A 103,794-nucleotide genomic window follows, 5' to 3' on the forward strand; every position below is an offset into this window, starting at 1 on the left:
TACTAGTGGCACTCCTCCCAGTGGCGGTAACCCCCCTACTGGTGGCACTCCCCCTACTGGCGGTACTCCCCCTACTGGCGGTACTCCCCCTACTGGCGGTACTCCTCCAACCGGTGGCACTCCCCCTACTAGTGGCACTCCTCCCAGTGGCGGTAACCCCCCTACTGGTGGCAATCCTCCTACTGGTGGCACTCCTCCCACCGGTAGTGATACAGATTGCGAGGAAGGCGACAGTACCTGCAACCCTCCAACCGGCGGAAACACCAACACTACTGGCAACAACACGGGAACAAACAAGGGAGGCAATACCTCTTCTAGCTCCTCTAGCTCTTCCAGCTCTTCTTCCTCGAGCAGCTCTTCATCTTCTACTAATGGTGGAACTCCCGAATGCGCTGCATGTGCACCCCCGCCTCCTGAGGACTGCGAAGAGTACTAGGTAAGCGGCCCTCTTCCTGGATAGGTGATGGTGCCAAAGGCGAGAACCAAAATTCCTTTCCCAAATTTCCTATCTTTCCGTTTATAACTTCGACCCGACTGTGTTGGTCTATGCTGAATGCCTGATTCGATCTCTGTTTGTACAGGCTCTATAATCTGTCACTCATTTACATGTAATCACTGATTCTTTTTCACCCGTCGTTCGTTTACCACAATGTGGCTACAGACAATACAGTGTTGTTTTAGATAGAAGTTTAGTATCTCTTGATATTTTTAATATATTCGCATTTCCCTTCCAAGAAGAAGGCTCTGTCGTACAGAATATCTTTCATTCGAGAATTATACTTAATCAAGCGATAGCGCCATATCAAGGATAAAGACACCATGCTAGCTTGGGGGAATCCACATTCGCTTGCTTATACTGTTGACTCTGCTTTGTCGTACTACATATCTTATTGCTTTCGCATATTTATGGAGGGACACAGATGGGGTAAGTGATATATGAGATTTAAGTAGGTCTAATGAAAGGCTTGAAAATACAAACAAGCTGAGACATAGGCGTGGGCACCTGCTATAGAAACCGAGACCTCCGTCGTGCGATTGACTACCAGCAGCTGTCGTAGTAATAGCACTAAACTGTTGTCTTCCACACTCAATCATGGTTATGCCCTGGAACTAGAAACTTGCACAGGATTTAACGCCAACATTGTCAATGGGCCACGGATCAGGTAGGAAATAAGAACATACAGATTGCAAGACACTCTCTAAAGAGGGAAAAAGCGGAGTCATGGTGGACATCTCCGGTTGTTCAGTGGAGGTGGATGGAGGGGATTCGGGATAAAGCACTATTCCGCGCTCCCTCAATCGGGCGAAATTTAGAGGACTCGAAGTCGTTCCTCCATTAATAGACTCAAGTTCCCATGAATATGGCTTGAGATTCTCCCATTAACCCGGATTTTACCTTCAACTGAGCTCGACGCTTTCTTTCCCTTTTTCTTTTGTGCAACTACGGCCACCGCCCGCGATGTCTATCTCAGCTCTCGACTCCCGAATCTTTCGGAACCTCTTTGGCACAGAGGAGGTTCGTGAAATCTTTACAGACGAAGCGTATGCACAATTCCTTGTACAGACGGAAGCAGCCCTGGCTCGGGCAGAGTCCAAGGTCAATGCTATTCCAGCAGAGGTTGGCGATGCCATCACCGCAGTTCTTGGCAACATCGAACTAGAGTACGTGGACAGTGGCCCGTAATCATGGTGAAACAGTCGATCATTGACTGAATATAATAAAATAGCTTTGATAGGCTCTCACGAGAGACAGAGATCGTCGGGTATCCTGTCCTACCGTTGGTGATGCAGTTGGTGGAGAACACTCCTGAAGAGCTGGCGAAATACATTCATTGGGGTGCCACCACGCAAGATGTCATGGACAATGCCAGCATGCTCCAGATCAAAAGAGGTTTAGATTTAGTGAAACGCGATCTGAACAGACTGATTGATATTTTGCAAGTGATGGCTGAAAAATACCGTGACACGTAAGTTGAGCATTGAGTGCAATAGAGCGATATTTGCATGGTACTGATTCCACTGCCTCTAGTCCAATGGCCGGCCGTACGCACTTGCAACATGCATTACCTTGCACCTTTGGCTACAAGTGTGCCGTTTATCTCTCCAGCATCCTGAGACACAGAGATCGGCTTTGTGAAATCGAACGTCGATGCCTCCTGGTACAATTTGGTGGTGCCGCGGGGACTCTGGCCTCTCTGGGTAGTGACAAGACCGGAATTCTTGTGCGAGCACAGCTAGCCAAAGAGCTTGATCTGGAAGACCCGATGATCACATGGCATGTCGCTCGTGACAATATTGCAGAGGTTCTCAACTTTCTGGCGTTGGTAGGCGGTACCCTGGGGAAGATTGCTTTGGACATCATCGTCATGTCGTCCAATGAGCTAGACGAGGTGGCAGAGCCTTTCGTGCCTCATCGCGGCGCCTCCTCAACCATGCCGCAGAAGCGGAACCCCATCTCCAGCGAGATCATTCTCGCTACTAGCAAGCTTCTCCGAGCCAATGCATCCCTGGGGTTGGATGCTATGGTTGTCGACTTTGAACGTGCGTCTGGGCCGTGGCATTTGGAATGGGTGGCAATCCCGGAGTCCTTTACATACGCAGTTGGCGCATTGCATCAGACGACTTTTGCCTTATCAGGACTGTGCGTGAAAGAAGACTCCATGGAGAGAAATCTCCACTCCACAAGGGGGTTGATTGTCGGGGAGGCCGTAATGATGGGGCTGGCGCCGTTCGTTGGCCGACAACGAGCACATGACGTGGTCTATGAGGCCTGCAAGTCAGCCATTGAACATGATCGAGTGTTGTTAGACGTGCTTAAGGAAAATAAAGAGGTGTCAGATCATTTGAATGACACCAAGCTGACCCAATTGTGCGATCCATTGAATTATCTCGGGTCCGGTCAGCTCATGGTTGATGACGTTCTGAGAAGAGTCACTGAGGGAAAGCGATACTGAAGGCGTTGTAAGCAGAGGTAGTAGTCAAATACAATAAAACTAGTTTATGTATATCAATCTCTTCCATACGAGCATGATGACAATGTAGATGTCGCTAGTAACAAGGTGCGAAGCATGGAATCTCGACATGGTACGAGAATCGCCATGGGTTCGATGTCCCAAGAGATGCCATAGTGTATAGATTTTATGTTGGGTATCCTTAGCGCCACCTTCAAATGACCATGTACCGAGACGTATGGTCTACCAAAACTGCAATTGTCGTCGTGATGAGAAGGGTTAGGGCATTATTCCAACCCCAGCCACGATATGCCTTCGGATTAGAGCCTAATCCCGACCCCAGAACGTCTGTACCCCGGATCAGCTGATATCCCCACAACCCCAGACACGAGGCTTATCACAAAGTGCATCAGACGGTATAAAAGAGGCATGACTATCGAATCGACCCAGAAGAAGGCATCTTCCTCCCCAGACTTTCTGATTACACCCTACCCGACTCTGCCGATTTCTTGCTTGAAACATGGGATCACCTTCATTCATGGGCCTTCGTGGAAGCGCTCTTACCTTAGCACAGCTTCTTCTGGTTGTTTGTCCTGCTTTTATTCTATTCGGATACAATCAGTCCAACCTAGGTGGATTAGTTTCGGTGACGGATTTCACGAATCACTTCCCCCGGATCGACACTGTTCACACTGAAGGAGAAGAGAAGAGTGCAAATGCCACGATACAGGGCGTTGTGGTGGCGACCTTCACACTGGGGGCACTGATTGGATGTCTTTCCTGTTCATATACCAGCGACAGGTTTGGACGTCGTATCGTGATATTCGCAGGGGCCATCCTCACCGTGGTGGGGGAGGTCCTCGAAGCATCTTCATTCCAACTCGCTCAGCTCATCATCGGTCGAGTGATCTTAGGCGCTGGCGTGGGGATGCTGAGTGGTACAGTCCCTACCTGGCAGAGCGAATGCTCTAGCTCCACGAACCGCGGAAAGCACGTCGTTCTGGACGGGCTTTTCATCTCAATTGGATATGTGCTGCAGGCTTGGATCAACTTAGGATTTTACCAAATCAAAACCGGTTCCGCATCCTGGCGGCCGCCGATCGCCATCCCAATCTTCTTTTCGCTTCTCTTGAGTCTTGTTATTTTAGTAATGCCAGAGTCCCCCCGGTGGCTGTCTCAACAAGGTCGCATCCAGGAAGCACGAAACACCCTTGCTGCGCTCAAGGGACTTTCCGAAGATGACACGAGCATCATTGATGAATTATCCGCGATCGAACGCTCATTGGAACAGTCCGGCCGCACTGCGGCGTCGCTTGGTGATATGCTGAAGATGGGAGAAGACCGCCTTCTCTACCGGTTTTGCTTATGTATCGTGTTGCAGTTCTATCAACAAATGTCTGGAGGGAACCTGATATCCGTCTATTCAACTGTCATCTTCCAGGAGGGTCTTCACATGAATTCCGAGACATCTCGAATCTTATCCGGCGGAACTTTGACCTGGAAGCTTCTCTCCTGCTTTGTGGGCTTCTTTGCCATCGATCGATTTGGGCGACGGTTTGTGCTCATGGTGAGTGGCACTGGAATGGCGACTTGCATGATGGGACTCGCCATTGCGACTTCCTTTCCACATTCGAATTTTGGCGCACAAGTGGCTAGTGTTTTGTTTGTGTTCCTCTTCAATTTCTTCATTCCAATCGGCTTCTTGGGTGCCAATTTCCTGTACTGTACCGAGGTTGCGCCAACGAAGCTGAGAGTAGCCATGTCGAGTATTTCCACTGCTAACCATTGGCTGTGGTATGTATATTTCTGACGTGATGTATTGCTGATGCTGATCATGGTCTCAGGAACTTCGCTGTCACGATGATTACCCCGGTAGCAATCAACACTATCGGGTATCAGTACTACATTGTGTTTACCTGTATTGGGTTCTGCATCCCTATCTCCGTCTACTTCTTTTATCCTGAGGTGAATAAACTCCTTCCTGCTTTCACTGGAGGGTATGACTGACGCCAAAACAGACCATGGGTCGATCGCTCGAAGAAATTGACTTGATTTTCCGGAACAGCCCGTCAGTCTTTGCAACTGTCCGGTATGCGAGGGAAAATCCTCAACTGGCACTTGAGCAAGACTGGGCGCAAGAGAAGGGGGAGATCCGACACGAAGAGAACGTGTAACCGGTTAACGGGCATGTAAAAGAGGGTACGGAAGTTGGTGTGGTAAACGAAAGCACGGGGATCATTTGGTAGAATCGCGGAGAGAGATGCAAATGCAAGCCATCTGTATAGACGAGAGTGACGATCATTTCCGGCTTTGACCAGACCCGTAGTGCTGCCTCAGGCGTGAAGATATGGATGCCTGGGTTTCCCATCCAAAACTCCACACCGGAATAGCCGCTTATCCCGCTGCCCTTCTTCCATGCAATCCCCACCTTCCTCAACCCCCTCGACCAATGTCGGTGACTTGACGATCACAGCCATATTGTAACATCCTTGTGACATCTGCTGCAGAGAATGGCCGAAAGACGGCCAGCCCAGGTTTGGTAAGTGGGGTTCCTCTGCATGCACAAGCATCCCAAGTGGGTGGAATCCCTCTGCCTACATCTATACTAACCTTGCTTCGCAATAGCGATCGGTGCCGCGTGTAAGCACAAGGTAGAAGAATCCAAAGAGAGCATGCGAGATCTGACCAGACTTTCAGTAAAAGAGTCAAATGTGATGGACGCCGGCCGAAGGTCTGTTGCTTGTTCCCTCTGTTTCCGTCTACCTTGGCTCACTTGTTCATTCGTTCAAGTGTGGGAAATGTGAGAGGGCTGGTGCTGAATGCTCAGTATCTGTCCGGCTGAAACGGAGAACCACTCCACGAGGGTATACCCCCCAATTGTTATTCTTTCACATTCCTGCTAACCCCGTGATAAGGTACATTGAACCAACCGAAGAACTCATCCAGCAACTCACGCAAGAGCTGGAATCAGCTCGAGACCAGCTGCAACTTCTCTCCGCACGAGAAGAGGGACTCCATGAGACTATTACGTCACAGAAGAAAGAGATTGAACAGTTGCGGGAGCTCGTTACCGCACCTCGCCCTGGTGGCTACACGGCGCATGGAGAGAGGGACTCTAATGGCTCTGTGGTGGCACACCTTGGACGACTGGTCTTGGGCGATGGCAACTCCGAATTCTTTGCAGGTTCTACGACAGGGGTTCATTTTGTTCTCTCGGCTCAGCAGCTGTATCAAACTACTTTCTCTTCCCAAGAGCATTTTCCCGAATGTTTGTTTCGTCTGCACATCCTGCGGCCTAGCGGATCGCCCGTCGCTTTCGAACAACCCATAAGCGTTGCAAGTTGTTTGGGGGACGTTCACCTTACTTCAGGCAACAGCTTTGAGTCTCTACGTAATCATCTCCGTAATGTGGGTGTGGTTGCTGTTCGCGGGGCATTTGACAAGTACCAACAATGTTGGGGAATCCTATATCCTGTATTGCTGTCAAAACAGTTCCTTGACGCTTTCGACGACACAATCAATGATACGTGGACCACATCGATGGAACCGCATCTCAGGGTACCATTCCTCCTTCAGGTGTATGCTTTGATAGCACTTGAGAGCATCCATGGTAATACTGCCGCAACTGAATCAGGGCGCTTGTCTTATCACCTGGATACCATACTGAGCAACCTACTTGGTCAGATGCCTTGCCGAGGAGACATTCTTAGTCTCCAAGGATTAATCCTTTACCTTCTCTATCTCCAGATGACATCGCAGCACTCGTTAGCAGTACGTGTGTGTGGTATGGTCGTAAGGCTGGCGCAATCGCTTGGACTGCATCGACATACTAGACGATTCAAACACTCACCCGGTGAAAGTGAGTTGCGAAGGCGGATATGGTGGTCTGTATATGTGCTCGACGTGTAAGAAAGGCCCTTTCAGCTTTTGATGTTGGAGATACAAGATACGTATATTGATACATTCTAGACAATCAAGTATCCTATATGGTCTACCCAGAAACATACAAGCAGCAGACACAGATACCGACCTCCCTACCAATACCGACTATGATGATATGCATAGCGATCAGCTGTCCTACCCATTACCTGGAGAAACTACCCATATCGAGCCATTCCTCCAGTATGTTAATCTCACACAAATTCTATCCAGGTGTCTAGAGCAAATGTATACGACCACCAACCGAAGAGGGGGAGTTGCCAAGATCTTTCGACTTCAACGTGAGCTTGATCTCTGGAAACAAAACGCTCAATCAAGTTTACCGAACATCGCACGCACTGGGGAATTTATCCAGACGAAAATGCATAACATAAACAATAACACCACTGCCTACAACGCTGTTGAACACCCCGATATCATTTCTCTATGGTTGTTCATTTTAGGAGAGCTAGCCACCATGCTCATCCATCGTCCTGCATTGACTTTTGGGCAGCAAGAACCACAATTCGCGGATAGCCTGCGATCTTGCAGGGAAGCAACGACACGCCTCATTCTAGCGTTTGAGTTAGCCTCAGAGGCGTCGTTCGCACCCTGCATTTGGCCGTCAGGTCATCACCTCGTTTTTCAGAGCGGATTGATGCTTCTCTATGACCGGTGGGTTCAAAGCCCAGTCCAGCGGTCTGGTATTTCATCAGAACCAGATACCCTCCCCAAGCTCACTCAGGTCGTTATCACTCTTCTTTCCAGATCAGCTGCGCACCTGGACGAAAGAGTAGGTTCGGGAAGACCAAGGTCTCCCTCTACGACGGATACAATAGAATCCCTTCGACAGGCATCGTCCTATCTTCACTATCTTTGTACGCGAACACTGGAACGCCAGGGCGACTCGTGCTCCTGGCCACTGCTCAGCCAATGCTCGATGGAAAATCCGATTCCTCACACAAGTCCCATAGTCACCGACATTCATTCATTAACTGGACAGGGGCAACCAACACCGCTTCCAGACTACTCTTCCTCCCTCTGGGCACCATTATCCATCGACGAGATCAATCAAATGGAGATATTCGAGCTTACCGACCCACTGTTGATTCCTTGGGAGAATTAAAGATTGGCGAAAGGCAGCAAAGAGGCTGTTCTTTCCATAGAGTGAAGCGTGCGGAATAGTACTTTTCTTTGGGATTTGTACGATCTTCGAGGATTATCGATCGGGTGTTCTGCTCCCCGGCAAGAGCAGCATTGACTGGTGGGTCGTGAGCTAAGGTACGGATTTGACAGTTTCGGGCTACTAGCCAATGCAACCTTGGATATGTCAACGAGGAGCCTTGACGAGAAACCCACGAGGGTATCATGAATGTGGGAAGCTTAACATGACTTGACTCAACAGGACGTGCATTATAAGCCTACGCAATCAACGCGGAGGTCCAGAACATCACTCATTTTATGTTGACATCTGCCGCATGTCACAGGTGTGACAGCGAGAAAGGATGATGCCGAGCTTGCCAGGATCAGAAAGACCCACGTAGGAGCGGTTGTACATAGTACTTATGCCATCGGTGGAGCCGGAGTGGAAGCCTTCTGTATGGGCTACATATATCATATGATGCTGTGGGTTTGCGCGACCAGTCATGACGGTCCAATACGCCAACCGAATGAATTATATCCCCAGACAAGGGCCCGTTACTTTATAGAAGTATCATCGAATGCCACCTGCCTGACCCGTGCTAGCTCCGTGTGGCGCTAGACCAGGGATCGACCGGGTTAAAATCCTTGATGTTAGTAGTGCCACGTAATCGGAGCGGCACTAACAGCACCGATTGATTTAGCGCAATCAGACCCTGGCTGTGTTCTGCGACTCAAGTAATGTGTACATTGTCCAGTTCTGGTTGGGTTATTTGTAACTATACAAAGGGCCGGTGAGCTCATATCCTAGATGGTCACCTCATCGGCTTCATTTCATACGTCTCTTCCACGATCCATTCTCGGGTCTGGTGAATGATCAGCTGCCGTGAATGCTGGCTTTCATGGGATTGTCGGACGACCGTCCAATCGAGCTCTTCCTCCTCTGCCCCAGAGCTATGTGGTCCACGGTTTCGCGACGCATTCCCTGAAGCGCTCATAGCCGATTGCTTGTAGTATGTGGTCCCTTTGCTGTCCGCGACGCCTTGCCCCCAGCCGGTATTGAATGCAATAATGAACGGTTTGAGACAGGGGATCGTGGCCACCATGATGCTACAATGCAGCAACATGATTGTCACGACCAAAGAGTTCGAAACATGCAATGGGGTGTCGGGACGGGATAGCGAGGTGTTTAGGTATCGTTGCCGGATAATGATCAGAACGATTATTCTGCCAGGAAATACCATGCGGGTTAATTGCGGACGTGATTAGAAGGGAGAAGCAACATACGAGATCCGAGTCGCAAATGCAAAAATGACCGTCGCCTTCTCTTTCAGGCGCATTTGGATTCCCCAAACCAACACCACGCTGAGGATAATCAAGGAGATCTCAATTATGACATCGAACGTAGTGACTGCTTTCCAAGCTATGCCCTGTCCCCATGAGTTGGTCCTAGGTTCATCTGTCAAGATGCCGAGAGTCCACATACCAAGCCATGACAATGTCCCTCACTGGACCACTGGTACTGAGCCGTGCAATTGATCGCAATGGCTAAGATTGAGGCGATCACCCACAGCACCGTCGCCAGTAAAGTGACTTTGCATGCCAGGAGATACCCCTTCTCTCGGCCTAGCCGGTGCAGGAGGAATCCAACGGAGGCTTTCGCAGCACCGTGGCCGACAAGGAAGAGAATATTGGCAGCGTAAAGAGACTAAAGGAGCGATCATGTTATCAACAAGTTCTGACTTGACCGATGGATTGCGGATCGCGTTTACTTGTGCGGCACTCTTCAGGTCGGATGCAGACGTGTCATTTTGGGATCTGCCCAGCCCGTGGGACACTCCATGCATGATCGTTCCCATGTGGGCTATTCCGAAAATCTGTCATGTAGACACGTCGTCCGTCTCAGCCTACAGTTGCTGTAGAAGCAGGGACTGACTTACACCACCTGCGAAGACCACCAAGTCATCTACTCGAACAGGTCCGTTCATTTCTAGTCGCATATAGAGACGGATTAAACAGACAATCACCATCCACGACATGAAAAGAGCCGCAACAATGACGAGCAGACCACTTCTATCGGTGGCCGATATCACGTACGGGACGTATTCCCCCATGGCGACGGACTCTTTGACGTGGTGGTGAAGCCTACACGCTCAGAAACGGGGGAGGTGGACATTTTCACTGTTGTTAGAGGAAGACCGGGCTCAGAGTAAAATTCTGACAACGTTGGAAGCGGTCGAGAACCCAGGGATTTGAGTCCTTTGAAAAAATACTAAATAAAAGAATAATTTGAAATGAACTAAAGTAAAGATCATCGGGGAAAACGAGTCGCTCGTGTATCCACCGTTGTGCAGGGATAAAAAGTGCGGCGACCACCCAATGGACAAACCGGCAGTCTCTGAATTCGTTGATTCTCGAGGAAATGCTACTTCATGTTAATCCTTGACATTCAGAGTGACCCAAACTAGCACACCAAGCTAACCGGGGCGTGTGTCCATGACTCCATGACATGGATTGTGGGAAAGGTTAGCATCCAGGGTGCAATTTATATCCCGGAGCGTCGCATTCGGTTGGCGTAGGATTCATTGCTTTAGCGCCCCAAACCCCTGTCGAGACTGAATACCCATGTTGACACGGATTGATTTACCCTGCAACTGTTCCCCTCCAACTTGCAGTTGAATTTTTTTTCTTTCTCTCTCGCAGACGTTTTCCTCCTCTCCCTCACTGCCAGTACTCTCAGCCTCGAGTCCACCTCTCATTGTGTGACAACAAGCGTGGAGTGAACCCATCATGTGGAAGGATGAAGCAGTCAAGTCAGAGGCGTACATGTCGGGCCACGAAGATGGCGTGTCCGCAAAGGGTGGAACCATGCAAGATCGCAAAGATATGTGGCGAGTGGGCAGAGATCAGGAGTTGAATGTCAGTCAAGGGGAGACAAAAGACATCGCAGGATCGTTTCTGAACTGACTTGCCGTAGCGAAACTTCCGCTTTCTATCAGTGCTTGGCTTTACGGCGGTGTTAATGTGCACCTGGGAGGCTGTTCTGTTGTGTGTGCTGCACCGACGCATTATCATCATGTCGCATTGAAGTGGCTAACAGATGGGTAGTGGTTCGTCGTATGGCCTTACAAATGGCGGCAAAGGAGGCATGATCTACACATATTTGGGAGGCCTGGCTGGATTTAGCTTCGTGATTCTGTCCATGGCAGAAATGGCGTCCATGTCCGTACACCCGCATTCCTTGGTCCTATTCCATGGCTGACTGCAACCAGGGCACCAACCTCTGGCGGGCAGTATCATTGGGTGTCGGAATTTGCTCCCCCGAGTTGCCAGTGCATCCTGAGCTATATTACCGGCTGGATCTGTGTCCTGGGATGGCACACTGGGATTGCAGGATGCTCCTATACTGTGGCGAACATGATGGTGGGCGTCATCGCGATCAACTACCCGGACTCATACACCTATCAGCCCTGGCATGTCACGCTTCTGGTGATTGCAGTGGCGTTGGTTGCATTGCTGTTTAACACGCTTCTCGCGCAGAAACTGCCGTTGATTGAAGGGATCATTCTGGTTATCCATTGCTTTGGTTTCTTTGGGATTCTCATCCCCCTGTGGGTCTTATCGCCCAGGCCAGCAGCTTCAGAGGTATTCGGCTCAATCGAAGACCGCGGAGGATGGGGGTCCAATGGACTATCCTGCTTAGTTGGACTGGTTGGGCCCATTTATGCCCTGATCGGTACGTCCTTGTCGTAACTGTTTCCCCTCCAAGACCCATGCTAACTCTACATGTTCTTTGAAGGCCCCGACTCGGCGGTCCATATGTGTATGTCTTGCTCTGAACCTGCTTCCGACATCGATATCCTGGCGTGAAGTTATACTGACCCAAAGCAGCAGAGGAAATTCGTGACGCTTCCCGAGTCCTTCCCTTGGGCATGATCTGGACCTTGATTCTCAATGGCTCCACGGGCCTGGTTATGATCATCACATTTGCCTTCTGCATTGGCGATATCGATGAAGTCATGGCGTCCCAAACTGGCTTTGCATTTATCCAAGTCTTTCTGAACTCCACTGGGTCCGTCAAGGCTGCCACCGGCATGACCGTTGTGATTATGGCCATGCAATTTTGCGCGGCTATCAGTAATGTAGCCACCACGTCCCGACAGGTCTACGCCTTTGCACGAGACAAAGGGCTTCCGTTCTCCGATTTCTTTGCTCAGGTAGGACTAAATCCATAGCATGTTGTCATACAATACTAACGGACCGTCAGGTAAATCCCACATTTACGGTCCCATTGAATGCGTTATGCGTGAGTCTAGTCATCGTCTCTGGACTCGCCTGCATCAACATCGGCTCTTCTGTGGCCTTCAACGCTATTATGTCGCTTGGTGTCGCCGCGCTGCTCTCCTCATATATCATCTCCATCTCGTGCGTTCGGATCCGTCGCTGGCGCAAGCAGCCCCTTCCCCCTGCTCGATGGAATATGGGGCGGCTCAGCCCGTACATCGACACTGTTTCTCTATTAGTCCTGTCGGTCGTCTGGACCTTCAGCTTCTTCCCCTTGACCCGAGAGGTAGATGCCACTACCATGAACTGGGGTGTTGTCATCTTCGTTGGCGTCATCATCTTCTCTCTGGTGTACTACGTTGTCTATGCCCGGAAGGTTTACAAGGGACCGGTGGTCCGGGTAAATATGATGGGATAGATGTATATATATATAGTTAGGCAAAAGCGTGTTATATATTGCAAACAATGTCACCTTTACGTCCAACACAGATAATAATACTTAAAGCTACCACACTGGAAGACATGAAGTAGCAAATTACATCCTGATTCCGAATTCATCGTTCGAGATTGATGATAGAGGATAGGATATGCCGTGCAGCGTTAAACTAAAACGGGAAATTATGTAGAGCCTACATAGTCGTGCCACCAGATCTCGCTACAAAAGTTGATTCTATTGATCGCTGATGCTAGTGAACCGCATATGTTACAGTTTCGCTCATTTTCCGATGCTGGAAGCCCGGAATACCGAATTGGGAGTTCCGACGATAAGCGGTTTGCGTCCCAAAAGGGAAATGTGCCGCCATTCTCCACGTCGAGGTGAACAACAAAAGTAAAGAAGGATGATCGACCCTGTTTTTTTCGCCCCAATATTGTGCGCAGTGCCTAGATAACAAGTTTATAGACTTTTGGCCCAGAAGCAATCAGAGAACGGGTAGCTCTTGAAGCTGGCCATTCTCGGCATTGTTCAAGAAGCTCAAGAAGCAATTCCACCCTGATGGGGTTAGTATGCACTCATCCTAAGAAATGGACATAACATACCAATATTGAATATATTGACCGTCAGGACTCGGTACTGCAGCGGTACAAGATACAGATTCACGGTCTGCAGGGCGGGCCAGATCGTCCAGTTGGTCCGGAGGGCTTCCCAATACGTCTTCTTCAGCTTTTCCTTCGGGTCACCTCCTTCCATGAGGGACATGCTGGAGAGGAAAACGCCAATCATGGTCGGCGCGCAGACTAACTGGTCCGTGGCGACACGAGCCACGAGGGTTTTCCCCGGGCTGCCGAGATGGATTCGGTTTTGCAGAAATTGAAACCACTTGGTGGCAACCGGACCGAACACCGCTGTAACAAACTCAGTTATACAACTTAAACACAGGCACAAGCCAGGCTCACCTCCACCATAGAGTGCCATGCGGGCAGTACGGGTTACATCATGTTGAGCAAGGCCTTTCTTCTCCACCCCTTGCTGCGCTAGACCATCTCCCACGGCGAAGAGACACTTCGGACGCTCAGTTAGCCAGCGTAAACTAGGTTGGGAGACTGTAGTAGCATTACATACCGCTGTGGTTAAGCTTTGGGTCAAGACAGGGCGCTGAATTAAGCTTCGTTGATACCTGCGTGCATCGCATCAGGATTAGGTAGCGTATCGAGGGGGGGAGATGACTTACCAACCGAACATTGTGCAGCACGAGTTTGAGGGTGATTTGTCCCAAATGGAAATGTATCTGAGAGGGAAAAAACAATGAACTCCTTGAGAAATCCACCGTCCATGAATTGTTGACAAAAACCTGCATTCCAATGGCTGTGACGCAATGTCGGAATGTGCCCGATTCGGAAATCCTTCCGCCACTGTCTCCGTTGATCAACATCCAGAAGGTCAAGTTAATGCGGATCTGTACGTCAGTTAGATCAACATATCTTGCCTTCCTCTAAACAGCCCCGGTCCTCCACAGGTGGCGAAACAGCCGGTAGTGCATTTGTCGTATTGTTTTCTGGCATGACGGGCATCCTCATTCCAAGTATACAGCTGGCATTCGTCTCCTGCTAGGTGTCGAAGCCCATCGAGAATCATGACGGGCTTGGGATGGGACTAAACCTTTCTGGGAGCCTCCGATCGTAGATAAGATCACATGGACTCACCTGATTTAACAGCTGACCTCTTCTTCCCCTAAGAAGCTGATCGCATCATGAAGGGAAACCCATACATTCTGCCAAGATGCAGCAGCGGCGACGGCGGCAGCTTCCTGTCTCCTGCCAGCTTTGTCGCACCATGAAGCTAAAGTGCAACCGGGGGCAGCCATGCTCAAATTGCTCGACGCGTGGAGTTCCGTGCGAGAGAGTACATGCCGCGCCTCCGTCAATCCAACCATCTGTCTCCGATCACAGCCATAGTGAGATCTTGGCCCGCTTGCAGAGACTAGAACACATCGTTCTCCGATCTCATGGAGCCGATGAAAGGCGGAGCAGCCCTGCGGCAAGTGTCGCAGCCGTGGCTCCTCCATTATATATCGCCGAGGGTGAGGGTGACACCAGGTGGCTGGAAGGCGTTGGCAGTCGTGAGGCCTCGATCGTGAGTGGTTGATAGTTCACTGTAGCATTTCTCTAGTGACTGGTGTATGGTCAGATTTCAGGGTTGTCCAACAAAATCTCCTTTAGCACGATGTCTCTTCAGCGGGCGTTGCCCATCATCACGTCCGGACACTCGCCTGGGTCGGGAAGCACAACGATGAGTGTCTGGCTGCTCCCCAAAAGTGAAGCCACTTGGCTGCTTGAGCGCTACACAGAATACATAGCATTTGTACATCATGTTGTGCACGTACCATCCGCTCGCCTTATCCTGGAGGATGCGTACAAACAACTGTCGCTCGGATTGAACGTTGTGCCGGGCCACGTCGCCCTCCTATTGAGCATCTTTGCCAGCACCGCATACATGCTGGAGCCAAAGACTGCCGACTCATTCTTTCTCAATCAAGCAAACGCTATAAGTTGTGCTACTATCTGGACGAAAGCGGCTCTCGATTTGCTGGAATACTCCCGTCGCAATACTCAAGGCTCGATAGAAGATGTCCAGGCAACAATTATTCTGTCCTTCATTATCTTTAATATGGAAGGGTTTTCACCGAGGTTCCGTGCAACGAGCAGTAGCGCACTGATACTGGCAAAAGACTTGTCGCTTCATCGTATCGATGCAGACCTTTCTAAAAGGAAAGAAAGCCCTGTGCAGATGGAGATTACTAGACGGATATGGTGGCATATGGTTGCGACGGACTGGTGAGCTCCTGACTTTTTGACGCTTCCCATGGACATATAGAATCCACGGAGCAATGCACTATCTCCATTGTCCATAGTCATGATCCCTGACTCCGTGAAGAGAGAAAGACCAACTCTGACATTGTGAATCAGGCTTCTGTCATTATCAGGTGGACCCCAGGCCGGAACATACTCAATACATCCTAAGCACATGTGCGTGAACTATCCGCGTAACGTTGATGATGTGGATCTAGAGCATCCCGACCCGGGGTACAGCCTCCCATTATCGCAGCCAACGGCAATGACCTACTATATACTGCGAATCAAGCTGGCAGAGATTTCTCGTACCATAACAGATACACTGCCACTCTCGCCCTCAGACTGGCCGACGGTGAACTACGACACCGTCATGTCACTGGACCGGAAATTCGATGACTTCGTCCGGGATCTTCCCATATTCTTTCGCCATGATCAAGCAAGTCGCCAACAGAGCCGCGATGTTGATCGTCGCTATCCTCAAACCGTTTTCCAGCGATACATCATAGCCAGCAGCTTGTATTCCTGTCGAGCCAAACTGAATCAGCCGTTCCTTACTCGTACATCGATAGATGGGCGATACGCCTACTCCAGAAATGTCTGTCTGCAATGCGCTCGAAGTGTTATCAACATGAACAAATCAATCCGACAGGATACCGGCCTGCTGTCATCTGTACACGTGCGACTGGCTACCTTTCTCTGGACCTTCTTCTTGGCCACCACTGTCCTCGTTATGGATTTATGTATCAATACCGATGACGACAACGAAGGTCGGCGACAGGAGGTTATGGAGGCATGTGGTGTGTTGAAAGAGGCCGAGGAGACATCTCCAGTCGCTGGTCGGTTTTTGAAGTCACTCATCGATATCCTCCACAAGTACCATATCCAGGTCTCGCCAGCAGTTGTTCCGCGACCTGTGCCACCGGGAAGCTACTCACATCCGAGCCCGGCTAGCATGTATCCAACGGCACCAAGTACGATAGATGGGCATGCCATGTGGCCCACTAACCTTGAAGGCATGAGCGATTTGGATGGGATGTGGCAAAGCTTCACCGACCTTGGAGACTCTGACGTTGTCACCAACTGGGACGATCTATTTTCTGCCCTCGATGCTAGGACTCTGTAGCGTCGAGCTAGTATATTGAATAAGGGTGTGTCTCTATCTTTCCCAGTTCTACTAGTCGCACAAATTCCTCGATGGGTCCGTTTCGTTTGTATGTATAGTAGCCATGATTCTCCCTTCCATGGCAGTCAATAAGCATAGGGCCCGAAAATCATGGCAGAAGCTCGTATGCACCCCATAGATGCGCCATGGAATCCAGTGCTAAGGAATCTAGCCGGGTTATCTTCGTATGGTGTCTGATTCGCCATCGACTGCCAAGATTTACTGTGACTCATCTCGTACTTCATTAAGGCTACAGCAGAACTATAAGAAGAGTGTCGTCCTCACACATCCCATGGCCCAGCACATCCTCATATTTTCTTTTGTACATCTTTGTCCGTGCGAGACAATAATTGTCCCGAGCAATTGAGTGCCCCGTGTATATATAGCAAGACCGGCGGACTCCGAAAGCACGGAAACACTCGCCCCAACTGCACTGAACTCACGGGCAATCACCATCTCGTCAGCGATCCTGAAGCCATGGCGCTACCCATCGAACCTCAGACCTGGACCAAAGATGCGTTCCTTGTCTCCACGGATAAAACCCTCCTCTCAGTGTCAGCCATCAACGCCGCGTTCGACCAGGATTTCGTGTACTGGACGAAACGCCACCCCGAGAAGATCCTCACACAGGTCATTGAGGGTTCCTTTTGCTTCGGAGTGTACACACCCAAGCCCAATCATACGGGCCAGAATGGTGAAGGCAACGGCGTCCCCAGTGATGGTCCAACCAACGCCAAGCCAAATGTAGATCAGATCGGCTTCGCGCGGCTTATCACGGACAATATCACCTTCGCGTATCTGACGGACTTGTATATCCTCCCGGAGTATCAGGGTCACGGTCTTGGGGGCTGGCTAGTCGATTGCGTGGATGAGGTATTGCGACCGCTGCCGCATTTGAGGTGGGTTATGTTGCGGACGTCGGCGGAGAAGAGCAAGCAGTCGTACGAGAAGCGTCTGGGCATGAGTGTGTTGGATACGAGCTGCACCAGCGAGGGAGCAGTCATGATGGGGAGGAAGGGGCAGGCGAATATGGCTTGATTCTTACTGAGAATTGACGATTGAGGGTGGATCTCATTAGCCTGAGAGCGTTCCGGATGTCAATATGTGCACCACTAATGTATATGTCAAGGTTTATGCAGCTGCTGGACGTAATGCACGAAATCTACGTTAACATTCCTGCACAATGTGCACCAGGCCGTTCGTAGCCAGCCGAAGGGAGCACATTATTTATCCTGCGTTTGAGTCCGGACTCTGTACTGATCCACTCGGACAACCCCAGTCGAGACCACCCATGGCCTCACGACGTGCTTTCTCCCTCCGCGAGCCATTGCCAGCTCCCCATCCGAATGTCCACTAAGCGGCTTGAACCGACAAGACTACCGTTTATCTGATGAGCCGGTCCCACTGGGATCATTTCGTGAGAAATGGTCCAAGCCGAGTGGCCTGCAATCCTCGCATGAGTCGGGAGTTCGCCGCCAGACATTAATTATCAATCAATTCCCTCGGTGTGCCAAGCGCCCAGCCGGTGCTGCTTCTTATCAGATTGGGCCATCGGGTCTCTTGAGTCTTGAAGCCTCCACCCGGTCCACTCGTCTGTCTCGGAGATAATATCCAGAACCCTCATCCCAGCTCGGCCGAGGTAGTCGTGTAGGGCATAGACTCGGAGATGGAGCAACATAATCTTATCCGATCCTCACCACCAGGAGAAGAAATTTATAAACGACCGTGCAGATCCTTGTCGGTTCGAGTAAACTAGCCTGTGGTTGAGACCGCTAAACTGCGCCTGCTGGTGAACATGGACGCCCATCCTAATATCGATTAATTGCCTGCAGTCTTGGCGACGTCTATACAGAGGCAGTCCGCTGCGCAGATCGACGAAGGGGTTGCCTATCATGGCATACATCCAAAGCAAGCCTCAGCCGATGTGCCACCGTTTCACAGCGCTTGATGATGCACTGTGCAGTTATCCAATAGCTGGTTGGTCACGGAATCCACAAGCGCTGGCTTCCCGCTTGGCAGAAGGCCGTCAATTCGCATAAATACCATACCTCTCATCGTCCTCGCTACAAGCATGGTTCCCTCGTCAGGATCAGCAGGGGAACATTCGAGCACACAGATATGCGCTGGCTTACCTCGACAGCATGGGCCCTTGCCGTGGGCTCAAGCTTGGCGACGGCCCACAAGGCGATGCACTTTGCAATGGAGCAAAACCTCGACATGATGCCCCGTACCCATTCGGCTCGGGGACTGCCGGCTCCAGGCAAAAAGGGAGTGATGCTGATGAACCGGATTGGCCCGTCGTCGTCGGAGCTGTACGTGGCCAATATCGACGGTAGCAACGAGCGGAAACTGCTGGGAGACAACTCCGGATTCGACTACCATGCCTCTTTCTCCCCCGACGGGCAATGGATTACCTTTACCTCAGAGCGCAATGGCGACGGGAATTCGGACCTCTATCGTTGTCGCGCGGACGGCTCCGGGCTGGAGAAGCTGGTGGCAACCCCCTCCGTCGAGGATGCAGGAGTGCTGTCTCCCGATGCCAGCCAGGTGGCATGGGTCTCCACAGCGAACGGATACACGACAAATGTCTGGGTGATGGATCTGAAGACAGGCGAACAACGGAATCTCACCAACCTGGAAGGGGTCAAGGGTGACCCGACGAAACCCAATGGCTTCTTCCGTCCCAGCTGGTCGCCCGATGGCGAATGGCTGGCGTTCTCCTCGGATCGCAACACGGAATGGCGTGGACACGGTAATGGCACCGGCTGGGAGCACACCCAGGAGCTGTCGGTGTATGTCATCCGGCCAGACGGAACGGACTTTCGGAAGATCGCATCCCAGGAGGGCTGGAGTCTTGGGTCTCCCCGGTGGTCGCCAGATGGCTCGCGGATCATCTTCTACGAGATTACGACGGAAAACACATGGGACGCACACCGGCCCGAATCGGTCGCCAGTGCCACTTCGCAGATTGTCTCCGTCGACTTTGCGACGGGACTGGATCGCATCCAGCATACGAGTGGAACGGGGGTGAAGGTCTCTCCGCAATATGTCACCGCAGACAATATTGGTTACCTGGTGAAGGGCGGATCGACCGAAGGCATCCACTACACGGCGGAGAGCTCCACGCGCGCTGTGATCAATGGGACGATGCGCTCGCCGTCCTGGTCGCCGGACGGCAAGTCCGTGGTCTATGAGAAGTCGGAGTTCGAGGCGCGTGCCATGGAGAAAAAACTCTACAGCTGGGACCCCGAGTGGGAATACCGCTTTACCGACGTGTTCCCGGATCTGTCACAACAAGGTCGACTGGCGATCACACAGAAGCAACTCGGTAACTCCAGCATCGTCACCATGCGACCCGACGGAATGGACCAAAAGCTCGTCTTCGACCCATTGGCGCAAAGCAACATCAGCTCCAGTGAGGTCGGCCAGGGCCTCGCCGGCGCATTCCAGCCCACCTGGTCCCCCGATGGGGAATGGATTGCCTTTGGTATTGGCGCTTGGTTCCAGTCCCGCGCGACGGGCAAGGGATATATTGCGAGGGCCAAAGCAGACGGATCATATTATGAGATCCTCACCAACGGCACGATCAACGCGGGATTCCCGAGCTACTCGTTGGATGGGCGGTACTTGGTCTACCGTGTATGGGGTGCGGAGTTTGGGCTTCGCATCATGGATGTGACCGACAAGAGTGTTCGCGTTTTGACGACCACCCGGGACAACCTGCCATTCTACTCGCCTGATGGGCAGCGAATCGTCTTCACACGCCGCACGAGCTACACCAACTTTGACGTGTGCACGATACGCCCGGATGGGTCGGACCTGAAGGTGCTCACATCGAGCGGAGCCAACGATGCCCATGCGACATGGACAGCGGACGGCCGCATTCTGTATGCAAGTGGCATGTATGGCTTCCGGGATGAAGCCGCCATTTATGACAACACCTTCCAGCCGTACGGACAGATTTTCGTTATGAATGCGGACGGCTCGAATAAGACTATCCTCACCGACAGTATCTGGGAGGATTCGATGGCGCTGTACCTACCCAACGAGGTGCTTGAATAAAGCCGTTGTACTATCGCTGCCACAGGATAAGAGGTCCGTCAGACGGACTATACAACAGGTACTACCACCGCTAGCGACAGGGAAGGGACTGAAAGAATGAACCACTTTCGTCAGGCCGAAGCCATTCCATAGTCTTTGTTACTAGAAGCCAAATCGAACGTCACAGCCAACCAGCATGTGTGCCCAGAGTACAGTAAGGTAAAAGATAGTGAAAAAGTCTGTCATCCTATTGTAAGGGTGTACCAGTTGTCCAAACAACCGCGTTCACAGAACCCGATAAAGGACTAAGTACTACCGGATTATACACAGGCAGCATGAACAGCGAGTGCTGCAGGACAGATACGCTAAGGGAGTAGACTGGTAGTTCATTATAGAGTTGAGAGCTATGTACACACAGGTATGCTTTATACACAATTCATATGAGTCATACTGCGTTGCCTTGCCTGGTTCACAATGCGAAGCACCGCTCGACAGAGTCTGCGTTATTGCCCCACCAATTGGGCATCTTGATTTGCTTCCCAGAGCCAAAAAACAGGAAGATCAACAACATGTTCAGATTGAAGCCGGCATCGAAGGCAGCGGCAACCATGTAGCTGTACCGTTTCCAAGTCTCGAACCGACGTCGATAAGCCCAGTACATAACCACATATCCTCCGATGATGGCCGATGTATATCCGGTGCTGATATTACCGTAGAAGACCGATAAGCCGGAGAAAAAGATCGTCACATTCCACAAGTCAACTCGCAATCGTGGGAAGCAGCGGTGGAGGATGTACAGCATGGGGGGGATCACGGCTCCCACGAGGAAAGAGTACGGGAGAACCCTCAGTTCGGGGTTCTCAAACATTTTCTGAGGCCCAATGACAGCGTATTGCACTCCGAGCGTATTCGAACCGATGATGGATTGACCGGTCCACTGGTTCAGCGGATCCTTCTCGACACCCTTGAGGATGTTGCCCTTCGTGTTCAAGACCCAGCGGATCACCCCGTAGTTCACTGGAATACCGAGGACAGTCCCAAAGATTTGAGAGAAAAACACCGTTCGCGGTGGAATATGCATATAATGTCCGATCTTCTGATCTTGAAGCATGTACTGGGCTCGATACCAAGCGTCGCCCGCGATCGCTCCGTAAGTAGAAGGTCCACAGGGGTGGCGATGGGACGCGCCGGCCTTCGTGTGGACCATATACCCGTACAGCATCTCGTTGAAGGTTCCCACCGCGAGCTGATAGTTGGAGATTGCGTACAGCCAACCAAAGGGGAGGACGAAAACCCCGGCCGTGGCCAGACCGACGAACAGCGTCCAGACGGGGATCCACAGGTATCCACAGGCGGTGGCCACAAGAAGGATGATAAACCCAGCCAGGAAGAGGGCCACGTACCACCACAGGGGCACCTCCTGGTACTGCCTCTGGAGCACGTTGAGGCGATCATGATATTGATAGTTGATGTTTTGGCCCTTGGCCCTCTCCGACTTCCGACGGGACGCAATGGCCTTCTTCAGATTCGATTTGAGCTGGTAGAACCCGAATGTCGCAATCCAGGTCACCGCCGCGGTCACCTTGGCATAGTCGAAGAAGGTGGCCCAGGCATTGTGGAGCCCCATGTACATGAGACCGTGTTCTTCGTAAGCGGTTTGATTCAGACGAAAGTCGGGGGTCAACACGTCGAGGACCGGATACTTGGTGCCGTTGGCCATGAAGAGCGAGTTCGACATCAGGCCGTGCTTGTACGAGCCCAAATTTCCCCATTTGGCGGCTGGAAGGAGAACCCAACAGCTGACGACATACGCCAGGAACAAGATGACCTGGGTCCACCAGGGGGTCAGGAGAATCGACGAGCCATTCCAGTTGATGTTCGACCAATCGAAGGTCAAGTTGAGAAAGCCCATCCCCCCGAGACCTGAGCCGATGAAGTTGGCTACGGGGTTGTGGGGAGCGACCCAGCACAGGAACGCTAGGGAGGACGTGAACGGAAAGACGTATTCGGGCAGGAATTGCCATAAGGTCATTCCCACCAGGGAAAAGAAGAAGATTTTGAGCTGACGCCGCGCAAGAGGCGACGAAACATCTTGCTTCCGAAAGGTCTCGAAGAGGGTGGTCTGCATGAGGGCCTGTGGCCAGACGTACGTGGGATCGTAGAGGAGGAGCTGGCGGGCGATGGCTGCAAATGCGTACCCAACCCAAACGATGGCGAACATGAAAAAGATTGCAACAGCCGGATTGAGCCTTTCCCCGTAGAAGAGCTCCGCCAGTGCAATGGGGGTATAGCCCAGGTTATACGTGGCACCCGATGCCGCGGTCAACGTCACCAGCACATGTTCTTTGGCACTCCACGGCGCTGGGTTGAGGTTGAAGGACCATTTCGTGAAGGGCACACGGACCTCCCAGGCGGGAAACACCCGTGCAAAGAAATTTCCGACGTAATGGGTTGCAATCTGGACGAAGAAGATCGAATACGGTGCCTGCGTGGTACGAAAGTGGCTCATCTGAGACAGAAAGGCCCCGGGCACGATGAAGATGATCGACAGGAGGAAATATCGGAAGGTAATCGTGGGTAACGTCGGATCATCGGTGAGACTGACCAGCTGCCGGACCTCACGGGGCAGCGCTGCGATCTCTGGGTGCTCTTCAGTCTCCTGCTCTATCGCATCGGTCTCGCTGAGTTTCTTCACGTGTTCCTCATCGCTGGACGACCGCTCGTCCACCGACGCCAACTTCTTGTCCGCATTGGAGATCCGATCGCGGTCGTCGTCCGTGACGGGTGAGGGAGCATCCAAGGGATCCTCCGTTGCCCTCGAGAACTTTCGAGTGACCGCGGATAGCACCATTGATGCTGAATGGCGTCGATCCTTGCCACTGGGTTCGATGGACCTTCAGCACACGTTGGAGGGCTTTCTGGCCACGGTTTTCGCGGAGAGGACGCGCTGAACCACACACCCATCGTGCCCACCAGCGAGCCACTTCAGTTATAGATAAAACCGAACCCTTCGCCCTCATCGACGGGGCGAAATGACGTGATCAAGTTTTCATTAAGCCACCGAAACCCCAACCGGATGCGGAAGCGGTGCTCAATGCAACGTTGATTCACACCAGTTCCCACTTTTACATGGAAACAGCACGAGAACAATGCTTGGCTATAGCCAAGTTGTGTGCAAGCAAATCCAGCGGGCCCATCTGGTAGGCTCCATCCTCAGACACCGGATCTGCTTGGCAAATGGCGTTATCGGAGGAAGCGCATTCGTGATTGTCGATACTTCTTTTTTGTATACTCGGAATCCTGGCCGGTGATTGGCCGGGCGCCGACCAACACGGCCCGTGACCGACGCGCCTAATTTAGTCTCGTGCCCGCTTGTCCCAATCCGGCCATCGCTCAACCCTAATTCTTTTTTTTTTCTTTTTCTTTTTTTTTTCTCTCTCGCGGAAGGGTTACGACAGGAACAAGAAAGATGGATCGAAACAGAACCATAAGCGTGAAAATCCCCTTAACTGACCTTCGGGAGGCCGTCTCCCCGTAGAATCTGATCTCACGTCCCTGTCGATCCGCTCTGTTCCGACAACAGGATCTGGACAAGATCATCATGTCATGGAAACACTTGCAGATTGCGTGCTCGCGTTGCCCCGTCGTAGACCATCGGAGAACGGAGGAGTGTTGGTCATGTTTTCACGCTTGGCTGGCGGTTTCTTGATTGTCTCGGATCCTACCGTCCATCCCACAAATAATAAGCTAGCTAAGCTCCGACACTAGGCCGTTCGAAAAAAAAAAAAGTGGCGACATCCTCTCCCAATCGAACGGTTCCTGAGCTGGGAAAAAAAAGGGAAAACAGTTCCCTAGTGACTTCAAGTGAGATTAATATATCCCTCAACCCAGTCTAAGCAGTAGTCATCTGAACCACCCGAGAACGCCACCGATTTGTCAGTTCATATATCGTTTCGCAGAAAAATATCATCCGTGTCAAAGGCGCGTTGAGTGACATATGGGGGCAGAAAAGAAAAATTTATCCATGACTGCTTGGAAACAGTGAGTCGTATAAGCGTGGTGATTAGGGCACATCACCCGTATAGGCAGCGGTATACCCAACGCACTATTCAATCCCTTCGCGAGGTGGTGCCGATGCCATGTAGGTGATCACGAAGATAAACCAATGTACGGACAGAGCCTTACAGGTATAGCCGCACTTGCCAAGGCCCTGCACGGCTTACTGGCCAAAACAGGTTCGCGAGATGTCCTCCGTGGCCGATCCAGCATTGGCGAGTAGGGCTTGTCACCTTCATGAATTCCCTGGTACATGTATGTACAAGCAGACGTCATTCCCCCTTGCCGAGCCGTGAATGTGATGGCACTGCAGCATGTTTCATGGTTTTCCAATCCTGTATTGCTAGGCGGATCATCTTATCCACTAAGAGAGTCGAATACATTCTGGCGCCAATCCATGCGTGACCTCACTTCGCGCAGCCGCATCGTAAGAAATAGCTGTCTATGGCCATCGCCTCCAACCAGGACAAGAACAAACGGACCCCAGGACATTGTGTATACCACTTGCTCACCCCTCGCCTCATCCCATAGCAATGTATTGTTGTATGGAGAGCAGCACGATGAGTGAAACCCCCGGGCAGGGTAACCCACGCTAGTTGGCAATGGGCCCGCTCTAAAGAATATTAGCTTGGAGCCCCTTCTCATTTTGCTCATTGATGGAATTATGCGAGTTATTGATCATATTAAAGTCAAGGCACTGACTAACACCACATACACTACCACTTCAATCATGACACCGAAAGAAAAAGGAACGAACGTATCGACAGAAAGCAGGAAACTACACGGCGGGGTTAATTTCTCCCACAGCTTTACAAGCTCACTGCCTGCAAGCGGGTCCACAAGCCGAGAAGCATAGATGCAGGAGTCTAAAGTATCTCAACGGATCGAGGCTCTACTTCTCCTCTGCCTCTGCAAGATGCTCTGCGCCTTCGTAAAATTTAGGCAAGGGCTCGAGCTTTTGCCGCAGAACCCAGACGCGGAAATGCCAGGCCGCATTCCTAAGTTGGTACATCGCATGCTTCCGAGTCGGCACGGAGAATACCTGATCCAACTCCTCCAGGGTGAGAGCTATCAAATTTCAACCATTAGCCAGTGCCCCAGATGTAACTAAGGATCACTTACCTTTCGTTTCCGGAACGAATAGCAGAACAAGAACCCATCCAATCAAACACCACGCAGCGTACCAGCCAAAAGCTCCTTGCGGCTGGAAGGCGCGCAGGAGGGACGGCCAGGTGAATGACAGAATGAAGTTAAAACACCATGTGGTGGCGGTCGCCCAGGACATGCCGACTTCACGCACATGCAGTGGGAAGGCTTCGGCGGAATATGTAAAGGGTACAGGTCCTGCACCAGGCGAGTAGAATACTTCGAACAGATACATGCCTGTGGTCACCATGGCCACCCGTTTCTTGCTGTATTTGATCCCTTCTTGGATCCAAAACGAGAAGCCAGTCCAGAGAAGAAAGATGGCCAGGAAAGGGAAGGTAAAGAGCAGGAGGTTGCGCCGGCCCCATGTGTCGATCGTGAAGAATGCCGGCAGCGCAAAGACCCAGTTCAGGATGCCTGTTCCCATCGATGCTAATAACGCCTGTTGAATCGAATATCCGGATTGTGTGAAGATTGTTGTGGAATAGTACGCGATTATGTTCACGCCGCAAAACTAAGGAGATAAAGTCTCGATTAGCCTCTCGTTCTATGCGCAGAGCCGTCGATGGTGTGTTCTCGGGTTATCCCTCGGGATGCAGGAGGTGAGAAAGCTTCTTGACCGGTCAACCCGGGTCTAGAAGCACGCTGGTATATCTCACCCGAGCGTTCGTGGGGAGAATCAGCCTGCAGTCCTCTACTTACTTACCTGTTGCAAAAACATGACGATCCAGGTGGCAAGTGTTGCGCGAGCATTGCGGGGGATTGTAAACAGCTCCAGGAACATTGTGAAGAAGTTTTTTCCCCTGTTCACCTCTCGTTCGAGCTCCACCCCGACATACGCATAGTACAAGTCGCGTGCGGCTTGAATATCCGTCGGGCGAAGGATGCGGAAAGCCTGGAAGGCCTTGTTGATCTTATTGTGCTCAATCAACCAACGAGGAGATTCCGGACAGAAGTAGACCTGCGCACACACGACCAAAGGCAAAACCACCGTTGAGCCCAACATCAGACGCCAGGAGAGGTTGTCTGGCAAACCCATGAATGCAACCCCCATGATGTTTCCGAGCATGATACCGAAGGCAGTCCACATCTGCCACATCATGACCAGCGCTCCTCGAATCGGAGCGGGCGCGCATTCGGCCGCATAGACGGGGACCGTCGACGATTTGGAGCCGATGCCGAGGCCAAGAACGAAGCGAGCGATAAACAGGTTGACCCAGGAGTTGCATACCCCCTCCCAGACCGACGCGACGGCAGCAATGAAGCAAGATACCCAAATCGTACCGCGCCGTGCCAAGTACCTATTCATCGGCTCCGTGAGCCAACAGCCGATGACCGCACAGGCCAGGTAGGGGGCACCGACGACGAGGCCAGTGATATATTCGTCCGTGATGTTGAGCTCCTTCGCACCAGATCAGCATGGCAGTCGTAGACGATTGTGTCTAGCTCACCTTGAGGTAAATGGCCTGTGCGCCATTGTTGACGGTTTCGTCCATACCTTGAACCGCGGCGGCCAACGAGCACATGGCTAGAACCCAATTAGCACAGTTCAGGCAGTCCAACAATCCAAGAACATGCCGCGCTCAGCGACTGATTTCGGTACATACATGCCATGAAGTAGAGCTGCCACGGCTGCGACCATTTATGGGTGTGTTCCCGCCGAATAGCCTCTCTCTCATCCTCGGTCAGCTCTGGGATATTGTGGGCATCCTGAGGATTCTGTGAAATCAGAGCTCCTTTACGGAAAAGCTCTTTGTGGGCCTCCAGACCATACTGGACACAGAATCTGTCCACGTCCTCGAGGAGCTGCTGGCGGGGGATGCCTTCGAGAGGGTTCTTGAAGACGGTGCTGAGTTTGTTGGCGGGTCGGCCCTCGATGTCGTAAATACTCGAGCGCCTTGGCTTCTCTGAATGTTCGGCTGTGGGAGACACTTCATCCATGCCGTCTATCTTCTGGTGGCCGGCATCCGGCCCGTGTTCATCCTTCATCATAGAGGCTCTATGGGATCTAGAAACAAGAGTAGAAGAAGGGGCGTCTGAATAGCAGATCTATCGGGGCAAAGAAAGATTTTCAGGTGATTGGCAGGTAACTGAAGTATTGGAGCACAGGAATCCTCAACTTCTGGCCAACTCGTGGCTTTCAGGTAGCCAGCATCGCTTGACCGAATATCTATGACATTTCACAAGAACAAGATATCCCCACTGTGAGATGCGGGGGATGCGTGCCCAGTTTTTATAGGACATACAGGGTAACAGCCTCGGGCGAATGTCTTCACAGGGCCAATCAGGCCGGAGCAGTGGACAATCTCTTACATAGTAAATTCTCTCAGCAGGCGCGGCCCATGCCGCTACCGGATGATGGAGAGTGTGTGTATGGGAGATTTGGTCTACGAATCATGATTTCAATGGTGTCAGAATACGAAGCCCAGGCTCCATCCACCATAGACATGCGGGATAAACTAGGAAATAGTCTGGCACGCCATCGGTGGGAATTGGGAATGACTGTTCCCCTGATGACATCCCCTCGATGCTATGGCTTTCCATTTCCAGCGTCAGGCAATAATCACGTACACATGGCGTTGGGCTGTCCTCAGCATCACCGAATCCAACGAGACCAGATCGGAATGTTTGTATGTATCATGGGACAAGTGTCGGTCGTCATAATGCAACCACGACTCATGGCATAGTTGCACGGTCACATTGTCTCGACGTATCTACCAATGTCTTCTTCGGTGGAGACTTCCCCCGATCAGACAAGTCACCCCACACGAGCCATTTTCCCAACGCAGATCCCCGTGGGGGATCGCAATGCTTCCGTCCCGCTGCAGAGAAAAGTGTGAGGGCCACGCACGGTGGGGCACGGAAGAGTACAATCCACCACGAGTCAGATCAGGGAAAAGTCCCATTCAAAATGAACCGTCCGACTGGCTCTGGCCGTTCCGATCTTCCAGACTAATGGACCAAGCAACACGAAGCATTGGGGATGGAGCATGGGGGGCCTAAGGCCAACGCCGATCTGCGGGGTGGCGTCCAATCACGTGTGGGCGGAGCCCTATCTCTTGCGTCATTCCGTTTGGGGATTGTCGACAGATTGGCTTCCGTGGGCTTCCATGGGGTAAGTAAGCCTCGATGTCTCCGCTCGCTCTCATCCTGGTTTTGAGGGCTGTGACGTTTATATGATCGTTGCGGCGCCATGGGCCCGTTCGCTCCAAATACCCCACTTTGTGGAGCAACAAATTTAATACCCACCTCCTAGTACTATGTAGCAGTCTCTCTCCACGCGCGAGGGTTCCGCCTTCCAGAGTTATGTATTGATTCTCAAACGGAAGAAAGGATTGGGAGAGACCAATCACGGTAAACCGTTGCACTCTGGAAAGAATGGAGGCAGCTGTTGTCGAGATCTATCGAGTGGCTTGCATAGCTACTGGAGGTATAAGCAAAGCCTATGTCACAGTTTCTAAAGACCTATCTAAGGATCTTTGGCTACTGTAAAGAATAGAGATTTGGCTACCAACTCTTTCGTCGTCATCTACATAGTGGGCGAACCCTTTCCCCTGTTACACCGATGAATCATTCTGTTGTCAATAACCTTGCTTTGTTCGTGTACGACAGCCACAGGTGCCGTCAGTTAAGTTTCTTGTGAAGAAATCTTCCAAAAAGAAACAGAGAAGGAGAACCGACGAAAGCCTAAACACTCTATGAGTTATAGTCCATCGTAGCAACGATTAGCTACATCCACTTATATCTTCTGGCATTAAAGACTTAATCCTCTGGTACCACTTTTTTGCTTCGTACTATCTACAGACAATCTAACAGAGGTTCTATTGTAGAGCCATTATCATTGGTCAAATTGCCAGTCTTGCCCTGCTGTCATTACAGATCAACCGTTGCTTCTGAAGGTATATCAGGCAAGCTCGAGCAGAAGGAATAAGCCCACAACTAGGTTTCTAACAAACAGACTTTCACCCGGAGGCGTCGCACTTGTGATGTGTGTTGGAATGGTGACATACGAACGCTGAATAACGGCAGGCGGTATGACGCCTACTATTTTTACATGTGCCAAGTTGTTAGGGTACATGATCGATAAGCCTGCCGGATAGTATGAGATGGCAATACAAGGCCAATAGTCGATTGAATTACAGCCGACCGTGCCTTTATCTCTATATATGCGGTACCCATCAGAAACCCGGTTCATCGGAGTAACAGGATAGAAGGGGTAGATGATGGGAGAGAGAGATGGATGGTTGTTGCAAAGGAAATGGGGTAGAAGGAGGGTCCGAAGATGAGTATAAAAGGTATCGGAAATAGTGCCCAACAGTAGTTGTAAAGATCTCGAGAATCTGCACAAAGGTAAGACTCCGTGCTCAAGTAGCCTTGGGGTAGACTCGAGCCGCTGGGTCAATCATCACCTCCGAACTGCAATTGGGCATCTGTGGTCATTCTAGCGATGCTACCTCAATCTACCCAAGGCTCATTCAGCCCACGGACCAAGGGAGAACATACCGAGTTATCCGACTTCATACGGGCCTTTTTCCCCTGCCTGCTCCCCCTTATTGACTCAGAATCGGTGAGCTTACAGATTCTACTAATCGTAGTTGACCAACTGTGGATCCTTCCTGTTGGCCAGACCAGGCACGAAGGCCTGGTTCCGTAACTGACTTCAAGGTTTGTTGACTAGCAGAAGTCAATTGCGAGAATCATACATATCAAAGGATTTCTCCTCTTCGGTACTCTGCTGTGCCCCCTGGCTCTTCCGCTAGACGGTATACAACAGTCGTTGACAACCAGGTACCGTCATAGGGAATTTATTAGGGGCGATCTCGACGCAGCTAACAATATGAAATTGCCAAACTCAAAGCTCCCCCCAAAGCCGGTCTGTATCATTATGCGAACCTAGGCAACCGTGTTGCAATTAAAATGTCGGATGTCCATTTGGGGCGACGGCGAATTTCCGCTTTGCGTAGGTGCCGAGCCATTTCTCGCTCGTATCGATCGACCTGGTTAAGCCCAAGCCGGCTAGTCGGGACGAACTTATTTCTCCCCGAGGTCCCAGTGCCGAGGTTCCGAGGCGTTTCAGAGCTACTCTTCTGTGACCCCGGAGTGGAGATCTCCGGAGAAGCTCCAGAGTACTCAGAAGAGGTCAAAGCAATCTAGGTTCTGGCCCCTGTAGAGCTCTAGTATCCAACATTTATCCTCTATACGTAATTAAAAAACAGTTAGAAAATTATTCAAAATTCCATTCTTCTCCAAGAGTATTTTCCATCATTTTTTTTGGAATTTGCATATCCCTATTTATACTGAGCCAAAATTCTTCTAAAAAATTACGTGTATAAGCTTTGAAGTTATTCAGGGCTTTGAGATCATGTGACTGGGCCTGGTCGCTGGACTCTGGAGTTAACCTAATAAACCCCCTTCCGCAGGACCGAGAATAAGCTCACACACGAGGGCCGTGCGTCTGGGGCACAAGGCCAAGGTCCATTGTATACCCCGGAGTAGAATCGAGCCTCAACCATCAGGTGCCAAGTGAAGATGGGTCAGTCCTGGACTGGCCGCTATGACCCTAATGGGTGGCGATTTTACGAAGTCAGTTCCAGAACTAGTTAGGGGAAACTATCCCACTGTGAAGAGTTCATCTACCGACTGATCAATGTGATGATCAATCATGGACAGAAGAGCCGTCCAATGAGCCACCACACGCAATAGGGATAGCGTATCAAGCAAGGTGACGAGAGCACAGACGGGGGTCAATCCCTGTACCTGAGGAACTAATTAGCGAGAACCCTATTCTGTGATTCGTCTTATAAAGCGGCGGATCAGGCCATGAACCACTTCTAGCCTCGTGGCACCACACGGTTGGCCGTCTATCTCATCAAAATGGCGAATGACAGGAGTGAGGCAATTATCATCGTGACGTCCATCTCTCTCGGGCTCTCCTTGCTTGCAGTCAGCCTTCGAAGCTACGTCCGACTGCATCTCCTCCGGGCGTTTGGTGCGGATGACTATATGATGGTCCTTGCAATGGCATTCAATCTTGTATTCGCTATCTGTGGCATTGCCGGCGGCGTAACGGGGCTAGGAAAGAAGCTAGAGTATTTTGCGGACAAACCGAACGACCTGAGAGACTCGCTGCGGGTATGCTGCCCGTGCCATCATAGGTTCTGTTTTAACTTGATCATGCACTCATCCACTTCTAGTTCTGGTGGCTTAGCCAGATATTCTACTCGCTGACGGGCACCGCCGGCAGGACTTCCATTGCGATTTCACTTCTGCGTATTACCATCGTTCGCGTACACCTGATCATCATCTATACGACGATTGCCTTGAGTATCGTGGGTGGCCTCCTCCTCTTCTTCGCGACCCTCCTCGAATGTCGCCCCATCCATCACGTCTGGGATCATGGGATGATGTCTTCACACTGCATGAGCAAGGACTTCCTTCTCGACATCGTCTATACCCATAGTGTGATTTCGGCTCTGTGTGATCTCACCCTGGGTATTCTACCCATTTTCATGATCTGGAGGCTACAAATGAACAGACGTTCGAAAGTCCTTCTCGGAGTCATTCTTGGATTGGGTTGTTTGTGAGTTCCTGAGCCATACTATGCATGATACGACGGGGAAGGACACGTACTGATTGATCCTGCCATGGACTTAGGGCGGGCGCTGCGGTTGTGGTTCGTTTACCATACAACAAAACCTTCAAAGACCCGGACTTTCTTTGTATGTCCACCGTTTGGTAGCAAGCACCTGGGATTCGGTAAAATCCAACTAACAGTGCTGCAGATGCCACCGCCACCCTCTATATCTTAGCGACTATCGAAGCCTGCCTCGGAATCACAGCTGGCTGTCTGTCAACCCTTCGACCCCTCGTGCGGATGCTGCGCGACGGCAGTTCCTATCCGAGTCAAGAAAGAAACGCAGGGTCAGCTATCCACTTGTCCCGGTCACTTCGTGCCCGCAAAGAGAGGCAAAAACTGTCCCGCCACGAATCTGGCACTCGCTGGCAGATATTCCAAATGACGGATATAAGAATATCACCACCACCACTACAATCCAAGGTAGCCGTGCGACGAAGTGTGACAGCAGTGAGGAGAGTCTCTCCTCAAGATATCTGCCACCAACGGTGACAGTGCAGACCACCTTCGAGGTATCTGTGGCGGAGCACGGGCCATGATTATGTCGAGTTTAGGATAGCGTACAGAGCTCTCTGTAGGAAAGGATCCAATACTCATCACCAATCATGTCTTTGTTATTTCTCCCGTTGTGTAGAATGACTCCTCGGTCGTACCCCTGTGATCATACGAAGAGGATCTCCGATCATAGGTTACCTTTACTCAACAACCTCAGTCTCGGCTATGATATCGCCGCAGATTCGTTCAAGGCCTTAACATTGGAAAGAGTGCCGAACTCAAAATGGTCCACTCATTCCTTACCTTCGATTCTGGTAAGAACGACAATCAGATGGTTAATCTTAATGACCCACTTCAGCACCAAATCGATCAGCCTGGCCTGGACGGCCTTTAGGCTTCGACACCAACGGACCCACCAACAACTCAAGAAAACCCTGAGGTAGTCTATTTCGGAGAGAACTTTCCATCTCTGTGCATACGCCAACATGGGTCTGGACTCTGGAGTCCTTGGAGAAAAGTTGCCAGGTCAATACACTGCATTCTTGCGGCAATTCCCTTCTTACTTAATGCTTGTCATCAGTTCATAGTAAGCTTTTGTCGGACTTGTGATGACCTCCTCCTCCTCCATACCAACTTGGACAGTGAGACCATGGGGGAGGCCTGGCTTTATCCCGACTTCTGAAGAAAGTAGCACTCAGTAAACTAAAAGCCCTCTCGAAGGTATGACTATCAACACTCGAAGCCGTGCCTAATCCAACAGTTGTGTCCTCGTGTCGAGCGCAGGCACTGGAAGCGGACCAACTGATAGTTCTTACAGGGATTATCTTTCGGTTAGCCAAGTAGGTTCGGCACCGCGGTCTGCTGGGTTAGCCGAGGATCTTGGGAAAACGAAGAGATTAGGTTCTTCGTATTTACGATTTGGGTATCCTTGATAGGTACTTTGGCAACCCCATGCTACGAGGCTGCAGTGCATGTCAGATACTAGCAGTGTCTCCAAACCCCACGCTACTGGTTGGACTGAACGATAGATCGAGGCGTGGCAATTCTCCCGGGCTAGCTAGCGCGGTTGTTTTGGCAATGCTCGGTATATACTTTGAACCGTGTGTCGATCCGCCTGCTGAATGATACACTTTACCAATATCGATATCTGCTTTGCCTGATGGCAATCGTATCATGGAGCTCCTCGTAGCGCAGGCGGTTCCATGGCTCACCATTCGACAGCGAGGAAGAGGTATGTTTCAGCGACACTACCCCTTGTTTCTGCAGCCGACCAAGGAGACTAGAGTATGAAGCTATGGATTGACTTCGTCTATTGGTCGATGGGCATTCCAGAAAACGTCTCACCCCCAATGTACGTAACGTATAACCTCAGGGAGCTAGGGACAAGAATTAGAAAACACTCAATATTAACGACTCATTGATTGTGCACCGACCGAGAGTGCAATTGGGAACCATGCTTCTCATCAGAATTATTCTGCAGAAGATTGAACGTTGTGCACCGTGGACAGGATTAGAATTCCACTCAGAAGGTTGTCCAGTTGTTGTGATGCGTGAAGCAATACAAGTTGTCTGCGAAAGAACCTCCCTCCCGCCAGAGAATTCCTGCTGAAAGTTACGGACGTAGATTTACTTCCGCCTCGAAAATTGGTTGATGTTTTGCCAAAACCCCAGAGGAAATCTAATGTGTCTGGTTTGATTGCAATGTGAGAAGCAAGGGGTTGAGGAGCTAGACACAACAAACACAAAGTCGTTGGAATGTCAGGCCACGCAAGACGTGAAGAGGAACAGTTAACTTGATGTTTAAAAGGTGGGAAAAGATCGATGAATGAGGTTGTACTCTCATCATATTGGCGATGCCTTCATGACAGGCGGACAGTCTCTGCATGATAGTTTGAGCGATACCCAGATCCCATAGTACACACAACCCAGTTGTTTTAAAATGAAAACTTCAATTCTTATCGCAGCCATTAGCTTCCTCTACCAGTTACCATATTCGGCTGCACAGACCTTGAACATTGTCGCACATCAGGATGATGATCTACTATTCGTCAGCCCCGACGTTCTGCATGAAATTCAGGCTGGTCGCAGAGTTCGCACCGTGTTCCTAACTGCAGGCGATGCAGGGGAGGCTTCCACGGGCTACTGGGAGCAGCGTCAGGCGGGCTCTCAAGCCGCATACGCGCAGATGGCCGATGTCAGTGACATCTGGACGCAATCGGACGCTGGCATTAACGGGAAGAACATTCCCGCCTTTACACTCGATGGAAATCCAGATATCTCACTGGTCTTCCTCCAATTGCCCGATGGCAACCTTGGCGGAAATGGATTTCCGAATACCGGAAGTGTCAGCCTCCAGAGGCTCTGGCAATCGGAAATCAGCAGCATCCAAACGGTGAATGGCTCGACCAGCTACACAAGTGACGAGCTTCTTGATACACTGGCTACTTTGATGAGTGATTTCAATCCGGATCGGATCAATACTCTGGACTACGCCCATGAGTATGGCGATGGTGACCATAGTGACCACTACACCACGGCGTATTATGTGCAAAAAGCAGCCGAACAATACTCCACTGCTCATACCTTGACTGGGTACACGGGATATCCAATCCAAACGATGGCTCAGAACGTGTTTGGCGATGATCTCAAGGCTAAGCAATCCGCTTTCTTCACCTATGCTGCGCACGATTCCAAAGTGTGCCATGACTTAGCCGGCTGTGGTGATGGCAATGAGGCACAGTGGCTACAGCGACAGTATACTATCACTGAAGAGCCCGTAGCGAATGCCCGTCTCCTTGACAACCGTCGGACGGTTGGGTTGGGGGAGAAGGTCGTGCTCGATGGTACGGCAAGTAGAGACCCCAACGGTGCCGCCCTTACTTATCAATGGACACAGATTAGAGGATCGGATGTTGCCCTCTCCAATGCCACCACAGCGCAGCCATCATTTACGAGTCCTCAATCCTCGGAGATACTGGGGTTCCACTTGGTGGTCGGAAATGGAAAGACAAGGAGTACGCCAGCAGAGGTGACGGTTGTTACAACCCATCTAGAAAATGTTGCGCGCAGCGCAGCGGCGATCGCATCTTCGCACGATGCTGGCAATGGCCAGACAGCGGACAAGGCCCTTGATGGAACCATAGATGGTTATCCAGGAATGGTAAGCAAAGAATGGGCAACGATCGGTGGAAAAGCTGGGAGCACTTTGAGGCTCTCATGGGCCAAACCACAGTCGATTTCCGAAGTCTATCTCTACGACCGCCCCAATGTCGATGACCAAGTAAATGGCGGCATTCTTCAATTTGATGATGGGAATAACATTACCGTTGGCGTACTGGACAATTATGGGAAACCCAACAGGATTCACGTTGGGGGAAAGACCACGCGCAGTCTCGTATTCACAGTAACGTCCGTTAGCCCGTCCACTCGTAATGTTGGCCTTGCAGAGATAGAAGTATACGGGGCTCCATCCGGCTGATTCATTTGCGTGGGTGCACCTGGATGTATGTTTACGATGTTGTTTTCTCTGCCGTTCGCAAGCCTGATTAGGTGCCTGCGCTTCTTGTACATAGCACGGCGTTTTTCATCCATATGATTCGCGATATTGGGAAGCTGTTGATTACTCCAAGTACCAACGGATGAGCATCTATTGATAGGCTGATCTGCATGGTCGTGGCGAACACATTTGTCGGCATAATAGCCCTTAGACTCGGGGATAAAGACCATCAAGTAGGTGGTCAGGATTCCCCATGCCGAGATACGTATTTCGCAACTCGGGTGAGAAACATGGGAATTATGAGTCTGTTTTGACGAACAACTAAGATGATTTGTGAGGCGTGTGGTATTGGAAAGGTGACAGTTGCTTAATGATGGGGCACTGTTGATTCTTGGAACGAGGTACTCCCAGCTCGTCGTCGAAGAACCTGCATCACTAATATAAGATGTTGCTATCGATAATAGTTGTGATTATGCTATTCTTACTCCGTGGTATAATTTTTGCCTCCGCACCTTCGAGGTTCCGGGTTCGAAACCCGACCGCAACGGCAGATTATTCTTTTTACTCTTGCTCAACGTCTCCTTTCGCTTTGTCAAGATCGTCTTATGACCCAGCGCGTTGAACTGTTATTTTTCATCACTCTTCTGAGATTTGAAAGACCGTGGCTCTGCTCTTGTTGGTTTGTTTTACGCATGTGTGTATAGATGGTGGGGGGTACACATATATATATGTGTGGGGATGAGGTTCTCCCGAGGTGTGGATCGTCATGAAGCTTGAACCTGCTGGTCGGACAAAACCCACCAAGCGTCTGGAAAATAGGCAGACTGCACACGAGACAAATACTAGATACCTATCTGCAAGGAACTGGACAGGGACGGCAAGCAATGCAAAAGCCACCATTGCCAATAGTCCGACGTCGTACCCGGCGGACCTCTAGGAACGGCCATCTGGATGTCTAGATGTCTACACCGTGACGCTACACTGCAATGTCTGTTCGAGGATCCGGCAGTCATAAGACTTACACTGAGCCTGAGACTCGCAATTGTGTCGGTAGAGCTCTACACAAGAAAATCATGGCCGGATATACATATACCCTCGACGGAGGACTGATATCGTCATCGCGCTCGATTTTGGCACCACACGGCATCGGATTAGAAATCCACTCGTCCCCACCCCCCGCTGCGGTGCATATATCTATAATCTCCGTCGGTCGCCTCCGTCTTCCCCATTCTCTCGCTCCTCTCCGACCACTTGACAACAAGCAAGGAACAACATCAGAATGAGCACTCCAAAGATTACGCTCTACACCAACCACCGGTGCCCCTGGGCGCACCGCGCTCATATTGCCCTCAAGGAGTTGGGATTAGACTACGAGGAAGTCATCATTGACTTGACCAAGCCACGAGAGCCCTGGTATCTGGACATCAATCCGGTATGTGTGTGTGTGTGCGCGCGCACGTGGCTACAATGCCTACGTCCGGCGAACATTCCCAGCATGAATATTGACGTACAAAACCCCCTCCCTTGCAGCGCGGCCTTGTTCCCTCTATCACCTACGGTGAGCACATTATCACGGAGTCCGCAGTTGTTGCCCAATTCCTGGCCGACGCCCATCCGTCGCACCTCCTCCCTCCGTCCAACAGCGAGAACGGTGCCATCCAACGCGCTCGCATCGCCTTCTTCGTCGACACGTTCTTCAGCAAGGTCCAACCCCACTTCCAGACATCCTTGCGGGCCTCCACCACGGAGGAGCGGGATGCTGCTGCGGAGGCGCTCGTCACTGCGATCCGATCGGAGCTGGAGCATCAGTTGCCGGAGGGTTCGGATGGCAAGGGTCCGTTCTTTGGCGGTAGCGAGAAACTGACGTTGGCCGAGGTGCTGACCGGTTCATTCCTTCTGCGCATTCTCTCCTTCCACAGACACGGGTTGCTGAGTGAGAAGGTCCCCCGCTTGCTGGAGGCCACACCGCGATTCAAGCGGTGGGCGGAAGCGACGGTGCGACAGGAGAGTGTGAACTATATCTGGGATGAGAAGGTGTCAGCGGATGCAATCAAAGCCAAGCTGGCGGCGCTTGCGAGTAAGTGAACAGGGGGGACATGTGTATCAATGATCCGCCTGAAGGAGATTGGTTAAATGAACGAATGAATGAATGTATGAAACCATGGCTTCTTCCGGGCTTCCGGCATAGTAGGAACGGGAACGTAAACAGGCCCCCAGTGCAAACGGTGCAAAATACTCTCATCTCTGCCTGGGGCCACCATTCGTACCCAGTACAGTATCAACACCAATCATAGGCAAATGCAAATGACCAAAATACTACTACTAGTACTAGTAGTAGTTAGTAGTCCGAGGGAATCTCGGTGGAAGACTTCAAGTTGCGTAAGCACCGTCCAATACGTGGTCGGGTTTTCCTAAATAGGAAAGCCGCAGAGAGATAACTTCCTAAATAGGTAACTGCTTGAATAGGAAACGAGTCATCTGACAAATGATTGTCCTTCGTTATTTATCCTCGTCCTTCAGCCTTGACCAGCCTCTGCTCTGGTACGCTGAGGACCGTATAAAGAAATCTTTCCCAGGCATCCGGCTCTCGCGTTGTGTACCTCCCATTCAAAGTGTCGACACCATGGCGATTATCGCAGTCGCAGGCGGAACTGGCAGTATCGGCCAGACCATCGTAGAGGCCCTCGTGGCGCATGGCAAGCACACGGTTCTCATCCTCACACGCAAGGTGAGTCAGTATGCCATGGGGGACGGTCGCTGGGGCGTGCTTGCGAGAGTCTGATACGTTCAGTACGATGGAAGCCACACCACCCAGTCAACAAGCTCACCTACTTAGCGGTAGACTACGGTGACGTTGGCACTACAGCAAAGTCTCTCGAGGCGGCAAATATCGACACGGTCATCTGTGCATTCGGCATGGAATCTGAGGCCATCAGCGAGGCCCAGGTCAATCTTATCCGTGCCGCCGACATGTCGGGGTCGACGAAGCGTTTCGTCGTGAGTGGGTACGATATGTTATTCAAGGAGGAGTCCGTTGATTGCCATTCTCTCTGGTGAGAATCAAAGGCGGCTGATAACAACTCTAGGCACATCCCTTTGGTCCCTACCGCAAAGTGGGCGTTGGCGGCGACTCATGCGGTCGAGGAATCGAGTCTCGAACATACGCGCGTGGTCAATGGGTTATTCCTGGATTATTATGGTCTTCCGCACTGGAGAAGCTATCTCAAGCCATGGGTCAATGCGGTCAACGTGGCAGGGAAATGGGCTGTTCTTCCGGGGGATGGGACCTCCAAGGTCAACTTCATTACCACCCAAGACATGGCACGGTTTGTCGCAAGACTCATGGACTTATCGGAGTGGCCGCCTGTGAGTTTCATCGCTGGTCAGGCTGCATCTTTCAAGGAGATTCTTCAATTGGCAGAAGATGCGCGAGGTACGATACTCCGGAAACGCTGGGTGGGAACCCTTTCACTTACCTTTGTATTAGGTGAACGTTTTTCCGTCAACCATGACAGCCTCGAAAACCTTCGAAACGGCCGAATATCCTTCCCCGAATTCGAGGAGACTGGGCTCGAAGGTACTGGACGATCAACGGAGTCTATTTTTGCATTATTTCACTACATCTCTGGCACTGGGGGATATGCTATTACCAGCGATGATACTTTGGACACTCGGTTTCCTGACATCCAGGTTACGACTGCGGCGGAAGTCATCGAATCTTCTTGGCGAAACCGGTGACGAGGTTAAAATATGCCCTCAAGCCATTTCGGATGACAGACTCTGCACTCTCTCTTTTGCCTTTATGGCTTGCTGGCGACAGCTGGGGAATAATCCATCGTCATGTGTATCGAATGAAATCTTGAGTACGGCTACTCGAAATGAGTATATCCATGAATGCGTTTATCACCGTGTGATGAGCTACTCGTCGCCCCTCAGTTTCCAGAGCGGAATTTGAGGGTTATGGTTTTTCCACAGAAATTCAAGTTCCCTCTAGTATGCGCGTTCATCAAGAGCTCAATATTGCGTTTGGTACAGGGTTATGCTTCACCGGCAAGCAGCCTTCATAGCTAGACATTCAGTAGTCGGGCCCCAACAAGTTAATAGAATCTTGATTGATTGATTGAGAAGGATGCTGCACCTACATACTGGCTCCTAGAGATCCCCGAGAAGCGGGCTCTGGATCTATACAAGGGTTTATCAATACTGCATGCGTCCATTATTATCCAGAGGGCCACCGCTCTAATGTTGACTGACGGGTTGTCGGCGTCGAATTCGAAAAGGCACTTGTGTAAATGGCTTACGGACCCCAAATCCAAACCGAGGTGAGCCAAACTGCAAGGACGAGTCAGGAGCTAGTAGCTCGATGTCAAACATGATAGCCATCATCGAGCTTGCGAGCAATATAATGCGCTTTGCTAGGTTCCGACCCGGACATGCGTGTTGTCCGCCTACATCCTGTTAATGGCTGGCCAAGTGTCTTATGCACAAAATGTCATAAGTTTCGAGTGGGTCATACCTCCATAGGGTATCCAGCTTCCTTCGAGCCCGTCTAGGGTGAATTGCCCTGAGGTTGGAGCTTGACTGTTCATCTTCTTGTCCTCTTTCCCAGATGGGGGACTAAATGGCTGAGAGCATTTTTTTCTTACAGGCCCGCTGCTTTCGTCTGTTGGATCAACAAGGAACCGCTGTGCCCAAAAGGTATCCAGCGGATACTGTCCACTTCGTGTGTTCCATACAGACTCGTCGGAGTGTGCGAGTCCTGTGTTGATGAGGATCGTTTTATTAGACTGGATGGTTACTCCTGCCACGGAAAGCGGCTGATGTGGCGAGCAACGGGGAATATGGATCTGTACACCGAAGCGCAAAGTCTCAGCATACATCGAGAGCAAAAGTTGTTGCTTCCCAAGCTTGTTGAGGTCAAACCGTGAGGTGGTCCCCGGCTGAATGCAATCCCGAATCTCTAAACGAATATTCTCAACGAGGGAGCGATCACGGTACATGTGCGTACAAAGGGTCATGGTAGATGGGACGACATTAGTAACAGAGCTAGCCAGAGGTTAGTCATGATGGTGAAGAAGATGTGCGAGAAAATGAGCACAGCAAGACATACGCCCAGATGAAGCCAAGATCCGTGGATGCCACTGACCTGGCATCTTGTCCTTCAATTTTCAAGAGCATCTTGTTCCTTTCACGCATCATGGCCGATCCCCAATATGGATCGGCTTCATCTCCACCCGTCTGTTCACTGCTTGGCCTCGTTTCCGATAGTAGAGCAGCCTGTTGATGCCATTTCATGATCGTATCGAGGAGTTCATCTCGCAAACGGTAGGCGTTGGGGATCAGCCACGATGGTAAGCGCTTGGCTAGCCTCATTATTTGTTTATCATATCGCCACAAGTTACGGTTGAAGTCCGGGTTCCTTGTGACCAGCAGCGGACCGTATAAGGCTTGCAGGATGGCTGACCCGAGGTGGTTCTCAAAGAACTCGGTCAAGTCCATCCCATAAGTCCATTCCGGAGTCATTGGCAGGGCCGTTGCCAAGGAGGCAAATAATAGTCCTTCTATGCGCTCCGTCATTGGGTTCAGCCCAGCGCCTAAGAGGCCCTGAACAAGGTTCTCGTGGGTATGGTAGCTCACACGTCCGTGCCACGGCGTTTGGCTGCCGGGAATAGGTCGATGCCAGGAGCCCGACGTATCAGCGAGATAAACATCAACAGCTTTCTGCTCCATCCCAAAGCAATGCTTCAGTGCAATACTATATGCTCGGGTAACTGTAAGGCCAGGCTTGCTGAAAATGGCAGCGATGTTCTTAGCTCCTTGGACTATATAGACCTCACCATTCAGAAGATTTACCCGCACTGGCCAACGGCCCTGGCAATAGCAGCTGGCGGTTGGTTAGTCCGGATGTTCATATCTTGACAGGAGTGCATACTCACGAGACCCAATGGAAAAAGTTTGGTCCATCGAGCACAAATGGGATGGTACTTTTCAGGAACGGTATTGTGTATGGAAGGCAGCGTGGTGTGTTGGGATCATTGTTGAGGATTTGTAGCTTCCTCATCATAGCCCAAAGTACCACCACTGTACCCACAGCTACCATCCCAATCCCAACCCACGAAAGACCGATTGCAGGCATGATCAAACTGTCAAAGGCGGTTCCATCTGTGAGACTATCTGGCAGCCCACGTGCGGACGCAGTTGGAATCACTTCTATTTAGCCTTCCTCGAAGCAAAGCGACCTCGATCGGACGGCCGGTTAACCAAGACGGAAGATTTCAATTGACCTGGAACATTGACGGCAGATCATGCCCCAGGTGGTACCCACAGCGCCGTCAATGAGGGGTTTCATGCATGAATGATAGCACTGCCTCTTAATAGCCCCTCATAATTGCATGGCCAAGTCTGTTCTGCATGCCGCCGTCGCCCTGAATGGCACCCTGCCTGGAGAATGGCCCCCCCCACGGGAATCGGAGTGGGTTCTATGCAACCAAAGAGAGGAGCAACAGGCTATTTTTGGTGGGTGGGAAGGGCATCTGTATCGGTTTGAAGCCTCTTCTTGTCAGCTCGTTATCGGAACAGTGTGCCTTCACTATCCCGATCCAGCTGAGTCCTTTTATCGCGTTCCTAGCCCATTTCTCTCCTTATCGCTCAACAGTCCATTCGGTGTCTTCCGCCGGAGTTCCAGACATCATGGCAGACTCAATGTTGATGATGCATGCCAAAATATCCAAAGGTGCCTTCTTGGTGAGTGTCACTCCTCAGAGACATCCGTTCTCTGTGCAACTAATCTTTCGATTCACAGGGCGTGCTCTGGGCGTTTACGGCGACTGACACTATCATCGTCCTGTTTCGCATATTTGTCCGAATTGCCTTTTTCCGTCGCCTCTTCGTCGATGATTTCTTCGTCCTACTCGCATGGGCCATTATGCTGACAAACGCGATCATCTGGCAAATCCAGGGGCAAGTGCTGTACAAGTTGTATGCGATCAGCGCTGGCCAGGAACCATACACCCCCGCCGTTCTGCCCATGTTCGAATCATTTATGCGATATATCGCTCCTATGACTATCATGTTTTACTCCGGGCTGTGGGCCATCAAGCTCTCGTTTATGTCCTTTTTTTTCCGCCTCGATTCCAAGGTCAAGAGCCACCGTATCTGGTGGTATGTTGTTATGGTGGTCATCGGAGGCGTCTATATTGCGTCCGTGGCCGACGTTGACTACAAATGTAGCCTAGGCGGGATGGAGTATATCATCAGTGAGAAATGGCAATCCTGACCTGGCCGAGTAGACAAATACTAACATAGAGTTATAATCAGCCAAATGCAGCGACCTCGATCATGTCCATTATCAGAACCGCACATTCTGGGCCAACTGTGCTGGAGATATTGTCACAGATATCTTGAGTGAGTGGATCTAAGTCTACATGATGGGCCATGGAGCTAATGCTTTTTGCCCGATTAAGTCCTCTCAATCCCTATTCTCATTCTATGGAACACCCACATCTCGCTCCGTAAGAAGTTAATTCTTTTCAGCATATTCTCCGCGACCGTCCTTATTATGGTTGTGGCCATTATCCGAGTGGTTGTCAATAATTCTCTCAACAGCAGTGTGGATATCGGCTGGTTGTACTTCTGGAGTTTCGTTGAGATGGGAACCGGTGTGTTGTCTCCGGCGATTCTTGAATTGTTGTTATAGTCATTGCTCTTGCTGATGTGGTGCCTACAGGGATCATTATTGCGTGTATCGCTTCGTTCAGACAGCTCTTCGTCAGCTCACAAAACCAGCATCTATTTGGCAAGGTCAACCATACCCCACATAACCCGCTGTTGGGCGTACCGGGCAAGAAATATGGCCTGTCGCGGGAATGCTCTGCTAGGGACACGGAGTCACAGACCAGTGATACGGCGATTGTGCCGATGGATTCTGTGCACGTTCGTAGTGACTTTGAAGTGACTACTTCACCTAAAAGGTGAAATTCGTTCCAAGATGGCCAGTTCATTGGGAACGGTCTGCTTATCGTTCCTCTTTCCTTTCGGCTTTCGCTTTCTCCTTCGATTTGTGATTCCATCCGTGTGCTGTACATTTTTCTTTCTTGGACATGATACTTCTGAGACTACAGATAAATGGACCGACTGCTATCATAACTGACACGAATCACTTTAAGAAATGTGCAGTCAGCAGAGCGTACGTTGCATGCCGGCCAGTGGCCACGCAACGAGAGCATGAAACTATGACTACGGTATCCGTCAATAACTGCCACAATGGCCTCAATTATTGGGGTTAGCTTATTTTGCTGGACCCATCTATGATCCTACACTAGTTTGGACATCTAGCCCTGCGGAATAACACACATCCCTTCGTCTTCACCTTCTCCAACTACCCTTGTTCTCAGCCGCCAGCGCAGCAGACAACACGTATTGTTCAACAAATTGCCCTGTCCCAAATCTGACACAGAAATGCTAGCGTGTCCGGGTGGGGGGGGGGCGAAGACCTGCAGCATCCCCGCCTCAGCTTCAAAACCCCTGGTTCCCGGTCAGATTAAAAATCTGAACGTGGATCTGTTCGTGGATAGCACCAAGATTGACGCTTTTGCCCATGGCAACAGACACGGCGTTGTCATTGATAGGCAGTGTCACGAATGGAATGGGAACGAACCGCACCTGCTGGTAAATAGCCCTCCATGCCAGTGGCTTGTCTCTCTGGTCTAACCAGGTAGGACTTGTTCCGCCAACAAGTATGCAAAGTACCTTTGTAGCTCGGTTTAGACAACAAGAATCTGAATCTCACGTAATGACCCCACTGGTCAACGTCAGCGCCAACAAGGACTAATGCAGCCTTTCCCGAAGACATCAGCAGGGCGAACGTAACCCCACTTGGCACTGGACTGATCCGATGCGCGTGTTCTCAGGTTCGGAAAGGGGATGGGTCCAAGGCGAACAAGGGCACCGAAGGGTAGGTTGCGATCAATGAATTAGGATTGTTAAGAGACGCCGAGAAACACGATTGCCAGTGTACTGACTAGGCAAAAACACACTGATGACATTGCATATGTACAATGACCTCGTTTAGACTGCTACGGCGGGGCGAATAATCGTGAGCGCACACTGTAGAGTACACCCGCAGCACCTAAACCGGCAATCAATGAGGCATTATAGGGAAGAGTACCCTCTAGCCTCAAAAGCCTATATAGATACGCCATACACGAAGTCTGCCTTGAAGAAGCGATAGAAGCAGCCGTAAACTGGACCACGGGCTGTCAGCTGTCACATTCCGAACGGAGCGAGCCACATTATTAGAACCCTAAAGCATGACTACGACAGCAAGGATTGTGACTTGCTTGCTTTTTTATGTACTCTAGTGGGCTACCATAGCCCCTGTATATACTTGTCTACAATAGCATCTAGTCCTTACTAGTGTATACTATTCCAGAGGGGCTATTCCCCGCTGCTGAGGTAATTCATGCGGGCAAGTTCGAGCCAGGCTTACAGACATATCCCATAACATGGATTAAGAAAGCATCGGCCTGAGGAGCACTCATATGGACACCATGAGATTTAATATTTCGCCCTACGGTAGACAAGAGATCGATCTCCTTTCATCCTTCGAACAACTGATCACTTTGATCATTCAACATGGCAAGCTTTCATTTCCCCGTACGGGCCTTGTCCGTTCGAATCGTCTCGCGCTCGGTGTACCGCCAGTCATTAGGGCAAATGCAGACCCGCTGCTCATCGCGAAAGGCCGCAACAGGCAGCATGACACAATTGCTGGAAAGAGTTCATAGGACTACCAAGGTTTACCTTGACTTTGTGAAGTCCTTGAACCTCCCCGAGCCATCATATCAGTATGGTGACGGACTCGATCCCCGCCAGCCACTTCCACAGGAGGTGGCAGAGGCCCGGGAGTCCGCCATTGAGGCAACCTACGAGCTCCATCACTTACTCCTAGGTCCACTGGGGCTTCTGCTTAGCTGCCCTGGCGAGGTTCGCTTCCTTTCCCAGCGTTTGCATCCCTTTTTCTTCTCTCTTGTCTGACCTTTGCACAAGCAATTGTTTCTCCTCAGCCTCCAATACATCTACCGCTATCAGATCGCCCCTCAAGTTCCCGTTGAAGGCACGATCACGTTCGAACAGCTCGCCCAAGCAACGAATCTCAACATCAAGGATCTCACTCGCTTTCTTCGAGTAGCCATCAGCCGCCATGTCTTCTACGAGCCCCAAAAAGATGTCATCGGCCACACGGCAGCCTCCAAACTCCTGGTCAACAACCCCATGGTAGAGGCATGGCTTCTCAACATTGCCGAGGAATATTGGCCGGCATTCACACGCACGGTTGACGCGACAGAGAAGTGGCCTGGTTCAGAAGAGCCCAACGAAACTGTAAGAGGACCGTACCTCAGTTCCTCCACCGAGGCTTACAATCTTGACCGCATTCACTCCCACAGGGCTACTCCCTCGCCTTCAACACAAACATGAACCCCTTCGATGAGATTTCGCAGGACCCCCGCCGACGAGCCCAATTCATCACCGCCATGCGCTTCTCCCACCTCCACCCATCCTACCACCTGTCCCATCTCCTCGATAATTACGACTTCGGTACCGGCGAATGCACCATCGTCGACATCGGTGGCTCCCACGGCGAAGTTAGCACCGAGATCGCCTCACGATACCCCCAGGTTCGGTGTGTCGTCCAGGATCTGCCGAAGACAATCGCAAACTGGACTATGCGCGTACCTGAGGACTTGCAGGATCGGGTCACCTGTATGGCGCACGACTTCCTGACCCCTCAGCCTGTCCACGGAGCGGACGTTTACCTTCTGCGTTGGATCCTGCATGATTGGTCGGACAAATATTGCGTGAAGATCCTGCAGAATTTGGTTCCGGCGTTGAAGAAAGGGGCTCGAGTCGTTGTTAATGACATCTGTATTCCTGAGCCGGGGGTATTGGGGCCTAAGGCTGATCGTGATCTGAGGTATGTGTTTGAGACTTTTGTGCTCTGTTCCATGTGTGCTCTTGAATGTGTCGCTGACTCGATGACAATTGCTAGGTTTATGGATATTGCTATGAAGGCGTTCAATAATGCTCGAGAAAGAGACGTGGAGACGTGGAGGGAGTTATTCAAGCAGGCGGATGAGCGGTTCCGGTTTTTGGGTGTCAACGTGCCTGCTGGGGCAAGGATGGCCATCATTGAGGCTGACTGGATGGGTCCATAAGTGAGAAGCAGGTACTTTGTGTATCTGGTATATCATGGGTTGGATAGAAGACGCTATGATATCGAATGCCCTTGGGCAAGCTCAGCGAAGTGTAGAGGTATCTATTATCGAGATATATATATCTATTTACAACTAGAAATAGATTATTCGGCCAGCATTCATATTGAACCCTATCTTTTACTTCAAGACGGTCTGGTCCACCCCACAACCAGCGAGGGTGTGACTCTCTATCCTACCATCGGTGTTACAAAGCCCGTGGCTGCTACTGATTGGTAAACCTCGGCCAAGCATAAGACGGATCGGCAGTGTAGGTTGAATCCAATTATCTATCGCCCTGGAAATAATACATGGTCCCTAGATTGCAGAATGAGAGGATGCTTCTTAGACTCGCCGGCATTTCAAGTGCACCTGCTCTGCATCCTTCATCCGTAGAAGCAGTTGCAGATCAACATCCCTCGTAGTGGCCAGGACCCTTTCGCGCGTCTGTTCAAATGTCTCTCCCGCGTTGGCCACGGGACTGATGCGGTGATTTCGGAAAAGACTCGCCAGGACCGCGACAAACTCCACCTGCGAGAATTTATTACCGGGGCAGTTCTGTGGCCCGTCCGACCAGGGGAAGTATGTGCACCGCACCGGAGTGATAAGCTGTTCGTCCTCAATCAAGGTCGCCATGTCCGACTTGCTTGTTCTGACCCACCGTGAGGGTTTCCACTCCAATGGATCTTCCCAGTGCTGGGGATCGATGTGCATCGTGAGAAGACTCGGATTGACTCCCACCTTGGGTGGGATCATGATAGTTTTATCGCCGACCTTCAGTGGTTGCGGCTGGTCGTTGGTCCATTTGGGTAGGGAGGGGATGGGGGGGTAGAGACGCAGGGTTTCAAGCTGTCAACGGTGAGTATTCAAATAGTACGCAGCTATCAGAGACGACCAGGCCTACCATGACAGCTCGGCAGCGATTGAGCTTGGGGAAAAAGTCGACATATTGACCCCTGGCGTCTGCCAACAGCCGAAGCTCCTCGGCAACCCAATCTTGCACCTTGGGGTATGCGGCCAGTAGAAGGAGTGCAAAACTCAGCGTATTAGCCGTGGTATCGTGTCCTGCAAAGTTGATGACGAAGATGTTGCCAAAGATCTCGTCAGTCGTCAGTCCTTTTGGCGACGCATCATCGGCTTTGCCCATTGCGTCCTCCTGCTTGCGATTCATGGCGCGCACAAACGATGTCATTAGACCACCCGACCCAGCCTTGCCCTCGTTAAACGCCTGTACTTCTTCATCCAGCATACGCACCATGTGCTGCTTAAAGTCCGTCGCGGCCTTGGCCAACCGATGCCACGATTCCGGAGCAAACGAAAACGAGAGGAATCGCCGGGGCATAATCATCAACAAGATGGCATTATCGAGGACGGTCTGCAGGGCATCACGATAACTTACAGAGCTCCTTTGTTCCTGGTGACAGCTGTCACTAGCACTCTGGAAGGGATACGATTTGCGAAATCCTATAGCAGCCAGGACATTCAATGAGAGTGTGCGGGTGTCCTTTGCGACGCTAGAGATCTTATCGAGGCCTGGAGAGGCCCAAATCCCAAGCATCTGGAGGGTCTGCTCAGTGCTTTCATCCCATACGAAGGACATAATACTCTCGTTGAAGGGAGTAGCTAGTACTTTTCGATGACGCGGCCAGTCCGTTGAATTTGCTGTGGAGATACACGGTCCATAGACTTCGAGCACCGCTACGAGGAAGCACAACGATTAGACAGCAGGGTCATACACCACCAATGGCCCAGGGCAGACACACCATACTGTTCCACGGGGCGGATAAAATCTGTCCGTCGTTGGAATATGTCATGGATGGCTTCGGAGTCCGCGACATTGATGTAAATTTCCTTGGGAGTGACCAGCGCCCAGATGGGACCGTAGCGACGATGCGACTCACCCCGGTCCGCAAAGTACCATCCGCGCCGCGAGTAGCGACCAAAATCACCCCAGTGGATGGGCAGGCGATCGAGCCAGGGCCAGAGATGGGGCTCAATCAGGACCCAAAGCAGGTTCTGGGGGTCGATACAGAGCCTCACGAGAGGGATCCCCATGACGCACGCGCGGCGATAATTGATCTCCATCGCTACCAAGCTCCAGGCCACGTAGGCCACGGCCAGCGTTTGGAGGCACAGCAGAAACATGGCGATGGGCACCGCGGGCGGCGTGATTCGGGGGATACAACGTAAGGAGGAATTAGCAGTGAAGATAGACGCAAAAGAGGCACTGACGCGGAGGAAAGGAAAAGGTACAGGGCCCAGGCCGCATTAGCGTGTCGTGCGTTGTCTGTCTCATTCATTCTCGTCGGCTCCCGCGGTTCTACGCCTTGCCCTAGTTACTCCGTAATCGATAGGCCCAAGGGGACAGGGATCAATAAAGGTGCAGCAGAGTAGCGTCGGCGAGTGGAGAGTGGATCTGCAGTCTCACCAATAGCGAATGCGATGCCTCTGAGAGCTCTTTGTGTTCCGCGTTGAGGCCATCTCAGACTAGGGCTTGATCTAGGACAACCCCATTTCTGACATGCATCCCAACCGCCACACAGCCAATCTAATGGCACGATCACAGCCCAAACTGGACGCCTACAGATGCGTCCAAAGTACCCTGATAGCGTGGCTTCATTTACCCCTCACCGGCAACTGTGTGTTATTCGCCTCTCCGAGCAACTGCCTAATTGGGAGCTTATCCAGAAACTGTTGAGTAACTGGTTTGCCCTGCCTTGGAGCCTGATTCAAAAGTCAGTGTCCAGCGACGATGCCGGATGAGTATCTCTTCCTTACCACTCCGCTTCGTACCTGCATGTTTATAGGCCCCATTGAGTCGCAATGTTGGACGGCCTAGTGAGGAGCGTCTCCTCGACCGAGCCGCATGATATAGCCACTGGGGAGCAGACAAGGCTACATCGCGTCGTTTATCTCCTGCTTTCAGTACTTCTTGTGTGGCGACTATGGGCATTCACCATCTCGCCGCGGCTCCATCGTGACAGATTAGAGTACCTCCCATATTGGATTCCATGTAGGTTGCGGCCACCTCGCCTCCGAGCCACCATAGCTAATGCTACTAGATCTAGGTTTGTTGTAAGAGCCATCTCCGAGGGGAAGCGCCACTGACTCGAGCGACAAAACTCGCCTACTTTATAGGTCATGCCATACCTTTCTTTAGAAATTCTAGCACCCTCTTTGCTCGGGCAAAGAAAGAGTTCAACCACAAGTTGTGTGCCCTACGTATAGCCGGGCAGGATCTTGTGATGGTCACGACCGCGGCCCAAATTGCCGCGATTGATCGTGACAGCCAGACATTTGCTTTCGAACCATTCGTAGACATGGTGTACGAGGAGATCGCCACTGTCTCGTGCGCGAGCAAGCCGATTTTGTGGAAGACGCCGGCGGAAGGTTATGAATCGCTTTTTCCAAACGCCAAACAAATGACCGCCGCACATACAGGAATCCATCTGCTGCACAAACAGCTCACACAACCAGATGCAATGCACCGTTTTATGGCTAAATCCCTAGCCCATGTGAACATGACACTGCAGTGGAACTCGTTCTACCAGACGAGCGTCCTCGCCTCCACCCCAGACGTCAAGGTGGTTTCTCTGGAATGCTTGTGTCGTGATGTGATCATCGATGCCCAGCTCACATCATTTTTTGGCCCTCGCATACTGGAGCTCGAGCCCAATATCCGATCGTTTCTGAAAGCATGGGATCACATCAGTTGGCAGGTCACATACAAACTCCCATCCTTTCTAGCCAAGCATGCCACGCAGCTCCGGGACCATCTCATTGAGGTTCTCGTGGAATACTACGCCGTCCCCGCCGAGCAGCGGCCAGGCTCTGTCTCCTTCGTTAATGATGTCTATAACGACTATAAGCAAGCCGGAATTCCGGATCGAGATATTGCAGGCATCGTTTTTACGATCCTTTGGGGGTAAGCCGGATGCGTTCCATGCTCTCTATTCCATTGATTCAAACGTGCCAGGCTTAATTCCAATGTCAACGCGATATCATACTGGATGATCGTCCATCTGATGAGCCACCCCACCGTGGTGAACGAGATCCGAGAGGAGATTGCGCCGATGATGCGGGCCCTCGACTCTGCCCCTACGATGGATGGGACGATCCTTGCGGAGGTCACCAAAGACCCACTGCTAAACGGCTGTCCCATCTTGAATTCCACGTTCAATGAGACCTTGCGGTTCACCGCCACCGGCAGTAGCTTTCGTGAAACTACGAGAGATACGACCCTGGAAGGTTATTGCATCCCGAAAGGTACCAAAATGATCATCCCGCAGCGGACTCAAATGATGCACAGTCTGGCCTTTGGACCGGATCCTCAAGATTTTGATTGCTACCGGTTCTACCGGGACAAATCCCTTCTGCGAAAGGTGGAGTTTCGCGGGTTCGGTGGCGGTACAACGTTGTGCAGCGGGAGGATTGTGGGCAGGCATCAAGTGTTGGCCTATCTGGCACTTCTCCTTTGGAGGTACGACTTGGAGGTAATTGGGCCGGACCAAGAAGTGTTGGGGGTGCGAGGGAAAGGCTTCCCAAGGCTTGACGAAGCTAAACCAAGCCTCGGACCGGGAAAGCCCATGGCGGGAGACGATCAGATCCTTAGATTGACTCGCCGTACGGTGTAGAGATACTGAAGACATACTATGCATGTGGTGCAGATATCTCTTATTATTCGAGTCTCACGTACCTGTTGTTCTGGGTGTCTGGTTGAAAATCTCCCTACCATGGTTTACATCACTAGGAATACAGACAGGTTTTCAATCCAAACCACTTCCACAAGAATAGAAACAGAGAAGCAAAAGCAAAAGCAAAAGAAAGAGGCAATCGATGCATTCTGGTAGTATTGTAGAGATAGTAGATTACTTAGAGACAATCAACGCGTTCTCATATCCTACTACTGACCGAGGTCGACGCAGCACCATCCCCATACCATGCTCAAGCGGATGCAGCGCAACTGTCCCCCCTTACTGAAGTGCTTATCGGCTTGCCGTTGCCATTGGATGCGGTTGCAGTCTTCAACGATGCAGCACTCGTCGACGGACTTGCACTGCTCGATGAGGCTGCAGTGCCGGACGAGTTTCCAGTGAGATCAACACAGGCAAAGCTCATTTGCGTGGTGGTGGCAGAGGCCGATGCATACACCGCTTGCGATAAATCCCAGTTCATACTCACATAGGGCCAGCAGATTCGGCCATCAGCCATTGTGACCATATCGCCTGCGACGAAGGTATCTGTGCTTTTCAACGGGCTGCCGACCTGGTTTCCATTGCCATCCACCTGTTGAAAGAAGGTGCCGGCAAACTGCCCCCGGCATCCCATCGCCACAAAGTCGCAAATGGGATCCGAGATCTCCTCCCACGACACGAGTGCACTGTTGTTCCCGAACGTCGCCGCATGCGCATTCGAACAGTCGTTGGCGCCTTCGGTCAGCCAATTGATCTGGGCATCGCCGTCTTCAGCGCCGACTTTCGAGGTCGCCTGCTCTCCAACCATGGTGTATTTATCGGAGAACAGTGAGATGGCGACATTGCGGTTGTTGGTGCGATTCAGGGCATGAGTGTAGCCACTCCCCATCCACGTGTTTTCGGTGAGATCCATTGCACCACGGGAAACCCAGGCGAAGATGTACCGACTGCTTTCCGCAAACCGAGCAAGAGCACTGTAGCTCCCGGACATGCCGCCCATGGGCTCCCCCGAGGCTCCGTTGGTGGTATTCTCATTGGAGATCTTCACCCCGTCACTGGACATGCCCAGCGTTCTGGTATTCAGCCAGATAGCCCCCTGGTCTTCCGCGCAGATGCTCGCGAACGGAGGTTCATCGGCGGACTCGAAAGCGATACCTGTGTTATGGCTACAGCCCCAGGAGCTGCTAGCCCCGGTGATCGTGACCAGTGTTCCATTATCTGCAACGTACTGAATACTGTCACCGAAGTGTCCTGCTGCATCGCCAGAGTAGTCTGTGACGACAAAGTAGGCGCCGTAGAGACCCGATTCCTCAGAGTAGACCAGGTCGCCGTTGAGATCAGGCGACGCGGAGAGACCGTCCGTCTCGTGGACATCGGGTCCACCCAGCCACGTCTTCCACGTCTGTTTCCCATCGGTGTATCGGTAAAGGACCGGGACGGGTGTGTCGCTGGGGGGTGCATTGGTCGTTCCAGATGGCATGGCCTCATTTGTCAGGAGGGCAAACCCATCATTATGGGCCACGAGTCCGCCCGCTGCTCTGTGTCCTTAGCACCCACATCATGATCCCTCGTAGCATAATCACATACCTTCCTTGCCACCGGACACTGTCACCGACGTTCCGGTCGCTTTGAATGTATCTACATCCACTTGCTGCACATGAATGTCTGTTTCGCTCGCGTCAAGGTAGGCAATGTAAGCGGACTTTCCATCGGGCGAGACAGCAAATGGAGTTCGTCGATGGTGAGGGTACCCAGTCCAGTAGGCCTCCTTGATGGGGTTAAAGGAATTTTGAAGTGCCAGCACCCCAGGGTATTTGTGCAAGTTGGATTCGGTCAAGGCCGCCGTGACGCGCAGCGCCACAGAGAGCAAAGAAAGAGCGACAATCCCTCTCATGGTGAAGGGGTGGATGGCAGTGCCTTGGTTTAAGCCAGTGCATCTGTCGCCGATGGGTTCACATTTATATATACAAATCTGCAGTACATTAAGCTATGTCCGCCGGTTTGCTAGGGCGTGCCTTACTTCTCTTTCTTGCCATGGTCCAGAAGAATTCCCCTGTTTCTACTTCTGAAACATACAATGCATTCCACCAATAAGCGCACCATCGTTGGGTCCCACTAAAGCTCGATATCCCGAGCTCCCACTACCGTCCACTGCAGGCTCTCCCGATGTGGATCCGATGTTTCACTCTCATCACCACAAGGAACAGACGCTCCCTTATTTACCAGAACCTCACCAACAAAGAGCGATCCCCGAGACATTTGGTACCTGTTGGGGTGTCTCAGAGTAATCGGCTTAATAAACCTGAGCAGCCGGTTCGATCAAGCATTAATGCCGATACCCCCTATCAAAGGTATGAAGCAGAGAAAAAGAAGGGGCGCCCAACTCACACGAGGCACCGCCGCTGATAGCAGTGCAACCAATCCCGTGTTCAGAGGCCCCTAAGACGACGACGTATGGAGGTAGAATATTGCCGCTGCCCTGGAGACTGGAGTCACGATTCGGAGTTCTTCATTGCGTCACAATCGGTGGTCTCGGTAGTTTAAACATTTCCTTTGGTGACTTTTTCCCGGAGGACACAATCGAGACCATTGCTTGTGGCATCAGACGTGGTGAAACAGTGACAGGCTCCTTAATCTCATGAAAAGCCGAAGATCCACCGAGGGGGAACTGGAACTACTGCAACCACACTGGTACTGTGTCGTGCCCGCTGTTTTCGGATCAAACACTATCCTCTGTATTGCGATTCGGATGCCTTCCTACTCGAGAGCGAATCCCCTGCAATCCAACTTGATTTGAGCCGCGTTCGGCTAAGAACCGAGGTTGATGTTAGACAAGAGATGGAATTCGAGGATAGGAAATCCAACGCCGGCCCGTGAGATTATCCGCCCTTTTCCCGTCAATTCCGGGAGGCCTCAAATCTCGGGTGTCCACTTCTGTGACTCGGAATCCGTCTAGCGACCTGGTATTCGCAGGAGACTTGATGATCTGCCAGATCCATCGTCAGACACTGGAAGGGAGACACGTCATCCAAGTATACAGTACGCAGAACATCAGCAGGAAGCTTCCAGTCAAGCTTCTTCGGTCGGCCCCCCTCGAATCTACAAAGATCGACAGTGGACTGCCATACTAGATAGCAACGTTGACAATCGAAATAGCGCCTCTACAACTCAAGCCCGAGCTTGAGGGCCTCCCCAGCTCAATGTCAGGTACGGCTTTATGCCAAGGAGCATTTCGTCCCCCAATATCATCGCCAATACTATCGGTGAAGGTGTCTCCCTGACCAAGCGACGGAGGAGGCTGGATCCTGCCATGCGTTTATCGTGATTGATGGTCAGCATTGGAGTTGCCCATCGCTTTTTCCGACCCCCTCGATATTTGTACCTTACGACGGGTAGAGAATGGAATGCCACTTCCTGATTGCTCCGTCGCGGAAATTGATTTCCGTCAAGACTGCCATTTAAACCGCCGAAATGCTCACGCCAGGATCGTGCTTCATCTTGCCATCGATACTTACAAATCCAAGACCGTGTCATCCCGAGTCCAATACAGCCATGCTAAGCAATAAATTGGCGATCAGTAGCCTGTCGTTAGGCCAGCACCCTTCGCACTTGTTAGACCACAAGATTAGGGTCGCCGCTTCCCACGGCTTTGCGGGTATTGAGATCGTCTTCTCTGACATCGACATCTACGCACGAGCGAAGAGTCTTTCTCTGTCAGAGGCAGCAGCAGAGATTCAAGGGATATGCAAAGCACACCGGATCGAGATTCTGTCCCTAGCTCCATTTGAGAACTTCGAAGGGCATAACTCGCCTCTCGAGGAAAGGCTACAGACGGCCAGAAAGTGGATCGACATTGCGAGAATCTTAAACGCGACATATCTCCAGGTGCCCGCTCAGTACAGTAGTGACTGCACTGGGGTTGAGGCGGTGGTCGTCTCGGAGTTACAGCAGCTGGCAGATCTTGCCCGTGCACAACCGCCAATGGTCAGCATTGCTTACGAGCCGATGTCATGGTCCACACATTCCTCAACATGGCAAAGCGCACTGCACATCGTTCAATGTGTGGATCGACCAAATTTTGGACTTTGCCTAGACAGCTTCCACGAGCTCACGAAACTGTGGGCGAGTCCATTCGACGCATCGGGTAAGCTGCCCAACGCGGACGATGATCTACGAGCATCGCTACGCGATTTCCAAGATCATTGCCCTCTCGATAAGATCTGCTACGTGCAACTCTCAGACGGTGAACGTTTTAACCCCCCTTTTCAACATCCCATCCGTGGTATCTCGAGGGCGAGGCGCCACAGTTTACATGGTCACGACATGCTCGTCCATTTCCCCTGGAAACGGAGCTGGGTGGATATCTACCTGTACCAGAAGTCGTAAAGTCCTGGATTGCAGATAAAGGCTTTAATGGCTGGGTCTCGCTGGAAATCTTTGATTGGAGAATGAGGACGCCTGAATTCCGGCCAGAGACTGCTGCGCAGCGCGGTCGTCAATCCTGGCGAAGGCTGCAGGCGGCACTGACGCCCATTAGCAGTAATATGTAGCCGGAGGCCACCCTACTGTTGACCCATGTTGACTAGGCGAGATCCCCCAGGAGTGATTGAATCCTAGCCGGGTAGCGGGTGTTACGTAGTGATCTATGAATATGGGGATATCCAGTCTAAGAGAGAGAGAGATATATATATATATATATGTTTATGCCTATATAATCTAGACTATATCGAAATATACACATAGTGGAAGGTCTAGATTTTCATAATGTGCTACGTGATGCGCAAGAAAACCCTGCGCAGGTGTTCTAGGTTTGGGTTGGGTTTGACCTTAGAACCCCTTACCTCGAGCGGGTTCGGGCCGGGGCCGGGTCGGGTCGGGTCAACTCCACTCTGGGCAAATATATCTATTGCAGGAAAGATTCCAGCCTCTCTCCTGCCGAATCTTGACGATCCGATCCACCAAAATATAACATTCACCCTTGGACCTAATAAACGGATGCACTTTGTAGCCAAGTTTGGTTAGCCAACTCTGCTTGCGGAATAAATCACCAAATAGAGTAACGCTTAATCAAGTGAATTCCCCAATTCTGTGCTTGCGGCATTCATCCGAGTCATAAAACATCGGGTCGGGTTCTAACTTGGTTAGTATCCCTATGGGAAAGGACCCTGTCTTCGCTGCGTCCGCTTTCAAGATCAAGTCAATGTTAATATCATCTAAGATACTAATATATTTCCAGTGCTGTGGACAGTTATCTGCCTTCAAGCACTTTGTCTACCAAACCATAGGACTTGATTGGATGCGACTCATGCCCCTAGATTTAGTCATATCTTGTTGCGCGACCTTTTTTTGGAATTTTTCTGCATATGACCCAGAATCATCCCAGGCAATACCACCCCGTAGGTGAGGTCTATGATAAAGTTGATGTCAACGGGACGTTCTCCACATTCAGGGAGCCCACAAAGGAGTCACCTCACCGAAGTTTCCCCTTTCTCTTGATTGATCCCAATGTAGCAATATCTTGGCTGACAAAAGGATAAAGTCAGAATTCCATCCCGGCCGATGCCAGCCCTAATTTGGCGTTCGAGTGGTAGTAGTGGGGGGGAAAACAGCGAAATTTCGTGTGAAGAAGATTCTTGGCACTGCTTGAGCTTGACAAACTGTTATAGTACATAGTTTTTTTACATGTTTCTCTGATGAATTGATCCATGTTCGATCCATCCTTCGCCGCTTCGGTCATTCAGCTTGGTATGTGTGTGGCCCAGTATTGGGTCATGGACCATCTGAGTCCATGCACCTAGCCAATGTGGCTTTCCCCTCCCTTCGATAGTATTACACCACTTTGACTGTTTTCTATCGGTGGCAGAAATTAATGTGACTGTCAACCAATATATTAGTACTAATTTTGTTTTTTTTCAAAAAAATATAAATAAATAAATAAATACACACAATACTGCGTATATATAGCATTACTTGGAGCTGGATGTATCAAAGGGGGTAGTATATGCAAGGTAGGAGTGGAAAATGCTAGGGGAGCATGGTATGTACATTTTAAGCCCAATGTATAACCTCGAGCCAAGACGCTCAACATCGTTATAGAAGATAAATATCGCTCATATTTTTATTTTAACCTGTGTATCTTTCCGGGAATGACCGACATAGCAATTTCCTACATACTTGTCTCAATCAACTTGATTGACTCTACTGCATATTTTTCCTTGCAATACATACCCATGAAATCATATCAAGGGTTCCATTTTCCCTTTGTGTTGGAGTCATCTGCTCTCGCAGAATACTTTGCCATTTCAATGTTGCCTCAGAAGTGCCATCATGCAGCGGATTCCAGGATGGCCGAGAAAGCGCTTCCGCAATTCCATCCCCATTTCCCCTGTCGAACTTTGTCTCCTCTACTACCACTTGAATATTGTGGGTCGCAAAGCCTCCGTCTTTCACTGTTGAGACCAACTTCTCTTTCGTACCCCATGCGCCATCCGTTGGTTGGGTGAAGCAAGAGCAGGAAGCTGCAGCTGTTGCCTGCGCAAGTAGCCGCGGAACGGCGGCTTCCTTCCAGGTTGTGAAGACAGCATGGCCTCCTGGCTTCAGGACCCGAAACACTTCCCTCGTACATCGAGCAGGATCAGGGACATACATAAGTCCGAAGCTCATAAATACCAAGTCGAATTGGGCATCAGTGAATTCTCCTAGATCCTGTGCGTCTTGGACCTGGGCAGATACTGTTGTCCATGCGTTTGTTTCTGCCCGTTCTTTATAGAGCTGCACCATCTCCGGGGCGATATCCAAACCGATGATAGTTGGGAGTTGCTGGTCACCTTGTGCTGCGGCATTCTCCATAAGGACGCTAGTGACTTCGCCGCTGCCACAGGCTAGGTCAAGTACGTGGCTGCTAGGAGCGAGCTGAGGAGTGTGCTTTAGTGCCGCCGAGGCGATGTTGCGGCTGACTTGGTGGGCAATTGCGGCATAATCAGCTGCTTTGGTCCCAAAGTCAACTCTAGGCATCATGTAAAGTTGACGTTGTTGGTCTGGCAGAGTCTGGCGATGGAAGCGGCGACCGACTTCTTAGACGTTCGGTGATGTTTGACAGACAATACGAAAGGACTGCCGCTGTAGCATCCTTTTTGTTTGTTCACACTACAGTTAGTGATCGGCTGAGAAAAGTCCCTTGTTTGTGGGACTAACGAAGAGGTCTCGGCCAATTTCCCAGAAATGGTTATAATAACCGCCAAGAGCAAACGAAGCTTTGACCTTCAACTATGAGACGAATACTATCTAACCGACTGCCTCCGCGAAATGGGCCCGACATTGAACGTGACCTTTATTGACACCGCTACCGCCATTCTCCAAATCAGCGGGGTTAACATACTGACTGACCCGTTCTTCTCTCCTGCGGCTTTATCGGGTAAAATATGTACTAAGGCTGCCGTCAGGGTAGATGCGGTTGTATCTGCCCCAGCGATCAAGATAGCCATAGCTTCAGCCACTTTCTCTATATATAACACCGAAGCAAGACGCTCAAAGGCAAATCGAAAAGAAATAGTATTGCTATATATATATATATATATATTTTAAAATAGTCTATACGACTCTCTGCGAACTAATGTTCTGTGGATAACGAAACAGTATAAGTAATTCAGATTCAAATTCAACGCGATCTATAGAAGAAACCGGTCTGCCTCACCTAAATAATATCACAAAAGAGCTATATGCAAATATAAACACATTAGAAAATCTCGATTATTCTAATGTGTTACGTGAGATGCAAGAAATCCCCGCGCATGTTTTCTGGGTTTGGGTTGCTCTCTTCCCTTCGAATATCCCTTACCTCGAGCGGGCTCAGCTCTAGGTATATGCAGGAATACCTAATGTCGGCGAATAAGCAGCCGGAAAATCGGGATGTAGTGTACATTCCACAGGTACTAGGGTATAAGGCTTGTCAAGTTCGGCGGTAATTCGGGTTCTTCTTGGAATCATGCAGATGGATGACTGAAGCCAGGTCCACTGAGGACGAGTAAGGAGGGTTCACCGAGGGCATGAATATGAACAGTCAAAAAAAGTGATAGAAACGAGAACACATGGCTGTTGCAAGTTCCCGAATGTATTCTTAACAATGTGCTTAGAGTTCCCTTCACACCTACCTATAGGTGAAGTAGAGGTACATGATTGTAGAGTTCAACGCGGCACAGCAGGCAATATAAAGAGAGTTGTAGCCCCCGTCCAAACAGAACCAGTCTTTCATAACTAGTTGAATATAACCCAGAGTACTGTTTAAAAGCATACATTCAAGTGCGCGTCTGGTTATATTTATTCTAGGGGTTAAGCTCCCCTCCTTGTCCCGGTGATTATCCATCTAAGGTGTATGCGGTATGAACGAACCGATTGTGTGTGCACTTTGAGGATTGTTGTTAGTACCACAAGCCGAACACCAGATAAAACAAACTACCTCTGCTAACAATCTTGTGTTCAAGATATGAGACTTCTGTACGTGGGTATTTGAGGTGCGGGCGAAAGCCCTTTTTAGTGGTGATATGGTATGAACAATAATTAGAGTAATAGCTACTTGAGCTGGATGGACTGACTGAGGATGAAACCAGTCTCCAATATAAGTGCGTATTTTCTGTTCGTAACCTCCAACGACGTGTGCGTTTCTTATTCGCTGTTGTATACAGGGATGGATGATTGATCATAGAGTCCCCGAAGCCTGATCAGGGTTCTATCACATGAACCCTCCCCTTCTTCCCAAGGACGCCAGGACGCCAGAGCTGCGTGGAAACAGCCCTCCTGTAGAAAGCCTGCATCTATAGAGGAATGATCGGTGGACCATGCTTGCGCCCGACACGGCCACTCCCGGCCGATCCATATGGGATGATGTCGGCCAGAGGAGGTTCATGGATCACGTGGCCCGGCTCTATCGTACCAACAACGTGTTGGGCCCCAAGGAACTGTTAGAAAAGGACTGGCCCCCGTCGTCCGCTACTGATGTTCTCCCTTTTGGCATCGAAAAACAGATCTGTGATGACTTCGCATTTATTTCAGCCTGTGAGTATGGCGTTGCATACGTCACAGCTGCTACAGTTGAGCTGGACCAAGCTGCATCGAAGAGCCTCACGGTCCGGCTCGCCGCAAATGAAGGGCTCCAGGGTCACGTCAAATGCGCAATCGGCCGAGTACTACAAAGTTTGGAGAGGTGTGCAAGAAAAAGTAAGAATATATCTTCTCAGTTTCGATTTCTTAGTACACTTCTGACCCACTGCCACTGTATTAATTTGCATTTCTCTTCCAGCTCTATCCCGTGATTCTTGTGCGGATGAGATCTTCGATACTGTCGTTAAACTTCACAGAAACAGAATACTTGGGCGTTCAGGAAGTCGTTACTTTCATCGACCAGCTCATGAACGTGGGTCCCGCCGGCCGCCGCTTACTGTGCGTCTAAAGGATCACATCGCATGGCTAAAATGTTCGTCAAGGTCGCCTGAAAGAGTGGAAAGACTTCAGACCATTTCGCTTCAAATTGAGACTGTACACATGGATTTCCTGCGATTAGAAGACTCAACTTCGGAGTCTATTGAGGATGCCTTGAAGTCTGTTATAAAGGGGTTTTTCGCATTGACAGTGGATGGATATTCCCTGGTGGACCGGTTGGAAGCAGTGGGATTTCCGGCTTCAAAGCTTGACGGAAGGGATATTCGGGAGGTCAATAAAATTGCGAACTACTGGCGTATTTGCTCCAGCCTTTCACGTCTGGCTTGCAGCAAATATCGCAAAGCTTTTACAAAGCTTCAACTGAAAACCTTGGAGCCGTACGCACCTTCCATCAATTACGGAATGCAAAAGTTTGTGCATGCGGAAGTTCAGATGGTTGTATACTATGAGAGTTCTTCACCCCCTCCCTGGCCCCGGTATATTGGGGTTTCCAAGGAAGCATGCTTTTTGTGCCATTCATTTATCCAAGCTCACGGTGCTTTTTTCATATCCAAAGCACATCGCCAATTATTCCCTCAATGGACGGTACCCGATTCCTCCGACTACAGCACTGACACACTAAGCTCTTTCCGCAAGGTCCTGGTGGTGGTGGATCAATGCATCCTGGACACTCTCAGTGAAGCATCTCAGAATAATATAGCCCGAAAATTCCCTCTACAAAGTTCTATTAACCTCCATAGAGTTCCTTTGCCATCGCCTTCCATGACTACGCCATCGTCGTCGGCGATAAACTCTATAAAGGAGACTCCGTTGCCCATATGCCCCTCGATTCCAGAAATGGGCAGTATGAGAGGACCGCTGGGGGAACTCGGTTTTCCAAATAGTCGGATTGACCTGGTAGAAGATTCACATGCATACCGCTCAAAAACTCCCGCTCTTCACTCGGCAACCATGTTGGGCCAGAAAGGTAACGACTGCGAATCAGAGCCGTCGCCTTCCGTCCTCACTAATGATGACTTGAGTGGTTCGGAGCGACTCACAAAGTTCGTTTCAACCACCAAAGCTACGTATGAATGGCTTCAACTGGAGATATACCTGGAGCCTGCCGCTCTAGAATTAGATCAAGAGTCTAAGTCTAAGAAGGCGTCTTTCTCCAGAGCAGGTATTGACCTCCACTTGGCTCGAGAGCTTGAACATGCCAATGGAACACCGTCTGTAGCGGGGCCTACCAGAGTTTGTGATCTGGCTCCAGGAGAGCAAAAGACGGTTCGGCTATCTGATGAGGAGTATCGTCGCTCTGGAGGACCAGAGATAGCTTTTATTCTTCAAACCCGAGACCGAGAAGCAGTATATGTAAAGTGCAAATGGTATATAGGTGAATAATCAGCTGGGATAATACTCATGCGTACTTGACGAGGCATATATCCAAGGCTTGGCCTTAGCACCCCTTAACAGCGAGCAGGTTCGGGCCGGGCCGGGCCGGGTCGGGTCCACCCCACGCTACCGTGGCGTCCATTCCGCAGGTCCTCGTAGTACTAGTACCAGTAGGGTGGAAGCGTGGGGGAGCTGTCAGTTGACGTGCACACTTCAATTCAGCCCCTTCGACTTGGGTACCAGCTGAAACCTCACAGGCAAAAACAGAGCGGGACAAAATGTCCACCAGAGAAATCGCCAAAAAGGCGGTGGAAGCAATTGCTGCGAAGCTTGGATACGTTGATTCGTCGGTCTTGAACCGCATTGGGAACGTGCTTCCTGAGGAGCGACGCATAATTGAACAGAGTCTGCGTGCGAAGGACGAGAACATAGGCCATTCAATCAAGACGTCTGTCACTGGCTCAACAGAATCGCTTGCCACCCCAGGCATTGTGTGCTAACCGGAGCGACGTAGACTTGCACGAAACCTCTATAGCAGTAATGCTCGGTTTGTCTTCGAGCTTCTGCAAAATGCCGACGATAATCGCTTTATGCTCGCGCGGGAACGCAACGAATTGCCCTTCATCTCCTTTAGGGTCTATCCCGATCGGATCATTGTAGAGTGCAATGAGGACGGATTCAGGACAGAAGATCTGTCGGCTATCTGCTCTGTTGGGGAGAGCAGCAAAGCCGCATCGCATGGCTATATTGGGGCCAAGGGCATCGGGTTCAAGTCCGTTTTCATCGTGGCGTGGAAGGTTCATATCCAATCCGGCAATTTTTCCTTCCATTTTAAGCATAGATCAGGCGATCTGGGTCTTGGAATGGTCCTACCAGTGTGGGAGGACCCTGGCGACGAATGCCCTGATCGCTTAACCCGAATAACTCTTTATCTTCACACAGAAGGAGAGCCGCACGCGCTCGAGCACCTCCGCCATACCATCTTCCAGCAACTCGGCGATCTCCAGCAAACTTCTTTACTTTTTTTGAGGAACCTCAAACAGATAGGAATTTTCTTCTACGATGGCAATGGTGAAATGCAGCGATCGAAGACTTTTCGTATTCATCATGATCTGCTGGGCCACAATGTCTTCTTCGAGGCCTCTGTCGTGGATGGAGATGGGAATTCTACCACGGTTGAGCAACGCTACCATGTCACCAGGCACACTGCCACTGGTCTTCCGACGAGCGACAGTCGCAATGTCCCGGGTACACAGGAAACCGGTATGACATTTTCGGAAGCAGAGGTTGTCTTGGCGTTTCCACTTACAGTGGATTCAAGGCCCTTGCTGGAGAAACAGGAGATATTTGCCTTTTTACCAGTCCGCGAGTCGAAGTTCAAAGTGAGACTTCTTCCATTCCGTGCAATAGCAAAGTCCCGGTGCATACATGAACTAACGGGAAGAATAGTTCCTGATACAATCCGACTTTGACACTACCGGAAATCGACAGGATATCTCTACGACTTCCAGAAGAAATATTTGCCTATTGCCTCATATTGCCACAGCATTTGTGAAGGCTGTGTTGGAATTCTGCGAAGAACCAGAATTGTGCTACATGTGGCCAAGCTTTCTTCCCTTGTTAGAAGATGACATAGGTACCTTCTGGTCTCCTCTGGCTGAATTGATCAGGGATTTGATTGCCGTGATACCGGTTTGGAGGTCAAGGCACGGCAACGGCCTGCGTGTGATGAGCTCAATTGTGATGCTTCCATTTGACTTTATGGATAGCGATGGGAACCCATTGCTGGACGACTCAATCTTGGATCCGTTCGTATCCACTGCCTATCCCGTTGCGCTAGAAGAGGTCCTCGAAGAATATGGACTCGAGGTGGGGACTTTTGAGCTAGTTCTCAGAATGCTTGAAAGTGACCTTGAAAGTCCTACCTCCCGAGTCAAGTCACATGTGACTAGCGCAGACTTCCACTCTCGCCTTTCACAACTTTTGTTGAGGATTGAAAACGATGACGGGGATGAAATGCGTACTCTTAAGAATCTTGCTATTCTTCCTCTACGAAATGGTGAATGGGTGTCCGCTAACAGCGGCCAGGTATACTTACCAAACACCGGTGAAATAGATATCCCGGCCAACGTGGATATTCACGTGTTGGATCCAGCAGCGGTTGCCAACAAAGACCGCAGAGCCTTTTTCATACACTTGGGAGCCGTGGAGCCGTCTGTCAGTGCAGTTCGATCTGCAATACTGGCGAAATATAGTCCCTTAGATAGCCAGGTGTGCATGGAAGATTCGAAAGCTCATCTTCATTACCTATACCTGACTGCAGAGCGTCATTACAATGAAGATGACCTTTGCGATATTCGTGTTTACTGTGATCATGGGCTTACGAATAATCCACACGAGGAAGAGATCTATCTGCCAAGCAACCATCCATATGGACCAGAGGCCCTCCTACGGCGAACAGAGTACTCCCAGGGCGTGGAAGTATTGCTCATACATTCAACATATCTTGAGGACATTCCAACAAGGCCTCATTCAAACCACCCATCATGGCGCGCGTGGTTGACTAGCTCACTCGGAATTCGCGAAAGATTGAGTCTAGTTTCAGACGATAGTGATTCTCTTTCAGACAGCTGGACCTATGTCGCGGATTGTCGACCTGGAAAGCTTCTTGGATTGTTGGAGTATCTCTGGAAATACCAAAGGTCTGAACTGCGCCAGAATGGTGATCTTATTATGGAAATTCAAAGCACAAATGCAACAAGACTTTGCAATGTGGACCTACCTGACGACTGTCATCTGGATGAGACATATCTGCCCCTATCCAATCTTCAGGCTCTTCGCCAACGCTTTATGGAGAAATATGAGCCCTTTCCGTTCTTATACCTCGGAGAAGGAGATCTAGACGAGGACATTTACTCTAAGTGGACTTTTCTTCACAACGATTTCTCAGTCGGGAAGGACGACAACATGGATTTCCTCCTTGATATGCTGTATTGGATCCAGAGCTCTAATCCTGATGAAACCTCCCTTACTTCATATGAGCGACTATGGGATCTATATATTGCAATTGACGCCAAGCATCTTGCTGCCAAGGACAGGGTGGCCGCTAGGACTAGCATCAAGTAAGTCCAGTGTCCGCAAATCCCTAGGCTGACTGCTCACTTTTAGTCGAGGGATTTTTTTGAATACGGTGACTACATTTTCGTTCCTGAACTCCAAGAGGATGATCCCTATGATGCCGCATGGGCGGGTCTTGAGAACTGCCTGTGGGACGCACCACCAAATATGATGTCGAAGTATTCTCTCAAATATGTCTTCGAGCAAATTGTCGACGAAGGTCAACTCCAGCATCTTTCACGATTCTTCAGGCATACATTGAGCATTCCTAATGCCTCATGGTCAGATCTGACAGGGGAACTGGTGGAACGGAGCCAGAACCACTGCGTGGACTTCGACCAAATCTTCGACATGTACAGGTACCTCTCTGGAATGGAAAACTTCCTCTCTAATGATGATTTGCGGCAAGTATCAACTTCCTTGCTTTCTTGCTGAGGTTGAATCAAAGGGCTAAGCTTTTATTTTTAGGCGCGAATTTGAGGATGAAAGCCTGATATTTGTGACCACAAACGGCGAACCCGGCTGGTACAAAATCTCCGAGTGCTTGTGGTCAAGTACTACAGATATACGTGGGAAGGTCACCCTCAATGACCATTACGAGGACCTGAAAAATTTCTTTATTGATACTTTGGGGGTCAATACGCTGACCCTTCAGATGGTCTATGATGAGCTGTTGGAAACAGGCTCAGAATCAACAATCGACGAGACAAAAAGTAAAATCTGGTCTCTCAATGCTCTCCTTCAAACAGAGGGAGAATATGCCAATCCGGACCCGCTGTTGGAAAGGGGGGTATTTCCAGTTATTTACCCAGATGGAACGAAGGGGCTCACATCTGCCGCGACGGAGTTCGCGATTCCTGACCGGGAGCACCTGGCATCACAGTTCAGAGGCAGGATCAAGATGCTTGACTACAGTCTGGAAGAAGTTCGCCGTCTGAAAAGCTTCTTTGAGTGGACAAATCTCACACATCGCTACTTATCTGCATCCATCAAGGAGTTAACTTCCTTCTCTGGCGACACAGCGCAACTGATTTCAGCTCCACGCCGAGACTTGAGAAGGAAGGCGCATGCGATTCTCCGGTAAGTGTTATGGATTTAAAAGCTTGGGTTAGATTGCTCATATCCCTTCTCCATGTTAGAGTCGCGGCCACGTTCAGTAGCCCGAGGTATCACGCGAATCCGTCGGGGCTTTACGAGTTACTTCGGACAGCAAGGATTGAAGCAACTGATGGGCTTTCCTCAATCCTGAGAATCTCCCAAGATGGTGTAGTGGTGGATGCTGAAGAGTCGATTAGCAAATTGCACATTAGTCAAGACCGATCTGGTCTCACTGTTTATGTGCCGAAAGACAAGAAGGCCCAAGAAATCTGCTTCTGTGACCTTTTGCCTAAGCAACTGATGGACTGGATCATGCGGGATCCGGCCACACAAATTCCTGACAATATCGAACGAGATGCAGTAACTGTAGTTTCCATGATCTTGAATATCGACCCTTCCGCTATCGACCTTGTGTTGGAACGCCAGGGTATTATTGAAATTGACTTACAGAACGAAGACCCCTGTATTGATGACGATAGCACTGATGATAGTATACCATCCCAACGGTCACAAAGTCAGGATCGATCTGCCGGTGAGGTTCCACTAGACCCACCGGATATTCTCATCCCGTTTACGCATCAGAATCGCTGACTTTTAAGCGATGGTTTAGAGGACGTGATGTTTCGACAAACCCAGATGGCCAACTATTGGCCCAACCCCAATCCTCCACCGATGTACTCACCACGTGAACATACATCGGAGGACACTACGCAATACCGTACGCTCCTCAATGGGGTGCTATTGGCTGCGAGGAGAGCTACATTTCCTGCGAGTGGACCGTTCAACATGAGCGAACTGAACGAAGCACTGTCGGGACAACAACCGTTCCAACGATATGATGGCTTCGATGGTATTGACATAACGGATGCGTTCCGCTCAGACAGCCAGCTCGAAAGAGACAAGAAGATTGGCGCCGCAGGAGAGCTATATGTATGTCGCATTTCTGTAATGGTCTTTTAGGGTACAACTTAACATGTGACTAATTTTCTTGCAGGTTTTCGAATTACTTACACGGCTGGACCCAGCTCTGACTGACTGGAGTGAGCTGAATTGGCAAAGTAAAATTCGTCGATATGTCACGGTCCACCCGGATTACTCCAATATGGAACCGTATTATGGTAGGGAGACCGCAGATATTACGTATAATGATACTGAGGGCGATTTCACGGCCCTGCTGATTGAGCACGGGTACCTCGCGACTGAAGAATGGAGGGACAAGCGTCCGAAATATTATATTGAAGTCAAGACGACCACAGGGCCTTTGAGAACTCCTTTCTACATGAGCAAATATCAGTATAAACGAGTGAGTGAGTTGACAACGATCACAAACATATACCCGCTGACCAAGCCAAGATGCGGGCTGTGCACAACAGGAGCGACTACTCAGAGGTTTACATGATTCTACGCGTGTTTGATATAAGTGGAGATAACATTGGAATGAGTGTCTATCTTGACCCGGAACAGTTCAGGCTGGACGGAGGACTTGTATTTACTGGGGAGACCTGGTCTGTCATTCCTGGCTAACCGGGTTATATATCAGTAGCAGGACTATAAGCGGTCTGGCATCGCCTTGCCGAACACACATTCCCTGGACTGGACAACGCCATGAGAACATCTGTCCTATCAGTCTCGTCGGGCCTCTGTGTAATTTTTGTCTTTCGTATTTTCCTCTCCTAGAATGGCCCGCAGCCTACCAAAAGAGGGTAGAAATGAGAGGACCAATTTCTTTCAAATCTTCGCGATTAGATGACTTCACCTGCGCTGATGCATCTGCCGTGACGATCCATACCCTGAACATCTCCACGGCGAATTCGAGGAGATATGGGCAGTTTACTTCTTTGGAAGGTGTACGAGAGTAGGTTGTAGCAGTGGCAGAGGACTTCCTGGACAGCTACCCAACAGGTGCGTTCCTCAGTTCGCCTTAGGATCTTTTATACAAAGGATTAATTCTTAGCAACATTCGCAGGTTGATTTCTGCAATCGAAGAGGAGGCTGATCCCCCTTGGCAACCAACCACAGTCAATTTTATTCATTTGATCCCTCTCTGTACTCCCTAGGGTTGGTATCATAGTAGCTTCCTCCACAAGTAGCATCTTCGCACCTGCTATACCTACTGTGATACATATCTATAGTATTGGTAAGGAAGTAATCACATTGGGAGTATCCCTCTATCTCTTTAGATTTGCGTTTAGTCCTGTTATATTCGGATCATTCTTGGAATGCAAGAGAAGATGTCCCCCACTAGTCATCTCTATATTAGGCTTCACAATATCGTGAATCTCTACCGCCATCTCTGAGAGCGTCTATCCGCTGTTGATTCTTCGTTTCTGTGATGGGTTTTAGATCTAGACTCAGTGGCTGGACCAGCACTGGCCGACATGTTCACTCCAGAGCAGTGCGGCATTCCCGTTATAATCTTCTGCTTGATAGTACTCAGCGGACCCTTAGTAGCACCATTCGCAGGTGGCTTCCGTATCATAAATCAGTCTCTGAGCTGGCGATGGACTCTTTCCATTCCAGAATTCTTGAGAGTTATTGCGTTCGGACTCCTGGCCATCTTTCTACATACGACATATCATCTTGTAATCTTGACAGAAAAGGCATACCACCAGCGCCAGGAAACTGGCAACTGATCTCTCTACTCGCTCCACAAGAAAGCCCTAGTCGACATAGCTAAGATTTGGAAGGATCGGCTCGCTCTGCCATTAAAAGTAATAGTCAAGCAGCCTATGATCTTGTACACATATATCTCTGGGGCTTTTGTATACAGCCTCCTCTTCCTTTTTCTGACAGTGTACCCCTAGTTACCCGCAGTAAAAGCTTGGGGGTCGGTGGGCTTCCATATATTGATATAATACCCGGAACACTGCGGGATACTATGGCTATTGCAGCCATAGGGCCGTGGCCTTTGCGGAAAATAGAGCAGAATAATAAGGAGATAAATGATGCCGAGTGGCAGCTCACAATGTCTATCCTGGGCTCGCTCCGGGTCAGTGGCGAGTAGGCCTAGGACCACTCTTGCACAATTTTACCAAGAACTTCCATTCTCAGCGTGATAGGCTTCCAAATGACCATGCGTTTTGTTTCATTGAACACCAACTCGGTCAGCCAGAGCATAATCCTGCATCCACTGATTATCAGATGAAGATCACTTCCTTCTATAGCAAAATCACCAATTGTCCTTCCCGTACTAATTTGCGTCACCAGTCTAGGGGATTCAAACTCTATGACTATGCGGTGTATCTAACCAGTTATGTAAATAACTCTGTGTGAGATAAGGGGCAGTTCACCCGATATGGGACCTGACTTACAACTCGTAAGACTGCCAAGAAACAAGAAAAATTAATCCCTATTTTAAATTTAAACCTTATATGTCTTTGAAATTTTAATATTATCATTTCGTGATGTGGGTATATATCTATACTTGGGTGACATGCCTTCTACATGGTACGGTTGACCCTCGGTGAAACTGATAATGAACAAGGAATGGAAACAATAATGAAATTATATTAAAGATATATCTTGGCTCAGCTTGACAGCGGCCGTAAGGGTCCTAGGAAAGTCAAAGCCTTGCAGGACAGTTGTGGGAAAGAGTTCATGCAAGGGGCAGCGGTACATTCCCCAAAGTCAAAGTACTTTAACCGATGGTATGGCCCAAATATGACTATAATAGTAGAAAGACGTAAGGGATGAAGGAGGAAACATGCGCGAGTAGCAAGCATAACTGCTCCTGATGAATGGAGTCCAAAAATCAGTAATATCACGGGTTGAGGTATTCAAAGACGGATGCAAGTGAACCAGATGACAGGTTTAGGCAGCGACTTCTTCAGCTGCACGATTTTGTAACTTTTCCTGCATCTCGGCCTTGTATCTCGCGGCCCTTGCAAAGGTCTCCTTGTACGATGACGACACCACCTCCTGAACGGTTGCAGGGGGATATCTACCAGGCCCACCATGTTCCCGGAATCCAGGCAGGCACCTGCATACGAACCCTGGACTCCCGGTGAAGAAAAATGGGATAGAGTAGCGATCATTACCGGAGCTGTTGATCACTCGATGCAGGTTGGATTTATAGACCTCGTTGGTCATGCGAGAAAACAAATTCCCTAAATTGACCACGTACGCCCCACGTATTGGCTGAACCTAGATAGACAGCATCAGTATGGGAGAGCGGGTGCCAGGCAAGGGGGGATGCATGTACATCAATCCACTCACTGGTTGTCATGTCGAGTACCTGGAGCCCGTCGACTTCATCTTGTAGCAGCAGTGTAATGCAACTGAAGTCGGTGTGAGCAGCAATCCCCCGCAGCCTTTCTTCCACCACCTTGGGTTGTGGTGGATAATGCAGGTATCGCAGGGTTGCTACCGCGCCATCTGTTAGAGAATGAAAGTACGTTTCGTCGTGATTCATCGTGAGTGCCAGGACAGCCATGGTGTCTTTCGCAAGGTCAAACACCGCGTGATAGTATTCTATTGTGCTTTGCTGGAACTCGGGATCAGGAATTGCACCGGGCCATTGGTTGGGGCCACTGTTGAGAAGCCCCTCGAGAAAGTAAGGGTGATCAGTAGAAATCTCCCGTCCAATGTACAAACCCTCCTTTAGGTCTGGACTCGCGCCTGCCTCATTCATCTGAGATTGAAGCTCATACCCGCGGTTAAAGGTGTTATTCTCTACAAACATCAATGCTGGTTGTGTAGGCGGATGACCGAAGATATACTTTTATCGATTTTAAATTTTTCTTCTAGTGGGAGGCAGAAGAAACGCTTCGAACAGCCCACTGCACGCTGTTGCAGTTCCCACAAAATGCGATGGCCGGTGATCTGGAAGAATCCATTGTACACACAGCTCTGCCACACCTGTTCCACCAACTTGGCCTTGGCCTTGGGGTCCTCACCGTAGAATGCTGAAAAGTCGAGGACCGGGAGTCCTTGTGGCGAAGACATGACGGGCCGTAGAATGGGCTATCACAGCTGGGATGCAGTTTATTCCCCTGAATGTCTGGCACGAGATTTATAGCTTCGAGTGAACAGGTCGAACTCCTATTATTATATGAACACGGCCTGGACATGCAGCTTTTTCGCCTAGTATAGTATGAGCCGGGCCATCGGGATAGCCTTGGCGCGGTCTTTTTCTCCTGGCCTTATTGAGCATTCCACGGGATCCCTTCTCATGGTCCAAATGCACCAGCGATACGTAATATATGGAGGGGTGGAGCTGTGAGAGGCGCTATGACTGTAGGATGGCTGGTGATTATGTGCGCTCGCATCACACTCAAACGGTAGTATATCTACCTTGAACCACCCGTATTGTAAACGAGAGGGCAAAGACAGAGAATTCCTTAACCACTAAAGTTGTCACAATGGCTAAGGCCACTACCTTCGAGCAGCCATGTTTCTTCCCACCACTTGTCTCGCAATTTGGGCCGCAATCAGTTCGACCTGAAATGCCAGAGCTACGAAAGTCTGTCACTGTGCCACTGAAGGGGCTGGATGCGCAGCTGCTAACTTGTTGGCTTCATTCGGAAAATGTCGATCTTGTATCTCTGCTGAGAACGGCCTGGGCAGTGGTACTGCGAGCCTATACCTCTGGATATCACATTTGCTGCGGTCTGGTAGATTGTGAAAAGGACAAAGGACCTGCAAATGACGGGCCAGGCTTGAGAAAACACATCAAGGTCTACGAATCTACCATCACTAGCTTGACATCAACCCAGGGGCTTCACCACCATGGGGAGCACTCAAACGCGTCTGAGAGCTTTGAGTTCATCACAGCTGATGATTCTCTGCCCGCTCATAGCTGGCCCTTTAATTCTATTGTCTATATTGATTGCAATGACCTTCGAAATGGAGCTGGGTCGTCGTACATGTCACTGACTAGTATGTGCAGAGAGGGATTGAGCGAAGTAAGTCGACATTGTCATCTACGTTACCCAAAGGCATAGCCCGTTAGGGGATCATCAGAGCGACACGTTGCTAACTCTGCCTGATTCCCCAGTTTCAAATTATCGTCCGCCTCTGTCGCGATGAATCGACCGGTTTACTTTCAAGCGTTATCGACTATACGACCACGGTCCTCTCGCACGAGCAGGCCCAGGCTGTGGCAGAAACGCTGAACAAACCCATATCAGAAGTTGTTCAGCACAGAGATCAAACAGTGCAGCATTTGACATCTGCACCGAGTTTGACATCAAGCGCTTGGTCCGATGGAATCAAGCCCCTCTGAGTATGCCTCGCCTGGAACAGTGTGCATTCCAGTCGATTTCCCGACGGTGCGTAGAGCAGCCCGACGCAACAGCAGTTTCGGCATGGGACGGTGAACTGACCTACGGGGAGCTCCACCAGCGCTCCTCCACTCTCGCTGCTCATTTAGCCGAGCTTGGACTGGGTTCTGGGGTTTTTGTGCCTCTCTTTTTCGAGAAATCCAAATGGGCGGTGGTAGCGCTTCTTGGAGTGATCAAGGCCGGGGATGCCTTTATTCTGATCGATACTTCCTACCCACTCAAACGCATTCCCGCCATCTGCCAGCCAGTGTGTGCCAAGGTGGCAGTTGTTTCCCCAAAGCAGCAATGACTGGCGCAGGAGATCGTACCTCTGGTGGTGGCATTTGGGGATGGCTGTGCTGAAGGCTCCATCTTCCTGCTTCTGCCAATCTACCACCACCACAGGGTTGCGGTCCTGAAAGTCCACTCTACGTAGTTTTCACATCTGGTAGTACAGGCGATCCTAAGAGTGTGATTATAAACAACGTCTCCTTTTGCTCATTATATGGGACGGTTTCCCGCACTTTCTCCTTTAACCCTTCCACTCGTCTTCTGCAGTTTGCTTCACATGCCTTCACTTTAGGCAACCTCGAGATGTTGCTGATTCTGATAGCTGGCGGTTGTTTATGTATTCCATCCGAGGGGGATCGTGTAAACGATCTTGCAGGGTCTATGTGTCGCCATCGCGTTAGCTTTGCTATCCTAACTACATCTGTGGCGGGTACTCTTTCTCCTTCCTCGGTTCCATCGCTCCGGAGGTTGGTGCTGGGAGGTGAGGCCGTGAAGCCGGCTCATATTGCTACATGGGCTGGTAAGGTCCACCTGATGACTGGGGACGGGGCCAGTGAAATCGCAGGCACAACCATTGTGGGGTCTAATCTTCAACAAGATAACGATCCCCGTAACGTGGGCTTCGCCTGTGGTGCGGGCCTCTGGGTGGTGGATGCTGATCACCCTGATCGACTTGCGCCGGTGGGGGCAGTGGGAGAACTTATATCGCAGAGCCATGGGCTCGCATGTGGTTATTTCAACGGCAATACACTAGTGAATCAGCCGTTCTTTCATGATGCATAATGGCAGAAAAGACTGCCCTCGGAGGCCCGGACCACACGTCTATACCGGGCTGGCGATATGTTCCGGTACAACATCGATGGGTCTACACACTACGTGGGGAGAAAAGACAACCAGGTCAAGCTAAACGGCCAGCGCATAGAGCTAGGGGATATTGAATCGCACATCGCGGCCTCTTGTGCAACGGTCCATAGTTCAGTCGTCCTCCTACTCCAACCGGATCAACAGACTACGAGACCATTTCTGGTTGCCTTCGTCTGTCCTACGAAAAGCCCCACGTTGGGGCGCCACCAGCGATAGCCCGTTAGCAATTCTCGAAACCCTAAGTAGTCAGTTTTATCTCGATATTGAAGAGATTATGCACGAGCTGCAGCGGTCTCTGCCGTCCTACATGATACCATCGATCTTTGTCCCGCTTTTGTCTATTCCCCTCACCCTGACAGGAAACGTGAACCGTCGCCTCTTACTGGAAACGGTGGCAACATGGCCCGAGGACAGATTTGCTACATATCGGTGTAGGAGCCAAGCTTCGTCTATGGATAAGGCCCCTGTTACTGAACGAGATGACCAGATTCGTCGCCTCGTTGCTAACACCCTGAAGAAAGAGGTGGAGGGCATTTCGATGGGAAGCAGCTTCTTAGCCCTTGGCGGAGACTCTATTTCCGCCATGCGCCTCGTAGCATTAGCGAAGCAAGAAGGGCTATGTCTCACAGCTGGCGATATTTTTAATTACCCCATATTGTCAGACCTGGCAACAGTTGTGCGAAAGGGCACCAGAGAGCAATCGCAGCCAAAACAATATAGTTTCGAAGAGCTCAACGCTTACGGTGGGCTTCTCCGAAGATTATCCACCGAGATAGCTAATAATATTCATGAAATCATCCCCGCAACTGCGTATCAAAGGATGACCCTAACCGAGCTATGCCCAAGATATTTGCGCATTGCCCTGCCTAGCAATGTAAACGGGACAGACTTCTGAGCTCATGCCAGCAGCTACTAGACAGACACACTATCCTACGCACCATTCTCCGACCACGTTGAAGCTGTATGGGCTAGTCGCAATGAGGAAGGCCTTGAAGCCTGGCGGACCATGCTCAGAGGGTCAGAGATGACCATTCTGAAGCCGAAGCAGATGGTCACCAAGAATGTGGAGAAGGCCATACACGACGCACGCGCAGTGAAGGTAATAAAACGGATACCAGTAGTTTCACCTCCAGAGATTCTCACGATGGCGTCCTTAGTAAAAGCCGCTTGGGCACTAACATTTGCCAAATTTGTCTCCGCGAGAGATACCACTATCTCGTTTGCTGAGACCTCCCTTAAAGACATCGTGTTTAGCCAGGTTATCCATGGGCGAGGTCTAAGCGTTGCTCATGAGAGCCATATCCTCGGCCCTTGTGTGAACACCGTCCCCGTCCGTGTTGACCTCTCCAGGTATATATACTAGCAACCATGACTTGCTGAGCCAGGCCCAACAGCAACACCTCGGCACGATGCCATTCGAAAACATCGGTCTGGATGATATCATCCGAAACTCTACGGATTGGACGCCGGGAACCAAATTCGGTAGCGTGCTGCGGTTCCGGAATTTTGGCGCGAACCCCTCATGTGTTTTTGATGGAGTTACCTATGACGCTTTTGTTTACCATCTTCCCAACCGGCCATCAGAGAAGATTCATGTAACTATCATGCCTTCTGCAGATGGCATGCAGGTCATCATGAATGGGTATGATCATGTTGTCGGTCAGAACGAGGCGAAGGACCTGGTAGATTGCTTCTGCACCGCCATTCAAGATCTCGCTAGGACACCTACCGAATCATACCATTACAAAACCTGCTTTCTTGGATTGTTTTTGAGGGCAATGGCGAATCGCAGATGGTGTTTGAAATGCATATCCCCTTGGAGACAATGTATGGACATCAACTTTGGTTACAGTCCCATGGCTACAGTGGTCGGCTTTAGGCTGCAACTCGATGTCTTCATATATTGACTGCAGATTTCCCTGGGCATTCTTTAATTCGGCTTTCCTAAGTTGCAGTATTAATATAATTTCGAAATCTATATTTTAAACCTTCTTTCTTACTGTATGAAAGTTATGGAATATATATACATCAAAGCCGTATGGACAAGGAATATATACAATGGTAAAAGAATCGCCCGCTGTCATGGACAAATACACAATTTACCAATTTTCATGTACAGAAAATATGTTCAATAATATTCTGTGAGGATATTCCCATACGGTGCAGATTTCGATGGCCATATGGCTATATTGGCATAAATTAGAGGCTAGGGAACAGAGCTCGTGGTGACAAGGTCCTCTCACGAAATCTAGGGCAAATCCGGGTTGATTTGGCAATACAATCCGGAATGTTTCCTTAGTCATTAGTGGAATGCCCCACGATGAATGCATGGCGTCGGCCAAGGGGGAAGAAATGAAGATCGATATTGCCCCTTGCATGATGTGCATTCTCCATTAATTTCAATCGCCACAGCTGCACCTTTTCCGCCAGGTACATCGCCTTGCCATATACAGCTCAGCCAAAGACCTTACTTTGCTATGCATAATCCCCTATCCACCAATAAACTGTGATACTCGTTTCACTTTCAGGCCTTGATCCAGTTTCTCAGCCCGACAAGATTGGTTGACTGCCCTAATAAGGCGACTGCCGATCCTTCTGAGGGAGGATAGCAAGAATGCCAGGTCAAAATTTAGCCCCTTTGCCGGCTTTCGGGACCCTGCTGGGATGAAAGAGAGTGCCATGTGTCATTGTTAACCTGCACTTCGTGGCAGTCCATCAAGCTGACCAAGCCTTCCTACTATGATCCTCGATACTCGACAAGCACCGGTGGTCGAGTCGACTAAGAAAAATCAACACAGAGAGTTGCAGGATGGAAAACAGCCATTCTACTTACAGTGGCGCAAGTTGGAACCACTGCGATCTCGTAACACCCCTCCAGCGCCACAGGAAAGGCAGGTGTCTCGAGAATATGCCGCAGGCTTTGCAAGTCTTATTACCTTTCAATGGGTTGCCCCAATCGTGAAGGTCAGTTAACTCAGTTTCTCGAATACTCGGAGACTATACGGGCACAGTCTGACCATATTGATAGCTCGGTTACAAGCGGGAGTTGGAGATCCAGGATATTTGGACGGTGAACCCAACTCGATCCGTAAGTATCCTATCCGATAGGCTGGATGAAGCTTTCCGCGTGCGGCTTAGACACGGAGGGAAAAGGCCGCTAGCCTGGGCTCTATATGACACACTAAAAGTCGGACTGTGGGTTGGCATACTCTCTCAGATCCTTAGTATGTGTCTGTTGGTGCTGGCGCCCTTTGTTGTACGACTCCTAATCGAGTTTGCGATGGACGCCTATGTCTCTCAACACAACAGCCTCCCGGGACCGAACCTTGGCAAGGGCATGGGCTTAGTTGTCGGCCTTGTTGCCATGCAATTGGTACAAAGTCTCTCTAGCAACCAGGCATTCTATCAATCTTTGATCGCAGGCGGCGAGCTGAAGGCGGTCCTCACCCCCAAGATGTTTTCCAAAGCAATGAGACTATCTGGTCGTGCTAGAGCCGGCAGTAAGGCAGGCTACAGCGATGGACGGATAACCACGTTGATGGCCGTGGATCTGAGCCATCTCGAGAAAGGCTGTGCAGTGCTCCATATACTTTGCGCCGCTCCAATTGCCTTGATTATTGCCTTAATTACCTTGTTGGTTAATATAGGCTACAGCGCCTTGGCAGGATATGCCTTCTTTGTTACTATGACATGCTTGCTCACTTTTGCTGTTCGGTCCATTATCATTCGACGCAGGGCGATAAATACCATTACAGACAAGCGGGTTAGTATAACACAAGAGATCCTGCAGAACGTGAGGTTTATCAAGTTCTTTGCGTGGGAGAAAAGTTTTCTGGGGCGACTTCGAACGACGCGACAGCTCGAGATGGACTTGCTTGGGCGTTTTCTGGCGACGCGGCACTCTATCACTGTTTCCTTTACTACTATGGCGAACTTCGCCTCGTTGCTATCCTTCATGACATACACGCTGAGCGGTCATACCCTTTCATCTGACCGTATATTCGCCTCCCTTGCGGTTTTCAACGCGATTCGACTGCCACTCAGCATGATGAATATCGTTGTCACGTCTACCGCCGACGCTGTAACATCTCTCAATCGACTCCAGGAATTTCTCCTAGCTGAGGAACGGGAAGACTTTATTACATGGGATAGGACCATGGAAAAAGCATTTCAATTGGAAAGATCATCATTCACGTGGGAGAATGTACCGGACGTGGATTCCTTTCCCGTACCAGCCGCTGGACCCTCGACAACATCACCTTGGAGTGGTACCATCAAGGCTGCTAGTGCAGCAACGGACAAAGCACCATTCAGGCTCATGGACATTGACTTGCAGGCCTCTCGGGGGGAACTTATCGCTGTGATAGGCACTATTGGTAGTGGCAAGAGCTCCTTGTTAGGAGCTTTAGCAGGTGAAATGCGGCTAACGGCAGGTTCAGTACGTATGAGTACAACCCCAGCATTTTGCCCCCAGTACGCGTGGATCCAGAATACCACAATTCGAAGCAATATATTATTTGGCCAAGACTATGATGAGGTCCGGTATAACCAGGTTGTCGACGCTTGTGCGCTCCGTGCGGATCTGGCCACGTTTTTAGATGGAGATCAGACTGAAATAGGAGAGCGAGGCATCACACTGTCCGGAGGTCAGAGGCAGCGCCTAAATATTGCCAGAGCTATTTACTCTAACTCCGATATTATACTCTTGGACGATCCGCTATCCGCATTGGATGCAGATGTCGGGCTCCATATCATGAATCAGGCGATATGTGGTCTACTTAAAGATCGATGTAGAATACTGGCAACACATCAACTGCACGTCCTTGCTCATTGTGATCGAATTATCGTCATGGAGGCCGGCCGGGTTGTTGATATTGGTACCTTTGGACATCTGGTACAAACGAATGAAGTACTCCAGAGTCTCTTATCGGTCCATCATCAGGACGAAATGGAAGAAACACCAGGCTCACCTCTGGTTTTTTACGCAGACCATTTACGAGACGCTGGCCCTAAACTGAAGGCTGAAAATGGGGATGCTGCGCCATTCATGAAGGAGGAGGAGAGGGTGCGGCATGCAAGACGGAGAGACATATGGAGAGCATACGCCGTATCCTCCGGTTCTGTTGCTAATATTTTCATAGTGTTGGCCCTGGCTGTCCTGTCTGCTGGAGGAGCCATTTTGAGTGGAGTGTGGTTGTCATTTTGGGCTTCTAACAAGTTTCCACAGCTGGGTTTGGGCCAATATCTGGGTATATATGCAGGTATCACAAGCGGCCATGCCGTTATACTGTATGTGTTCTCAGTGTACGTGACAACCTCTGCAGCCAATGCTAGCAAAACGATGCTCGAAGATGCTATGGATCGTGTTCTGCGGGCACCAACCTCATTCTTCGACACAACGCCGTTAGGGCGTATTCTCAATCGGCTCTCAAAAGACGTCCAGGTACTGGATAATGAATTGGGTGAGACAGTACGGCTGTTTCTGTTTCTCTTCCTCCTAGTTGTTGCTATCATGGTACTTGTCATTGTCTACTTCCACTATGTGAGCATCCTTCTTTCTTCGCTCCTGTTAGTTCCTCAGAACTGACCATTTTTCGATAGTTCGCTCTTGCAGTGGGGCCATTAGTAGCTATTGTTATTCTTGCTACAATATATCACCGGGCCTCTGCTAAAAGTTTGAAGCGACATGAAGCTGTTCTCCGTTCGGTTGTATTTGCGAGATTTAATGAAGCTATCACCGGTGTTGCATGTATCAGAGCGTACAGCATGGAGAGCTATTTCCGACAGAGTATCGGTCAAGCAATCGATTCTGCGAACGCTGCCTACTTCCTCATATTTGCCAACCAGCGGTGGCTTTCGGTTCGCCTGGACCTTGTCTGTAATACATTACTTCTAGTAACCGGGGTTCTTGTTGTCACATCTCGTTTCGATGTTTCACCCAGCATATCTGGCTTAATCCTTTCCTACATGCTTAGCATTTCACAAACTCTACAATTCTCTATTCGTCAGTATACAGAGTTTGAACAGCACTTTAACTCCGCCGAACGACTCCATTACTATGGGAACTGTCTAGAGGAGGAGAAAAAGGCCGCTCTACACCCAGTGGAGGTTTCGAACACCTGGCCAGAAAAAGGTCTGATTGTTTTTGAAAATGTCCAGATGCGTTACCGTGATGAGTTGCCCCTAGTGCTCAGGGGCCTTACGATGTCCATCTGCGGTGGAGAACGTATCGGCGTGGTAGGGAGAACGGGGGCTGGAAAGTCGAGTATCATATCAGCTCTTTTCCGCTTAACTGAGCTCTCGGGTGGGAATATCTGGATTGATGGTGTGGATATAGCTACTGTTGAATTGCATACTCTACGATCTCGGCTGGCTGTCATACCACAGGACCCTACTCTCTTTCGGGGTACTATTCGATCCAACCTGGACCCATTCGACGAACATACAGATCTAGAACTCTGGTCGGCACTCCGGGAGGCACATTTAGTTGACCCACCGTCTGATGGTGACGAGGATGCATGTCAGGTAGTGAATGAGAAAGCGGCAGGTGCCGGCCAGTTGCATCTTGATTCCCCAGTGGATGAAGAAGGGCTCAATCTTTCTCTTGGCCAGCGTCAGCTAATGGCTCTAGCCCGAGCTATTGTGCGGGACTCCAGGATCATTATCTGCGATGAAGCAACTTCTTCCCTTGACTACCAGACAGACCAGAAGGTGCAACAAACTATCTCCACCTTCCATGGCAAGACATTGTTTTGTATTGCCCACCGGCTACGGACCATTATTCACTATGATCGTATCTGTGTCATGGATAAAGGATGTATCGCAGAGCTAAACACACCTGTACGACTCTGGGAGCAACAGGGTATCTTTCGGGAGATGTGCAATCAGAGTGGTATAACACGTGGGGAGCTAGAGAGAGAGTCGCTTGGATTGTAGATGCGGCTTTTGTACTTCCTACGAGGAGGCTATATATAATACTCAAAAGCCAGATTTGTATTTCCGGCAATTGAACACCTCGAGTTGGAGCAAGAAAAGGAAGATGTATGATAAATGAACTTGCAATGGCCAATAGTGAACATGCTGCTAAGTGAGGATATTTTCCCCAGCACTTCTCTGAGAACTGCACTCTGAAGTCTACCTAAATTTCGTAGCCTGATGTATTAAGCTGCTGCCAAGGACAAAGCTTTGCGTATAAACCTCTATCATAGAACCCTTAGGGAAAAGGGTATATAGGGAGCTATAACCAACATTAACTATAAAATTAGTGTTAAAAGAGATGTATGGTAGAGGAGTACAACAGATATATATTTGAGACTCCCGTGCCAATAAAAGAATTGTTTAAGGTAAACCACAGTAAAAAGCTATACTATTGTAATTTGGGCTATTAAAGACACCAAGGAATTTGGTTTTGAACCTTCTAGGATAATAATCCAGGTGTGTAGGTAACGGATAATACTCGACATTTAGAATGACCCATCACGCAGCTCGTCATAATGTAGTCCCACGACTTGTTACGGGCTCCACCACATTCCGTACAGATATTGTAGCCATAACTCTTGCTCTGGACAGCGAACTGTGTAGCTATATCTTGGGAAATAACTCAATAGCTAATCCCACGCCTTTCAGTGATATTGAGGACTTGGACGAATTTAGGAATACCTCGTAGGTCACTTATATATTACAATAGTAAGTTGAAGTATTCGTTACCTAGCTGTGCCTAGTAGTATGTGGAGTATCCATCGACATTGAGCTCACCCTCATGATCGAGATCTAAGCCATTTTCATTATTTCATGTCTACTCTTATTCCTTCAACATGGATGGATATAGTTGAGTAAAGCCCCAAGCGAGAAGAATGTTGAATTGGAAGCTAGTTTCACACACGTCCACGGCCTCATTCATTCAATGACACTACCGTGGTATTAATGACCAAGCTCCGCCTTTTGCGCCTTGAGGACATTATCTAACACATCTGGATACCATTTGCGCGCCACGTCTTCGTGCTTGATAACACGCGCCATGAAAAGGCCACTGCCAGCACAATCGCGGAACATTTCCTCGAAGAATTTCTCTGCGTCTGACATGACCTTGATCTGCTTGGCAAGACTTACTATATGTGTTGGCATATCCAGGGTCATCTGCTCTCGCGTCAGATCCAGGGCCAGAAGCTGGAACATGGGAAACGAGAACCGCGGACCCAAAGGTTGGCCATCGCAAGCCACGAAGTTCTTCTCTTCCAGACTGACTCGATGCGTGGTGGCTGTCACCACACCACCAGTCAGTGCCTCAAACATGCGACCAATGTTCACAACCAAGGTTCCAGGGACTGGGGGAGCAGGAATCCATTCTCCTGATTTATTCTGAACCTCGAGGCCCTTGTGGGGCGTTCCCTGCAGAAGGAAGGTTAAGAAACTGCTGTCCTTGTGTGGTCCGATTCCCTGAAAGGAGCCCAATGGCCCATTGTCGGCAATGGAGGATGGAGCAGGATACTTGGCGAGCTTCAGTCTATCTTGCGGTTGATCGTCGAAGAAGCGGAGAAAGGTTGTTGGTTCTAGGTCCAACGCTTCCGCTACCAGGACTTTGAAGTCCTCACCCAGCGCCTGGATGTGCTTCATATAATCATCCATTGCTTCCCGAAATCCTGGAATCGCAGTCTCGTTCGGCCACTTGATTATACCGCCCGCCGCCTAAATTAGCTATGGAGCATCACAAAGTCGCAGGAGGAGGATATGCGCACAAGATTGGGGCCACTCATATTGCGATAAGCGGGCTCTTCGTCCCCTGGAGCAGCCAGGTCCATCCCAAGCTGGGAGGGGGTGAACATCATTAGTGGTGTCATTTTTACCAGAGACAGGAAATTATGCATACATTGAATGTCTCGCGGTAGTCAGTCCGCTGTGCTGTTTTCTCGTTTTGCTCGCGAACATAGCCAAGGAAATGCTTGCTATGCAGCATCTCAACTTCCAGGCGCTCCTTCAAGGGCAGATTGAAGAACCTGATCGATTGCTCTACAAACTGCCGCTCGACATTATCTGGGACGCCATGGTTCTTCACGTAGAAGAATCCTACTTTCACAATAGCATCTCGGAGGTCTGACAAGAACGAGGGCTTCGTAGCGGGAGACTGCGCCTGGGCCAAATCAATGGTTGGGATTTGAGTAAAGTTCACGGCCATTTTTCACTGTTTCTCGGGTAGATCACACAATTGCTTCAATCCTCCTTCGACGAATCGATGAGAAACAATTTATTGTTCATGTAAATATTGTGCTTATACTTGCCAACAGCAGCCCCAGCCGCAAAGTGTCCCGGCCGGCATGCTTGGAGAGCTAAAATGCTTCACCCTTTCTATAGCCATTAAACCATATTTAGACGACGCAAGGTGAGGATAGCTCACACTGGGATGGCCCACTTGTGCTATACATACCCCCAGACATACTTCTTTGACATTCATTTCCTAACCTAGCAGTTCATCTCGTATGGGAGGTTGATAAAGGAGCAAGAGAAAAATGAAAATTAAGTTGAGAACCAGGCATGGGGGTGAACGATAAGCAAGGCAATCTGCATTGCATCTAGCGTCAAAGGATCTCATGATTGCGTCAAGAATCTTGGGTACGAGTGAGTTGGGAGGTTCCTTTTGACCGCTCATTCCGAAGCACTATGGATAGGGTATGTTGTTGGGGGAATGTGATAAACTCGCAGCCAAGGCCCATGAAATAGCCATGGGACTTACAATCTGCATTCATAATCGTTGACGATAGAGCGGTCACTTGGTGCCCTGGGCCACTGCTGCTGTTTCTGCTCCTTGAAGCAAGGGTCAAGTGCTACCCGTGTCCGCCAGCCACTGTCCGCAAGGGTCGTGAAAGTTCAGCTCAATGCCAAGCATGACAACGAGAGATCTTCATACCAACCAAGCTATGAGCACCTGTAGCGCGCAGCTGCACGCCGTGCGGTGTTCACACAAGGACTAGTTGGGGGAGCGATAGGATAGTACTAGTCTTTTTGGCAACGTTAGGCTGGGAACTACACTGGCTACGTGGACACGATAGCCATGCTTATATAACCGTGACGACGAACAACCTAGATGTACTTATAGAAAGCCATCTATCTATATCGCCCGTGCTTGATAGCAGAGTATTGGAGCCTACAGTGGTGTTGTTCTTAAAAGAAACCTTTCTTTTTGACTTTGAGCCACAACCACGATGGCCAAAGCAGAGCCAATTGCTATTGTTGGACGCAGCTGTAGATTCCCTGGGGGTTCTTCTACCACAGCGCGACTATGGGACTTTCTACTAGAGCCTCGGGATCTCTCTTCTCGGCCGCCTTCAGGACGGTTCAATGCAGATGCCTTCTATCACGAGGACCCAAGACGCCTTGGAACAACCAATGCCGTCAAATCCTACTTCCTTGACGAGCCAATAGACCGATTTGATGCACCTTTCTTCAATATCTCGAGAACCGAGGCTGAGAGTATCGACCCCCAACAGAGACTGCTGTTAGAAGCCGTGTATGAAGGCTTAGAGACTGCTGGATATCGCCTGGAGGATTTATCAGGATCATCTACCGGGGTCTTTTGCGGTGTCATGTGTGATGACTATCGAAGCATGCTCTTCCGAGACTTGGATACTGTCCCCCGATACGCTGCGACGGGAACTTCACAGGCTATCGTGGCAAACAGAATCTCGTACTTCTTCAATCTCTCCGGGCCGTCAATCACAGTCGATACAGCATGTTCCTCCAGCCTGGTAGCTGTGCACTTAGCGGCAAGGGCACTGGCAGACAGGGATTGCCGCGTTGCTGTCGCGGCTGGGACAAACTTGATCCTGGCCCCTAATGTCTTCCTCAGCGAGTCAAGCCTGAACATGCTGAGTCCAAGTGGTCACAGTCGCATGTGGGATGCCAATGCAGATGGATACGCTCGTGGTGAAGGCGTGGCGGTTGTGGTAATGAAGCGGCTAAGCGATGCAATCAGGGATGGCGATCATATCGAGTGCGTGGTGCGCGCAACGAATGTGAACCAAGATGGAAGGACTCCGGGTATTACCATGCCATCTCCAGAGGCACAGAAAGATCTAATATTGAAAACATATGCGGACGCTGGATTAGATCCTCAGAACCGCCCGGAGGATCGGTGTCAATACTTCGAGGCGCATGGCACGGGGACACGGGCCGGAGATCCACAGGAAGCTCGGGCGATTCACGATGCCTTTTTCGGGCCGAATACTTCGGCTGCCCAGGAAGGTAGTCCCTTGTTGGTTGGCTCCGTGAAGACGATCATCGGCCATACAGAAGGCGCAGCAGGCCTAGCCGGTTTACTCAAAGCATCCCTGTGCATCGAAAACGCGACCATCAGTCCAAATATGCACTTTCAGAACCTCAATCCTGATATTTGCCCTTATGCAGGCTCACTGCGAGTGCCCACTGAAGTCCTCCCATGGCCGACCCTTCCACCAGGACTGCCTAGGCGTGCGTCAGTTAATTCATTTGGCTTCGGTGGGACTAATGCTCATATCATTCTGGAAAGTTACAATGGGGGACCACGGAGCCATCCCTCGAAAGATCCACTGGCCATTTTACCCTTTGTCTTTTCAGCAAGCTCCGAGTGGGCTTTGGGGCAGCTGCTGGATCGCTATAGTGACTTTCTCGATGAAACTCCCTCTGTTGACTTAATGAATCTGGCGTGGTCACTGTTCGCTCGAAGGAGTCTGTTCAGCCACCGACTTTGGTTCTGTGCATCATCAGCTACAGAATTAAGAGATGCTATACGAGAAGAAATATATTCCCGGCAATCCGGCACCCCTGCAACTATCATGGGAACCCCACGCTGTGACCCAAAACGCATCCTAGGGGTGTTCACTGGTCAGGGAGCACAATGGGCAAGGATGGGCATGGAGCTAATCCGAGCATGCCCGGAAGCAGTTAGATGGATGACTGAAATGCAGAGATCGTTGGACGAGCTACCAAAGCAGTATCGCGACACAGGCTTTTCGTTGATGCATGAGCTCTCATTGTCCCCAGACACATCACGGGTGAACCAAGCCACCGTGTCGCAGCCCTTATGCACCGCCATCCAAATAGTATTGATAAAGGCCCTATCAGCTCTAGGAATAAAGCTCTCAGCTGTTATAGGGCATTCATCTGGGGAGATAGCTGCCGCCTATGCAGCAGATTTCATCACGGCCTATGATGCAATTCGCATCGCCTATTTCAGGGGGGTCTTTTCGCGACTGGCGCGGAGTACCAGCGGTCAGGCAGGTGCCATGGCAGCCGCTAGCCTATCCCACGAGGAAGCAGAAATCCTGTGCAGAGAGTCAAGGTGGGCAGGTCGAGTGACAATTGCCGCCTATAACTCTCCGAGTAGTGTAACGCTTTCCGGAGATGCTGATGCAATCCGTGAGCTGTGCAGCATGATGCAGCATGAGGGCAAATTCTGCAGGGCGCTGAAGGTGGACACTGCATATCACTCAAACCATATGCTTGCTTGCTCCACCAAATATAAGAAAGCCCTGGCGGATTGTGGCATCACGCCGACTCGGAACAGTTCGGCCACCAAATGGTTCTCTAGCGTACTGGATGGCCGCAAAATGAGTCAGCATCATCGGGAACTACTCTGCTCGGAGTACTGGAATGAAAATTTGGTCAGCCCAGTTAGGTTCAACCAGGCTGTGGTTGCAGTAACCCACGATACGCCATTTGACCTTGCCATTGAGATTGGGCCACATCCGGCTCTGAAGGGGCCTTTCCAGCAGAGCTTAGTAGGTTCCGAAGTACCCTACACGAGTATGCTCAAGCGTGGCTCAAATGACATGCTATCTGTCGCATCTATGATAGGAACCTGCTGGGCCCACCTGGGACCGGACTCGATTCACCTGGAGGAATACACTAAGCTTTGTGGTAATGCGCGTGCCCCACAGCTCCTGAAGCGTCTCCCATCGTATCCATTTGATCATCGGGAGGGTTATTGGGGCGTATCGCGCCTAACGAATGCAGCGCTTAAACGTAACGATACACTGGATGAGCGTTTAGGAATTCTGTGTCCAGATTCTGGTGAACGTGAGTGGCGTTGGCGCAACCACCTGCGCCACGAGGATGTTCCACGGATTAATGGACAGCGTGCTCAGTCAAAGATCCTATTTCCCCTGAGCACCTCCGTTGCCATGTTGTGGAACGCTGTAATGGTTATTACACACGCCCAACCATTTCGCTTCGTCGAAATTTCCGACGTTGCAATGCTGCATACAGTTGTGCTTGATGCTCATATGGAGCAGAGCATCGAAACATTGTTCAAGGTTGACGTGTTGACTGATGATAAGGAGCTTATGCTTCTGGAATTCGCCTGTTTTATTGAAAGTGAAGGCTCTATGCGGCGCTGTGTCTCAGGGAAGGCGTCGCTGCATAAAGGAGAGGAGTCCCCCACGCTGCTACCCTCTCAGCCATTCGATGTTAGCAGCCTGACACTAACAGACCCTGCCCCATTCTATTCAACACTCGCCAAGCTAGGGTATGAAGTCTCCGAAGAGCTCGTGATTTCCAAGCTGCAGCATAATGACCCTCATACCCGCGGATTCTTGGTGAGCCTGGAACAGACGTGCCCAAAGTCTCAGGCTGACCATGGAGCGCTCATTGACGCTTCAATTCAGACCCTTCTCGCAGCTGCAGATGCACATGGTCCAACGCCATTATCGGGCCCTTTTGTGCCGAGTAAGATTAGGCGCATTGCTCTAAATCCCATGGCAATCCACTTGCGCATACTAGGCAACCAAGTGGTATTCGACAGTATCTTGAGCAATGCCACTAGCTATGACATAGAAGGCGACGTCGATCTCTTCGCGGAGGGGGGGCAAGGCATTATGCAGGTAGAGGGCGTTACTCTTGTTCCAGTCACGGAGCCAGAGGAACGGGACTGCACAATATTTTCACAAGTCGCCTGGGGTCGCTTGAACCCATGTATTTCTGCAGAGTATACAGACCTGCGTATTGGGGTCGATGATCATGACCCAGAGACACATGAGCGGATTGCCCTCTGCTACATGGCCCATGCGGCCAAGCTGGCCCCACAACACGAACGCATTCACATGGATGCCCAGACCACAGCTTTGTTGGATTGGATCGATAATGTTCTGCAGCAGACAAACTCCGGTGGTCATCCGGTCTGTCGTCGGGAGTGGATGGTCGATACAGTCGAACGGATTGAAGCCCTAGCGCCTGAAGGCTCAGGCTATAAAACCTATGACATTCTGCATGCGGCTGGCAGAGACCTGGTTAAGGCAATCCAAAACCAGGGCGAGGCAGATGGATCAAGCAAGCATTTCGATGAGTGGCAAAGACATTCCGTTGACATCCGTGAGCTCAGGTGTGGCATGCGGGATGTGCTCGAGCAGATATGCTTCCGATATCCACATCTAAATATTATCGAAGTGGGAGGCCACACAGAAGCAGACAATGCTTTATCTCGTATGGGCTTTCCCTTTAAGTCTTATACGCACACACGGCCACCCAATGGCTGCGTGGAGAAGCCCAGTGACCTGGAGAATCCACATGAGCATCGGATGATGGAGCTTGATGTTTCCAAGAACCCTGCGGATCAAGGCTACACGGAGCATTCGTATGATGTGGTTCTGGTTCCCAGTGTACTTTGTCCCACTATATCCCGCGACCAAGCATTGTTGAATCTTCGTCGTCTCTTGAAACCAGGTGGCTATTTATTGGCTATCGAGGAGACGAATCCATCTGTACTCCATGCCACACTCCTTGCACCTTCCCTGGGCTTTGGCAGAGAGGAAATATGGACACCAGACAGGTGGCACTCTGCCCTTCAGGACAGTGGCTTCTCTGGGATTGATACCATGACTCCCACCGTGTACAAGCCTCTGCAACCATACTCTTTGGTAGTGTCGCAGGCCGTCGATGATACAATTGTTGCCCTCCGCGACCCGTTGGTTAGAGCCGACACAGGCCCAGATGACCGTGACCTCTATATCATCGGGGGCAATACCCCAGAAACCTCGAACCTTGTGCAGGGGCTAGACGCAATTTTGACCCCAAGATTCAGGTCATTATTGAAAGTTCCGGAGCTGAAGGCATTGGGCGCGATAGGCCACGCCAGGATAAATGTCCTGTACTTGGGTGTTTTAGATACCCCATTATCTGAAGACCTCGATGAAGATCAATACAATTGGCTTCAACATATGGTGAACATAAGTGACAATATCCTTTGCGTGACACGAGGCACTAGGTCCAGTATCTGGAACGAAGGACACTTTACTACTACACTGCGCAGTCTTGCTTCACAAAAGCAACAACTTCGCCTCCAGTGCCTTCAAATGAGCCAGGACACCCAGACGACCCCGTGTTACGTTGCAACAGCGCTTCTCCAGCTAATCAACAATCCACTTACTAATGATCATCAACTCCCAACCCATGTATGGAGCAGCGAGCCCCATTTGCTATTAGAGGGTGGGGTGGCCTACATCCCCAGGATCAGGCCTAATGAATCAATGAACCAACGGGCGTCTGCTGACCAGCAAACCACATACCAAGAGGTTGAGCTCTCCAAGTCTGGAGTGCGCCTGGTGTCTAATCCCGGCCCTCAGCACTTGGCCATACAGCCGGCAATGCGGGACGAACCCAACATGACCCGAGTCCAAGTAGTATTTTCTTCGCAGTCGGCAATCAAGGTCGGCAGTGAATCTTTGTACCTCGTGGTTGGCAAGGTGCTCAATGGGCGGTCCTCCGTGATTTGCTTTTCGGACGAATGTGCGTCGGTTGTTTCAGTTCCGTCTTGCTGGGTCCGGCCCTTCGAGTGTCTTGCACAAGACGGACCCAAGCCCCTGATGGCTGTGATTTTGGCCCTGGCAGCTGTAGTCGCAGTCCGCCTCGCAGGCTCAAACACTACTCTGGTCGTCCACGAGCCTTGCAACACTATTCGTGCGCTATTAGTAGCCTATGCGCATACGCAAAATGTGTCATTGCTGTTCACGACTGGTAGTTCTGAAGCCCCCACATCCGATCACTATATCCATCCATTGAGCCCCAATCGCGCTCTTGTCAAGTTACTTCCAGATAACGTATCGATGATCTTAAGGTGTGATGAAGAAGCCGGGGGCATATTCTCTCGCTCAGGCTTACCGCTAGCTCCAGGCGTTCTTGTGACAGAAATTCGAAGCCTTTTTTCCTCTGAGCCATACATACGCGGTCGTGAAGCCAACAATTCCACGGCTGCAGACTTCCTGCACTTGGCCTTGGGTCTGGCAGAGAGCAGAGATATCGCAAATGACTCGGAGCTCAGCGTGATTGACGTGCAACAGCTTGCTGCTTTGAAACATGACACTGGACTACCGGCCGTGGTTGATTGGTCCAACCCTTCCGCTGTTCGAACCATCGTGCAGAAAGCTAGCTCTGAGCTTGTGTTCTCTGCAGAGCTGGCGTATCTCGTTGTGGATCTGGACGGGGCAACTGCTAAGCCTGTAGCAGAATTACTCATCCATAAGGGTGCTAGAAAGGTCGTACTCATAGGGTCATCTTCTGGTGTCGATCAGGATTGGATAAATGAAATTGGCCTGCTAGGAGCCAGGTGAACATTTTGAGCATGTAAGTGTCCAGCCAAAGCTGAACGATGGCCAGGCCTTAACACGCACCCACACAGGAATATCACCGATCGTGAGTCGGTCGCTGCAGTAAAAGCCACCATCATTCGAGATATTGGCCCAATAGGAGGTATTATGAGTGGGGTTATTGCGATACTTGACCCTCATGTTACGACAGATACAGCCGTCCAAGGCGCATCACGTCCGGAAACCCACGGCGCTAGAATTCTGAGCGAAGTTTACAATGATAGGGAACTGGAATTCTTCATTCTTTCCGCGCCGAGTGTGTGGCCACTTGGCTTTCCAGGTCACGATTCTACTCTACGTGACGCCGTTTTATTCGGCATTGCACATGAACGGAGGAGTATGGGATTAGTGGCCAGTATAATACATTCCAAGTCCCTTGCGGAAATGGCTCTTTCAAAGCAGGAGATTGGTGAAGTATTGGCAGAAGCCATCATTGCCGGCCGTGTGTCTTCGCAGGGTCCCTTCAATGTGATCCCCGCGGCAGCAATCAGCCAGAGCAGGGAATATTCACACATTGATTGCTCCCAGAACCCAATCCTTTGGTCTATAATATGTCCCAAGCTCACTCCTTCACCACCAGCGGAAGGGCAGTCCAGAGGGGAAGACCTCACCCTCCAACAGGAGATGGCCAGAAGTGACCGGGAGATTGATAACTTGCAGAAGATCATCCAGGGGAAATTTATAGCAAAGCTCGAAAGGTTCTTCGCTTGAGGGAAGAAGAACCTATCCTTGCCAATACCGCATTATTTGAGCTAGGGGTGGACTCTTTGGTTGCTACCAGCCTGCGGTCATGGTTTGTGAACGAAGTGGGCATCGACATGCCAATCATGAACCTTCTTAACAACGCTTCTATCGGTTCATTGGTCCAATATGCGGTTAAAGACTGGCTTGCCCAAACAACGAAGCAAGATGAACGGGGCTCACCAGTTTCTTGGGCACAAGGGCGATCCGAAAACTCCGGCTCGGCTTCACCGACCACGAGCAGCTCGGGTGCCGTATCCAGTATGGGTGACACGCCATTGTGCAAAGGACAATACTCACGAGTAGAGCACCTATCATATGCTCAATCTCGCTATTGGTTTCTTCAACAATACTATGAAGACCCAACAGCATTCAATGTCACCCTCCTTTTTACTATGGACGGCCAGCCATTGGAAACGGATCTCCAAGCAGCTATCCAGACTGTCTGCCAAAGGCACCAGTCCCTGAGAACCTGCTATCTGAGTGAGGGAACAGAGATGAAGAATGCGTGCCAGGCCGTCTTGCCCATCTCTCCCGTGGATTTGGAAGTGTGTAATGTTGAAGACGAATCCGGCCTGTTCGATGAGTATACCAGAATCTGTGACCATCCGTATGACACAGAGAAAGGGGAATGTATTCGATTCCGCTTGGTCAAATCTACTGCCACAAACAGCGCATTCTTGATCATCGGTTACCCTCATATGTGTATGGATGGTGCTAGCTGCCTCATCCTCCTTGATGAACTTGATCAAGCATATAGGAAGGTCTCGCTTCCATCAGTTTCTCGCCAATATCCAGACTTTGCAGCTGCGCAGAGAATCTCGTATGAACAGGGAAAGCTGCATACAGAATCCGATTACTGGAAAAAGGAGCTGAGCCCGTTACCGGAACCAGTTGCACTTCTTCCCATGACCAAAGTTCGCTCTCGTCCACCCCTTAAGGAGTACGACACGCACGAGCTCCAGTTCTGTATCTCGAATACCACAATGGATAAAATTAGATCTCAGTGCCGTAAGCACAGAGTCACTCCATTTCACTTTTCTCTAGCGGTATTGAGGATTCTTCTGGCTCGTCTTACCAAGACCCAGGACTGTTGTATTGGTGTCGCTGATTCTAATCGACTGGATCCTAACAACGAAAGAACCGTGGGATTTCTGTTGAACTTGCTGCCGCTACGTTTCCGGACGCTTCCAGATAATTTTATGCAGGCTCTTGCGGGAACTCGGGAAGCATGCTATGGTGCGCTGGCTCACTCCGCGATGCCCTTCGATAAACTTCTCGACGAATTAGCAGTCCCTCGGAGCAACACACATAGTCCGCTATTTCAGGTCCTGATGGATTGGCAACCTCGCCTTGGAGGAGAAGTGAAGATAGGAGACATAACCTCATCCTGTACGAAGATGACTGTCGGGCGAACAATCTATGACCTTACACTGCTCGTCACCGAGTCTGCCCGAGGCGACGCGACGATTCACTTCCGCACCCAGAAAGCACTTTACTCTAAAGAGGGCAGTGAGGTTCTTGCTCGGAGTTACATTAACCTTTTGGAAGCATTCACCGATGATCTTGAGCTTCACGTGAATGCTCCATGCATTTGGCACCCCTCCGATCTCGACCGCGCTGTTGAGGTTGGCCAAGGCCCGACTTACAAGTCCCAATGGCCTTCGACTGTATCAAGGAGGATCGAGGAAATCGCTATCTCCCAGCCCAGCCACACGATTGCTGTAATGGACACCAAGGGTCGAAGCTTCACGTATCGGAGTATGATGGATCGTGTGCGCACGTTGGCCTTTGCATTACGGGATGCTGGTGTCAGCCCAGGTTCGTTTGTTTGCATATTCCAACATCCAACCGCGGAATGGGTGTGTTGTATGCTCGCTATTTGGTGTCTCAATGCAGTTTATGTGCCCCTTGACTTACGTAACCCCCCCAGTCGACTCATGACGGTGATCGATGACTGCCAGCCAACGGCTATATTCTGTAATGATGAAACCGATCCCGATGTTAGAGGCCTCGACTGCCCTGGTGCCGTGATCTTGAATACCTCAGAGATATGTGGCTACAGTGGCAGACACTCCAATTTTCAAGATACTTCGAATCCAGATGCCCCTGCTGCTGTGCTTTACACAAGCGGGTCGACTGGTAAGCCTAAGGGTATTCTGCTTCGACACGCTAGTATCCGAAATCAGGTCGAGGGATACACACAGCGCTGGGAGTTGGGACCTGAGGTAGTACTCCAACAGGGTGCCATGACATTCAATCACTCGTTGGATCAGATCTTAACGGGTCTGTGTACTGCTGGCCGGGTGGTGGTGGCGACACATGATATTCGCGGCGATCCTGTGTCACTTACGAAGTTGATTGTTGATCAACAAATCACTTATACGAAAGCCACTCCGGCTGAATATTCAATGTGGCTGCGATATGGGTCTGCCTCACTGCGCACAGCTCGCAGCTGGAGACATGCTTTCGGGGGTGGCGAGCACCTTACCACTACACTCACCCAGGGATTTCAGGCGTTAGAACTGCCCCATCTATCTCTATACAACTCGTATGGCCCAGGAGAGATTACCATTTCCTCCCACAAACTGAAGATTGATTACCAAGGGCCTAGTGCGACCCCGGATGATATTTTCCCCGTCGGCTTCTCGTTGCCAAATTATACCACATATGTTGTCGACGACGCCATGCAGCTCGTTCCCCCCGGCGTCTCCGGCGAGATTTTGATCGGGGGTGCCGGGCCGTGCTTAGGGTATCTTCATCGTGAAGCCTTAACAACAGAAAAGTTTATCGAAAACCAGTTTGCATCATGCGAATACACCCAGTCTGGTTGGACCAGGGTCTACCGGACTTTCGATCGCGGCCGACTCCTGAGTGATGGCTCCCTAGTGATCGAAGGTCGTTTAGACGGAGACACGCAGGTGAAGATCCGTGGCATCCGGATTGAGCTTGAAGACATCGAAAATAGTATCATCCAAGCTTCAGAGGGTAAGGTAGCGAATGCGGTCGTTTCAATACATGGTGAAGATAGCCAGCTGCTCACAGCTCATGTTGTGCTTGCACCGAGTATACAAGGGGGCACCCCCTCTAGCCGCGACAGCTTCTTGCAGCGACTACGAGCTACGCTTCCCCTGCCACAGTATATGTGCCCTTCGGTCTTCGTACCGGTTGATGACTTCCCTCTTACCATTCACGGTAAGGTAGACCGCAAGGCCATTCGTTCCATGCCACTGCCACAAGCATCCAGGAGCAATCGCTCTGCTGAGGAGCTTTCCGGGACAGACGCCATGCTCCGGGAGCTCTGGGCTCAGGTTCTGGAATCGACCTCACTAGATGCTACAGCCGTCGGTCGCGAGGATGACTTCTTCATGGTGGGAGGAAACTCTGTTTTGTTAGTCAAGCTCCAAGCCCTCATCCGACAGGCCCTGCGGGTGTCTGTACCGTTAGTCGACCTGTTCTCAGCGAGCACCTTGGGTGAGATGGCTAGGGTTGTACAAAGTGCGATCCCCACCATTGAGCTCGATTGGATGGAAGAAACGTCGCTGTCAGACCTCGCCATCAATCAGCAACCGCCGCCGCCGGTAACAGATCAAGGCATTGTCGTCGTCTTAACTGGCGCCACAGGCTTTTTAGGCCACATCGTTCTCCAACATCTCCTTGCTGCGCCTACGGTGTCTCATGTATATGCTGTTGCAGTTCGTACAGAGGGCCGAGGAATTGGCAGACCTCTTCCTTCGGCTTCTCCTAAATTCACCGCGCTGAAAGGTGACCTTAGTCAACCCATGTTTGGGCTCGATGAAAGCACCATGGCTATGCTGGCCGATTCGGCCCACGTGATAATCCATTCCGGTGCCAACCGGTCATTTTGGGATGCGTATCCCATCATTCGTGGCGCAAACGTAACAGGCACGAAAAATGTCGTCGCCCTGGCCAGCCACCGGAACATTCCAATCCATTTCCTCTCCAGTGGTGCAGTCGAGAAGGTGGTTGAGCGCAATGGCACGCCGCCGACAGACGGCCGTAATGGATACCTCGCGTCTAAGTGGGCAAGTGAGAAGATTTTAACAAAGGCGACTGAAAAGATGAACACGCCCGTGACCATCCACCGCCTCACGCAGGCCCCGAATGTGCAACCACCGCCGCAGGAAATCATCGCCACCTTTTCTGAGATAGCGAAACAGATGAACTGTATCCCAACGGCGCAGGGATGGGGTCGTCTCATCTCCCTTCTACCCCTCGGAGAGCTGGCTACATCTATTGTTGGTTGTGTATTGGCCAGTGTCGACCGGCCGAGCTCAGTAACAGTGTCGATCCAGACGCATATGATCTCGACCACATTTGAGTTATCAGATGCAGCAGAAGCTGTGGAACGGGCAGTTACAGGGCCCAGTCGCATGGACTCCCTGCATATGCTTTATTGGCTTGGGAGAGTAAAGAGGGAATCCCAATTCCCCTGGTTTGTCGCTGCACAGGATGTCATTGTCCACTCGGAGGGCCAAACCGTACGTGCGGAGCTGGACCAGTAACGAAGGAAGGTACTTTGGGAGCAAGATGGTGACTATGAATACTTTCTGCCTGCCAATGTATGCAAGAACTCATCATCGCTGCACGACCCTTAACCCACAAGGGGTGGCGCCAAGCAGTGTATTGGAATTGGGTGAGGCTCCTGTTGGCGGGCGGCAGTGTTTAGAGTCTCCATGGATTGGAATTCATTTATTCATATCGACTGGTAATAGATTGTCGGATCTAATTGAACTTCGGGTTTCATGAGTTCACTGATATCTATTGAGCATATGGACTGCCTACTCTTGACCCTATACCCTAGCACATAGGATAGATATCTCTCTCGCATCGGGTATATTTAATCTCTTGTTAGTATTTCTCTATACTTCCGGTATAGTATTCTATCTATATCCGCCGTCCCACCCGAGGCTCTCCCGCCCGACACTAAAGAATCACGTGAAACAACAGAGGAGCAGCTTCGGCGCCCCCACCCTGAACCCTGAACCCTGAACCCTTGGGAGCTGACACTCCATACACGTTCTGGGGATCAGCGAGAGCCTTACGTATCTAGGCCTAGACTGGAACCGTACCGAACCTGTTCGCAACTCCAAGTTCGGATGGACTGAATATGTATCACGATTGGACGCACCATGGTTGCGTCGTCTTCGATAACAGCCAGCCAGCCAGGTTTCGAGTGGTTTTGAAGGCCATAAGGGGAGCTGCATGGAGAAGAGAGGAGGAGCGGCAACCGAGCTAGTAGTAGCGGAGAGCATCCTGAGACTCTGGTCACCATGCGTCCGGTTGCTTTTTTGGGAACGACACTAAGAGGAGGGCGGGGTAGAAGGATCGCGAGGCTGCGATCGTCGATGTGCCCCCAGGACCTGGCACCCCGAAGGAGATCCGTTCGAATTCTCCTCACCACCATCATGGGAGGTCATGCTCAGACACACCTGCAACGTGTACCTTCTTCTTCGCATTTTATCTCTCTGACGCGTGATCCTCCCCTCGAATTCCCATGGGGTCAGAAGTCGGGCCCACCCCCCATAGGGGACGGCAACTGCTGGACGACCTGGCGAAGGTGAAGGGTCACTGGTCGGGCAAGGGGCGCGAACTCACCTACAACCCTAAGGTAGAGGTCCCCCTGGAGATTGGGTCGGACGCCATCGGTCACGGCGGCGCAGGAACAGTGGTCCAGGCTATCTGGACCCATCCGACGAGGAGTGAAAAGATTGCTTTCGCCAGGAAGAGTGTCATGCCCAGGGCGTCATTCTCCAAGGCCGATATTAAGAATGAAATCGACGTGCTGAAGAAACTTGATCATCACCATATTGTCTCGTTTGTGGGATCTTACGATCAGGATGTCATCACACACATCTTGCTGTTTAGAGTTGAGATACTATGCGAATAGTAGTATTAGTATACTAGTATTTCAGACTAGAGCTATATCCACAGGTATAGAAGATAGCAAAGTGGATCCTACTATATAAGCCTAATAAGTCTGACTATTCGATAGTCAAGGTCTATAAGGTAATCAGTTTACTAAACTGTATAGGAAAGATAGTAGAAAAGGTAGTAGCGGAAGCTATCTCTAGCTACTACAAGGCAGCCGGTATTCTATCTTCAGAGTAAATAGGCAGCCGAAAACAACACAGTGCAATTGATGCAGTAGCCTACCTAATTCAAAAGATATACGAAGTGTGGCATAGCTAGGCTGCTAGAGTAAATCATGTCTTTGGAGTTAATCATCTGACGTATCGATCCTGTTACCAGGATATCCAAACCACCGGACGATAGTTCCTTGAAAGGAAATGCACTGCCATCCGTGACAAGGGGTTCATCTACTAGTGAGCTTGTTGGACTAGTTCGCCGCACCCTAGTCTCTGCATGCACTTTCTACTCTTATAAAAAGAGTAACCTCTATTTGGTATCACTAATGATTTTTGTCTTATTTATTCTTAGTCAAGTTAGTACTATTTCTTGAGTTGGAATTACCTTTTCTTTGTTTTTTTTTTGAGCTTTGGCAAGTTATACCGATGTTTTTGAGAATAATTACCACTACTGTATACTAAAGACAGCATTGCTGAATAACACGTAGTCATAAGGCATATATAAGCCATGTTATGGTAAATAAAAAATTAATAGCTTGCATTTGGGCATTCTGTATTTTGATGAGACGGCCGGCTTTAAGAAGAGACAATGACTTTTGTGCGAATGACAAATTTTCAAGCAATCAGAAAGACTAAAAGACATTAAATCTTGGGGACTCTCATCAGCTCATTTCACTAGGCCTTTTGGTAGGAGTTCGATTATTTTCATGTTGGTGGTATTGCTGTAAGTTCTTCAGGGAATGGAGGGATAATGTTTTCATGTCGTAGGTTGCATTGTTGAAAATGTCGCCGACAAGCAGCAGACCATACTCTGATTGGATAACTCCTGTCGGAAAATTGTCTGCAACAATTCTGGCATCTTGTTTCTTCCTTCAGGCAGCGAGCTGCACATGCGCGCAGTCCAATTATACAGCCTTGTCCCTGTCTTTCCAGGCCCAATCGACACTCTCGGAGTTCTCTTTGATTTTCATAACAATGCATGAGACAAGTCAAACCAATAAGACCGGGCTTGATTTCACACTTCGGGAAGCATGCCCCAAGCATCTCAGAGCATTTCCTAGTCGCCTGACAGTTCGATTGCGCGGTTAAGAACAAAAATACCAGTAAAACAACTCTAAGGTCCATGGCTCATGCGATAGGTTATCTGCCTTAGCAGCTAAGTAATATGAGAGTATAACAACAAGAAAAAGTTCTGTCTGGCAAAGGAGTAGCTCCTGAATTTAACGTTGTCAGTCAGGATGGGAGGGTTTTCTTTCTTTCTTTCTTTTTTAAGAAAAAGAAATTTCTGCTCATGTGGTCTCGGATCACTAAGTGAAAGAAAATCGAGTTTTCTCAAGCTACAAACCTGAGCAAATCTCAATGTATAAATATATCTTCGGCATAATCAAAGATTAGTTGAGAATTGCTAGTGGAGGGTGAAAGTGAAATATTAATGATTGTTCCCTGGCTCGATGTCGTCAGTGAGTAAATGCTGAGGTCATCAAGGAAATAGAAAAACAAAAATTCTGGGAAAACACGAAGCTGGATTAGTCTGAAATCTACAAAACCATAGTTATAGACAATCTAGAGCTTAGCCGTCTAAAGTTTATCGATTGAATACAAAGTATCACAAGACACGAAAAGTCTAGAAGAATACCTTGAGGCGCGTCCTTTGGCTTAATCACACCACCATCTATTCTAGACCATCTAGGTTGCATGGTACATCATTCTACAGTACCACAGTTAAGTAAAGAATTTTCCAGACAGGGTTTCACTTATGCTTTTCATTATTCTTACATATTGATCCGTCTAAACTTATACTGAACACGAGTTCGGTCTGTCATTTGATCTAAAATACCTAAGCCAGCCACAAAGTTTAATTAGGATAGGGTTAATTACCTCACAGCGATTCGATGCCAGGAATTAATCTATCTCAAAATTGCTGGACTCTGCTCTTTTTTTCTTTCTTTCTTTCTTTTTTTTTGGCTACAGTCCTCCACCATGTTGATTATGATTCCTATCAACTGTGTTGTCGATTCCGCTAACAGAGCAGAACCATTTTCATTCAGAGTATACAAGCCGGTAGGTTGCTTCGAATATCGGTCCTCGGATAGCAATTGGGAAAATAGTTAACCGCAGACAGCCAATCTAGATGGGCTATGGGGGTTTCATAGTTTTCCACAGTTAGCACAAGGTCCTGGTCGATCTAATTGGAAGATGCATCCCATGCTTTTTGGTTTGTGCAGAATGACTAAGTGACTATTATTCTCTGGGTCAACTTGCTGTTCGATGTTCGCAGAAAGGAGGAGCTGGTTCACGAAATCTGATGGTTCCAAGTCTGTTTCCAGTGGGACAATTTGGAAACGCAGGATTAGGTGTATCATACGACCTGCAACCAAATAGTACTGGTGCAATCTCTCGTAATTACCCTCCATACAGGTGACTTGAAACGATATGGGTATATGAACTCGAAAGGAAAGAAGAATGGCTTCTCTAAGATCTACCATAGACGCTGTGGGAGAGAAGACTCCAAGCTGGAAAATCATCTGCTGCACCAGTCCTAGGAATGAAGCAAGACTCAATACACATCACAAGCCCATATAACGATCATGATGTGGCTTTACTGGGAGGAGAGCCCGCATCTTTGAACACATAGTATAGTTGGCAATAGAGAAAGGGACTGGCAACACATTTTCACCTGGATCCTTCATCTAATCTCATCACTGCAAAGAATGGATGACGGTCAAGCCTTCGCGCCTAGTCGGTCTGGACATCTTGGCATTATTTTTTGGGTATACGCTGGAACATGTAGTTATTGTACGTTTCAGTATGTAACATAATCAGACAGCGGGCTGCACAGGACACTGAGCTGTGTAGTAATAGACAGCAGCTACCACCACCCATATAATATCAATGAATACAGTCCTAGTTTAAAGCTTTTAACCTATATAAAATATACCCTTACTAGTTCACAGTCTGATTTAATCTTAATCTTTGTGAAGGCATTAGCGCACCATAGTAGCAATAGCTGTAGGTTAATTATTTCCAGCCTATTCAGCCTAGTTGCAGAGTCGTGACCTCCTGTTGCCTGGCTGTGCAGTCTACCCAAGGCTGAAGGTACAATAGACAGTATTTCCCTGTGGATAGAGATATTTTCTTTTCAGTCGAGCGAGATGGAGTTTCGGATTATAAAGTCTGTGAGAAAAGATTATAGCAGTGTCGAATCAACTCTCCAAATATTGTTTGCCGTGTTTATTCTCTTTTCTGATTCTGTTCCTCCTCTGTCTTCTATTAGATTTTCTGTACTTGTCTTTACAGTGAAAATAAGAGCCTGCTAATAGCTCGAGATAAAAAGCTGTCTACTCGTGGACAAGGACTGTGGTAGTAGAAATAGGGGAAAATACTACAGTGATCCTTCTACAATGCGAGATTAGTCCAACAGTCGAGACCTGGACTCCCCAAGAATCTCCGAAGCTGTTATCTCTGTACACAAACTAGACGAAGTTTAGAAGATACTAAGTGACAAAGGAAATAAGCCGCTTATAGAGACGCTAGTAAAAGCGAGATAGACAGCTTTTTTATGTGGAAATGAACTTTATAAGAGCCTTGCACAGTCAACAATAGTGATTAGAGATATAGATTGGAATTGGTTGACGAAAGATCTATCAGATATATCCGGGGACTCTACTAGAACAGCTGGTACTGGGTTTAATCTAATCATCCTAATTAGCATAACAATGCTCTTGCAATAGCCTATCTAATATAGATATATATCCGGACATTATACCTGATCAGCGCCTTAGCGGCCCCTTGTCTACTGATTTGGAGATCATTAGAATACTTTGTATCGGGACGGCACCTGCCAATATAAGCCAACTTCGGGAGATTGACAATATACAGCTGAGTCCCAACGGTCTATCCTAGGTGTAAGCTTCCGCTGTGAATGCTGCGACTGGTAAATCCAGAGATATTTCCGGACAAACTATGTCTCTTATAAGTAATTCTATCTTCCCAGATAATGTTCCTTTCTGTCGATTTTCCTCCGGCCCTATAATAACAGTACCACCCGATCTTTCAGAAATCACGACTATATCTCAAGCCCCGACTCTTGAGACATCTGGAGATAATATATAAAAAAGTCGAGCCACATAAGAGAGTCCGGGAGTATATAACTGACACCGATAATAGACTATGAGAAATTCTTGGTGAATAAGGGAGCAGTCACCGAAATAGTCAGACAGTTATTAGCGGGCTACAGTTCGCAAGCGTGGCTTAACAAGACACCCAGGACCACGGCAGTCGCCACTGGTGCCATCACGGCTTCAATCTCAGTGATATTGTCCCGTCGCGCGAGCCAGGCACGAGCGCAGAGCGGCCCATCGAGCTGTTATCTTCCGCAAGAATGACTTCACTATCTGTCGGTTCACTGGCTGTGGACACCTTGAGCCGTGGTATCCCAGCGGTGCTACCAGTCACCAATATTTTCGCAGTTCCGCTTCAACCACTGTCACCAGGCCAGACCGGGACTACGGCTGCTCCAGCCAGCGACCGATCACACGCAGTATTGTCTCCCACAACAACGCAAACTATGTCACCGGGATCCCACAGCTCAATTCTCGATGATGTCAAGTGTATCGCAGTCTGGTTATATCGCTTAGCACGTCGGTGGGGACTAGTCTTCTCTTTGTTAATATCATTCTCACCCAGCGGCGACTTAATCAATGGATCCGCAAGAATCATAGGGATGCTACCTTTGTCCTGCGGACTGTAGATCATTCTTCAGTCGACAGTCTACAGTAAGATCCCGAAGTTTCTCGCTTTTCAATAGATTCGGAGTTTGATCAGGCCTGAAGTGTCTGTAAATGTGGTGAGAATATATCTCTTTTCTCTCTTGTAAATACAAGAATTATTTGGACAACAGCCGTATCTCGAAGCCCGTCTCGAGTATCTATAGAAAATAGTTATCAATATATCCCACTAGACCCCGTAACTCTAGCCTATTTGCCTGAACTCGTGTGTTCGAGCTATCTAGTCCACTAGTGGATGAGTATTTATAGAAATATAGAATAAAGTAGAGTCGACAGCATCTAATCCAGAAGGGGTATTGATCCCAAAATTGATATCCTCAAAGCGGGGCCGCCTGTCTATAGTAAATTGTAGAGTGGCATAGCCTAACCGTTGTAATCTAGCCATAACCTAACCTAACCGGGGTCGGTTAGATTAAGATATAAAATTCCTTAACCGACTCCCGGTTAAATTAGATTAAGATTAATTAATCTCTTAACCGCGGTTAACTATAGATTAAAATAGATTAGATTATAGCAGTTAGATTAATAACTGTAGATTAATTAATAATTAATA

General features: G+C 50.0%; 31 protein-coding genes across 31 annotated transcripts; 21 read left to right on the forward strand and 10 right to left on the reverse strand.

Moving 5' to 3' along the window:
• Nucleotides 1–1,459: 1,459 nt before the first annotated feature.
• ABOM_010419 (class-II fumarase/aspartase family protein) lies at nt 1,460–2,954 on the forward strand (the record flags this gene model as incomplete). The annotated part of the gene is made up of 3 exons (XM_022537547.1): nt 1,460–1,662; nt 1,728–1,967; nt 2,030–2,954. The coding sequence occupies 3 exons, from the start codon at nt 1,460–1,462 to the stop codon at nt 2,952–2,954; spliced, it is 1,368 nt and encodes a 455-aa protein (XP_022384821.1).
• Nucleotides 2,955–3,471: 517 nt separating this feature from the next.
• On the forward strand, nt 3,472–5,125 carry ABOM_010420 (sugar transporter; the record flags this gene model as incomplete). Its single annotated transcript, XM_022537548.1, has 3 exons — nt 3,472–4,745; nt 4,796–4,916; nt 4,970–5,125. The coding sequence occupies 3 exons, from the start codon at nt 3,472–3,474 to the stop codon at nt 5,123–5,125; spliced, it is 1,551 nt and encodes a 516-aa protein (XP_022384808.1).
• A 336-nt stretch (nt 5,126–5,461) lies between these two features.
• ABOM_010421 (uncharacterized protein) lies at nt 5,462–7,995 on the forward strand (the record flags this gene model as incomplete). Its single annotated transcript, XM_022537549.1, has 6 exons — nt 5,462–5,490; nt 5,577–5,591; nt 5,649–5,682; nt 5,742–5,815; nt 5,867–6,856; nt 6,921–7,995. The coding sequence occupies 6 exons, from the start codon at nt 5,462–5,464 to the stop codon at nt 7,993–7,995; spliced, it is 2,217 nt and encodes a 738-aa protein (XP_022384809.1).
• An 829-nt stretch (nt 7,996–8,824) lies between these two features.
• ABOM_010422 (uncharacterized protein) lies at nt 8,825–10,123 on the reverse strand (the record flags this gene model as incomplete). The annotated part of the gene is made up of 5 exons (XM_022537550.1): nt 8,825–9,236; nt 9,297–9,439; nt 9,496–9,717; nt 9,782–9,886; nt 9,950–10,123. 5 exons carry the CDS (start codon nt 10,121–10,123, stop codon nt 8,825–8,827), a joined length of 1,056 nt encoding a protein of 351 aa, XP_022384795.1.
• Nucleotides 10,124–10,799: 676 nt separating this feature from the next.
• On the forward strand, nt 10,800–12,711 carry ABOM_010423 (putative amino acid permease; the record flags this gene model as incomplete). The annotated part of the gene is made up of 7 exons (XM_022537551.1): nt 10,800–10,928; nt 10,987–11,057; nt 11,118–11,231; nt 11,282–11,745; nt 11,809–11,832; nt 11,901–12,226; nt 12,277–12,711. 7 exons carry the CDS (start codon nt 10,800–10,802, stop codon nt 12,709–12,711), a joined length of 1,563 nt encoding a protein of 520 aa, XP_022384810.1.
• Nucleotides 12,712–13,213: 502 nt separating this feature from the next.
• On the reverse strand, nt 13,214–13,974 carry ABOM_010424 (Mpv17/PMP22 family protein; the record flags this gene model as incomplete). The annotated part of the gene is made up of 5 exons (XM_022537552.1): nt 13,214–13,284; nt 13,332–13,637; nt 13,689–13,794; nt 13,855–13,909; nt 13,964–13,974. 5 exons carry the CDS (start codon nt 13,972–13,974, stop codon nt 13,214–13,216), a joined length of 549 nt encoding a protein of 182 aa, XP_022384811.1.
• A 981-nt stretch (nt 13,975–14,955) lies between these two features.
• Nucleotides 14,956–16,707, forward strand: ABOM_010425 (fungal specific transcription factor domain-containing protein; the record flags this gene model as incomplete). Its single annotated transcript, XM_022537553.1, has 2 exons — nt 14,956–15,566; nt 15,699–16,707. The coding sequence occupies 2 exons, from the start codon at nt 14,956–14,958 to the stop codon at nt 16,705–16,707; spliced, it is 1,620 nt and encodes a 539-aa protein (XP_022384812.1).
• Nucleotides 16,708–17,223: 516 nt separating this feature from the next.
• ABOM_010426 (GNAT family N-acetyltransferase) lies at nt 17,224–18,354 on the forward strand (the record flags this gene model as incomplete). Its single annotated transcript, XM_022537554.1, has 2 exons — nt 17,224–17,710; nt 18,026–18,354. The coding sequence occupies 2 exons, from the start codon at nt 17,224–17,226 to the stop codon at nt 18,352–18,354; spliced, it is 816 nt and encodes a 271-aa protein (XP_022384798.1).
• A 510-nt stretch (nt 18,355–18,864) lies between these two features.
• ABOM_010427 (TolB family protein) lies at nt 18,865–20,808 on the forward strand (the record flags this gene model as incomplete). Its single annotated transcript, XM_022537555.1, has 1 exon — nt 18,865–20,808. One exon carries the CDS (start codon nt 18,865–18,867, stop codon nt 20,806–20,808), a length of 1,944 nt encoding a protein of 647 aa, XP_022384796.1.
• A 448-nt stretch (nt 20,809–21,256) lies between these two features.
• Nucleotides 21,257–23,638, reverse strand: ABOM_010428 (OPT family oligopeptide transporter; the record flags this gene model as incomplete). Its single annotated transcript, XM_022537556.1, has 1 exon — nt 21,257–23,638. One exon carries the CDS (start codon nt 23,636–23,638, stop codon nt 21,257–21,259), a length of 2,382 nt encoding a protein of 793 aa, XP_022384806.1.
• Nucleotides 23,639–25,735: 2,097 nt separating this feature from the next.
• On the reverse strand, nt 25,736–27,978 carry ABOM_010429 (sugar porter family MFS transporter; the record flags this gene model as incomplete). The annotated part of the gene is made up of 5 exons (XM_022537557.1): nt 25,736–25,911; nt 25,966–26,503; nt 26,696–27,391; nt 27,441–27,517; nt 27,597–27,978. 5 exons carry the CDS (start codon nt 27,976–27,978, stop codon nt 25,736–25,738), a joined length of 1,869 nt encoding a protein of 622 aa, XP_022384807.1.
• Nucleotides 27,979–31,863: 3,885 nt separating this feature from the next.
• Nucleotides 31,864–33,115, forward strand: ABOM_010430 (uncharacterized protein; the record flags this gene model as incomplete). The annotated part of the gene is made up of 4 exons (XM_022537558.1): nt 31,864–32,121; nt 32,184–32,569; nt 32,644–32,708; nt 32,772–33,115. The coding sequence occupies 4 exons, from the start codon at nt 31,864–31,866 to the stop codon at nt 33,113–33,115; spliced, it is 1,053 nt and encodes a 350-aa protein (XP_022384802.1).
• Nucleotides 33,116–35,057: 1,942 nt separating this feature from the next.
• ABOM_010431 (F5/8 type C domain protein) lies at nt 35,058–36,596 on the forward strand (the record flags this gene model as incomplete). The annotated part of the gene is made up of 1 exon (XM_022537559.1): nt 35,058–36,596. The coding sequence occupies one exon, from the start codon at nt 35,058–35,060 to the stop codon at nt 36,594–36,596; it is 1,539 nt and encodes a 512-aa protein (XP_022384801.1).
• A 1,297-nt stretch (nt 36,597–37,893) lies between these two features.
• ABOM_010432 (glutathione S-transferase family protein) lies at nt 37,894–38,699 on the forward strand (the record flags this gene model as incomplete). The annotated part of the gene is made up of 2 exons (XM_022537560.1): nt 37,894–38,046; nt 38,145–38,699. 2 exons carry the CDS (start codon nt 37,894–37,896, stop codon nt 38,697–38,699), a joined length of 708 nt encoding a protein of 235 aa, XP_022384800.1.
• A 538-nt stretch (nt 38,700–39,237) lies between these two features.
• On the forward strand, nt 39,238–40,352 carry ABOM_010433 (uncharacterized protein; the record flags this gene model as incomplete). Its single annotated transcript, XM_022537561.1, has 4 exons — nt 39,238–39,350; nt 39,392–39,643; nt 39,701–40,047; nt 40,102–40,352. 4 exons carry the CDS (start codon nt 39,238–39,240, stop codon nt 40,350–40,352), a joined length of 963 nt encoding a protein of 320 aa, XP_022384799.1.
• Nucleotides 40,353–40,853: 501 nt separating this feature from the next.
• Nucleotides 40,854–42,750, reverse strand: ABOM_010434 (cytochrome P450; the record flags this gene model as incomplete). Its single annotated transcript, XM_022537562.1, has 4 exons — nt 40,854–41,062; nt 41,131–41,660; nt 41,725–42,498; nt 42,551–42,750. 4 exons carry the CDS (start codon nt 42,748–42,750, stop codon nt 40,854–40,856), a joined length of 1,713 nt encoding a protein of 570 aa, XP_022384805.1.
• Nucleotides 42,751–43,304: 554 nt separating this feature from the next.
• Nucleotides 43,305–44,588, forward strand: ABOM_010435 (uncharacterized protein; the record flags this gene model as incomplete). The annotated part of the gene is made up of 5 exons (XM_022537563.1): nt 43,305–43,358; nt 43,417–43,870; nt 43,932–44,018; nt 44,078–44,272; nt 44,341–44,588. 5 exons carry the CDS (start codon nt 43,305–43,307, stop codon nt 44,586–44,588), a joined length of 1,038 nt encoding a protein of 345 aa, XP_022384794.1.
• A 1,659-nt stretch (nt 44,589–46,247) lies between these two features.
• ABOM_010436 (O-methyltransferase) lies at nt 46,248–47,827 on the forward strand (the record flags this gene model as incomplete). Its single annotated transcript, XM_022537564.1, has 4 exons — nt 46,248–46,598; nt 46,662–46,994; nt 47,060–47,586; nt 47,662–47,827. The coding sequence occupies 4 exons, from the start codon at nt 46,248–46,250 to the stop codon at nt 47,825–47,827; spliced, it is 1,377 nt and encodes a 458-aa protein (XP_022384804.1).
• A 381-nt stretch (nt 47,828–48,208) lies between these two features.
• ABOM_010437 (cytochrome P450) lies at nt 48,209–50,008 on the reverse strand (the record flags this gene model as incomplete). The annotated part of the gene is made up of 3 exons (XM_022537565.1): nt 48,209–48,712; nt 48,768–49,561; nt 49,627–50,008. The coding sequence occupies 3 exons, from the start codon at nt 50,006–50,008 to the stop codon at nt 48,209–48,211; spliced, it is 1,680 nt and encodes a 559-aa protein (XP_022384803.1).
• A 678-nt stretch (nt 50,009–50,686) lies between these two features.
• On the forward strand, nt 50,687–52,497 carry ABOM_010438 (cytochrome P450; the record flags this gene model as incomplete). Its single annotated transcript, XM_022537566.1, has 4 exons — nt 50,687–50,876; nt 50,926–50,931; nt 51,002–51,788; nt 51,840–52,497. 4 exons carry the CDS (start codon nt 50,687–50,689, stop codon nt 52,495–52,497), a joined length of 1,641 nt encoding a protein of 546 aa, XP_022384793.1.
• A 310-nt stretch (nt 52,498–52,807) lies between these two features.
• ABOM_010439 (uncharacterized protein) lies at nt 52,808–54,451 on the reverse strand (the record flags this gene model as incomplete). Its single annotated transcript, XM_022537567.1, has 2 exons — nt 52,808–54,090; nt 54,145–54,451. 2 exons carry the CDS (start codon nt 54,449–54,451, stop codon nt 52,808–52,810), a joined length of 1,590 nt encoding a protein of 529 aa, XP_022384792.1.
• Nucleotides 54,452–56,109: 1,658 nt separating this feature from the next.
• ABOM_010440 (sugar phosphate isomerase/epimerase family protein) lies at nt 56,110–56,943 on the forward strand (the record flags this gene model as incomplete). Its single annotated transcript, XM_022537568.1, has 1 exon — nt 56,110–56,943. The coding sequence occupies one exon, from the start codon at nt 56,110–56,112 to the stop codon at nt 56,941–56,943; it is 834 nt and encodes a 277-aa protein (XP_022384818.1).
• A 1,812-nt stretch (nt 56,944–58,755) lies between these two features.
• Nucleotides 58,756–59,571, reverse strand: ABOM_010441 (class I SAM-dependent methyltransferase; the record flags this gene model as incomplete). Its single annotated transcript, XM_022537569.1, has 1 exon — nt 58,756–59,571. One exon carries the CDS (start codon nt 59,569–59,571, stop codon nt 58,756–58,758), a length of 816 nt encoding a protein of 271 aa, XP_022384819.1.
• Nucleotides 59,572–63,644: 4,073 nt separating this feature from the next.
• Nucleotides 63,645–69,105, forward strand: ABOM_010442 (uncharacterized protein; the record flags this gene model as incomplete). The annotated part of the gene is made up of 9 exons (XM_022537570.1): nt 63,645–63,814; nt 63,881–64,748; nt 64,816–66,488; nt 66,540–66,836; nt 66,952–67,563; nt 67,623–68,113; nt 68,192–68,511; nt 68,576–68,884; nt 68,935–69,105. The coding sequence occupies 9 exons, from the start codon at nt 63,645–63,647 to the stop codon at nt 69,103–69,105; spliced, it is 4,911 nt and encodes a 1,636-aa protein (XP_022384816.1).
• A 2,286-nt stretch (nt 69,106–71,391) lies between these two features.
• encD (Fe(2+)/2-oxoglutarate-dependent oxygenase encD) lies at nt 71,392–72,525 on the reverse strand (the record flags this gene model as incomplete). Its single annotated transcript, XM_022537571.1, has 3 exons — nt 71,392–71,724; nt 71,783–72,252; nt 72,300–72,525. The coding sequence occupies 3 exons, from the start codon at nt 72,523–72,525 to the stop codon at nt 71,392–71,394; spliced, it is 1,029 nt and encodes a 342-aa protein (XP_022384817.1).
• A 416-nt stretch (nt 72,526–72,941) lies between these two features.
• On the forward strand, nt 72,942–74,151 carry ABOM_010444 (putative nonribosomal peptide synthase; the record flags this gene model as incomplete). Its single annotated transcript, XM_022537572.1, has 3 exons — nt 72,942–73,484; nt 73,577–73,711; nt 73,762–74,151. The coding sequence occupies 3 exons, from the start codon at nt 72,942–72,944 to the stop codon at nt 74,149–74,151; spliced, it is 1,068 nt and encodes a 355-aa protein (XP_022384815.1).
• A 284-nt stretch (nt 74,152–74,435) lies between these two features.
• On the forward strand, nt 74,436–76,903 carry ABOM_010445 (putative nonribosomal peptide synthase; the record flags this gene model as incomplete). The annotated part of the gene is made up of 4 exons (XM_022537573.1): nt 74,436–74,885; nt 75,061–75,870; nt 75,913–76,326; nt 76,391–76,903. The coding sequence occupies 4 exons, from the start codon at nt 74,436–74,438 to the stop codon at nt 76,901–76,903; spliced, it is 2,187 nt and encodes a 728-aa protein (XP_022384791.1).
• An 832-nt stretch (nt 76,904–77,735) lies between these two features.
• ABOM_010446 (ATP-binding cassette transporter YOR1) lies at nt 77,736–81,932 on the forward strand (the record flags this gene model as incomplete). Its single annotated transcript, XM_022537574.1, has 3 exons — nt 77,736–77,960; nt 78,025–80,538; nt 80,598–81,932. 3 exons carry the CDS (start codon nt 77,736–77,738, stop codon nt 81,930–81,932), a joined length of 4,074 nt encoding a protein of 1,357 aa, XP_022384813.1.
• A 984-nt stretch (nt 81,933–82,916) lies between these two features.
• ABOM_010447 (isopenicillin N synthase family dioxygenase) lies at nt 82,917–84,168 on the reverse strand (the record flags this gene model as incomplete). The annotated part of the gene is made up of 3 exons (XM_022537575.1): nt 82,917–83,681; nt 83,732–83,800; nt 83,863–84,168. 3 exons carry the CDS (start codon nt 84,166–84,168, stop codon nt 82,917–82,919), a joined length of 1,140 nt encoding a protein of 379 aa, XP_022384814.1.
• A 1,024-nt stretch (nt 84,169–85,192) lies between these two features.
• On the forward strand, nt 85,193–92,314 carry ABOM_010448 (polyketide synthase; the record flags this gene model as incomplete). The annotated part of the gene is made up of 2 exons (XM_022537576.1): nt 85,193–91,563; nt 91,636–92,314. 2 exons carry the CDS (start codon nt 85,193–85,195, stop codon nt 92,312–92,314), a joined length of 7,050 nt encoding a protein of 2,349 aa, XP_022384820.1.
• Nucleotides 92,315–92,739: 425 nt separating this feature from the next.
• ABOM_010449 (nonribosomal peptide synthase) lies at nt 92,740–96,870 on the forward strand (the record flags this gene model as incomplete). Its single annotated transcript, XM_022537577.1, has 1 exon — nt 92,740–96,870. The coding sequence occupies one exon, from the start codon at nt 92,740–92,742 to the stop codon at nt 96,868–96,870; it is 4,131 nt and encodes a 1,376-aa protein (XP_022384797.1).
• Between the last annotated feature and the right edge of the window lie 6,924 nt (nt 96,871–103,794).

Source organism: Aspergillus bombycis (assembly GCF_001792695.1).
Source record: "Aspergillus bombycis strain NRRL26010 chromosome Unknown contig00121, whole genome shotgun sequence".
Taxonomy (NCBI): Eukaryota; Fungi; Ascomycota; class Eurotiomycetes; order Eurotiales; family Aspergillaceae; genus Aspergillus; species Aspergillus bombycis.